General features: G+C 46.1%; 4 protein-coding genes across 9 annotated transcripts; 3 read left to right on the top strand and 1 right to left on the bottom strand.

The window, feature by feature from the left end:
* Positions 1 to 17463: 17463 nt before the first annotated feature.
* On the bottom strand, positions 17464 to 40025 carry DNASE1L3 (deoxyribonuclease 1L3; the record flags this gene model as incomplete). Of its 2 annotated transcripts, XM_081246703.1 has the most annotated exons (8): positions 39755 to 40025; positions 34553 to 34641; positions 30814 to 30903; positions 30133 to 30245; positions 27436 to 27548; positions 24663 to 24820; positions 19422 to 19518; positions 17464 to 19109 (listed from the first exon to the last, which is right to left on the bottom strand). In XM_081246703.1, exons 1-8 carry the CDS (start codon positions 39893 to 39895, stop codon positions 18993 to 18995), a joined length of 918 nt encoding a protein of 305 aa, XP_081102829.1. In that variant the 5' UTR covers positions 39896 to 40025. The 2 variants fall into 2 exon arrangements, with proteins under 2 accessions (XP_081102829.1, XP_081102828.1); XM_081246702.1 differs by lacking the exon at positions 17464 to 19109 and having other exon boundaries at positions 19293 to 19518.
* A 26779-nt stretch (positions 40026 to 66804) lies between these two features.
* Positions 66805 to 120433, top strand: ABHD6 (abhydrolase domain containing 6, acylglycerol lipase). 4 transcript variants are annotated; one of them, XM_081247456.1, is made up of 11 exons: positions 67011 to 67507; positions 76866 to 76898; positions 84107 to 84171; positions 93032 to 93184; positions 102517 to 102673; positions 104059 to 104172; positions 105473 to 105605; positions 109596 to 109753; positions 113486 to 113540; positions 113748 to 113848; positions 119307 to 120433. In XM_081247456.1, exons 4-11 carry the CDS (start codon positions 93066 to 93068, stop codon positions 119481 to 119483), a joined length of 1014 nt encoding a protein of 337 aa, XP_081103582.1. In that variant the 5' UTR covers positions 67011 to 67507; positions 76866 to 76898; positions 84107 to 84171; positions 93032 to 93065; the 3' UTR covers positions 119484 to 120433. The 4 variants fall into 4 exon arrangements, with proteins under 4 accessions (XP_081103583.1, XP_081103582.1, XP_081103580.1 ...); XM_081247457.1 differs by lacking the exons at positions 67011 to 67507; positions 76866 to 76898 and adding an exon at positions 66805 to 66827; XM_081247454.1 differs by lacking the exon at positions 76866 to 76898 and having other exon boundaries at positions 67011 to 67502.
* Positions 120434 to 127994: 7561 nt separating this feature from the next.
* On the top strand, positions 127995 to 134756 carry RPP14 (ribonuclease P/MRP subunit p14). 2 transcript variants are annotated; one of them, XM_081247241.1, is made up of 6 exons: positions 127995 to 128220; positions 130892 to 130989; positions 131090 to 131174; positions 133541 to 133617; positions 134055 to 134133; positions 134584 to 134756. In XM_081247241.1, exons 2-6 carry the CDS (start codon positions 130913 to 130915, stop codon positions 134638 to 134640), a joined length of 375 nt encoding a protein of 124 aa, XP_081103367.1. In that variant the 5' UTR covers positions 127995 to 128220; positions 130892 to 130912; the 3' UTR covers positions 134641 to 134756. The 2 variants fall into 2 exon arrangements, with proteins under 2 accessions (XP_081103367.1, XP_081103366.1); XM_081247240.1 differs by lacking the exon at positions 127995 to 128220 and adding an exon at positions 128272 to 128502.
* Positions 134744 to 136442, top strand: HTD2 (hydroxyacyl-thioester dehydratase type 2). Its single transcript, XM_081247242.1, has one exon. It carries the CDS (start codon positions 134759 to 134761, stop codon positions 135263 to 135265), a length of 507 nt encoding a protein of 168 aa, XP_081103368.1. The 5' UTR covers positions 134744 to 134758; the 3' UTR covers positions 135266 to 136442.
* The last annotated feature ends 941 nt before the right edge of the window (positions 136443 to 137383 follow it).

The following is a 137383-nucleotide window of genomic DNA, read 5'->3' as shown; positions in this document are numbered from 1 at the left end:
GTCTCGGAGTGAAATTTGTGCATCTCTCTACTGGTCAGTGGCTAGAACCACAGGGCAACTGTTAACTGCACCTGGACTTGCTGCTATGGGAACCGGCTGTTGTTTGTGCAGACACATTGAAAACTGAAACTTGACCCTGGACCAGCTGGGTGCCAGGCCCTTTCTGACTTTCACTGGCTGACTTTGCCCCTTTCCTACCAAGGGTTGGCTGGACGATCACTCTTTTGGTGGCTGATGGAGATTAGGCAGACAGCAGCTGCCAGCTGCCCTGCAGAGATCCCCAAGCCAGAGGAGGCCTGCCCCCTTCCAAGCCCAGACGCCCTCCTCTTCCTCATCCAGTTTCCCTCTGCAACCCAGTGAAGCACTCATCAGCAGTGCTGCCAAGAAGGAAACATTTTATCAACGTTTCCCTTTGTTTCCAGTGCATTTGTAAACACATGGGCCCTTGACCATGTGTCTAGTCTTAAGACTTCAAAGGGGCCTTGAAAGCCACATTTTGATTTTGGTGCAAAATGAGTTGGGCACATAGGGATTTAATTTGCCTTGAAAATTGCACAGCCTTAAAAGTTAGCAGAGTATCGGCTTCCCTGGTGGCGCAGTGGTTGAGAGTCCGCCTGCCAATGTAGGGGGCACGGGTTCGAGCCCTGGCCTGGGAAGATCCCACATGCTGCGGAGCAACTAGGCCCGTGAGCCACAACTACTGAGCCTGCGCGTCTGGAGCTTGTGCTCCGCAACAAAAGAGGCCGCGACAGTGAGAGGCCCGCACACCGCGATGAAGAGCGGCCCCCACGTGCCGCAACTAGAGAAAGCCCTTGCACAGAAACGAAGACCCGACACAGCCAAAAATTAATTAATTAATTAATTTTTAAAAAAGTTAACAGAGTAAAGGTTAGTGGCAAAATGAGTGCTCGATCCTTGTCAACCCCCCCAAGTTTGTTTTTTCTTAGATTATTTTTGGCTGCGTTGGATCTTCGTTGCTCTGCGCGGGCTTCCTCTAGTTGCGGCGAGTGGGGGCTACTACTCTTTGTTGCGTGCACGGGCTTCTCATTGCGGTGGCTTCTCTTGTTGCGGAGCACGGGCTCTAAGCATGTGGGCTTCAGTAGTTGTGGCTCGTGGGCTCTAGATTGCAGGCTCAGTAGTTGTGGCGCACGGGCTTAGTTGCTCCGTGGCATGTGGGATCTTCCCGGACCAGGGCTCGAACCCGTGTCCCCTGCGTTGGCAGGTGGATTCTTAACCACTGTGCCACCAGGGAAGCCCAGTGTGTATTTTGTAATGGGGAGCAAGATCGTTAATTTAAGTGCCCTTTGGCCTTAGTGCTCAGCCAAAGGAATGGAATCTTTCCAAGTCTCCATTAACTTGTGGGGGGAAGAGGCTTTGTAATCAGAGTATTTCAACTAATGAAAACTCTCCCAGAAACAGCTTGTTTAGCTAATTTTTTTCTTCTCCTCACAATAGCAACTCATAACTCCAAGAGGGAGTGAAAATGTCACATCGCTCAAGGCAAGCCTGAATCTGATTTTTTCCCTCTGGCTTTGGTCTCAGGATGCTGCCCAAAAACATGGTGGGAGGAATCTTTCTAAACAAAGGGATCCTTTTTGCTTTGTGATAAGGCTTTTGTCTGGGCCCCTGAGCCCACAGGGGACCGGCTCATGTGCAAGGAATTTAGGGTGGCCTACCCCACACCTCTTCCTTCTTCCTCTAGAGTTCTCCAAAGCAGGCTGGCAGGAGATGGGGAGTTTACAAGCCTGATGTGTGGCTCGCATCCAACGGCCCTGCTTATTTCCCCAGGATGAAGCTCGAAGATGAAAGAATCCCACAGGCCTTTTATTGCCCACTTTACTCCCTCTGCCGTGACCACCGCCTTCCCTAGGCACCAGGACACCTCTCCCTGTCAGTGTGGACATTCTTACGGCAAAGCTGATGCTGAATGCTGGTGGGATATCTCAGAGGAGAGGCAAGTCCTGGCAGAGGCACCGAGCCCCGGAAATGCCTGCTTCAGGCCCCGCTAGTAGCAGCAAAAGAACTTAATGTGTGCAAAACGCTCAGAAAGCAGCAGGTCAGATGCTGCAGGTGAAAGTGGATTCCCGTCTCAGCTGACACCTCAGGCAGTTATCGTCTCTGTGCCTCAGTGGCTTTATCCATAAAATGGGAAAAGCCATTCTAAGATTAACCTCTAGAAAGATCCCACAACACATCCATCTCCCAACTGACTTGGGCAAACCTTCCTTCACCCAGAGCTGCTGGGGGAGGGGATGCCTGAGTTTTGGGGAGACTCAGCTCCCCAAGTCAGAGTGGAAGGGATACTTCACAAAAGGAAGCGTAGTTTGTAGGGAAGCTGTTTAGCATGGTGGTTATTAGCACAGGCCAGTGGGTTCAAATCTTGGTCCTGCTGTGACCTCCGGCTGATTGTTTACCCTCACAAAAAACAGTGCCTCCATTTTTTCTTCAGTGAAACAGGGTAATGGGACCTACCCCATACAGTGTTCTTAGGATTAACCAACAAAATGCACAGAAAGAATATCACTGTATCCAGTACACGGTAAGGGTTCACAGAATTAATATTACTTGTGTAAAGTGCTCTGAGAGCTTAATTCCAGGAGGGGCTACTTTAAAGACACAAGTACTGAGTCCTAGGAAAGGCCCTTGTCGTGGACAGAGCCCCAGGCTGGGGATTAGGGTTGGGCATCATCGGTGGAAATGGATAGGGTGGATCCTTGGTGGCCTGAGAGCGTGGCCAGAAAGCTGGGAGGAGAGTTAGGTACACCCATGCCCCTGCTCGACTCCTGGCCTCCCCTTGTTTCTGAGCTGCAGTGACCTCTTTTCCCCTAGCACAGGCCTAGGCCAGAGACAGACCTGGGGGCTGCCTCCTCACCTTCCCAGGGGTTGTTGGTGGCTTTTAAATGAGTTTTTAAATCTACAGTAAGACAAATGTCCTAAGTAACAATGAGAGGCACTGACTCTTAAGGTTATCCCCACATTTTTACAGGGGAGTTTGCCAGGGCTCAGAGCGGGGAGCAATGATCAAGTTGTGTTAGAACCTGGGAAGCCTGAATTAAAACCTGGGGTCCTGAAGCTGCTCACAATGGCCTGGCACAGGGTGGGCGCCGGCAAAGGGAACAGAATCTGAAGGCAGCTCTCCTTGTGGGCGGTTGGCTGTCCTTGCGCCAACTGGAAGGCAACATTTCAGGGGTTGCCTCTCTGCACCCTCCCACTCCCCTCCCTTCAGGGGTACCCTGTCCACTGGGCAGGAGGACAGCCGCCTGGGCTGTTGTCACTGCAGTGACCACCAGGGACCGCCTTGGACACTCAAACTGCAGCACCGTGGGCAGCCCGGGTGGTGGGGAAGGCACAGGGTCTCTGAAGCCCCAAGGAGGGGGACAGAGGTGGGCTCTGCCCTCTTCGTGCTCTAAACACCTGGGCTTACCAGTCTGTGGGTGGGGGCGGTCTGGGCCAGGGAGCCTTTCTTGAGTTCTGGCACCAGACCCCACTACCGTTTCACCCCAGGGTCTTGCCACCCCCAGCCCCCTAACTCTTGACTTTCCTCCCTCCATCCTTACCCAACCTACCTTGGCAGCAAGAGAGTTGCCATGAACCAGTGTTCATGGTTCAGTTCTTAATCAAAGGACAGCTCCTCCAGGAAGACTTCCCAGACCATCCCCCCAATTCCCTGCCTGCCCCTCTATCCACCTGGCTAGGCATCTGTCTCTCCTGTACTGAGAAACCTTGAGGGCAGGAAGCCTGCGGGCTCTGTCCTTTCTCATCTCCCTTTAGTACCTGTCTGTGTGTCTGGCACAGGGTCAAGAGCAAGTGAATTTGTTGAATGAATAAACAAGAGCATACCCAGCAGAGTGGAAAGGCAAGTGGCCCCAGGGTGTTGTGGGTAACCTCTTTCTCACTGGTACTCACCCCAGAGGGTCCTGGTCAAGAAGGCAGAGGGTGTGAGGATCCAGAAGGCTGACCATGGTGCTGTTGGGGTGACTGGTGGGTCCTCCTCTGCCCCACCCTGCCTGTACCTCTCTCACGATGCTTGTCACATTCCATGGGAGAGTCTGTAACAGAGATGTGGGCTTTGGAGTCAATCCCAGTGCGACCATTTAATGTTGCTGAGCATCACTTTTCTCACCTGGAAAAGTGACGTAAGAGAGCCTATTAGTGGGACTTCCCTGGCGGTCCAGTGGCTAAGACTCTGCACTCCCAATGCAGGGGGCCCGGGGCTCAATCCCTGGTCAGGGAACTAGATCCCACATGGCGCAACTAAGACCTGGCACAGCCAAATAAATAAATAAATATTTTTTAAAAAAGAGAGCCTATTAGTCGTTGAGTGAAGTCACTCAGTGAAGCCCCCAGCTCAGGGCCTGGCACAGAGTGGGTGCCACCACACACCAGTAGTGTGCCCTGGGGCACATCATTTCTCCAGGCCTCCGTTTCCCCACCTGAAAAGGAGGCTCTGAGAGCCCCAGTAATCACGCAGGTGGTTTAAGGCACACGGAGTACAGCCTAGCAGCTGGCACCTAGCAGGTGCTTGTTAGTCATCAGCTGACATTTACAGAGGGCTTCCTCCGTGCCGGGTGCTGTTTGTCTCACGTTGTTAAACACTGTTCTAGCAGCATTCTCTGAACACTAAGGGTAGTTCCCGCCATCATCGCTGTACAGATGAGGCCATGCTGCTGTCAAGTGGCAGAGCTGTGTGTGAGGAGCTGGCCCAGCAGCCATGTAACCAGAGCTTCCTGGAGTGGAGATGACCTCTCTTGAGACCTCCTTGGGTGCCTGGCATGCAGTAGGTGTACACTGGGGTTTGCTGGATGGAATAGAGGCTGTGGAACCCCATGCGCCACCTGGGATCCTCTGGGTATGAGGGGGAAGGGCCTGGCCCCCCGGATCCTCTGGGGCAGAACAGGGCCCCCTCCCAGGCACCCTGGGTAGGTGTGGCCTTTGCTCCTTTTTTCGGTCTGGTCTGCCCCACCCACTGCCTGTGTGTGGCCCGCAGTTCCCTGAGCAGCCCAGCCTCTCCTCTCCTCTCCTGCAGGGCCTTGGCAGCCCAGCCCTCATTGGCTGCACGTATCCTTGGAGATGAGGCACCAACAGTGCAAACGTAGGCGGCAGAATGTTTCCTCCCTCCCCCGCCCCCTTGCCCTCACTGCCATGAGGGATCTATTCACCTCCCAGAAGCAAGCCTGCTGGCAGGAGCACATCCGGAAGGAGACTGCCGCCCATGTCGCCTGGAACATGAGCTATGGCCACAAGCACCTGAAGGAGGGACCCTTGCCCAGGAAGCGGCTCCAAAAGACCTCCTTCAGGTCAGTCTGGGAGTGGGGCCATCCCAGGCCACCAGCTACCTGTTGGATGGCCAGAGACCAGGGGGCTCCAGGATCAGCTGTCCAGGGGAGTAGGTGTCCACGCCCTCTGCCCAAGGGAGACAGTCAGGCAGGCCCGAAGAGCAACTCGGGGGCTAGCAGGCCAGACCAAACCAGGGGGCTTAGGCATGGAGCAGGTCCCCCCGCACCCTGCAGCTGCTCTTCCAAGGCATCTCCCTCGACGGCCAAGGCCAGGCCTCCTACCTCCGGGATCGGCATTGGCAGAAACCAGAGGAGAAGTTTCCATCCTGGGAGTACAGCTGGCACGTGGGTAAGGGCCACCACCCTCTTGCCATTCCAGGCCTTTGCAGGCAGGCCCAGCCTCGTCCCTCATCATATGCCTCTGTCTCACTATTCTCTGAGCAGGACTCCAGGCCTTTGCACGTTCTGGTCTTTCCACCTAGAATGTTCCTCCTGCCCCTCCCTCTGCTGGCTAACTTTCAGATGTCACCTCCTCTGGGAAGTCTTCCAAGAGTCCTCCAGGAGATTAGTTGAGCCCACCTTTGTGCTCCCGCAGTTTTTGAGTCTGCACAAGCACTATCACCATTCCTTGAGGATCCACCTGGCCTGGTGAGGCCTTGGGCTTCCAGGGCTTCTTAGTTAATTTTATTAATGCCCTCCCAGCTCCCAAGTTGGGGCTGGCACTCAGTCACTGTGGGATAAATGAGTATGGGCTAGGGAATGAGGCCTTGAATTGGAATCAAGAGGTGTGAGTTCAAATCCTGGCTCCACCACTTTCACGTTGTGTGAGCTCAAGCAAGAAACTTAACTTCTCTGGGCCTCAGTTTCCACACCTGAAGACCGGGAACAAATGAGTACCTCCCTTCCTTTGTCACAGGGTTTTGGTGAAATCAGGTGGAAAAATACCCGGAACAGGAGTTATCCTCAGAAAACTGCATGAGGTGGGTAGGACACACATTCATTCATTCAGCATATAATCCTGTCGTTCAGAACAGCCTGTAGAGGGAGATCTGGAGCCACTGAATCCCAGCTCTACCCCAAAATGCATTAGTGACCCAACAGGCACAGAGCGACTCAGGTTGAAATGACCAGGCTGGGTTTGAATTCTGGTTTGTTCATTTGTTCATTCACTCATTCATTCATTCATTAACCAATGTTTATTGAGCACCAGATATGTGCTCCTCTTTTTGTCCTGGGGTGTATAGCAGAGAGCAAGACAGACATGGGCCCTCACAGAGAGCCTATGACAGATATATGAAGTAGTGTCAGGCTGTGGTCTGTGCTACAGAGCTGCACTTTTCAATCTTTACCATCACAGGAATTACCTGGGGATCGCGTTAAAGTGTAGGTTCTGATCCTTCAGTGACGTCAGGGATGGGGTGAAATTCTGCATTTCTAACAAGCTCCCTGACGATGCTGATTCTACTGGTCCGTGGACCACACCTGAGTATCAAGGCTATAAAAAGAGGTAAATCAGGAGAAAGTGATGGAGGCTGAGGGGTGGCTATGGTAGACAGGGTAGTGAGGAAAGGCCTGCCGGGGTGGGACGTGGAGCAGGGTCCCAGGTCGAATCTCCCCCATCGGATTCTTCTGAGAAGGGCCTGACTCCCTGTGCCCACAGTGCATGACTCAGTTTAGGCATCACATGGGGCTTCCCTGTTCCTCCTCTCCCGCTTGGCCCACAGGTCCATACCTACTGCCTGTGAAACCACTGCCAGGCATAGGGTCGCCAGACGGAGCAAATTAAAATACAGAATGCCCAGTTGCATTTGCATTTCAGATAAACAGTAATCTTTTAGTGTAAGTATGTACCAAATGTGGCATGGGACATACGTATACTGAAAAAATTATTCATTGTTTATCTGAAATTCAAATGTAATTGGGCATCCTACATTTTATTCAGCATCCCAAGCACTGGAGTCAGGGGAGCTGATTCTGGCTGCCCCCTGGGTACAAGGGCAGTGCTGGGTTCAGGGCAAAGTTCAGTTTTCCCTCATAGTGTTCTGTTTAAACCCACAGTTGCTCCCAGAATCTCTGGAATATTCTGTAAGCGTCTGACCTCATGCCCCTAGCCCAACCGGTTCAGAAGCCAGATGGGGAACAGATGACAGACCTTCCGCTGACCACTTCTCCCCTCCCCAAACAGATACAGACAGGAGCTGTGTCTTCCCAGTGGGTGCAAATAGCCACAGAAGAGGGGTTGAAGGCATTGTCTGGGTCCCAGCTAGGTCAGCCCCAAGTGCCTTTTACACATAGAAAGCACCAGTCTGGTGCCTGGCACATAGTAAATGCTCAAGAAATGGTAACTGGTACTATTATTATTATTAATTCAACAGGGAGGATTTGCAGCCAACAGGCATTTGGGGAGCTAGTTCAGCCTTGTGCAGGACCCTGGAGGTGTTTACCGTAGAGCATTGGGATGGCTGGGGAATCACTAGACAAGGGGAGAACTGTGATGAGGTGTAGGTGAGGTTGGGGTTGGGATGGGATCGAAATAGTTGACAATTAGCATAACCTGCGTGCCACCAATCAGGGCAGATCCTGGCCATGGAGCCAAAGCAGGGTCTCAAGATGTCCATGCTTTGCCAGGCATACCGTTTAGTTACTGGATCCTAAGAAGGAATGGGGGGCCTAGGGTAGGGGTCAAGGGGCACAAGGGGCAGCGCTGTTGCTAACTGCGTAGAAGCATTTCACTGTTCTAGCAGCTGGAGCAGCTGTGGCACTGTGTTGTGTTGGGCTAGGGGTGGGCTGGCAGGAGGAGTGGTGGCCCCAGCACCGGGCCCTTGTTGTGTTCCAGGGGAGTCCATGAAGGACACCAGGGCTCCAGCTTATGCCAGGTTCCAGCCCATCACAAAGAGCTTTTACATCAAAAGTAGCATCTTCCATGTCCCACAGCGAACGGACCAGCGGATGTGAATTTGCTGGGGGTTCAGAAGCTGCTCCTTCCTTTTCCTGTGGTCTATCTGGACCCTGAAGAGCAGAGACACTGCCAGCCCCACCCTCCCTCTGTTCTGTTCAGCTTTGCCAAGCGGGGAGAGGCACAAGTCCTACTCTAAGGCGGGCACATGTCTGGGATTCAGGGGGGCCCACCTGCTGCCTCTTGTCTGCCCTCAGGGACCTCAGCTCCTTGCAGAGCTCCTCAACCCTGCCATCACCATCACCAGCACAGGTCACTCTCCGGGGGAAGCAGTGGAACCTCCAAGTGCTCCAGCAGCAGACCTGGGGCAGGGGAGGGGCATCTCTAAGTTCTTAAGGTGCTAAGGGGAGAGGAGGGGGATATCTCCCTGTCCTTACTCTCTACATCCTGTTGAAGGGACCCAGAGCAGAATTGCTCAGTCCCAGGGTATCCCAGAGTTTAGGGAGGAAGTCGTTTCCAAGTTTACTTTCTGCTTCTCACACCTCCAAGAACCTGCACAGGTCAGGGTTGCCTTGCTGCTATAACAAACAGCCCCTAAATCCCAGTTGCTCAAACGTACTAAAAAAAATAAAGATGTATTTTTTACAGCACAGTGCAATCTGATGTTCAGCAGGCCGCCTGCCACATGCTGATCTGGGGACCCAGGCTTCTCCCATCTGGTGGCTGTGCCATCTCCTAGGGCCTCAGAGTCCTTCCCTGAGCCCTCTACACCCAGCTGGGGGATGAGGGAGGAGAGACAGAGGGCCTGGAGAGAACGTGCCCACCCTTGACTGCCTTGGCCTGGAGCTGACAAAGGTCACTTCCTGTCACATCCTATTGGTGAGAACGAATCACATGACTTCTAGATGTGAGAAGGCTGGGAGTGCTGTGTGACCAGGTGGCCAGGAAGAAGAACAGAAAGGGTCCCCAAACATCTAGTCCATCTCTGCCACAGAGCCCGATGTGCCCTGCGGCTGCTCTAGGGGTGGATTTGAGCTTGGCCACCACCCTAAACTCACAAGTCCCTTCCTGTATGAGTTTGCTAGGACTGCTGTAACAAAGGACCACAAACTGGGTGACTTAAAATAACAGAAATTTGTCTCACAGATCTGAAAATTAGAAGCCTAAAAATCATGCTGCCTCTGAAACCTGCAGGGAAACCCTTCCTGGCCTCTTCCTGGCTCCTGGAGGTTTGCTGGCAATCCTTGGCATTCCCTGGCTTGCAGCTGCATAACTCAGTCTCTGTCTTCGTCATCACATGGCCCCTGTGTCTCTGCCTTCATGTGGCCATCTTTTTTTTTTAAAAATTAATTAATTTTATTTATTTATTTTTGGCTGTGTTGGGTCTTCATTGCTGCGCCTGGGCTTCTCTAGTTGTGGCGAGCGGGGGCTGCTCTTCGTTGTGGTGCATGGGCTTCTTATTGTGGTGGCTTCTCTTGTTGTGGAGCACGGGATCTAGGTGTGCGGGCTTTAGTAGTTGTGGTGTGTGGGCTCAGTAGTTGTGGCTCGCGGGCTCTAGAGCGCAGGCTCAGTAGTTGCGGTGCACAGGCTTAGTTCCTCTGCAGCATGTGGGATCTTCCTGGACCAGGGCTCGAACCTGTGTCCCCTGCATTGGCAGGCGGATTCTTAACCACTGCACCACCAGGAAGCCTATGTCTTCTTATAAGGACACCAGTCATATTGGATTAGGGGCTCACCCTACTCCAGTATGTCCTCATTTTAGCTAATTACATCTACTATAACCCTATTTCCAAATAAGGTCACATTCTGAGGTACTGGTGGTTAGAACATCGGCGTATTTTTTTTGAGGGGACACAGTTCAGCTCATAACCCCTCCCTTCTGATAGCTAAACCTTGGTTACTGGGGCCATCTTGAAGGACCTTCCTCTTTCCTTGGATTCCCTCCCAGAATCCCAGACATGTCAAATGTTTGTGGCTGGCATCCTACCCAGAATTGGTACACACAGCATCTCATTGCTTACAAGGCCTCTGGCATGGAGGGAACCCAAGGATTCACCCTGTTACCAACCAGGGTTCTTGGCCTCCTTAATCAATAGAAATTGATCAGAGTCCAGACAAGAAATTCAGGCAAGGCTTTATTGGGGCACCTGCTGCAGCAGGGGGAGTGAGAACAAACAACATGTTCCTTGCCTGCTGGCTCGCTCCCTGAGGCAGGGGCGAGCTTGTTCCTTATATGGGGTGAGGGTAGGGGTGTGTCCAGGGGTCGGGTGGGAGGAGTGGCTTAGGTGTTTTGCCCTCCTCTTAGGTGCTGTTGTGTGCAGGGGGCATGTGCAGTACCCTGCTTTTGTTCCTGACCCCCTACTTTTGCTCCAGGCTCTTCAAAAGTGGCAGTTGGGGTTTTTGGTCTTTTGTATCTTTTGGGCCCAGAATTTGCCCCAACTGTGCATGCACGCAGTTATTTTAGTCCCATACAGTTTCTTTGTATTTTGTTGCTGGAGGAGAGGTGTGTTCAGGTGCGAGCACTGCAGCACTGCAGCAAAGGGCCCCAGGTCCCAGCCTGTCTCAGCCCTGCGCACAGCCCTTTGTGAAACCAAAATGCTCACGGGCCCACCCTGCTTAATCAGGGCACTGTGGTACCCTTCTACTCCACTCGTTCAAAGAGCAGCCCCTCAGTCTGGCCAAAGAAAGAACGAGGCAAACCAACAGCTCTGTGAGGACCACCCCCAGAGGAACTTTCCAGGTCTCTCCAAGTTTTCCCCTTAGCCTGAAACTCCACAAAGGAGCTAGTAGTTTTAAAACTGCACATTGAACTAAGTTGCCTGCGTTTCTCTTATCAACTTTGGGAAAGTTCTCGAGTGGGAAAGAGCAAGAGGCAGAGAGTGTGAACAAGGTTGTGTGTGCATGTGATTCTGGGGAACTTGCACTGCAGCCTTGCACCCTAGAGGCAGGTGCTTGACAAATACCTGCCGAATGTAATCAACCAGATAGCCCACTGGGTTCTTTGGGGTCATTTGACTGAATGCAACAAACCTTGATCTAATAGCTCCCAGGGGCCAGGTCTAGGCTGGGCCCCTGGGGCAGAGGGGGCAAGTCTTCTTGGAGCTCACGGCACAGAGTGAGAAGGGCTGTGATGGGAGAAGACGGGCACCTTTGGAGCACAGAGGGGACGCCTAAGCCAGCATGGGGTGTCAGGGTAGGCCTCCTGAGGGACATCATTATTTCTGTCATTAAATGAAACAATGCTCAGAAAATGCCTAGCAAATGGCTGGCTCTATATATGTGAACTATATTAATTGTTATTACGATTATCTCTATCAGCAGCAAGTCTGCAAAGCTGCTTAGAAGAGGACAGGCTGCTTACCAGGGCAGCTTTTCACAGCTGGGATTTTGCAAATAAATTAAGTCTTTTGGAACATGATTTGAGTGATAATGTTTTCAGTTCTCCCAAGGATGATACCACATTGCTAGCATCATTCTAGAAGCATGGGAAAAAGGTTGATTCATAACAAGCAATGGATGTTCCAGGTTGTTAGGGCTTAATTCTTCTGGAGAATTTATTTATTTACATATTTAGTGAGCACCTCTATTATATTTGCTACATGCAGGCCTTATTCTAAACCCACACTGTCCAGTTCCATAGTCATGAGCTACATGTATTCACTGAGCATTTGAAATGTGTCTCATCCAAATAGAGATGTGCTGTAAGTATAAAAGACACACCGGGTTTCAGACATTTAGTATAATAAAAAATGTAAAATAGCTTATTAATAATTTTTATATTGAATCACATGTTGAAATGACCAAACTTGGATATATTGGGTTAAATCAAGGATCGACAGACTTTCTCTGTAAAGGACTAGGTAGTGAGTATTTTCAGCTTTGTGGGCCCTCCAGTCTCAAATAAGCAAATACTCAACTCTGCTGTTGCAGTGTAAAAGCAGCCACGGCTGGTACATAAACAAATGGGTGTGGCTATGTTCCAATAAAACTTCATTTAAAAAAACAGGTGAGGGCTTCCCTGGTGGCGCAGTGGTTGAGAATCTGCCTGCTAATGCAGGAAACATGGGTTCGAGCCCTGGTCTGGGAGGATCCCACATGCCGCGGAGCAACTAGGCCCGTGAGCCACAACTACTGAGCCTGCGCGTCTTGAGCCTGTGCTCTGCAACAAGAGAGGCCGCGATAGTGAGAGGCCTGCGCACCGCGATGAAGAGTGGCCCCTGCTTGCCACAACTAGAGAAAGCCCTCGCACAGAAACGAAGACCCAACACAGCAAAAATAAATAAATTAATTAATAAACTCCTACCCCCAACATCTTCTTTAAAAAAAAAAAAAAAAACAGGTGGTGGGCTAGATTTGACCCATTGCCTGTAGTTTGCTGGCCCCCTATGTTAAATAAATACATTATTAAAATTAGTTTTACTTGTTTCTTTTTGCTTTTTAATTAATTTATTTCTTTTTTGGCCGTGCCACACGGCTTGCTGAACCTGGGCCACGGCAGTGAAACCGCTAAGTCTTAACCACTGGACTGCCAGGAAATTCCCTCGTTTTGCTTTTTTAATGTGGCTACTAGAAAATTTCAAATTACAAATTGGCTCACATGCTATTTCTATCACACAGGGCCAATCTAGGTGTTTTACAAGTATTAACTCAGAGGGATAGCTCTGTTGCCCTGGGAGAGGGGTACCTTTGTGTGTGTGTGTGTAGGGGGGATGTGTGAATTCTGATGACAACCTAAAGAGAGCATGTGGAGTTGGTGCCTTGGCCTGGCTTCCCCACTGCTGAGTATGGAGTCCAAGGGCAGGCGGGTAGCTGCTTCCTGGGGGTATCTGGACCTGTGCCCTCTCTCTAGGTTCATCCTTTGACTAAAGTGAAGTTCCCGGAAAGACCACTAGGTGGTGGTGTTGGACCACAGGGTACCATGGTTGGACCACTGGAAACCTGCATTTTCTGCTTGGTTCTGCCATGCATTTGTTGTGTGGCCTTGGATCTCAATTTCCTCACCTGTAATATGGGGTTACACTAGACTAGTGAAAACATTAATTTGGGGGGCATACTGACTTGATTTGACTTCTGACTCCACCAGGGCCACATTATGACTTTTGTGGGTCCTAGTGCACTTTTGCCTTCACGAATCCCTTCTTCCATAAAAAAATAGTAAAAATTATATTTTACAACAACACTGGTATAAAGACAGTTATGTTAATATTATATACTAAAACTTTGTCTTCAACCTAAATTTTTGTTTTTTTCCTTCTTATCCTGAAAGAAATTAAAACATTTCCGTGGGCCCTAAAAGTGTTGTGGCCCTAGGCCCTGCGCCTACTCTGCCTCATGGAGGGAGGTGCCACCTCCACTACTCACCAGCTGTGTGACCATGGGCAAGATGTTTAACTTCTCTGGGCCTGAGTTTCCTCATTTCTAAAATGGAGATGACAACAGAGCCCACCTTTTTAGTGCTGTTGTTGGTATTTAGTAGATAGTGTATACCAGTCCTTCTTAAAACACAGCCTGGCACAGAGCAACCTTTAGCAAATGGCAGCTGCTGTCATTATTATTATTACTACTATCTTTAAAGACATCTTCAGCTTAACCTCTATGAAAGTATTAAAGTAACTCAAGCAGGAATCTCAAAATAAGTAAGTTGGAAAAATAAAATGAAACTTCCAGGGTATTTGATGGGGAAAGTAAAAGAGTTTCCTAGAGAAGAGAGGGTCAGCAGAAGGACTTTTTGCAAATAACTAACACATTTTCTCCTGCCATCAGGGAACTCATAGGAGGTAAGAGCACGGGCTTGTTAACAATCAGCGGAAACCTGGGCCAGTTGGGGACTATACGCCGCCAGGTGGACTGACCCTCGGGTAAGGGGCGGGCATGCGTGCGTGCGTGTGCGTGTGGGCGAGAGAAACCGGAGCGTTCGTCTTAGAGAAGGGACGTTTGCATGGAGTTTTGGAGGCTGTGATAGCCCTAGACCCACAAAGAGAAGGACATTGTGTTCGCAGGTTAGAGGGGCAAAGAGGGGAGGGCAGTTTAGGCAGAAGGCACAGCACTGCAAATACCTGAGGTAGGAGGGTGGAGGGCAAGTTCAAGGAGCCACAGTGAGGTTTACCTTTAGCTGGATTTTAAGGTTTTAGTTCTTGTGTCTCTGGTGCCATCCTATTTTATTTTTTATTCATTTGTTTGTTTTTTGCTGTGTGTTGCTGTGTGCGGGCTTTCTCTAGTCGTGGCGAGCGGGGGCTACTCTGTTGTGGTGTGTGGGCTTCTCATTGCGGTGGCTTCTCTTGTTGCAGGGATTGGGCTCTAGGTGCACAGGCTTCAGTAGTTGTGGCACGGGGGCTCTAGAGCTCAGGCTCAATAGTTGTGGTTCACGGGATTAGTTGCTCCGCGGCACGTGGGCTCTTCCCGGACCAGGGCTCAAACCCATGTCCCCTGCACTGGCAGGCGGATTCTTAACCACTGCACCAGCAGGGAAGCCCTTCCTATTTTAAGTTTAGTTTTTAGTTTTTTGTTTGTTTTTTGACTGCACTGGGTCTTCATTTCTGCGCGCAGGCTTTCTCTAGTTGCGGCGAGCGGGGGCTACTGTTGGTTGTGGTGCGCAGGCTTCTCATTGCGGTGGCTTCTCGTTGCCGACCACGGGCTCTAGGTGCACGGGCTTCAGTGGTTGTGGCACGCAGGCTCAGTAGTTGTGGCTTGGGGACTCTAGAGCACAGGCTCAGTAGTTGTGGCACACAGGCTTCATTGCTCCATGGCATGTGGGATCTCCCCAGACCAGGGCTCGAACCCATGTCCCCTGTATTGGCAGGCAGATTCTTAACCACTGCACCACCAGGGAAGTCCCCCTATTTTATTTTATTATTATTATTATTTTTGGCCACGCCACGCAGGCTTGCGGGTTCTTAGTTCGGCCACAGGGCCGTGGTAGTGGAAGCACAGAGTCCTAACCACTGGACCACCAGGGAATTCCTGCCATTCTAGTTTATATCCTTCAGGTGTTCTTTGGGAAACTACAGTACACTAGAGGGTACTGCTATTTTTTTAAATCCCCAGTTTGAACCAGCAAAAAATCATTCTCTGACTTTGCAAATTAGGTATTTCCATCCGGAAGGATTTCTAAAAGAAAAATTACAACGGTTCTACTACCCAATGTTTACTATCTTTTGCTCAAAATAATTTTTTTTTAAGGATAACTGTGTAAAGGCTATTGCTTTTTACTCCAAGATGGCACAGTTGTGCCCCTGAGTTTAATTAACCTGACAAAAATTTATTGAGCAGTGACTAAGAAGACATAGTTCTGCTCTCATAGAGGTAGTAGGTTGGGGATGGGAAACAGACATTGGACAGGTGATTACACATGTGATGAGGGTTAGGAAGGGGACACACAGGGCACTGGGGAGAGCTGATCAGAGGAGGCCTCTCTGACTGAGTGAGGTTTAAGTTGAGTTTGAGGAATGAGAAGTTTGCTAACTGAAGGGGGAGAAGAGTGATGCAGGAGGAGGGAAACAGCACGTGAAGAGGCCCAGAGGCTGGGGAGAGCCTGAAGAACAGAGGAACAAAGTGATGTGGCTACAGAATGTACATGGTTGGAAATGGAGTTGGAAAGGTAAGTGAAAGCCAAGAACCACAGAGCTTTGTGGGCCATGGTGAGGACTTGGGTCTTTATCCGGAGAGAAATGGGGAGCCATTGAGGGTTGAAGGCAGGGGAGAGATAGGATGAGATTTGCATTTTAGGGAGCACACCCTGTTTGCGGGAGGAGAACAGATTGTAGGGGGGACGTGGTGGGACCAGTAAGGAGGCTGCGATGTCATCAAACAAGAGTCAGTGGCTTGGACTAGGGCCGCCCCCTTTGCCCTTGGCCCCACGAAGCCTGGGGAACCAAGCAGTCATTCAGCTAGTGTTCCATGCAGGGCACTCACTGTTTCCCAACCCATTTTCCCAGAAGGATCGAGTGTGTATGTGTGCGCATCCTTGTTTCCTTGAAATTCCTTTAGATTTACTTAATCTCGGTAGTTTCCCTGAATCCTAAAAGCTTGAACACACTGCTGCCAGCGTCCTGTGGGACTGCAGTTACTCACTCCTCCTTCAAGATGTGACCTGTTAGTGACATGGAATACTGGCTCCTCAATGTGGTCTCTGCCTTCAGGACTATTTGGGTGGAAGCCCCGATAGGGGTCCTAGGTGGCTGACACAGGTGTGAACCTCTCTCACCCACACATCCCTGGGCTGGGTGCTTTTTCTCCTTCTGGGCGGGAAGAGGGATGTGGCCTCCAGTTTGTCACTCTTTCCTCTCCCGGTTTGGCAACTGCCCTTTATACTTGCCTTCTTCAGTCCGAGCGAGAGATGGGAGCCAGGGTTGCTGACCTGGAGAACCTCCCTTCTCTCCTTCCCACCCCGGCCACTGACTCACAGGGATGGGATGAAGGGCACTGGGGAGCATGTTTGTCTGAAGCAGGAAAGGAGTGTTGATGAAGACGAGAAAATAGCAAAGACTGGAAATAGGGGCCTCTCCATTTCTCAAGACTTGCCAAAATACTTGCTGCGTTGAATGATAAAGAAATGGAGGACTTCCCTGGTGGCACAGTGGTTAAGAATCTGCCTGCCAATGCTGGGGACACAGGTTCGAGCTCTGGTCCGGGAAGATCCCACGTGCCGTGGAGCAACTAAGCCCGTGCGCCACAACTACGGAAACCCGTGCACCTAGAGCCCGTGCTCCGCAGCAAGAGAAGCCACTGAAATGAGAAGCCCACGCACCACAACGAAGAGTAGCCCCTGCTCTCTGTAGCTAGAGAAAGCCTGCACGCAGCAACAAAGACCCAGCACAGCCAAAAATAAATAAATAAAGTTATTAAAGAAAAAAAAGGGAATTCCCTGGTGGTTCAGTGGTTAGGACTTCACACTTTCACTGCCCAGGGCCCAGGTTCAATCTCTGGTCGGAGAACTAAGATCCTGCAAGCCACCTGGCACGACCAAAAAAAAAAAAAAAGAAGAAGAAGAAAAAAAAGGAAACTTCGCCTGATTCTTTGTATGGCAGAAATTCATTCTAAATAATTAAGTGAGAGCCATACGTACCCAAAGGCTTGCCTGGCCTACCCTTCAATGAAGCAAGTCCTGTTAATAAAAATACAGCCTCTGGGCTTCCCTGGTGGCACAGTGGTTAAGAATCCTCCTGCCAATGCAGGGGACGTGAGTTCAAGCCCTGGTCCAGGAAGATCCCACATGCCGTGGAGCAACTAAGCCCGTGCGCCACAACTACTGAGCCTGCGCTCTAGAGCCCGTGAGCCACAACTACTGAGCCCACGTTCCAAGACAAGAGAAACCACCACAATGAGAAGCCCACATACCGCAATGAAGATTAGCCCCGCTCGCCACAACTAGAGAAAGCCCGCGCACAGCAACGAAGACCCAACACAGCCCCAAAACCCACAAACAAATAAATAAATAAATTTATAAAAAAAGAAATCAGGCTTACAGTCTCGTTTTCTTATATCAAAAGTCACATCGTCCTGGATATATTTAGGAAAATCAGCAGAGAGGGACCACGTGTATAGAATGCTATACTCTGTATTTCTCAAAGTTACACACAGTGCTTATTTATGCAGACTCTCTGGTGGGATGCGTAAGCTGGTAGGAGGGGCTGCTTCTGAGACAGCACAGCAGGGGGCCCAAGGCACAGCGTTCCTTCTCTTTGCTTATTCCTTGGTACTGCTTGCAGATTTAGCCCTGTTCATGTACTACTTGGACAGAGGAACAATATAAGGGAAAACAAAGCAAAACAAACCGAAAAAAAATGGTCACCGTGGATCTAGGTAAAATGGTGCCTCGCTGCTGGACTCCTCTGCAAGTCTTTAGTTGCAGAAAGATAACAAAATCCTCCAGTCCCTCCCAGCCAACTGGGCCTTTGTCCCACCAGGTCCCCCAAAGAGCTCAAATAGTGGCCTTGGTGACATGCAATGTGGTGAATGTTATAATAGGGGTATGGCATATGTTGGGGTGGCCGGGGTTTCTTGCCCAGGCTCTGGGATGGGCTGAGCCAGAGCCCAGAAGGAGGGAGAGCTTGGGGCATGCGGGGAAGGGGCAGTCCTGCTGGGCAAAATTGCAAGGTGGGACGAAGGTAAGGCTGACATCATAGGCCAGGTAATAGAGACCTTCATGGGTGTCCAAATGCCCTGGGCTCTCTCCAGGTGGTGATGGGAGCTCCTTCAGGGGCTTTTAAAGCAGGGGGTGGGAAAGAGGGGGCGCTGTGGTCAGACTGGAATTTCAAAGGATGACACTGGTGGTTACTGGGCTGGCTGAGTTGGAGGACTATTTAAAGGCAGGGAGACCCGTGGGAATGGCCTTCACCCTTCATCCCTGCAGGATATGATTGTGGCCTGACCTCAGACAGGAGGGCCAGATCCTAAAGCAGTTCATTGCCCAAATCATGGGCTACAGTTGGGGCCTTGGTGTCCTTGGCATTTCTGGTCATTTCGCATGGAACAGGACACCCTCAAGAAGACGGAAAGCTGATGTTCCTCTTCCTGCGGCCTCTCTTGGCAGGTAGAGCAGTGACAGCTGATGGGGCTCTAGCTCCGGACATGAAGGCCATTGTTTTGGACTGCAAAAGACCCTAGTGTCCTTTTGAGTAATTCAGGGGAGGTATGAGCTCGAGCTCTAGAGGGAGAATAGAAGACACTCTTCCCAATTTGGCTCAAGATGAATTAGATACAAGTTGAAAAATGAATGCAGTTGGGCCAGTCTTGTTTCCTGAGTGCCGGGAACAGTCCATACCTATTGGAGTTGCTTTATGTAGAGGCAAGAAATGGTTAATAAAATAGCACCCTTGTATCTAGGCACGACTGGTCTTTTTTTTCTTCTTTGGAGAGACAGATCCTTTGCTGTTGGTGAAGGCCCTTGAAGACTGAAGTTTAAATTCAACTGGAAAGTGGTCGCTGACATCCAGGGCCTGTAAAGAGAAAGGAGAGATAAATTTGGGAATTAGGAGACACCTTCATTTTAGTGATGAACGAATTCAAGCTGAGGGAGGCCCAGGATGAAATGTCCCAAGTCACCCAACAGAACATGCACTGGGAGCATTGTCCCTGCACCAGTTCAGTCAGAAATTGAGGCAGGTCCTCAAGTCATGGAATCATAGACTTTGAGACTCAGGGTCCAGTGGCTCAATGTCAGATCTCCATTGGTGACCTGAACCACCAGTGGGTGACACCAACCCATCTTCCCAGGACGGTGGCACAGAAAAACAAGATGACAGCTGTACCTTCTGTTCGGTCAACCTGTAAGCTTTCTGGAAGTCAAAGATGCTGCTTGATTGAGGAACAACAGAGGTGACAACCTCTTGTCCTCTAAGCACGATCCTGGAGAAGAAGAGGGAAGATAGTCACATTAATCCACCTTGTTGATTTCTGAGATCAAACCAGGCTTCCTGCTTGACATCTAGAATGACTGAACCGCTTGGCACTTTCACATGGAGTTCAAAAGTCCAGCCCTGGTTTTGGCTTGTGTTGAAGCTCAGGGCGGGCCATCCCAAAATATGCCACAATGGCATATTGATTATTTTGACTTAAAGTTACTTAAATGGCTAACACAGTAGGGACACTCTGACCCTCCTGTCAGTCTCCCTGAAAGCAGAAATAAATCTCCTCTGTGAAAGATGCACTCCCTGCATCTGGAGCTAGAAGGAAGGACCAGCACCCTTATCCCCAGAGAAAGGGAATTCAGGCCAAGCAGCCTGTGTGAACAAACCTTGTTACCTCTTTAATTCACTGCCCCAAGCCCAAATTCTCTTTAGATTCTTCACTCATTGAGAACCCAAAACCTGAGTTTCTTTGTCCGCTCAATTCCTCACAAATGTATTGTTTTTTTGGTCTAAAAAGTATAAAAACTGCCTGCTTTGACCACTTCTTTTTTTTTTATTTTAATTTTATTGGAGTATAGTTGATTTACAATGTCATGTTAGTTTCAGGTGTACAGCAAAGTGACTCAGTTATACACATATATATATTCATTCTTTTTAAGATTCTTTTCTCATATAGGTTATCAGAGAATACTGAGTAGAGTTCCCTGTGCTGTACAGTAGGTCCTTCTTGGTTATCTATCTTTTTTAAAAAATATTTTTAGTTATGTATTTATTTGGCTGTGCCGGGTCTTAGTTGCATCATGCGAACTCTTAGTTGCAGCATGTGGGATCTAGTTCCCTGACCAGGGATCGAACCTAGGCCCCCTGCATTGGGAGCGTGGAGTCTTAGCCACTGGACCACCAGGGAAGTCCCTATCTATCTTATATATAGTTGTGTGTGTGTGTGTGTGTGTGTTCATCCCAAGCTCCTGATTTATCTCACATTCCCCCTTTGGTAACCATAAGTTTGTTCTCAATATCTGTAAGTCTGTTTCTGTTTTGTAAATAAGTTCATTTGTATCTTTATTTTTTAAAATTAGATTTCCACATAGGAGTGATATCATATGATATTTGTCTTTCTCTGTCTGGCTTACTTCACTTAGTATGATAATCTCTAGGTCCACCCATGTTGCTGCAAATGGCATTATTTCATTATTTTTTATGGCTGAGTAATATTCCATTGTATATATGTACCACATCTTCTTCATGCATTCCTCTGACAATGGACATTTAGGTTGCTTCCATGTCTTGGCTGTTGTAAATAGTGCTGCAGTGAACACTGGGGTGCATGTATCCTTTTGGATTATGGTTTTATCTGGATATATGCCCAGGAGTGGGATTGCTATATCATATGGTAGTTCTAGTTTTAGTTTTTTAGGGAACATCCATACTGTTCTCCGTAGTGGTTGTACCAATTTACATTCCAACCAACAGTGTAGGAGGGTTCACTTTTCTCCACACCCTCTCCAGCATTTGTTATTTGTAGACTTTTTGATGATGGCCATTCTTACTGGTGTGAGGTGATACCTCACTGTAGTTTTGATTTTCATTTCTCTGATAATTAGTGATGTTGAGCATCTTTTCCTGTGCCTTTTGGCCATCTGTATGTCTTCTTTGGAGAAATGTCTATTTAGATCCCCTGCCCATTTTTTGATTGTTTTTTTGACATAGAGCTGCATGAGCTGTTTGTATTTTTGACATAGAGCTGCATGAGCTGTTTATATATTTTGGAGATTAATCCCTTGTCAGTTGTTCCATTTGCAAATGTTTTCTCCCCATTCTGTAGGTTGTCTTTTTGTTTTGTTTATGGTTTCCTTTGCTGTGCAGAAGCTTTTAAGTTTAATTAGGTCCCATTTGTTTATTTTTGTTTTTATTTTCATTACTCTAGGAGGTAGATCAAAAAAGATATTGCTGTGATTTGACCAATTCTTAGGTCCTATTTCTATGAGACCTCCATGTGCACAAATTAAGATTTGTTTCTTTTTCTCCTATTAATTGGTCTTGTGTCAATTTTATTATAGTCCAGCCATAAGAACTCAAGAGGGGTTGAGGCAGAAATTTCCCCCTCCCCGACAGAGACCCTCAGGACAGTGCCTATGGATGGGAAACAGGGTCAGCTCTGCGGTGATCTGTGGGCACCAGGACAGTGTCCCTTGTGTGAGCAGGGAGCCCTGGCGGTAGAAGAGACACGGACATCACAGCACATTGCAATGGCTTGCGTACTGAAAAGATGTTCCCTTTGCAATTATTTTCACTTTTCCTGATTCAATTATGGAGAAAGGTTCTGGTTTATCTTTAATGCCTCCCTAAGCTCCTATTTTGACCAAGAGAGAGCATTCTGCAGACAAGAGAATTAAGGTATAATGTAACATTGTTCGGTTTTCACTGGGCTTACTTTTACAATTATTTTTTATTTATGGCAAGTGGTGCTGTTTTCTTACCTTAGCTTTATGAAATTTCCTTTTTAAATATATTTATTTCAGTAATAAGTGAATAGATTTAAAGAAAAATATAGAGAAAAACCATAGTACAGTTGCTTTACAGTGATGACAGAAAATGGGAACGTGGTGGTTAAATGGAATCTAATGTATCCCGAGTGTGGTGATGTGGTTGGGGTCTACATGGCCCCAGCTGACTGGCTGAAGAATAACAAGCTGGGTTAAACTGCCAGCCCATGACTGTCCAATGAGCTTTCCCTGATTCCGACCAGCTGACCTGGTTTCCTTTGTTTGTGACCAACAACCACCTGGTTAATTTTAAACTAATCTCCATAAGTAAACTCTTCACACTTGGGTGGAGATTTCTTTTTTTTAAAGATTTTTTTCTTTTGATGTGGACCATTTTTAAAGTCTATTGAATTTGTTACACTATTGCTTCTGTTTGATGTTTTTTTGGCTTTTTTGCTGCGAGGCATGTGGGATCTTAGCTCCCCAACCAGGAATCAAAGCCCCTGAATCGGAAGGAGAGGTCTTAACCACTTAACCACGGGACCGCCAGGGAAGTCCCTTGGGTGGAGATTTCTTGAAGCCATCCTTTCAGACCCAGAGAGTCAAGAACAGCATAGTTAAGGCTCCCCCATTTCAGACTTCTGCTAGTTCTGTGTGCTGGTGAGTCTGCGGATCACACTAAGCTCCCTGCGGCTGCTCCAGTGCCCAGCCAGCTCTGCACATCTTGGCCTGTCCACTAGCACTCAGCACATGGAAAGTGTTCAATAAATATTTGCACACAGAACAAAGACTGGAAATGAGGCCATTTCATCTTCTCTCCTCATATTCCTTTTTACAAACCATAAAAGATATATACTGTTACGGAAAACAGAGGAAATTCAGAGCAGCAAAACAAGAAATTAATGTTTAAAAGCACATTGTAATCCTACCGTCCTTTGGCATACAAGTGCGTAATACTGGGGGTCCTTTAATAAACACCTTTTTTAACCTGTTCCGCCACCCCATCTAATCCATCTTTCCCTGGGATTCACTGTTCTGCTCCATCACTTTCGATCACCTCCCTCTTCTCTGCCAGGGATAAAGAATGGGACCACAGAAGGGACTTGACCTGCCCAAGGCCACACAGCTGGCATGTGCAAGTGGGTGAGTGGCCCTCTCCAACCAGCTTTGCTGCAGCCCCTCAAAATGGGATGGCGGGGGCAGGTACCCAGGAAGCTCAGTCTCCTGTAACTTCTCACCTTGGTTCTACTTCCCCCAGGGCCAGGGCTGTTTCCACCTTGGGGAGCAGAAGTGATGATGTCTGCAGAGGGCGCATCAGCCCTGAAAGCTCTAACAGGAGCAGAAGAGGTCATGGGATGGGAAGGAAACTCAGAACTCGAAACTAGAGAAATGGAAACTGTCTGCTTGCAGATGGCCATCGCGCGCAGACTGAGCTTGGGAACAGCAACCACTCCTGGGAACACGGCTCCTAGGGACTTTCCTGCCTGTGGTGTCCGCTGTGGATGTGCCAGTCATGAACATTCACACGCTTCAGGTCCCCCCTCACCTCCCTCCTGACTTAAGGAGCAAAGTTGAAAGCTGATGGAAAATCTCCAGGGAGGCTTTACAAATACCAGAGAATGCTATTATTTAAATGTATATATTTGCATTTAGAAATGTGTAGGAATTCCTTGGCAGTCCAGTGGTTAGGAGTCGGCGCTTTCACTGCCATGGCCCGGCTTCAGTCCCTGGTCAGGGAACTAAAGTCCCGCAAGCTGTGAGGCACGGCCAAAAAAAAAAAAAAAAGTGTATAGCAAAAGCATTAGAAGTGTAAATTGCCTTGCACTAACTAGTCTCATTTTTAGACTTTTACCCTGAGGAAATCATAAATAAACACAAAATGCACATATAGGGGCTTCCCTGGTGGCGCAGTGGTTGAGAGTCTGCCTGCCGATGCAGGGGACACGGGTTCGTGCCCCGGTCCGGGAAGATCCCACATGCCACGGGGCGGCTGGGCCCGTGAGCCATGGCCACTGAGCCTGTACGTCTGGAGCCTGCGCTCCGCAGCGGGAGAGGCCACATTGAGAGGCCCGCGTGCCGCAAAAAACAAAATAATAATAATAAATGCATATATAGGATGTTCATTTCAGCTATGCTTTTAATAGCAAACCCTTGGTAACAACCTAATGCCCAGTGACAGAAGACTGAGTGAGTAAACTGTGGTATGTCTTTGTGATGGAATAATTGACAGCCAATGAATATGTTGAGCATTTACCATATTCCAGACATTGCATGTGAAGATTTATATATGTTACTTTGTTTAGTCTTCATGTATGAGTGAGGCACTACTACAATCTCCATTTTACAGGTAAGGGAACAAAGACACAGAGAGCTTAAGTCTCTTGGTCCCAGACATATTAAGTGGTAAGAGCCAGGATTTGAACCTAGGCCCGTCTGACAGCAAAGCCTGCACTTGCCACCGCTAAGCTACAGTGACCAAGGCCACCATATATGGCCACGCAGGTTGCATACTGCACAAAGTACCCAGTGGAGAAGCTTAAAGTCTAACTGGCTCAGCTCTCCAAGCCAAGAGCTTCATCTGCCCAGAGGGGGCCACCTTTTCCAATGCATACCAAGCACTGTATGGGCTCGTGGTGGTCTGGTGGATGCCTCCTACCTGTCATAGGCACAGTTTGTGCTCTTCTTGATCGTGGTATCCTCTTGGTCTCCGATCAGCCAAATGAACTTGGGGTCGGTCCTCAGGCGGATGTTCTTCCAGGCCTTCTTGGGGACGTAGCTGCAGCCGGCATTGAAGTCACCCATGAAAATGAAATTCTGAAAGACAAGATTCGAAACTGTCACCTGTAGGCATTGTAGTCTAATGCTTTCAGGCAAAACTGGTAGCAATGACTCCACCTCGCACACCCAATAAACGATGAGTTCTATTATCAACTGAATTGTGTCCCCCCAAATTCATATGTTCTAACCCCCAGTACCTAAGACTGTGACTGTATTTGTAGATGACCTTTAAAGAGCTAATTTGGGTAAAATAAGGTTATATGGGTGGACCCTAATCTGATGTGACTCATAAAAAGAGATTAGGGCATAGACACAGAGGGAAGACCAAGGAGAGGGGCCTCAGAAGAACCAAACCCTGTTGCCGCTTTGGTCTTGGACATCCAGCCTTCCAGAACTGTGAGAATATAAATTTCTGTTGTTTAAGCCACCCAGTCTTTGGTACTTTGTTACGGCAGCCCTAGCAAAATAATAAAGGGTCTTAATTTCATTTTGCTTTTTAAAAGAAGAGGCCACAGTTTAAAATGGAGTCACAGTTCTGATGAGTATTTGACAGGCGAGTATGACAAGGAAGTGTGTTCTCAATGGGAAGAAGGTTGTTTGCTGTAGCTGCTCCCTCTTGTTCTTAGTCACCAAATCTCTCTAATTTGGGGCGCAGATTTAGGTGGGGATGGAAGAATCCAGCTCAGTTATTCCCTCACTTCTTTTGTCTCTGACTTAAACTACTGTAAGGTATAAACATATGAATGAATTGATGCCTTTTGTTTCCAAGCAGGGAAAATGAACTCGGGTGGTATATTTGACAGCTTTGGCACTGCTCTTTCTCTCCTCTTTTGAAGCTAGGAACTTACTCCTGTGGAAATTTTGCCTATTGAGGAAGTGAGAAGAGGCTTAAGTGGGGGGTGGAGGGGGGTGATAGAATGCGCTGTCCGCCTCTGCCCCGAGACCACCATCAGAGCATTCTATCTTGGAAGTGTTTTTCTTTGCAGGGCTCTTGAAACAGAATTTTAATACTCCTCAAGAGGAAACGCAGATTTCCTTGCTTGTGCTATTGTTTGGTGTTGTTGCTGACTTTAGAGTTTTCGTCAAAAACATTTTATTTTGACCTTGGGTATCATGGTTTTCCCTGAGGTCGGTGGGTGCGGTTGAGGACAGGATGTCATCCTTAACCCGAGTGTCAACCAGCTTCTATTAATATAGGCATGATTTATTGAGCATTCACTGTGTACCAGGCTCAGCATTAAGCATTTTCTAAAGTTTAATTTAAATCTTACAATAAACACCAGGAGGTAGAAGGAACCTTTGACAGCCCTGTGGAAAAAGGAGAGAGGGGTAAAGTGACCTGCTCTAGGCTATTGAACCCTGATCAGCCTCACTGAAGGCCCCTCCCTCAGAGCACAAGAGTTTCCCCTCTTGTTCATTTTTGTGCCACTGATGGCTCCCCACTGCCTGGCACTTAACAGATGCTCAATAAATTCTTGCTGAATGAATGAGTGGAATTTATAATTTTAGGAACAAATGAGTCTTTCTCTTGCCCTGCTTTTTACAAATAAGCAATGAAATATACCCCTTGTGTGCGCCATGCCCCAGCTCTGTGTCCACACTTTATTTGACTGATTTTGCACTTTGAGCAGCAGAACTGAGGAGGAGGAAGGGGGTCACTGGAGTCACATCTCAAAAGGAGAAAGGAGGAATGAGGAAGAGCCCTCTGAAGCACTTCCATATTTGCCAAGAGCTTTCGTAGGCCTCGCAGACACAGGAGGTGGCATCCCTGTTGTCCACACGAGGAAATAATTGAAACCAAGAAGGATGGTGGATGTATTCCCCTTCTGTGAGAATAGCACCCCTAATTTCTTTGGGAAACCATCTCCCTCCTCCACCTTAGTCCCTGAGGTTGGGGTAGAGCTGAAACAGACTTAACCAATCAGAGCATCTCAGCCACCTGATCACAATGATTGGGTCAGGGATGGACATGTGACACAATCATAGCCAATGAGACTCAACCCCAGGGTATTTGTTGCATTGTGGGGCAGAAAATTTGTCAATTGCTCTGGCAGCTGCTGGCAGCTATCTTACCATCCCAAGGGTGGAGCCAGCCTGAGAATGGAGCCCACCCAGGGGAAAGGAAGGTCAAGAGATGGAGAGAGAGACAAGACAAGCCCTGATTACCTTGTCTGAGCCCTGGGTCCAGCTATGCCTGAACCAATAAATTGCTCTTCCTTTTCATGAGCCATTTTGAGATTCTGTCACTTGTAGCTGAAAGACTCCTGACCTCTCTTTTTCTTACTATTCTCAGTCGTGAAGTGGGAATGATCAAAATAGTTATCTCATCAGGGTATTGGGAGGATTAAATAAACTTGTCCATGTCCAGCCTTAGCATAGTGCCCGGCACCAGGTACTCATTCGCTCAGTGAATGTTGGCAGCCATTGTTAGTGGAGCAGGGTATGAATTCCCAAGGCCCACATGGATGGTACCCAGGCAGATTCAGCAGTAAGATATTTAGGACTGAGGGAAGGCCTAAAATGAGGCTCTAAAGTGGTGGTGGTCTGCACAGGCCCTGCGTCCTCGCCCTCCCTCAGAGCCACTCATGCCTCTCAGGGACCAGATTCTACCCCTGCTAGATGGGAATTCATCAGACACAGAGGGTCATCACCTCCACCTTCCAGCGACGTTTCACATCCGTATAGACATCAGCCAGCTCATCAATCTCTTTAACGGATGTCTCAGGGGTGGTGTGCAGGGGAACAATCACGAAGTCCTTGACAGCTGAGGAAGAGGAAAGAGGCAGAGGTCACACGTTTCCTCTGGAAAGATTCCACGAACATTGCTTGAGGGAAACAGGCTGTCCCCCCACAAGGCACGGACTGTGTCGTCTGGGGCCCCCCATTTCCAGAGGGTCCAGTGGTTGAGATATAAATGATCTTAGGGTCATAAGGCAGCTATTCTCAGCACATGAAAGCCTCTTTTCTCTGACTTGCCCTGCGTGGCTAAGAGAAAGCTGGTAGACGGTGTTCCTGACTGGCATTGTGGGTGTTTTTATTTTCTCATTTTAAAAAACCCCGTATTTTCTATTTTTTAAAAATATGAAGGCTGTTTGGCTTTGTACTAAGAAAAAATGTTTTTTCTAATTAAAAAAATTGAGGCTTGTCAGTTTATACTCCTTTTGTAATCAGAAGAAAAAAAAAAAAAAAAAAAGCCTGGAAAAGTTTATTTAAAACACAGAGTGGTCCTTTGTGGAGTGTCTAAAAACCTCCCCCACCAGGAGGGACTGAGGGAGCCTGAGAGAGGGGATGTGGGCGTCTTGCCCATCTGTGTCATTCTGAATACCTCCTTCTCGGGCTTTCCCTTGTTCTGTGCCTGGGTCCCCACTCCTACTCAGGAGCGGGGGGGCTGTTGAGTGATCACTGCTCAAGTCCCACAGCAGGGAGCCGGGACTCAGACCGGCAGCCTGTCTCCAGGACCACACCCTGGTCCAGCAGCCCATCTCTCACTCTCCCCCTCACTCCTCCTCTCCACTCCCCAACCTCTTTTGGTCCCCTAAACACCCCAGCTCCTTTCCCACCTCTGAGCTTGTGTGCTCACTGTGCCCTCCTCCCTCCAGAATGCCTTTCCACCACCTCTCTGTGACTGGCTTCTTTGGGTCACAGCCATTGTCACCTCCAAGGGGCCATCCCTGATTGCCCTGTCTAAGGTGGCCCCTCACCCGGCTATTCAGTGAACCCTGCTTACTGCCTTCATGCTCTGAAATTACCTGCTTGGCTCCTTAGTTTGGCCCACTGGAGCCTAAGCTCTGTGAGAGCAGGCTTATCTGTCTTGTTCACCCTCTTGGCTCTAGCACCTAGCACCGTGCCCGGCACATTGGAGGTGCTCAGAAATGTTTGTTGATTGAATACATGAATGAATGAATGAGAGAATGAATGGAGGAAAGAAAATATAGATGAATGGCCAACTCCTTCATCTTTAATCCCAAACAGGCAGGACATAAAGACATTTCCTTAGGCAAGATAGAAGACTCCAGACATGACACAGCTGTAGTGCCATCCCAGCCAGGGTGGGAGTGTGGGGGAGGGGGAGGGAAGGGTGGAAGCTCCAGACAAACAGGTTTGTTCAGCAGTTCACAAAGGCTCAGAGAAGAAATAATGATTTGGTGGGGAGGGCCTCTCCTAACACTGCCAGATCAGCTAAATGTGAATTGTGTGCATGACAAAGATGATTATTGAACATGCTCTCTGAAAGGCATTTCTTGCCCTCAATAGCCCCCATCTCCTCATTTTTTTGTTTTTTGTTTTTTTTCCTACTGGGAATTTCCTACCATTCTCCCATGTTTGTTTTCCTGAAATACTCTGCCCCTGAGCTAATTAACCCTCTGCCAAAATAGTGAACTTCATAGTTCAAGATGTTAATATTTGTATAGTATAGATATAGGTATTCATATGTACAGCTCTGCATATATTTATTTGGTCATTCTCTGTCTCCCTGCTGCAACATAACTTCACAAGGGCAGGGACCTTTCATCTGTCTTGTCCAGTGCCCAGAACAGAGCCTGACATGTAGTGGGTGTTGAAAAAATATTTGATTCTATATAGTTCCAGTCTATAAACCAAATTAATTCTTGACTATCCATTGAGGGTTGCATGGTGGTAAAAAGTGTGGGCTCCCGAGATGCTAGTTTGAGTTGCAACCCTAGCTCGTCCACTTCAATAACTGCTGGGTGACCTTGAATAAGTGACTCCATCTATTTGAACCTCAGTCTCTTCCAGTGTAAAGTGGAGATAATCCTAGTTGCTACCTTGCAGGGTGTTGCAAAGATTACAGGAACCTGGCGCTAATCAGGGATCAATAATTGTTAGTGACTAATACAAGTACTATTGTTGTCAGAGATCAGGGTGCAATCTTTTGGATTCCTCTCCACCCCCAATCTGTGGGGGAGATTGCTCAGTGGGTACTGGAGGGACACTGTGATTCTAGGTTGGGAGATCATCTTTGCTGGCCATTGCTAGAATTTTTCAAATGAAGGAATAGCTGTACTTGATTGGGACTAAGGGATTTTTGTAAATAATTTCTATCAGCCTAAATGCTCCAAAGAGAGTAAGGTTATCATTGATTTAAGAAAGTGGCTTCTTAGCTGAGGAAGTCTTGAGTCGTGGCATTCTGAGAACCCAGCCTGGTGTCATCAAACTATACTGCATCCTCTACATTCAAGTGTTAGAAGTTCTTAAGGGTCATCTCAAGCCTGATGCCTCACTAAAGATGCTGCATAAACCCTGGGATCACAGCCCACACTCAGGGCTGCTGCCCGTTTATGGGATCGCTGGGGATATCAGGGGTGAGAGGGGCCTGTGGGTCTCACCGGTGTAGGGTGACTGGAACCAGACCACAAAGGGTTCCCTGGAAAATACATCTGCATCGCCAGCCTGATAGTCATGGTAGAGGTAGCTTGCTTTCACAGACACTAGCTTTTCCCTAGAAGAAAAAAAAAAAGAAAGTCCTCCCAGATGAGTTGGTTGGCTTCTTCCTTCTTTCAAGAAGCAGAGACGTAGGTTCTCACAGTTCTCTTGGCCTCCCTTGTAGGCTTGAGCACTGGAAGGGATCTTTTGCCTGAGAACAAGGCTCAGTCAAGTCTTCTCAAGGGCCAGAGCCCTTTGGGAGCTGAAGATCTGAGCAATACTAGTTATCTAGGGAACTCACAACTTAAAGGTCAGATTTGAAACAAATTATTAGTAGGAAGAAGATGAGAATATGAAGTCCCAGAGCAGCCATGCTGGGCAGCTCAGGTTTCCATCCCCAGCCAGGACTTAACCAGGAAGAAAAAAGAACTCTTCACTCTCCTGACCAGGTCACTGAGTCAACCAGTAGATTAGATTTGAAGAGTTAATACTTTGCATCAGCCCTGATTTTGACAGCAATTATTTTGATCAATATTGAGAACTGGTTAGAGATCCAAATTTGGTTTTAAAGAAAAGATTTTGATTCTATTCATAGTCATAATTGATAAGTGAACCATGTTCCAGGAAGCATAATTTATACTTACTTATAGAGAAAGGCATACTGTTCTTTGTATGTGTTTCTTCCAAGACGAGAGCTAATCACATAGTTATATGTTTTGCCTCTTCTTGAATTTCTGGAAGACAAAAAAGAGTTTACATTGCATCTTAAAGAAAAAACATTTCTCTACTGCCTAGGTTCCCCTCCTTCCAGTCTGCCTCTGTATCTCCCGTGACGTCATGTAGGAGGGCTTCTGTTCATCATAAGCGTTGAGTCTCATAAGAAGGGCCACCACCATTGACTGGGACTGTAACATCTACCAGGATCTTTACAGCCATTATTTCTTGTCCTTATAAGGTGGGTACTATCGTTACTCCATTTTTATAATTTGCAAGTACAAAGCTGGGATTTGAACTCAGATCCTACTCACCCCCAAATCCACCTGCTTTGGCCTGTACCTGTGGGACACCACTGAGACCATGAAAGATTCAGGCCACAATCAGCCCCAAACACTGTTCTGGCCCATGGCTGGGCTGCACCTCATACTTCCTGGTGGAGTATACCTCACTAGGTCACCCTGTCCATGTACCACTCCTGAGCATTTATCATATGCAGGATTCCCAGTAACATTTTTTTGGACATTCTCTTCTGCTCTGAAAACCCCCAGACATTTTCTCACAAGTCCTGGAACTATGATTCCAAATCAACTATTGTTTCTGTCCTGGGGGCTGAGGATATTGTCATGAAGTCCCACTGAGCCTACCCCTTACCCTTATCAGGGAAACTTGACTCTCAGATGTGTTTGCCAAACTTGCTGATAACTCCACCCTGGGCAGAGCATGACGCAGTTCTACTTCATCTTCCCACGAGAAGCTCTGGGGCATGTCTAAGCTGTGGCATACTCTCAGGTTCCGTTGGAAAAAAGCAGAGTGTTTAGGGGCCAACTTAGACCCTACAGAAATTCCTGGGAATGAATATTCTAAGGCAGATCTGGTCATGGGAGCCCCAGGAGTGCAGACAGTGGATTCTGCTGGGCTTCCAGTTTGGGAAGGCTGGCCCTGTCCTGAATCTAGCCTTGCCAAGTCCTGGGTTGGCAAACTACTCGCAATGACTCAGCTGTGAAGTGAGGAGGGCCCCTCCTGGCTTACAGGGAATTAGGAGACAAACAGGCCTGGCTCTGCCTGGAGTCCGTGGCATGGAGTCTAGGGAGGTTGGGGAGAACCGAGACCACTGGAGGTGGGAGGACTTAATCCAGACCAACTGCGGGCAGGTGCCTGGTGTCCCCGTCCCCTCCGTCCCTCATAATTCTGAAAACTGGCCAGGGCCACTCCAAGGATGGCTGAGGGGGCTCAGAATAGAGCATTGGCCTTGGAGACAGACACGACCCAGGTTCAAAAGTAGGTTTGGCCATTTACTGGCTGGGTGACCTTGGGCAGGTCCCTGCTCTCTGTGCCTCAGTCCCTCAGCTATAAGGGAAGCAGTAACAGTACCTACTCTACAGGTTGTTGTGGGGAGGAAATGAAATAGCACATGTAAATTGATTAACAGGATGCCTGGCAACTGTGATACCCTGGTTAGGGTATTAACGGTAGCTGTTTCTTACGGTCCTCTGGACCATCACCTGCCATCACACTTCCCTTACTTTGACTAGTAATGAACATCCCAACGTTTAGTCGCCACTGCTCCATACCAGGCACAGCTCAACCACTTACATGCATGAGTAAATTTAATTATTGCCACATCCCAAGAAGATGATGGGTTCTATTATTATCTCCATTTACAGATGGGGAAAATGAGGTACAGTGAGGTTCAGTAACTTGCCCTTCGTGGCAAAGCCAGAATCCAAACCCATGTGGTCTGAGCTGAGCATAGGTGCCTAACCCCTTGGCTGCACTCCTTCTGTCATTGTCAAGAGCAGACTCAGAAACAGAAGATCTGGGAGGCTAAAAAGGAGACACACTGCTCCAACTCTGAGTTTTCAGATGAGAAACTGAGGCCCAGAGTGGGTGGGTGCGGTCAGCCCAAAGAGCCCTGTGTGTGAAGGAGAGAATCCAAGGCTCTTCCTCCCCAGCCTGATGAGGCTGGATTGACCATTCATTTCTAAAACACAATGTGAGTTTTCCTAATTATAAAAATAGTGTAATAATGGCCAGATATCACTGTTTTTTCAATCTGAATGGGAGGGTACATGGCTGTTTGTTATCTCCTCTGTGCTTTTAACTATGTTTAAAATATTTCATAAGAAAAGGGAAGGGGGAGTGTAACACACTCATTGTAGAAAATTCGGAAAATACAGAAAATATATAGAAGAAGAAATCACATTAAATTCCTTGTAAATTTGTACCACCGTCCACATTTTAGTTAATTGCCTTTGAATCTTTTTATATGTTTTTTGTTTCATTTTGCTTTTTTACATAATTGAACTTGGTACCTATTGTATACTCTATTGTTTAATCTTATATCTACAAAAGAAACATTATATTAGAAGTTTTAAGAAATTAGTGTGTCTCAGAATTAATAGACGGGGGCCCTTGAATATGCATTTTTTTTTTTTGCGGTATGGGGGCCTCTCACTGATGTGGCCTCTCCCGTTGCGGAGCACAAGCTCCGGACACGCAGGCTCAGCGGCCATGGCTCACGGGCCCAGCTGCTCCACAGCATGTGGTATCTTCCCGGACCAGGGCACGAACCCATGTCCCCTGCATCAGCAGGCGGACTCTCAACCACTGCGCCACCAGGGAAGCCCCGAATATGCATTTTTAACTCACTCTGGGGTGATTATTCTTTGAGAAATAAATCATAAATATAACCCAATGTCATTTAAAGCCATTCGAGGACATTCATTTATAAAATTTTAATTTATAGAGTCAATTCAAAATTTTTTTCAAATATTCAAATCATACAGAAGTATATAAAATAAAAAGCAAATGTTTCCCATTTTCTTCTCACACCCCTTCCACAATAGTCCTCCAGTCATACCCACCACCGCCCCAGAAATAACCACTATTAACAGTTTGAGCACATCCTTCCTGTCTTTCTTTTATGCTGACGCAAATTCAAGCACACCCTCATTCATATATGATGTAGTGTGGCTACTAAAATGGGCTTTTCTACCTACAATTCTTTTCTTTTTTTTTTTTTTTTTGTGGTACGCGGGCCTCTCACTGTTGTGGCCTCTCCCCGTTGCGGAGCACAGGCTCCGGACACGCAGGCTCAGCGGCCATGGCTCACGGGCCCAGCTGCTCCGCGGCATGTGGGATCTTCCCGGACCGGGGTACGAACCCGTGTCCCCTGCATCGGCAGGCGGACTCCCAACCACTGCACCACCAGGGAAGCCCTCTACCTACAATTCTGAACTTGCTTTTTTCCATATATGGTAGCCATCTTTCCATGCTAGAATATTTAGCTCTAACCTATTCTGTGGTAACCATGACGTTTAATCGCTACATAATATTCCAGCCTGTGGGTATATCATGATTTCATATTTGCGCTCAATCTTTTCTTTGTAACAGTACTTCTCAGCTCAGGCTCTAGTCTGTTTCTTTCATTTCTCTCGGTCCTGACTCCTCACCTGTTTCCCTCTTTTGCTTTATCATGTTAAAACTAGCTGGTTGAACGTTCTCAGGACCACGGTTAATAAAGTTGAAAGCCTGGGCAGTGTTGGCCACGTGACCTGGTGGTCTGGGCCAGTGCTGGCTCTCACACTAGTTTCAGTTCCCAGGGACTTTCAGATGCCCTTGCACCTGGCTTTGAGCCGACAGAGTGTCCAGGGGCCCTGCCTTTACCCGTTCAGTCTCTCCATCAGTGTGGGACAGATTATGTTGTTGCTGTCCTTGATTTCCATCAGGAGTATGATGTCACAGCGTTTGATGACCTGCAGAGAGAGAATTCCCAGGGGTGTGAGGCCATTTACTACAAATAATGAAATCTGTTATTGGGCACTTACTATAACATAACATACTATGCTACTATTTTTTTTTTTTTTTTGCGGTACGCGGGACTCTCACCGCTGTGGCCTCTCCCATTGCGGAGCACAGGCTCCCGATGCGCAGGCTCAGTGGCCATGGCTCACGGGCCCAGCCGCTCCGCGGCATGTGGGATCTTCCCGGACCGGGGCACGAACCTGCGTCCCTTGCATCAGCAGGCGGACTCTCAACCACTGCGCCACCAGGGAAGCCCCGCTACTATTTTTTTTAATTGAAGTATAGTTGATTTACAATGTTGTGTTAATGTCTGCTGTACAGCAAAGTGACTCAATTATACATATATATATGTTCTGTTTTTATACTTTCTTTTTAATATTCTTTTTCATTATGGTTTGTCCCAGGACATTGACTATAGTTCCCTGTGCTATACAGTAGGACCTTGTTGTCCATCCATTCTATATGTAATAGTCTGCATCTACTAACCTCAAACTCCCATTCATTTCTCCCCTCCCCTCTCCCCCTTGGCAACCACAAGTCTGTTCTTTATGTATGTAAGTCTGTTTCTGCTTCATAGGTAGGTTCATTTGTGTCATATTTTAGATTCCACATATAAGTGATATCGTATGGTATTTGTCTTTCTCTTTCTGACTTACTTCACTTCATATGATAATCTCTAGTTACACCCATGTTACTGCAAATGGCATTATTTCATTCTTTTTTTATGGCTGAGTAGTATTCCATTGTGTATATGTATTCAATACCACATCTTCTTTATCCATTCATCTGTTGATGGATGTTTAGGGTGTTTCCACGTCCTGGCTATTGTGAATAGTGCTGCTATGAACATAGGGGTGCATGTATCTTTTTGAATGATAGTTTTGTCTGGATATATGCCCAGGAGTGGGATTGCTGGATCATATGGTAATTCTATTTTTACTTTTCTGAGGAACTTCCATACTGTTTTCTACAGTGGTGGCACCAATTTACATTCCCATAACAGCTTAGGAGGGTTCCCTTTTCTCCACACCCTCTCTAGCATTTGTTATTTGTAGATTTTTTTAATGATGGTCATTCTGACTGGTGTGAGGTGATACCTCATTGTAGTTTTGATTTGCATTTCTCTAATAATTAGTGACGTTGAGCATCTTTTCATGTGCCTATTGGCCATCTGTACGTCTTTTTTGGAGAAATGTCTACTTAGGTCTTCTGCCCATTTTTCGATTGGGTTGTTTGTTTTTTTTATTGTTAGGCACTATGTTTTAAGTATCAAATTGGGTGCTTTGATAAATTAACTAACTTCTCTGAAATAAATGATGGACTCCCTGAGGTAAGTACTATTATCATGTCCATTTTAAAGACAAAGAGCCTGAGGTTCTTTCTGGGAAAGCTGAGATACTATCCAAAGTCACCCAGCTAGAAAGTGGCTGAGGCAGAATGTGAACCTAGGCAACACAAGTCCAGAGCCCAGGGTCATGACCCCTGCACGTCCTACCTCTTGGCTTTGCTTGAATAATTACAATAATAATAATAGTAAATATTTATTAAACCCTTAGTAAGTAAAGAATACCAGGCTGGATACTGCAGAAATAAAGAGGTATAATTATAATGTTAATAACTGTAAGAGATAACATTTACTCTGAGCCTCACCAACCCTATCAGATGACTATGATTTTTAGCTCATTAAGCATAGGAGGAAACCAAGCTCAGAGTGATTGAGTAACTAGTTTAAAGTCACACAGCCGGTATAGGTGGTAGAATAGGATTTGAACTCAGGTTAACATGACTGCAAAGCCCAGCATGCTAAACTATTAAAATATAGTTCCGCCCTCAAAGACTCATTAAGAGTGAGAGAGAGAAATGCAAAGAACTAACTACAATGAGGGGCAAATGAAAGTTGTGCTAAATAAAAGTCAGAGCTGTGAGAGTGTTGAGGAATAATTAATTACATCTGCCCAGAGGATCAGGAAAGTCTCCAAGGAGGAGGAGGCATTTGAACAGGCCCTGAGAGGTGAGGAAGAACTTAGTAAAAATGCAGGAGAGGCTCCTTCAAGATGAGCAATAACCTGGAAACCAGGGTGCAGACCAAGTCGAAGCCCATTAGAGACGACAGGGACCTTTCTGTGTAATGGGGTCCTGGTAGGCTGGAATTTGTTGCTCAGGGACAGGGTATCCCCAGTGTTAATTTCGTCCTCTCCAAAGACATGGAGCGGGGGGAATATGCCACTGGTCCTGTTTCCAGAGCACATATATGTTCCAGTTTCCTCTCCAAGAAGGGCATAGAAGAGAGAGCCACCAGCACTGGCCTGTGCAGCCATTAAGAAGTGCTGGGGGCTGAGAATGCACCTGTGTAGTGACAGAGGAGGAAGACTATGTCCAAGTCTGGATCCTTCCATCAGTAGGCTTGCATTATATACCCTAAGAAAGCCATAATTCAAAGAGTCATATAGGGCTTCCCTGGTGGCACAGTGGTTGAGAGTCTGCCTGCCGATGCAGGGGACACGGGTTCGTGCCCCGGTCTGGGAAGATCCCACATGCCACGGAGCGGCTGGGCCCATGAGCCACGGCCGCTGAGCCTGCGCGTCCGGAGCCTGTGCTCCGCAACGGGAGAGGCCACAGCAGTGAGAGGCCCACGTACCGCAAAAAAAAAAAAAGAGTCATATAGAACAATGTCCATTGCAGCTCTATTTACAATAGCCAGGACATGGAAGCAACCTAAGTGTCCATCGACAGATGCATAGATAAAGGAGATGTGGCACATATATACAATGGAATATTACTCAGCCATAAAAAGAAACGAAATTGAGTTGTTTGTAGTGAGGTGGGTGGACCTAGAGCCTGTCATACAGAGTGAAGTAAGTCAGAAAGAGAAAAACAAATACTGTGTGCTAACATATATGGAATCTAAAAAAAAAAAAAAGTGGTTATGAAGAACCTAGGGGCAGGACAGGAATAAAGACACAGACGTAGAGAATGGACTTGAGGACATGGGGAGAGGGAAGGGTAAGCAGGGACAAAGTGAGAGAGTGGCATGGGCATATATACACTACCAAATGTAAAATAGATAGCTAGTGGGAAGCAGCCACATAGCACAGGGAGATCAGCTCAGTGCTTTGTGACCACCTAGAGGGGTGGGATAGGGAGGGTGGGAGAGAGACGCAAGAGGGAGGAGCTATGGGGATACGTGTACATGTATATCTGATTCACTTTTTTATAAAGCAGAAACTAACACACCATTGTAAAGCAATTATACTCCAATAAAGATGTTAAAAAAAAATAGGCTTGCATTTCATGGTATCAGCCTTGCAGGGTTCACCAAGGAGAGCTGGGTGCTGGTCAGCCAGCCAGCCTGCTGATTTAGTCACTTATCACTGTCAGATCTTTCTGGAAGACACTTTAGAATATGTATCAAAAGCCTTAAAAAATGCATTAATCCTTTGGTCTAGTTTTCCCACTTTGAGGAATGTTTTCCATTGTAAAAAGGTATCTACTACTTCTCTACACCTCAGTTTCCTCATCTATAAATTGGCATAATGATAGTCATTCCCTCACAGGATTGCTGGAGGACAGACGGATACTTAGAGCAGTGCCAGACATATAGGAGGCAAACAACAAAGTACTGTTATTATTATTACTTACACAGATCAAAGAGGAAGATGCATTGCAACAGAAAAACTGGAAACAACCTAAGCATCCCCAAATAGGAAAGCATTAAATGAAACATGTTGCAAACACAGCATAAGGCATTAAAAGTTGTGTTTTAAAAGAATATTAATAACATGTGAAATACTTCTCATATAAAAGCAGAATACAAAACTGATGATATAGGGTGTCTCCATGCTGCAAAATAGATGCAGATTTATGTATTTATTTTTGCGTAGAAAAATGCCCATAACAAAGTTACCCAAGTACCAACAACTGTTATCTTCAAGTGATAAGATACTTCTTTATATGTTTCTGTATTTTCAAAATAGTCCATAATGACTTTTTTTTTTTTTTTTGCGATACGCGGGCCTCTCACTGCTGTGGCCTCTCCCGCTGCGGAGCACAGGCTCCGGACGTGCAGGCCCAGCGGCCATGGCGCACGGGCCCAGCCACTCCGCGGCATGTGGGACCCTCCCAGACCGGGGCACGAACCCGTGTCCCCTGCATCGGCAGGTGGACTCCCAACCACTGCGCCACCAGAGAAGCCCCATAATGACTATTTTTAATTTAATAAAATTAATTTGTAAATTATAAGTTTATAATTTAAAAATTATACCTTTATAATTTAAAAAATTAAGCTGCTATTAAGAAAGAAAATTGCTTTGTGAGGAAGGAATTGTGGGTGAAGAGGTGGTGGCCAATATTTATGAAGACATGACAGGTGTGATCATAGCTTATTTAACATAAGTTAAATGAGTTGTCTTGTATAAAGCGTCTACAGTGCCTGGCATATAGTGGGCTTAGCGAAGGCTTTATAAATGTTAGCTCTTATCATGGACTCATTATATTTTCACAATAACCCTGTGCTGCATTTACATTTCACAATAACCCTTTCTTGCTGAAAGGCACGGGGTAGGGGGTGGGGGGTCAGGGAGGAGAAAGGCCTTCCGGAGCCGGTGCACCTGGCTGCCAGGTGGAAGCTGATCCCAGGGCTCCTGGAGCTCCCATCACACTGTGGTGCCTCTGGGATTTTCTAAGGTAATAAAACCCAGAGTCCTGGGAAAGGTTTCAACTCCAGCATCAAAAATAAATTAACCTCTAAATAAAGAGAGTCAACTGCCTCCAGAGGAATGTGAGCACAGTCCCAAGACATTGGTCAGATTACCCAAGGAAAGTCTTATCTAAGTGGGGAGAAAGATTAGAATTGGAAGTTGGGATAAGGTTGATGGCTGGAGGGGGAGAGACGGAGGAAGAAGTGTGTGCACGTGCACACACACACACACACACACACACACACACACGCTACCTTCACCCTAGGGACTAACTTCAGTTAAATTCCTCCTGAGTCTCTTAAAGTCTGAAAGCTGTAGAGAGTGTGAAGGGTGTCCAGCGATCCTTCTGACAGGAAGGGGGTCTCACCTTCACAATGACATCCATGGCATCACAGTTTGCCTTCTTGGATTCCCCAAAGGACCTCACATTAAAGGAGCAGACCCTCAGGGCCAGGGCGCTGTGGGTGGAGAGGAGGAGAAGCAGCAGGGAGGCCAGCAGCAGAGACATCCTGGGCTCCCCTGGCTTCAGGGCTTGAAGGGAGGACAGCAGTGTCTGGAGAGCGGGCTCCTGGCCACCGCCCCAGGCTCGGCTCACTTGTTTGGCTGACTTGTTAAGGCTGCAGATAACAGGAATTACTGGATTCCTTGTTGCTGCTTTCACTTCTCTGAGGAACTGAAGATCATGGGTTCCATTCCGCAGGGAAATGAAGGAAATGAGCTCGTTTTTGGGATCCCTTGTTTTTGTCACTTGGGTGAGGAAACTGGTCAGTCATCCAGGCACTGGTCTCTGCAAAGTCACTCTTAACCCAGCTGGAAGCCAGCTGTGACATCTGGTCATCTCTGCTGTGGTCACATACCACGTACCTTCTCCTGGAAACTGATGAACTCGGAAATGGTCCACCCCAGAGGGCACCTGGGGTGTGGAACCTTCTGCGGGGGGGAAGGGGTGGGGCAGGGTCAGTGGGAAATTCTGCCAGATTTTCTGCCATCACTGGGATTTGGCAACTAGCTATCCGTGGACACACCCAGATTCCAGCTCACCAATGACTCTGATGGGCATAATTAAGATAGAGTCTGGTTTGTTTCTTTTTTTATTTAATTTAATTTAATTTATTTAATTAATTTATTTGTTTTGTTTATTTATGGCTGCATTGCATCTTCGTTGCTGAGAGCGGGAGCTATTCTTCATTGAGGTACATGGGCTTCTCATTGTGGTGGCTTCTCTTGTTGCAGAGCACAGGTTGTAGGTGTGCAGGCTTCAGTAGCTGTGGCACGTGGGTTCAGTAGTTGTGGCTCGCAGGCTCTAGAGTACAGGCTCAGTAGTTGGGGCACATGGGCTTAGTTGTTCCGTGGCATGTGGGATCTTCCCAGACCAGGGCTTGAACCCGTGTCCCCTGCATTGGCAGGTGGATTCTTAAGCACCGCTCCTCCAGGGAAGCCCCTGGCAGGCAGATTCTAAACCACTGTGCCACCAGGGAAGTCCAAGTCTGGTTTAAATTACATAATTATTAAGACAAGTTTTGTTGTGTACAGTTTAACATACCAAGTACTCGCAGTGTGTTGCCAGGGAAAGCAATTGCTTGTCTGCTGGGATGGGTCTAATACCCTTGCACTTAAACCCCTGGAGAGATCCATGATTCAACCTGATATTATTTAATGTTTATGAGAGAGAGTTGTGTGGCCCCCAAGAAAGGAAGGTTTTGCAAGAATTGTAGGATTTCAGTCCAAGTAAAATAGCTTTTAGAGATTTGGGCAGGAAGATAGGAAGGTCTGAAAAGCAAAGGAAGTTTGTTTTATATGGATAAAATCCAATCAAGTTATAAACCCAAGTAGGATTTGCAGACTTTGGCAAGGAAAATTCTTCTGCAAAGAGGGGAGGTAATGAGAATAACTTGAAACCAAGCATTGGGATCTCCGGACTACCCCCTCCTGAAGTGATGGGCATGTCGTCACAGCCACCGGGAAAAGCGTGCAGGTATCTCCAACATACATCCAGTCAGCATCCTGGCTGAAGTCTGTGGCCAAGTATACCCAGGCATTCTAAGGAGATAATCCCAAATAGTACATGAAAGGAAGTAATGGCTTCCTGAGCTCATGGAGATGTGAATCTCCCTCTTGGCCGCAGCCCAGGCCTTAAGCCTGGTTGAATCACCGGTGAAAAGCTGGTGGTGATTGTCCTCCCTGGTGAGTGGGCATCTTCTGACCAGAGGAAGATTTAGAAGTCAGTGTGGTACACATTTTTTGTGTCTTTCAAGAAGGAATTTGTACATATGCGGTTTTTATGTTCTTGTAACATATGAGAGATTTTGACCTATTAAATTGGCAATCTTGTAATCCCAACATAAAATGTGCAATTGAGGGAATCTTTTTAGATTTGTAATTTTAAGTTGAAACCTTACTAAGTTTCTGTACAGTTCTGGAACATTTATAAGAATTTTGGGTTAACAGTGTTTCATACGTTTAATTTTTTTAGACTTAGAATTATTTAGTATTAAAAAGGGTGGCTTTTTCAGAAAACTGAAGAACTTTACAAGGAAATAGGTGTATAAAAGAAGTTTAAAATGTTTGTAAATGGGTGCATAACCTTTATGGGTAATTATTTAAGTTTGTTGGATGTAGAATTGCCAGATTTAGCAAATAAAAGTACAGAACACTAGATCAATTTGAATTTTAGATCATTCAAATTTAATTGGGCATCCTGGATTTTATCTGGCAATACCAACTGGACTTATAAAAGGAATAAACACCTTTTTCTTAGATTTATTAATTATTTATTTATTTTATTTATTTTTGTCTGCATCAGGTCTTAGTTGCGGCACGCAGGCTCTTTGTTGAGGCACACGGGCTTCTCTCTAGTTGTGGCTTGCAGGTTTTCTCTTCTCTAGTTGTAGTGCATGGGCTCCAGGGCGCGTGGGCTCCGTAGTTGTGGCGCGTGGGTTTCAGAGCACGTGGGCTCTGTAGTTTGCAACATGCAGGCTCTCTAGTTGAAATGCGCGTCCCCTGCATTGTAAGGCGGATTCTTTACCCTGGACCACCAGGGAAGTCCCAGGAATAAAAACTTTTATAAGCTGAACTTAAAAACGTGACACTGTCTAAGGCAATAACCACCCTGCCAGGGTCCTGGGAAAGGTTTTAATTCCCAGCATCAAAAATAACCTAAACTAGGGCTTCCCTGGTGGCGCAGTGGTTGAGAGTCCGCCTGCCGATGCAGGGGACACGGGTTCGTGCCCCGGTCCGGAAAGATCCCACATGCCGCGGAGCAGCTGGGCCCGTGAGCCATGGCCGCTGAGCCTGCGCGTCCGGAGCCTGTGCTCCGCAACGGGAGAGGCCACAACAGTGAGAGACCCGCATATCGCAAAACAAACAAACAAACAAACAAAACTAAAGTATAGGATGAGTGAGTCAATTAATGTTGAATTTTTAAGTTTGATAATTTTTTTAAAAAAATAAATTTATTTATTTATTTTTGGCTGTGTTGGGTCTTTGTTGCTGTGCATGGGCTTTCTCTAGTTGCGGCAAGCGGAGGCTACTCTTCGTTGCGGTGCGTGGGCTTCTCACTGCGGTGGCTTCTCTTGTTGCGGAGCACGGGCTCTAGGTGCAGGGGCTTCAGTAGTTGTGGCACACGGGCTCAGCTGCTCCACAGCATGTGGGATCTTCCCGGACCAGGGCTGGAACCTGTGTCCCCTGCATTATCAGGCAGATTCTTAAGCACTGCGCCACCAGGGAAGCCCCAGGGACATCTTTTAAGTTTGATAATTTGAATATTAATTTGAAAAATAAAGGAACCTCTGACTAGTGGTTTCTGTATATAGAAACTGCCCTTGAGGACTTCAAAAAAATCACATGAACAGACGGAAGAGATTGACCTCATTCTGTAATTAGCACTTTGACTGCATGGACTTGAACTTTTTTTTAAAAAGTGCCTGGATTCTGGAAGTAAAATCCTAAGAGTCAAATTTAACTGAATCCAGCTAAGTGCAGGGGCTTTGCTGAGTGCTTTCTGTTTCATCTCACTTAACACTCCCCCAGGTCCTTATTATGGTCCCTCCATTTTGCAGATGAGTAAACTGAGGCTTGTGCCCAAGGATACACAGCTAGCATGTTGCAGAGCTGGGATTCGATCCAAGTCACTCTGACTCCGGGTCAGCCTTCTCCCCCACCAAACCAGGCACACCACACCTCAATGAGAAATCTGCAGGACTTCCCTGGTGGCGCAATGGTTAAGAATCCGCCTGCCAATGCAGGGGACACAGGTTCGAGCCCTGGTCCGGGAAGATCCCACATGCCACAGAGCAACTAAGCCCACATGCCGCAACTACTGCGCCTGTGCTCTAGAGCCTGAGAGCCACAGCTACTGAGCCCACGCACCGCAACTACTGAAGCCCTCACGCCTAGAGCCCGTGCTCCACAACAAGAGAAGCCACCGCAGTGAGAAGCCCGCATACCGCAACTAGAGAAAGCCTGCGTGCAGCAATGAAGACCCAATGCAGCCAGGTAGTGAGGAGATAAAAGAGAACTTCCACTTTGTATTGTATACACTTGGGTGTTGTTTGAATTTTTTTTTTAACAAAAACATGTACTTGTTCAGTAATTAGAAAAATAAAGTGCTAAAAGCTTTTTATTCTTTTAAGCTGATTAAACAATACCCATGCCAGCACGTCCTTCTGTGCCAACTTAGCCTCAGGCAGCTCTCACCCAGCCCCAGGAGTCACACTGATCATGTGAGGGGCTGGAGCGACAAGGCAGCACTGGTGGCCCAGGGACAGCAGAAACCCTCTGTTCCTCCTTCTGTCGGGCTTCCTTGTTGGGAACTGGGAGTTTGAGACAATCTCTTCCGGAAGCCTGGAGCCTGGAAGAAAAGGCAGGCACTCACCTGACCCACACTGAACACTCTGAGGTGTCCTTCCTTCTGCCATTTAGTGGCTATGGATGACATTTCCTGTGGCATGAACTTCCAAACGCTAGTCTGTAAGATGCTCCTGAAAAAAAGGATACACATATATTGGAGATTTATAATGCACATTAGCATATTAATGCTAATATTAAATGCTGAAAAGTCCTGTCATAAACAAAGCTGCTTAACTATGTTGGAACAGTATGTCCTGAATTTATTGTCCATGGAACACTTTTCTTCACATAATTCCTTTTAGTATCTTGAGCTATGTCCACCTTGGGAAACACCATCCTGATTGAGGGGGGACAGTCTGATCCCCTTAAAGCCTTAAGCTCTAGTCCTTGTCAATAGTCCCTACTGAAGAGTCCCATGTGTGTCATATGAGTGGGCAGACATGAGAATCAGGAGTTGAGATGCTTGGCCCCAGACACCACAGGCAGCCACAGCCATTCACCATGGGCACTGGTGGGGCAAGAGTCAGTGGGGGACAAAGGGTACCTCAGAATTTGAGGAAGGCAAGATGGGGATTCTGGGGGGAGCGAAAGTATCACAGGCTGAGTTACCCAAAAGCAACAAAAAGAAACAAGGGGCCTGGGGCATCCCTGGCTGTCCAGTGGTTAAGACTCCGCCCTTCCGCTGTAGTGGGCACAGGTTGGATCCCTGGTCGGGGAAGTTCCCTGGAAAAAAAAAGCAAAACAAACAAGGGGCCTGTAGGAAAGTTTCCATTATTGGCAGGGGATGAACTGCATAACTCAGAACAGGTGTTTCCAGTGACGGATGCCATTCCGTGTGTAATAAGGAGTGAGCCCTAGCAATAATTTTGTAATAAATGCAAATTGCCCTAGTCATTAAGTTTCACAACCAGCTTGGGGTTTGGAGCAGGGGAGGTGCATTATTTAAGGTTGTGTAATTATGACAGATCTCACCTTTGTATGATGGTTTCCAACTGATGAAGCAGGCTCTGGTTTGACCTCAAGCAGCATCTTCCACAAGGGGCTGTGTCTGGACCTCAAGTGGGTTGCTCTCTGAAGGCAGTCACTGCTCTGACTAGAGCCCTTCAAAGGCTCTTTATTTGGCATAAAGACCAAACTCCTTATTGTGGCCTCTACCTACCCACCCCTTCAAGGTCACATCCTCTATTCTCTTCTTCCCCTGCTGGCCTCCCCTTGCACTGCTTGGCTTTCAGTTCCTGACTCAGAGCCTTTGCACGGCTCTTCCTTCCTCCCACCTCCAAGTCTCAGGTTCAATGTCACTCTCTCCCTGGCCCCCCTCAGCCCATCAGGGGCTTCCCTCTTACTCTCTTTTCATGGAGCCCAAGTCTTTGCTTCATGGCGTGTGTGACGATGTATTATTGTCTACGAGCTTGTGTGCTGTCTAATGCCCATCCACCCCCGACGCCTGACAGCTCACACCAGCAGGGACATCTATGTGTGTCTGTGCTGCCCAGGACAGGACTGGGCATGTAGCAGGTGCTCAGTAAATCATTGTTGAATGCATGATGTGATGCTCTGACTGACTCCAGAGCCTAGCTTCTCGACCACCTGAGAGGTTGCTGAGCCAGGGGAACTCAAGTCCCTGGATAACCAAGGGAGACCCCAGGCCACTGAGACAAAAGAAATAATAACAGAAACCACTACACATCATCTGCCTTTTTCGGAGCACTAGGTGCTAAGTTCTCACATAACTCCCTGACCTTGGGAGCGGAGCATGGAGCAGGCTTCTCACTCTTGGCACTGATGGCATTTGGGGCCAGGTAATTCTTTGTTGTGGGGACTGCCCCATGCATTGTAGGATGTTTAGCAGCATTCTTCGCCTCTACCCACTAGAGGCCCGTAGCAACCCCCTAGTCATGACCACCAAAAATGTCTCTAGACATTGCCAAATGCCCCCGTGAGGGTGGAGATCACCCCATGTTGAGAATGTTGGTGTGGAGGTTAAAGTATATGCACTTCCATTTATGGCTGTTCAACCTCGGGCAAGTGTCTAAACTTCTCCGTGCCCATTTCCTTGCTTTTGAAAATGGGGATAATAATAGCTTTTACATGGTAGAGCTGTGAAGATTTAGTGAATTAGGGGTATTTAGTGGCCCTTAGGGGTATTCAGTTAGGGTGATATTCTGTCTTCAGAATAAACTGTGCAAAGACGGGATTGCCATCCCCATTTTACAGATGAGAAAATTGAGAGAAAGAAGTCAGGCCCCAGTTGCTGACTGTGAAGTGACATCAAAGGCAGGAATTCGGGTTCTCAGGATTAATTCCCTTTGCCAGATCTTCATGGGTACACAATGGCCCATTAACTCTAGACCTCATCTGACCAGTTGCAAACTCTGAGCTGGTGGTGTTGTATTTAATGGGTTAGGTCTGCCAGGGTGGGACTAGGGTGAGGCAAATGAGACACTGGCCTTGGGTGTGAACTTTAAGGGGGTGCCAAACAACTCAGTAATCAAGATAAATAATATTTTATGAAATATTTTGAATAATTATTCAAATGAATGCAGAAACGTCCATAATGAACAAAGTATCAAAATCTTAAATAAAGACAAGATCCAACTGTGCATTTTCATGACTCTGCCTCATTCAGCTCACCCTAATTCTGCCCCTGGGATCTGCAGATCTGTGCAGCCACTCAGTGGGCACACTTGGCGGGAAGGATGACATTAGAGAAAACAGCGCCCTCTTCTGACTGGCAATGAACACTGCTCCTTTTCTGAGGCACCAAGTTCACCTTTCTTGCCCCGTGAAGCAGCATCCCCATGGTAGAAGAGTCTCTGCGGGCACCACAGTGCTTTTCGCCCTGACCCCTTAATGAGGCATCTAGATTAAAAGGTTACAGGCAGGTCAAATGATGCCGTTGGCGCCCCGGACCCACCACTTCCCACTGGCCTCTGCCCTGTGCTGGATCGGTTGCCTTTCTCGTTACCACCTGTGCAGACATGCCCAGTGACCTGTCTCCACCTCTAGGGAAGATTCTAAAGCTGCCCGTTAATAGAAAGTAAGCCTTTCAGGCTCACCACGTAAAGGGACGGTGAAGAAACAGGACCAAGAGGCTGCTCACAGCTGCTGACTAGCGAGCAGAGAGCTGGCTGCTTCTGTAACTGCACATTTTCTTTTTTTTTTTTCTTTTTGGCTGCACCATGCGGGATCTTAGTTCCCCTACCAGGGATCAAACCTGCACCACCTGCAGTGGAAGTGAGGGGTCTTAACTACTGGACAGCCAGGGAAGTCCCCTCTTATTCATTTATTTTATTTTTATTTATTTATTTTTTTGGCGTTACGCGGGCCTCTCACTGTTGTGGCCTCTCCCGTTGCAGAGCACAGGCTCCGGACGCGCAGGCTCAGTGGCCATGGCTCACGGGTGGAGCCGCTCCGCGGCATGTGGGATCTTCCCGGACCGGGGCACGAACCCGTGTTTCCTGCATCGGCAGGCGGACTCTCAACCACTGCGCCACCAGGGAAGCCCTCTTATTCTTCTTTTAAATGTGTGGTAGCTCTTAGCTACATTTTATTTATTTTGAAATAATTTCAAACATGCATGAAAGTTGCAAAAATAGCCCCCAAACTCACATATCCTTCATCCAGATTCACCAATGAACCACTGGATAATTATAAAATATTATAGCAATTATAAAACTAGAAAATTTAGCAATTATATATTAGCTAATCTACAGACCTAATTCAAAATTTACCAGTTATTCTAATAATGTCCTTTATAGCAATATTTTCTTTCTGATTCAGAAGCCAATCCAAGATTATTCATTGTTCTTAGCAGTCTTGTCTCCTTGGTCTCCTCTACTCATTTTTTTTTTTAATGTATTATTTATTTATGTTTGGCTGCGTTGGGTCTTCATTGCTGCATGCGGGCTTTCTCTAGTTGTGGTGAGCGGGGGCTACTCTTTGTTGCGGTGAGCAGGCTTCTCATTGCAGTGGCTTCTCTTGTTGTGGAGCATGGGCTCTAGGCGTGCAGGCTTCAGTAGTTGTGGCACGTGGGCTCAGTAGTTGTGGCTCGCGGGCCCTAGAGCACAGACTCAGTAGTTGTGGTGCACGGGCTTAGTTGCTTCGCGGCACGTGGGATCTTCCCGGACCAGGGATGGAACCCGTGTCCCCTGCAGTGGCAGGCAGATTCTTAACCACTGCGCCCAGGGAAGCCCGGTCTCCTCTACTCTTTGTCTTTCATATCCTCGACATTTTTGAAGTGTACAGGCCAGTTATCTCAATTTAAGTTTGTCTGAGGTTTCCTCATGATTACATTCACATGATGCATTTTTGGCATGTATACTACTTTATGTGTCACATGGAATTTCTTTTTCTGTTTTTTTTTAAATTATTTAATTAATTTATTTATTTTTGGCTGCATTGGGTCTTCATTGCTGCGTGTGGGCTTTCTCTACTAGCAGCAAGCGGGGACTGCTCTTCGTTGGGGTGTGTGGGCTTCTCATTGCGGTGGCTTCTCTTGTGGCAGAGCACAGGCTCTAGGCGCGCGGGCTTCAGTAGTTGTGGCACACGGGCTCAGTAGTTGTGGCTTGTGGACTCTAGAGCTCAGGCTTAGTAGCTGTAGTGCACGGGCTTAGTGGCTCTGCAGCATGTGGGATCTTCCCTGCAGGGCTCGAACCCGTGTCCCCTGCATTGGCAGACGGATTCTTAACCACTGTGCCACCAGGGAAGTCCCATCATGGGATTTCTTAAGTGAGGTTTTCTAGTGTTCACAGGGCAGCCAGGTAATTCTGAGACACAAGAAGCAGATTGATTTAAAAGCCCTTAATAACAGCTAACATTTATTGAGCACTTGCTGTTTGACACTCCTCTCTGCATTTGTTGATTTGGGGCTATTCTCCCCTTGGAACAATGTTGTATGCGATACTTATGTCGGATCACAACAATATAAAACAATAATAGCAGCTACAGACCCTGTTAGAGTATTGAGGCTATTAAGCTGTATTAGGCCCCATATTATACATACTGTTCATACGTACTAGGTTTTTAAAGCCTCCCTACCATCAAATATTACTACTGTCCTCATTTTACGGAAGAGGAAATGGAGCCTCAGAGAAGGTGATTCACTTGCCACAAGTCTCCCAGCAAGTAAGAGGTACCAAGACTGTTCGATACGAGAGTTCAAGCACCTGCTCAGTCTCCTGTACCCTGTCTTCTCTGGGGTACAAGGTAGCAGCGACAAGGCCCCATCAGTATTCCATCTCAGAACACCGAGAACAATCTATGTCCCCATCCCCTAGACTCCCTGCAAATGGGGTGCTTTCTCCCTGTATTCCAAAACCTTCTTCCTGCACAGAAGGCACATGAGAGCTTGGGAGACACCCCAGGCTGTGAGTAGGGGACCTCAGTAAGGTGTGTGGTGTTCTCTAGGAGCCAACACCCCTTCTGGGTCATCATGCATTAGGCAATTATTTACAAACCATTGAAAATCACGTCAGTCCCAAAGACAGGGTGAGAAGGGTAGTTATGAGCAGAAGGTGTCAATCTTTAACCAAACTGTGATTCATGAATGAGTCTCAAGGCAGGAATCCCATTTCAGGATGGAATTTCCCCTCCACAGACAGAACCTGCTCCAAAGTCATCCCCAAACTGGATTTAGATGCAGGCCAGTGTCCTTCATAACACATGACCTTAAGAAATCAGCCTACTAAGTGTGCAGAGGGTACAAAGATGAATAAGACAGCTTCTGCCCTTGGGGACTCAAAAATAGAGAGTTAATTGGATTTACCTTTGGTTTCAGTGAGTTTTCTGTGCCTCTGAGCCATCATTCTACATCCTGTGGCCACAAAATGTCATGATTTTGTATTACCAATGTAAATCTGGGATTCAAACCTTCTTGAGCCCCACTGGCCGCCATTTTATCTGGACTATCATGACTTCTCTGACTGCAGAGTCAGGGAGGGTGGTCAACAGTCCTGGTTTGCCGAAGATTTGGGGGGTGGTGGGTGTTCAGTGTAAAGATAGGGAAAGTCCCAAGTAAATCAGGATGATTGGTCACCCTGCTGTTGGGAACAGGGGCGGCAGGGGGGAAGGGGTAGGTGGGAGAGGAATAATGGCAGCCAACAGTTACTTGTTAAGAATTTAGTAACACTGAGAACAAATATATGAATTAAATACTTTATTACCCCTGTTTTGTAGAGGTGTAAACTGGGACCCAGAGAGAGTAAGTAACTTGTCAGAAATGCATATTTAGTAAATGGCAGTCAGGCTTTCCAGAGAGCAATCTGTGTTCCCAGCCATTACTCTGCACTGCCTCAGAGGTCTCATGTGAGAACGATGCAGATAAAGTCTCAAAACTATATTTGAAGAGTTGGCAGGTTCTGTGAAGCTCAAGAAAAGACAATATACCTCTGAATGCCCGTAAGTTACTGCTCAAATCACAAGTTCCTACTGGGGAATAAAGAGCACTAATTTTTTTTTAAAGCATAAATAATGTGTATAATTCCCAAACATCTTTACAGAAAGAAAAATAATAAAAAATTATCAGTCAGGGCTTCCCTGGTGGCGCAGTGGTTGAGAGTCCGCCTGTCGATGCAGGGGACATGGGCTCGTACCCCGGTCCGGGAGGATCTCACATGCTGTGGAGCGGCTGGGCCCGTGAGCCATGGCCACTGAGCCTGCGCGTCGGGAGTCTGTGCTCCGCAACGGGAGAGGCCACAACAGTGAGAGGCCCGCGTACCGCAAAAAAAAAAAAAAAAAAAAAAAAAAAATCAGTCAAAAAAACAAAAGCCAAGAGAGGAGAAAAAACAAACAAACAAAAAAACAGATCAGGTACAGCAAACACAGTACAGAAAAAACCAGTAAGATGGTAGATTTAAACTCAAGTATAATAGTAATTACATTAATCATAACGGACAAAGTATTTGAGTTAAGTACAAAGATTGACAGACTGATTTTTAAAAAATGATGCTATTTAAAAAAGACACATCTAAAATATGAAGATATAAAAAAGTCAAAAGCTGGAGAAAAATACATGACGCGAGATTAACCAAAAGGAGGCTCCTACAGCTATAAGAATAGAAAACAGACTTTAAAACAAAAAAAGGATTCCTGGAAATAAGGTGACTCCACAGTCATCAAAGGCTCGAGTCACGAGGAAAATGTAGTTTTCAGCTTGTCCGGAAGGGATGAGCAGCCTGCTCGAGTCAGCCACGGGGGTGACAGGCCGCCACGTTAGCCGAGCCCTTCCCAGCGCCTCCGGCTGAGCACTGTGCTGGCTCCAGAGGCCTGCTGGCGGCTGGCCACTCCCCCGCCCCCTGCTGGCGGCTGGCCACTCCCCCGCCCCCTGCTGGCGGCTGGCCACTCCCCCGCCCCCTGCTGGCGGCCGGCCACGCCCCCGCCCCCTGCTGGCAGCGCACAGGGATTCCCTCTGCCCGGAGCCTCCTTCTCCCTCGCCTTCACACGGCTAATTCCACAGGTCCTTTGAGAGCAGTTGCCAAGGTCACTTCCGGGGCTTCCCTCTGCCCCAGCGCGAATCCCGTGGCCGCCTGGCCTGCCCTCTGTTTCTTCTCTCAACTCCCAGGGCTGCCTTTGACTCGTGTATTCTCGGTGCCTAACCAGTACCTGGAATATATGAACAAGGGTGCATGAGGGTTGTTAGTTTTGAAAGAGTAATTCATGAACACTGCCACATTTTAACAGGAAATTATCATTTTAACCTTTAATTCGCCAAGAGGGTCAGTCTGGGCACAGCTGAAGACATCCAGCCTGGAATGCACGGGAACACTGGCCAACCTTCCTCAGAAAGGCCCCGCCAGGCAGAATTCCCTTCTCTCCCCACCGCACCCCTCACATCAGTCTTGAAGCCCCAACTCACTGCACTGCAAACTACGCTATTAGCATGTCGTGGTGGTGACCGTGGTGACGGTGTTTGGCGGTGGTCCATGGGAGCAGGGGCCCTGCCCAACGCTGGAGAAAAAGGGAAACAAGGTTCCCTGGTTTAAAATAAGTCAACTCCTACATGAGAGGAGGAGACGGAAAATCTTTCCAAGCCCCTAGGTAGGAATGGAGACTCCGGGAAGTGGATTTGTAATGACACATTTAAGGGAGGGAAGTGTCAACAGCAGAAAGTAGCCAAAGTGAAAAAACAAAACCTGCCAGTAAGTGCCCAGAATCCTCCGAGGAAAGAAACAGAGACCTAGGAGCTCACAGGCCTCAGTGCAACATCACCTCCTCCCTCTGCTCTAAATTCACGCTCATCTACAGCCTTCTAATTATGAGGTATCACCCTGGATACCCAGGAGGGGACACCCAGAATATGGGTCGAATATGTCACCAGCCATGGGAAGGGGACCCCTCTGTTGCACAGTTTTAAAATGTCTTGCATGTTATATGCTTTCCACTTTCAGCGCATCCCTGAGTGGGGTCATCCACATCCTCTCTATCAATCATTCCCCAGGGACTGGGCCATACACACCCACTGCACCCAGAGCACGACAAGGGACTTAACTGCTCCTGAGTCCAAGGAGCAGCTGATAAGTGACCCTTTGTGAGTAAACAATAACTACTATTAGGGCCCAGGAATCTAGAATCCCTGTCTCTTGAGCAATTCTCAGGCTACACCCTGAGGCACTAGAGTATGCTGACCAGGGAAATGGGTGTAGGGCCATCCCACCCAGTTTCAAATCCTGGCTTTGCACCAACCAGCAGTGCAACCTGGTCCCAAGAAGAGGCACGGATGAATACCTACACCAGAGGCAGCACAGAACCCCACACGCACAGTAGGCACTGAGCATTCACTTTGGTGGGTTGGAATGGTAAGAAATACAGGACTACTTACAGCAAATAAACCACTCTAAAAAGTGACAGTGGACTAGGTGAAAAGCATAAGCTGGTTGTCAGAGAAGAGGACTCACCTTTCAAACACCCCCAATTCTGTCTAGTTTCTACGTTTCCACTACCCCAGACAAAACCACCTCCGCCTCTCGTCTGCACCCCTGCAGTCGCCCATTCTCTACTGGGCAGCCAGAGGGTCTCTGAAAAACCCAACCCCCTTTCCTAACACAACAGCTTCCCAGCCTGATGGACCTCTGGCCCCTCCATGTCTGTCTGCTCCCCTCCCCTCCCCAACAAGCCGGGCTGCACAGGCCTTCCTTCCCTGCTACAAAGGCACCGACCCTCCCCCACCTCGTGGCCTTGGCAATGGCTCTCCCCCACCCCACCCTGAAGGCTCATGCACCTGCTCTTCCCACGGCTGGCCTACTCTGGTAACTCAGACCTACAAATGTCACCACCTCTGTGGGAACTTCCCCAAACACCCAGTCTTTCACATCAACCAGTGTTAATCCCATGTACGACATGGCAACGACGTTTCCTGTTCACTTCTAAGTAGTTTCTCCATCATTTACGTGGCATCTGCCTTCCTCCACCAGAGTGCAAACTCCCCAAAGCATGGATCCTGTCAGTCTCATTCACCACCGCATGCCTGGGCCTTGAAGGGGGCCCAACATGTAGTGGGTGCTCCATAAATACCCAGACGGCAGCTGTCCGGACCCTGGTGGCCATCCTCACGGCCAGTTTTGTGCGCCCTGTGGTGGGTGGCAGGACCCGACAGCTCCCGAATCTGCAGCCAGAGGCGCTCGGTGCTGGCTCTTGACCGTGTGGAGCCCGCTCCAGGTGCTTCAGCCGACGACCCTTGGGCAGACGAGGTCGGTGCACTCCAGCTCAGGTCCCCACCAAGGGCATTAAATTTTTTTTTTTTAATTTATTTATTTAGTTTTGGCTGCATTGAGTCTTCGTTGCTGCACGCAGGCTTTCTCTAATTGCAGTGAGCGGAGGCTACTCTTCGTTGCAGTGCCTGGGCTTCTCCTTGCGGTGGTTTCTCTTGTTGCGGAGCACGGGCTCTAGGCACGCGGGCTTCAGTAGTTGTGGCTCATGGGCTCTAGGGCGCAGGCTCAGTAGTTGTGGTGCACGGGCTTAGTTGCTCCGTGGCATGTGGGATCTTCCCGGACCAGGGCTCGAACCTGTGTCCCCTGCATTAGCATGCGGATTGTTAACCACTGCGCCACCAGGGAAACCCAAGAGCATTAAATTTTTTTAAAAGTAAAAAGAAACTATATTTGAAATTAATTCTCAGATTGGGAGCAGACTTCTCTGGAAGCAGAAGTCAGTGGAAGTTGTGTTTCCATGGAGACCCAATCACATGCAACCAGGCTGTGATCACATGTAGCCACAATGATGGGGAGCTGCCATCACTAAGATGAGGTGCATTTCTTTTTTTTTTTTAAACTTTAATTTGCATTTATTTCATGCTGAATTAATTCCTAGGCCATGAGTTTTTGTTTCTTTGGTTTCTTCTGGGATGTCTTTTCCTTCTGGGCAACCTCCTCTTCTGGTTTAGGACCAATCTGTTCTTTTTCAGTGAGGGTCATCTCAGTGTGGTGGGGAGAGCTCATGCACGGGTTAATCTGCCCATGAGTTTGCTAAGTCCTGTACTGTATCGTGGGGGCTTTGTTCACCTGGATGTGCTCAATGACCAGAGAATCTACATCTAAACCTTTGAGTTCAGTGTTACACTCTGCATTTTTAATCACATGCAGTAAAAATTCACCACTGTTTTTGAGCCGTTGACCCTGCATCCAGCCCCTCTGCTTGGCCCAGGCACACCTACCAACGCTACCATTGTACGAACAGAATGGCCCACAAGGCTCTGTAAAGTGAACATCCTTCAGATACTTGGTGGATTTGGGGATATGCACACCCTTATTGGCCTGAGCAGTTTCACGAATGTTCTGATAGTGAACACAAAGGTTTGAACCTCTTGATTTGCATGATTTTATGGGGTTTTCTGGGTCAAGTGAATAGCAAACCATTTTCAGAGGTCACCTCAGGGCTCTTATGAGAAGAGAAATGAGGTGTGTTTCGTAAGGAAAAGACCCCAATGCCCATTCTGTTGTTCCAAACTTTGGGGAATCTCCATGGCAGCCTGCAAAATGTAAGTCTTGTACAAGGTCCTAGGAGGTAGTCATTGAGCACCATGTGATACAGCAGTTAGGAGCATGGATTCAGGAGACAAGTGTCTACCCCACCAATTGCTGGCTATGTGATCTTGGGCAAGTTACCTAACATCTAAGCCCCGTTTCCTCATCTGTTACATGGTGGAAGTAATAACACCCACACTCATGGCTGCTGTGAAGATGAAAGCAAATGGGATAATGCATGAAAAGCCCAATGTCCAGGACAGAGGGTAGGCAGTGAAGACATGTCCACTAGCCACTAATTGCCATCTGCCCACCCTATGGATTTAAATGAAAACAATCCATTTGAGAACTAACACTAAGGAGTGGATGACAATCCATCCCCTACAACTGCCTTCTCCTCCTGGCTTTGCCTGCCCCATCCCCAGTGTCCGTCCCATTTCTGACTCTTTGGCCTGTTCCTGCCACTCGTGCTGCTTCATTCCTCCTGCTCCTGGCCCTGTTGGGTACCCAGTACTACCAGTCCCCAGACCCCCAACACAGGCACCAGAACTACTGCTTGAAGGGTGACCAGACTATGATCCATCCATATAGATGTGTGACCTGGCTCCCTGCACAACCTCAGCAGCTCAGAGAAGAGACAACGTGGGAAGAAATGAGGAGGCACTGGCCTGTTGATAAATTAGATCAGGAAGCATCATGATTTAGGTGGCATAATGTGATGCACATCTTTGAAAGTTTCATTACAATGTTCATGTTTAAGTGGCCTAAAGGCCCCAGCAGAGACAGCTAAGAGGTCTTGGTACAATGACCTGGGTGAAATAGATGCTAAAGTGAAGCCTATGAGGCACCCAGCAAGAAGCCTTGGAGAGATGTGTTTTCTTAGCAAGAAGACCTCTTGCCCTACATTCACACACGCACATGCACACACCTGCTGGCAACCTTCACCCATTGATTCCTGGCCTGCATTTGGGGTCTTCATACTCTCTTTTCCATAACTAACCTTTGACTATTCAAAGACACTTTTCGGGCCCCTCTAAGGACTGGATGTGCCCCGTGAATGCTTGGTTTGGCTTGATCATCTCTGTAGCCGCAGGAGGTTGGTACCATTATCAATTCTTCATCATCATCCCCTGTCTCTATGTGAAGAAACTCAGGTTTACAGAGACAGCCAATAAGTGGTAGAGCTGGGCTTCATGAAGCCAGAGCTCACCATCTTCACCTGAGGTATGTTCAAGTGACTCAAACACCTGGAGCTTGTGTTTCCACATCTGCACCACCATCGGTGTGTTCTTGCCAGCTCAGCAGCTGCTGGTCACAATTTACTACCTACATGCCTAGTTTCCCTGGGATGCTATATCTCTCCTAATCTAGCCATGTAGCTCAGGAGAGGTAGGAAAGGATTTCTTAAACAAGATATAAAAAGCACCAAATACAAAGGATAATTTAACTAAATTAAAATTAATGTTTGTTTATCCCAAAGTACTAAAGAAAGGGAAAAGATAAGTCACAAACTGGGAGAAGGTATTTGCAACACACGTTAACTACAAACCATTAAGACATGGACAGAAAAATGAGGAAATGATATGAACAGGTATTTCACAGACACAGAAACAGGAATGGCAAATAAATACATGAAAAATTGCTCAAGCCCATTAATCATGGCCATAAAGATTAAGATCGCAATGAGATACCATTTTACCCACTAGATTGAAAAAGGCTTGTTGTGCCAAGTGTTGGAAAGATCCTAAAAATATTCTCTTATACTGTCTTCTAAAAATTTAGTTTTGACTTTTATGTTAAAGTCTTTAATCTATCTTGAATTAATGGGGGAGGGGAGTGAGAATCATTAAATTCCATATTCTTCTATACGAATAATTAATTGTTCTAGCACTTTTTACTGAATTGTCCTCCTTTCCCTGCTGATCTGAAATGTCAGCTTTGTCATAAACCAAGTTTCCCTATGTGCATGGGTCTGTTTCTGTGACGTCTGTTTCATTAGTGTTTTTATCTACCCCTACATGAATATATACTGTCTTAATAACTATACATTTTTAATAAGCTTGATGCTACCTTTCCTTCTTCATTGGGAGTATTTTGGCTTTTCTTGACCCTTTGCTCTTCCAAGGAATCTTAGAATCAGTTCATCTTCCTTGAAAAGCCCTGTTGAGGGCTTCCCTGGTGGCGCAGTGGTTGAGAGTCTGCCTGCCGATGCAGGGGACACGGGTTCGTGCCCTGGTCTGCGAAGATCCCACATGCCGCGGAGCAGCTGGGCCCGTGAGCCATGGCCGCTGAGCCTGCGCATCCGGAGCCTGTGCTCCGCAACGGGAGAGGCCACAGCAGTGAGAGGCCCGTGTACTGCAAAAAAAAAAAAAAAGAAAAGAAAAGCCCTGTTGAGATTTTGGTCAGAATTGCTTCTGATTTTGAAGGAAGTATTCCTAACTTTTTCATTATTGAGGATCATACTTGCTCAAACTGTAGGTCTTTGGTAAATGCCTTTTAACTGGTTAAGGAAGTTCTCTTAGTTTCCTAAGAGTTATTACCATAAGGGACTGTTGAATTTTACTTTAAAATTTTGCAACTATTTAGATGATATTTTAGTTTTTCTTTAATATATTGATGAGGTTAACTACAAGAATATTTTTCCTATCTTGGTTATGAAGTATCAAACTTTTTATATATTGCTGGACTCAATTTCCTAATATTTTACTTAGGATTTTTACTTGTTTTTGAGTTATTTATGAGTAATATTGGTCTGATTATTTTGGTACAGAATTTACATTGGCATTGTAGAGTGAGTTGGGAATATGTCCTTTCTTTGTATTTTCCAGAGGAGCCTATAAGAGAGTAGAATGATCTATTCCTTGAAAGTTTAGATGTGCTTCTAAACTTTCTTAATGTTTCTGGACTTAAAGTTTTCCTTTGATTAAAGATTTCTTCAGTATCTTTAGTAATTATAAGATACGTTTTCTATAGTTTAGAACTGACATTTTGCTGATGAATTGAACTCTTTATGCAGTGATTGTCTCCATCCTTAATAATATTTTTTGTTAGTCTATGTTATCTAACATTAATTTAGCTACACTAGCTTTCTTTCAGATAGTATTTGTCAGGTATATAATTTTCCATACTTTTACTTTCAACCTTTCCAGATTCCTATGTTTTGGGAGTACCTCTTGAAACAGTGCCTCAGATTTTTTTAACATTCAGTTTGACAACTTCTGATTTTTAACTGAGGCGTTTAGCTAATTTACATTTATTGTGATAGTATACCTGGACTTATTTTTACTATCTTTTTTGTGGGGGGAAAGTGTCACTTTTTAATATACTTCTTTTGGGTTGATTGGTGTTTGTTTTTTTATTGGCTTATGTCATTTCCCTCCTTCTATTGGTTCAAAAGATATATATGCATGTATGTTTGTACGTACCTATATATGTGTCTTATTTGTATTATTTTAGTGAATACCATTGACTTTTTACCACACATATTTAACAAAGGCCAAAGTTATTATACTAATTCACTTCTCACACAAATGCAAAGGCATTAGGACACTTTAACTCCAATCACCTCTTTTCTAATTTATTGTTCCCAGCATTTTAGTTCTGACCTTGTATTAAACCTATAAATTTTATATTATTATTGTCCCCATGATTGTTTTCTACTGACAGTTTTGTTTAGATTCACCATATTTACCAATTTCTTCACTCACTATTCCTGTTTTCATTTCAGTTCTTGAGTCATGCTTCTTCTTTCTGAAGTATATCTTAGAAGTTCAGTTAGTCAAGTCTTCCAGTTGTAAAATCACTTTGTTTTAATCCGTATTTCACCCTCATTCTTTTTTTTTTTCTTTTTAATATTTGGCTTGTATTTAGGATCTGTTCTTACAAAGACAACTTGAGTCTTTACACAGCAAGATCTCAAAGTCTGGCAAGATGCCTGCACTGTGAGAGGTACGTAGGGACTGAGACTGTTCTCGAACCAGTAGAATCACCTCTACAAGCCCACACTCATCCTGGAGTATATTCTCAGACTAATTTTTCTTTTTCATCCTTAATTATTTTAGTATTTACCTCTCAAAGATAGACATAAATGAAAAGAATGATAATAACATAGCAAACATATCAAAACACAATACCATGATCATATCTAAATTATTTTTAAAACCAGGAATCTGCTTTTTTTTTTTTTTGCGGTACGCGGGCCTCTCACTGTTGTGGCCTCTCCCCTTGCGGAGCACAGGCTCCGGATGCACAGGCTCAGCAGCCATGGCTCATGGGCCCAGCCGCTCCGCAGTATGTGGGATCCTCGCGGACCGGGGCACGAACCCGTGTCCCCTGCATCGGCAGGCGGACTCTCAACCACTGCGCCACCAGGGAAGCCCTGCTTTTTTTTTTTTTTTGACAAAGATTATATGTTTTACTTATTAGAGGTATCTAAAGGTAGTCACATTCATAGAGACATAAAGTAAAATGTTGGCTACTAGTGGTGGAGGTAAGGGGGAAATAGGGAATTATTGTTTAGGGTTATAGAGTTCCAGGTTTGTAAGATGAAAAACTTCTCTCAGACTAATTTTTTCTGTACCCCGCAGCCTGTGGGATCGTCCCTGACCAGGGATTGAACCGCACCCCCTGCAGTGGAAACGTGGAGTCTTAACCACTGGACCACCAGGGAAGTCCCTCTTAAGATGGTGAGTATCCAATTCCCAGGTCTTTGAAGATATTATTCTACTATCCTTTAGCTTCCAATGTTGCCATTGAGAAATCTGCTATCTGATTCCTTCTTTTGTGAGTAATGTTTTTTTAATATCTAGTTGCTTTTGAGATCTTTTGTTTTTAGTGTTCTGCAGTTTCACTACAATGTTTCTTGGTGTGGATTTCCTATTATTTATCCTGCTTTATATGTTATGTTTCCTACATCTATGGAGTCATGTCTTTTTTCTGCTCTGGAAATTCTCAGCCATTACTCCTTCAAATTTGGCCTCTCCTTCCTTCTTCTTTGATGTTGATTAAATGGATTTTTAGATCTTCTCAGTCTATCCTGCATATTCCATATCTTTTTTCCTGTTTTTCATATCATATCACTGTGCTAATATGTCTGAGTAATTTCCTTAGATATGTCTTCCAAATCACCATATTTGATTAATCATGATCTATGAGGATACTGGGTGCTCTCTTATGGAGAGCATCCTTATTTGTGCTTGGAGTGAAGGAACGCTACCCACCTGAGACTGCTCTAGCCATTTGAGGGTCCTGATAAATATGGGACTCTCACGTGCAGCTTCTTCAACTTAGAGCTGAAGGCTTAGTCTCCCAATATTGTTTATGGGTCTGCTATACATATCTGGTCTTGAGACAACCATGCATTTCACATTTATTTACTGCTCACTGCCCCCTACTCTTTTTTTTTTTCTTTTTCTTCCCTACTCTTATTTTAACACACTTTCAGCCAAGCAACCCATGACAAAGTCTATTTTATCCAAGATAGAGGTGTTTTGAGAAGAAGGGTGTTTCAGAATATCTGGTCCATGGTATGCTGAGATACCATTTGAATTTTAAAAGCCTAAAGATGGGACTGTTAAATTTCACCACGTTTTTTGGCATATTCCAAATTATTGAAACAATTTTGAACCCTGATTTTCTTCCCAGCTTTGTTTGATTTAAAATTTGATGACAAGTTCAGATTTCTGTTTATCTAAATTCTTTTTTTTTTTAATGTCATGGACATAGAATTGGAGAATTTCCATTAGAAAATTGCTTCCAGGGGCTTCCCTGGTGGTGCGGTGGTTGAGAGTCTGCCTGCCGATGCAGGGGACGCGGGTTCGTGCCCCGGTCCGGGAGGATCCCACGTGCCGCGGAGCGGCTGCGTCTGTGAGCCATGGCCGTTGAGCCTGCGCGTCCGGAGCCTGTGCTCTGCAACGGGAGAGGCCACAACAGTGAGAGGCCCGCATACCGCAAGAAAAAGAAAATTGCTTCCAGTCTGATATTGTCAGATTAAAGAAAGTTGGGCCACTGTTGTTTAACCTTCTACGAATCCACTGAGCTGTGATGTTATACAGTCTAGATTGCTTCGTCTTGCCCATAAACAGGTAATAAAATGTTTTGTCCAAAGCCTACTACAGTCTGTATACAGTTCCTACAGCAGTCTTCAGATCTACTTATGCTAGTAACTGTTGAAAAATCCTTCCTTTGGAGTGATTATGCATGCTGAACCCACGTGAGCTCTTGGTAGTTACCTATTTTGTTTCGGTTTAATAATCATGCTCAGTACTTTGCTAGAAATCAACACCATCCCTCTTGGTCTCTAGATTCCTATATCAATCTTTCTCCCTATTTGAAGTGGGACCCTAACTCTAATTAGAGTCTTGTGGCATGCCTTCTCGAAGATCACTGAATACATCTCCGAGGTCATACCCAAATATCCTTTTGGTTCCCTGGGCAATAATTTCTTTTGATCTGGTAACTGGGACTAATTATTTAGGTTGTTGGGCGTTCTTTCCATGTCTTTTCTTCCTATCCTGGACTTGGTTTCCCTCTTCGTGATGTTCTAACCTGACCAAATGGAAGCTCTTTCTGTGTGATGAAGATGAAGTAAACAGGAACCTGGTGGTTTTGCTTTCCCTTTGCCATCTGTTAGCATTACATATGCTCAGTTCCTTTTTTTAAATTCATCTTCTTGATCCAAATCTGAATTTAAATTAAACTTTTTCTGTCTTTGGCATTCCAGTCTCAACCATTCTGAGTATTAGTCTCTCTTGCTGCTTGTTAAAAGTTCAGGTTAATCTTTTGGAAAATTTCCATTATCTTCTAACTTATACACAGGTGATTGGAAAATATTTGTACAGTGTTGGGGAGGAAGAAAATTTCCTCTACCCTTGTAAGTTCTTTTGGCTGGTCTAAGAATTAAACTGACATGAGACACATTAACAGACGAAAATCAAACAAAAGTTTAATAATGTGTATATAAGGGAGAGACCCAGGAGAACTGAGTAACTTGCAAACATGGCCCAAACCCTCACCTTAAATATCATCTTTGGCTAAAGACACAAAAGGATGTTTGAGGGTAGTGGTTTGGGACTTTACAGGGGAGAAGGCAAGTCACATGAAGATGGAAAAGCAAATGTTTGGTAAATAAGTGTTTGCTGGGCCAGGCAGAGACAGTGGACACAGAGTGAACTCTGTTCTCTAGGCCCTGCTGGGGTTTCCCCCACCATGCCTACTCCATATTCTTTGCAGGTATGTCTGATGATAACTCTATCCTGGGAACAGTCCCTTTATCTAAATTGTTTAGGCAGCTAAGGGGGAGGTAAAAAGAAAGATTTCCTGAGTCTTCTGTTTCTTAAAAGTAAGGAACCTAAATTAATCCTCATGCCAAAGAGACATATTTTGAGGTGGCAAATTTTGCTCCCCTGCAGCAGTCACATTGCTCTCTCAAAGGCTTCCCTTTCCTTCCCATCCAGGATCTTCTCTGACCTAGGACTGCGCTCAACCGGCATTTTCAACAAATGAACCAATAGTGTAAGAACTGTTGTTTTAGAGCCTCCTGATTATTGAGTCCTTCTTTCCATGATCATATGCTACATTTTGACATATGTTGACTTGTTGTCTCATGATATATTCTTATTTCTTAGCTCTTCCTTTGATGTTCTGTTTTGGGGGTGTGTAATAATTCACCCTGTAATTTAGACTAGAGTCAAAATGTATCTCCCACAACTTGATCCTATGCATAAACAGAGGCTTGACAGTTATTTAATTCACAAATAAATGTATAAGCAGTATTTTGAATTTTTTGTAAAGAAGATGCTTTTTTGCCTAAAAATGTTAGTAGTTCATAGATTTGCAGATATAAGCTGCAAGGTGAGCTTTGCCATATCTTTCATAATTAATTCCATTACTAGTTTTGGCAGTAGGCATCTTAGTGGTTAGAACATAGATTTTGTGTTCATACACAGCTTGGTTTGGATTCTGGCTGTTATCAGCTGTGTGATCTTGGGTAGCTTAATCTCTTTGAGCCTCAGTTTCCTCATCTGTAAAATGGGGCTAATAATAGTACCCACTTCATAGAGTTGTTGGGATGATTCACTGAGATAATATATGTAAAGCACTGAGCACAAAGTGAGACACACAGGAAGAGCTCAACACGTGGTAGCTAATATTTGCCTGCTCTGTGCTACTTATCATGTTGGCCCCTGGGGAGATGGAGGTGGAAAAGGAGTTCACAACTCAGTGGAGTCAAGAGTCACTGAAATGAGTAAATATAGCTTCATGTACACTGTGGTACAAGGGTATGGATGATGGAACAGTTAATTTTTTTTTAATAGTGTGGTTTTTAAAATAAATTTATCTTATTTATTTATTTTTGGCTGCACTGGGTCTTCATTGCTGCGTGTGAGCTTTCTCTAGTCTCAGCGAGCAGGGGCTACTCTTCCTTGTGGTGCGTGGGCTTCTCATCGCGGTGGCTTCTCTTGTGGAGCTCGGGCTCTAGGTGTGCAGGCTTCCGTAGTTGTGGCACGCCGGCTCAGTAGTTGAGGCTCGTGGGCTTTAGAGCGCAGGCTCAGTAGTTGTGGTGTATGGGCTTAGTTGCTCCATGGCATGTGGGATCTTCCTGGACCAGGGCTCGAACCCATGTCCCCTGCGTTGGCAGGCGGATTCTTAACCACTGCGCCACCAGGGAAGCCCCAGAACAGTTAATTTTGCATAGGTAATCAGGGAAGGCTGCTTCAAGGTGGTGACATCTGAATAGCCTATTGGGCAGGAGGCTCAGTGGTTGGCTCAGAATTGCCATGCAGTAAATTTTTGGAGAATGGATTGTGCAAATGGCTCATAGGCCCAGGGATGCTGCCCAGCTGGCATCTGTGTACATGTGGTATCATGTATTTTTCATTTTTCTCCTATGTATATTTCTATATATATACTATTGACTTTTTAAAAATTTTTATTTCTTTATTTTTGGCTGCATTGGGTCTTCGTTGTTGCACGTGGGCCTTTCTCAAGTTGCGGTGAGCAGGGGCTACTCTTCGTTGTGGTGCACAGGCTTCTCACTGCAGTGGCTTCTCTTGCAGAGCATAGGCTCTAGGTGCACAGGCTTCAGTAGTTGTGGCACGCGGGCTCAGTAGTTGTGGCTGGCGGCTCTAGAGTGCAGGCTCAGTAGTTGTGGCACACGGGCTTAGTTGCTCTGTGGCATGTGGGATCTTCCTGGACCAGGGCTCAAACTCATGTCTCCCTCATTGGCAGGCGGATTCTTAACCACTGTGCCACCAGGGAAGCCCTCCATATACTATAGCATTTTAGTCTCAGCCATGTTGCGTTTGTACTTGGCCTTTGTACTTATTGTTACTCATAATTCCATCAGAGCTTGTGTGTGATCCTTGATTGAATAGTTACTAATATTTTCTTCTTATTAAAAGACTCTAAGTCCTTTGGGGCAAGATGTGTTCACCAGAGTGTACCTGGAATGTAGTAGGTCCTTGGTAATATTCGATGAATGAATGAATGAATGAATGAACTTCTTTGACTGGTGGCCCCACCACTGGCTATGGGATCTTGAGTGAGTCAGTTAACCCCTCAGTGCTCCCATCTGTAAAGTGGGTTAGCACATCTCACAGGGTTACTGTGAGGACTCAGTGAGGTGATGTCCAGTGCCTGATCAGTAATAAGTGTGCATTAAACCGTGGTGACCATTGGCACCACTCAGTTCTGACTGGTATGCTGCTGAGTCCAAGAGATGTCCATAGACTGTGTGGCAGGGTGAAGTCTGGGGCCCTTTGCTGCACCAGCTGGCAGAGGAGAGGTTTCCAAACTCTTTCCTAATGCTGGGGTGAGACCTGTCATGTAATAAGCAGTTTATACTTAAAATGACTGAAGGTGCCATTAGGAATGTGGATTGCCCCTGGGACTGTTCCCTGGCCTCCCACCCACCGCTGATTCCTCAGAGACAGTGAATGGGGCATTGCTGACTTGAGGTGGGACCACAGGTGAGTCCCCTCCTCTCCTCCTGCCTTCTGAGCTTCACTGTGAAACAGAAGCTAATTAAGGCTTCTTTCCTGTCAGTCACCAGGTGGAGAAGAGTCACAGGAAAGGTGACTCCCACCTGGAGCTCAGTGTATCTAAATAAAAAACTCTGGGGGAAAAAAAAAACCTCTCTGGATTTAGAAACTCCAGACCCTAGGAGGCCTCTGGGGCCACAAACTATGAATTAGAAGAAGAGATGAATTACCCATTTTTAAGGTTTTGGAGAGGAAAAAAAATTAAATGTAAAAGACAGGTGTTTTCCAGTGTTCCAATACACCAGGTAAAGCTTATTGATGGCTTCCAGCGTGGGGTCTTCCAGGAAGTCATCCATGCATTTCACTCCCTTATTTATTCATTCACCCCCTCGCTGTCTGGTGAATGCTCCCGGAAACAGAGATTGCTAATAGGTGGTAAGTGAGGACTAAAGGTCAGTCTTAGTCCCTGCTGCCTCTCTGGGCCTGCTCTGGGGGTGTGGAAGGACTGCTAGTTTGAGGAGAGGTAAGGACAGAGAAGGTAACATGGCCTTTGATGAATAAATTGTCCCCAAAGCTCTGAGAACAAGTCCATGAAGCAAGTCACATGAAGCTCTTGAAGTCTGAATGATGGGGTGGCCAACATCTTAGAAGAAGATGCTCCCGCTCCAGCCAGGGAGATTGTCCCAAACTCTGGATGGATTCCAGCAGCCCTGACAGAAGCAGATTTTACAGGGTGGTCACCAGTGGCCTCAGAGATTCACCTTTGCCATATCTCTGGGGCTTCTCATCCACGTCCCATTCTTAAAACCCAAGACCTGCCCAACTCAGCCAGCCTTTGCCAGTCTGGAGGGCTTGGCAGGCCGGAGGCTGCCTTTGTGGTGGATTTAAATGGACAAGAGAGTCCTGCTGGGTACTGGTCCCACCTAGGTCTGGAGTGAGAAGCAGACAAGCCAGGGACTCAGTGCAGGAGGAAGACACCTCTACCGCAGCCACCACCACCCCCACACACACACACACGGTGCTCAGCACATAGCAGGTGCTCAGCACATAGCAAGTGCTCAGTAAATATTTGTTAAGTGAATGAATAAGTACTTTGGTGGAAGAAGCCCACAATACAGTGTGGGTCCAAAGGGAACTTAAGGAAGGTTTCCTGGAGGAAGTGACATTTGAATTGAGGTATGGAAAAGAGAGAGGAAGGAGTAGCCAGGCCAAGTAGGAAAGGATGAGAGCTCTTGGCAAAGGCCGAGGTGGTAGAGTTCAGCCTAGGCGCCCTTGGAATGCTAGGAAATGAGGCTGGAGTGGTAAACTGAGGCCAGATGTTCAAAAACCTAGGCTTTGTGGCAGATAAGTTAGATAGAAAACAGTATTTGAATTTTAATGGGTGATAACTTTTATGCTCCCCTTCCTATTTTTTTGGCCTAGTGAGGTTTAATTGTCCTTAAAATGAAGAAATGGCCATAGCGGGCATTTAACCAGTGGTGGCTGAAAGCCTTATAAGATGGCTATTTTTGTCCCCAAGAGCTTTGGAGCTAGACGATCCAGGGTTGGAATTCCCAGTTCTGTCCTTTACAGGGCAAGCCTCTCTTCTCAGAATTCTGAAACAGGAAGCCAAGCACAATGTCCACCTCATAGAATCAAATGAGATAACCCATATAAGGTAGGGTTACTTTGCTTGCCCGAGAACCTGTCTGTCTCTCCGAGCCCTTCGGGGTCAGAGATCCAGCCTGAGTTACTGCCGGGTGCGGGGCCCAGCAGCGCTAGGCACACAATAGGTGCTCAGTAAATGAAACAATGCCGCGAAGAATTCTGGCGTCTCATTGTGAAACTGTGTGTGGCCCTCTAGGTTCCGATCCCGCCCTCAGGCCGCAAGTGAGCGCTTTCGGGGCGGGGCTGGGGTGTTTGGATTCTTCCCCTCTTCCCCCACCCCCGCCCCTGGCTCCGCGGCGTGAAAACAGTAGGCGCTATTGGATGCCTGGAGACGGGTTGCTGGGGTCGGGTTGTGCGGAATACTAACTTTACACTCCGGGCTTAATGCTATAAGCCGCGGGCGCCGGGGAGTGGGAGGTTCTCGCCCCTGAACCCCCAAGACAGAACGCGACAGCCGGGGAGCAGCGCTGGGGGCCGGGCGCGGGCGGAGCCGGCTTTTCTGTCGGAGGACATAGGCCCTCACGCAGCGCCTTTAAGGCTCCCATCCGAGCCGGCCCCGGAGCTGAGAGCGGCGCGGGCGCGGGCGCGGGCGCGGGCGCGGGCTTTGCTGCTGGACCTGAGCAGGGGCCCGGGGCCGAGGACAGGCGTTTAGATAGTGCGGCTGGTCCCAGGCGGCTGAGGTCAGGTGAGGTGAGCGCTGGGGGGGGGCGGGGGGGGCGGGCTGAGGCGGGGTGGGGGTTTGCACGTCTAGGAGGGAGTATCCGGGGGCTCCTCCAATGGCCCCGTGACCTACCTTCCACTTACCGAGTGCGGGCTGCCTGGCTTCCCGCCAAAAGGCACGAGGTGAAGAAGGGTCGGGAACCTGCACCTCCCTTTTTACTCCGTTCCCCCGCCCTGGCATCAGCCCCTGCGCGCTTCCTTCCGGTGCCTGGATAGGTTTGACATTCCCGAATCCCTGGTCCCCCTACTTCCCGGGCCCGAGGTGCCTGCTTTCCTAAGGCCGCGGACAAGGTGAGGATGGGTCAGGGACCTGCAACCTCTTTCTATTTGGCCTCCCCACTGCTTGCGCCATCATCAATCCGTGTGCGCTCCCCACCCAAGTGCCTGGGTGGTTTGGAGGCTCCTGCAACCCCGTTTCTCCCACTTTCTGGGGAAGGGCTGCTGTTCGGCTGCCCTCCCAGCCGCAGTCACCTGCGCCCGTCCTGCCCCCAGACATCTGCACCCCTCAAGACCTCTCCCAGCCCAAACCGACCTCCAGCAGCCTTTCAGCTCCCCTTTCCCCAGCCTGCTCCAATTCCCTTGCCCTTGCGCCCTCTCCTCCCCGCAACTGGCGAGTCAGGATACTGGTCCAAACACCCTGACAGTCCGGAGCCGGCCGGCCGACAACCGCAGCATCTCTAGCCCACTCCTGCAAGGGCTTCCTGGCAGTCTTGGAAATGCGGATTGTGTAACACCAGCTGCAGGGCAGAGCACGTGTGGGTTTGCACCCCTGAACCCGCAGTTGAGTGGAGGAGGCCAAGTTGACAGAGTGCGGTAGGGAGGGAGGAAGAGGGTGCCAGAGGGTGAAAAGGCTGTGCATCCAGGCCAAGATATGAGTCCTTTTTTGTGCCCCCGGGCCTGGCTGTTTAAATAACAAAAGGTCCCTACTGAGACCAGAGGCCAGCATTTGTCTCACCTCTCACCGGCTCAGAAATCCCTAATGGCCGACTCCACCTGGCTGGGAGTTAAAAATAGTTTATTATTAATGATAGCTGACGTACAATAAGCAAGTACAGGGTGTCAGGCCCTTTCCTAAGCACCTTAAAAAAACTTACCTGCCTTATTCCTCCCAACAGCCCCAAGAGGTAGGTGCCACCACTGTGCCCATTTCTTAGAGGAGGAATGTGAGGGGTTCAGATATGGTTCCCTCCCAGGACACACAGTGAGTCTGACCTCAAAGCCCCTATTCTGAACCACTAGACTTATTTTATTGTTACTAATAAATTCTTATCAACAATATTTTTAAAATATAGGAAGTTAAAAATTAGAGAAATTGGGGCTTCCCTGGTGGCGCAGTGGTTGGGAATCCGCCTGTCGACGCAGGGGACACGGGTTCGTGCCCCGGTCCGGGAGGATCCCACGTGCCGTGGAGCGGCTGGGCCCGTGGGCCATGTCCGCTGGGCCTGCGCGTCCGGAGCCTGTGTTCCACAACGGGAGAGGCTACAGCAGTGAGAGGCCCGCGTACCACCAAAAAAAAAAAAAATCAGAGAAATTAATAACCTGTGTTCCTACCATCAGTTTGTTTTTCTAAAATTAGGTTTTCAGACCAGCAAGAGATCCTTGGTAGCCTCCTCAAGGATACTGATGCCCAGAGGGGAGAAGGGACTTGCTTGAGGACACACAGCCTGACAGTGCCAGGACCGGGGTGCAAAACAGGTTCTGGGATAGTTACTTGGGTACTTCCTGGGTTCTCTGATGCTGCCTCTTTCAGCCTAGGCCCCTGGAGACCCTGCCCCCTCCCCCTCTGCATTGGGACCTCCCCTTTCCTTCTCTGCTTCCTTTGCTCTAGCCCAGGCTAGTGAACACACATTCTTCCTGCTGCTGCCTTTGCTTAGGCTGACCCCGCCTCTGGGAATGCCCTTCATGGAATCTCTAATGTCTAAATTGTCACAAGTTCAGAAATAACAGGATGAATCACCAAACTAGTAATTAGTAAAAATTTATTGTGCACACACCAAAAAGACAGAACCCGGAGCGCTCAAACCAAAACAATGGAATGAGGCTCAGGGATATATTATTATAAAGCAGCTTACATAGGGAGAAAGCAGTGATGCTTTATTCTTTACAGTGGTTGCTTATAGTATTAGAATTTTCTTAAATACAGGGAATTGGTTAATAGTTACCTCATATCAACCTTGGGAAACAGTTAAGGTTTTGCTTATGATTTTTAGGGACAAGCAAGAAATGACCCAGGTCAAGTTAGTCTTGCAAAATAAATTAAGCTTTGTTTGTATGACTAAACTGGTCTCATCTGCTCAGGGAATTTTTAAGGCTGGTCTCCATTGTTGTTGTTGTTGTTGTTTTTTGCGGTACGCAGGCCTCTCACTGTTGTGGCCTCTCCCGTTGTGGAGCGCAGGCTCCGGACGCGCAGGCTCAGCGGCCATGGCTCACGGGCCCAGCCACTCCGCGGCATGTGGGATCCTCCCGGACCGGGGCACGAACCCGTGTCCCCTGCATCGGCAGGCGGACTCTCAACCACTGCGCCACCAGGGAAGCCCCTTCCTTTTGTTTTTGATTTAACAAAATATTACCCACCCCTTAGGGTCTAGCTCATCTGTCCCCTCCAAGAACACTCCCCTGATTTTTCCCCTGCCCCCAACTAAAATTTGTTTCTCCCTTGCTGGGATCCTACTACCTTCTACTCCCATGATGGCGTTTGGAAAGTTCTGCAGCACGCATCTGTCTTGTCCTCTTGGGTGCAGTTGTGCTGGCAGGATCACGAGTGTTCCCCAAGACTCCTCTTCCACCTGCCTGGTGAAGCCCCAGGACAGAGAAAGAGGTCCATGGGGGATGGGGTGGTTTCTGAAGTAAGGATAAGCTCGGGATTTCTGAACCCTGCTACCCCAAACTCCCTTCACTGAGCTGCAGCTGATCAAAGACAGAATGGCTCAGTGTGGTACCGAATGTTATAATTACATGTTTGTTTTTGTTTACAACCCAAAGGATTCCCACCAGAAAATCAGAGAGTCTTGGGTCCAAATCCCATTCCTACCACTTGGTAGCTGTGTGGCCATGGGCCAGTTACCTAAACTCTGAGCCTCAGCTTCTGGTACCTGCTTCAGAGGGCAGTGGTGAGATTTAGATAAAATAAAGCACGGGGCCTAGCATGTGGTAAGCACTCAATAAGTACCAGCTATTATGAAGAGTAAGCACCACTTTGAATTACTGGAGAATTATTAACTCATTATTAAATGGCTCATACTGACTCTGCTTAGAGGTGGGTCAAGGGAGTTTGGGCCAAGGAGAGGTAAGCATTTTTTTTTCTTTTAATTTATTATTATTTTTAAAAGATTCTGTACTTTATTTTTTATTTATTTATTTTTGGCTGCACTGGGTCTTTGTTGATGCACTCGAGCTTTCTTTAGTTGGGGTGAGCGGGGACTACTCTTTGTTGCGGTGCGTGGGCTTCTCATTGCAGTGGCTTCTCTTGTTGCAGAGCACAAGCTCTAGGCGCGCAGGCTTCAGTAGTTGTGGCACGCAGGCTCAGTAGTTGTGGCTCGCTGGCTCTAGAGCGCAGGCTTAGTAGTTGTGGCACATGGGCTTCGTTGCTCTGTGGCATGGGGGATCTTCCCAGACCAGGGCTCGAACCCATGTCCCCTGCATTGGCAGGCGGATTCTTAACCACTGTGCCACCAGGGAAGCCCTCTTTTAATTTTTATAGGAGTATAGTTGATTTACAATTTTTTTTTTTTGAGATAAATATTTTTTGTACTCAGGAAGGCCGGTGAGAGTTTCTTCAACTCCAAACCATCCATTGCCTTTACAGTGAGATAGAATTGCCTTTCTATTTGTTAGCTTTTTAAAAATTTATGAGCTACTAGTTCTGTGAGAATCTGCATACCTGGAATGAATGCGTGAATGCGGTTTGTTCAACTGTAAGTGATTATGAAACTTAATGATAGGAGAAAAAAATCTTGCTCTTAGAGATGACCTTGGTTTTCATTGTGTGTTGGTTCAGGCCTATCTTGGGGGCAAGAGGTTCCATGCAAAAGTTATCTGGGTTTGGAGGGAAGGAAAGCAAGAGTGTTTTATCCTAGTACTCTAATGAACTGCTAAGAGTGGAAATCAACTTCCCTGTGTCGTGTTCTTTTCCAGCTCCTGGTTATTCTGATGACTAGATCAATTATTACAATGATGAGTGTTCAAAAGAAGAGGGCCAGGAATGCCCCCCTCAAAGCTGTGTTTGGAATATGCTGGGAAGCTAGTTATGCAAGTTGAAAAAAAAATTTTATTTAAAAATTTCTCCTAAATTGTTTCTTTGTTGGAATACATTAGGATCCCATTTGATAATTTAAGGACTGTTGAGTTTAGATGTTTTAAGACATAACGTTTTGTAAGTTTCACAGTTCTATGGAATTTAGCAGACTTTAGGACTTTTCTTTATTTCTGTGACCCTGTAGGGACATAAACACTTATTGTACTATCCTGTTACAATGACCTTTAGCCACATGTGGCTATTTAAATTAAAATTAATTCAAATTAAATGAAATTAAAAATTCGGTTCTTCAGTCACACTAGCCACATTTCAAGTGCTCATGTGCCATGTGGCCAGCAGCTACCATATTAAGCAGAGCAAATAGAGAACATTTCTGTCTTCACAGAAAGTCCTATGGGATAGCACTGTTTATAAGGCCATGGGAAAGCCACTTGATTATGGGGTTAAGTTCCCTTCTTTCTGGCACGTCATCTGCAGGCCAAGAAATGGAGTGTGCAGAGGATGTTTTACTGTCAAGAACGAGGATGTTAATAAATCCCCTTAGCCTCATTTTGGCTGAATGGCTCACTGGCTTTTTTTTTTTTTTTTTTTGCGGTACATGGGCCTCTCACTGCTGTGGCCTCTCCCGCTGCGGGGCACAGGCTCTGGACGCGCAGGCTCAGCGGCCGTGGCTCACGGGCCCAGCTGCTCTGCGGCACGTGGGATCCTCCCGGACCGGGGCACGAACCCGTGTCCCCTGCATCGGCAGGCGGATTCTCAACCACTGCGCCACCAGGGAAGCCCGGCTCACTGGCTTTTAACACTGCCAGATTCAAAGGATGGGAGAGAGGGTGGAATCAGATGAAATGTCTCTGGGCAGTGCATCTCCTGGCTGCATGTTAGAACCTTCTAGAGAAGGTTAAAAAGTACCCATGCCTGGACTCTGCCCCAGGCCAGCTGAATCTGAATCTCTGAGGGTGGTCCCTGGAATCCCAGGAATCTGTATTTTTTTTTAAAGCTCCCTGGGGGGTTCTGTTATGCAGACCGGGTTGAGAACCACTGCCTTCAAGAGAACAACTGCCTTCTAGACTGTGCCCTTAAAAAAAAAAATTCCTGAGCACTGTAAGAAAATGTGTCAAGGTAGATTTGGTGAGTGGCTACAAATGTTCCTCACTGATTAACTACAGTAATAAAGGTTGGAATTGAGTGAGCTCACTTCCTGTAGAAGTGGTCTCCCCTGAAGGCAGCTTTCCCCCTAGGGAGCATTTGGCAGCATCTGGAGACATTTTTGCTTGTCACAACTTGGGGGCCTCTCTCCAGTGGACCGATGCGGAGATACTGTTAATTACCCTCACAATGCATAGGAAATGCATAGGAGAGCCCCTCACAACAAAGAATTAATCCGGCCCCAAAGACATAATTTTTGCAAACCAAAGTCCTCCCTAACCTTGGATGTAGTTGCCTCTTCAGAAGAGGTCAAGGGGGCTTCCCTGGTGGCGCAGTGGTTAAGAATCCACCTGCCGATGCAGGGGACACGGGTTAGAGCCCTGGTCTGGGAAGATCCCACATGCAGAAGCAGCTAAGCCCGTGCACCACAACTACTGAGCCTGCGTGCCACAACTGCTGAAGCCCACGTGCCTAGAGCCCATGCTCCGCAACAAGAGAAGCCACCGCAATGAGAAACCCGCACACCGCAACAAAGAGCAGCCCCCGCTCGCCACAGCTAGAGAAGGCCGGGGTGCAGCAACGAAGACCCAAAGCAGCCAAAAATTTAAGAAAAAAAAAAAAAGAAGATATATAGAGGTCAAGATATCCTGCTAAACAGAACCCTCAGAAACCCTCTTGATCATATTTCAGGTTTTTCAATCCCCGAAGCTGTGTAGGGTGTTGCTGTCTGTGGTTGGATGCCTTTGGGGCTGTACCAGGGAAGCTGCTGATTCAGGGAAGCTCTACCTCCTGCTGAAGGTGTGGGAAGGTTCTTACTTACACTGCTGCAGGTTGAGATCCTCTTCTTGTGAAGTAATTACAGCCTTTCTCCTAGGTGGTTTAAGCTGTGGCTTTTGGATGTTGGTATTGGATGTTTGACCTGTGATATACCCAGAATAGGATTCAAGCTTGGACTTCCCTGGCGGTCCAGTGGTTAAGACTCTGCACTTCCACTGCAAGGGGCACGGGTTCTATCCCTGGTCTGGGAAGTTCCACATGCTGCGTGGTACAGCCCCCCCCCCCAAAAAAAAAAAAAACGATTATATGGAATAGAATTCAAGCCTTGTATGTGATGAAGTTTGGGAATTGAGCTATGGGTTACACTGTGGGAATATAAAGATAGCAGGCATCTGAACAGATCTGGGCACAGTGGCAGTGCACGGTGATGGAGGTGTGGTGTTTCTGAACACAAGTTCGTGTGCCCGACACACAGAAAGGCCAAACGAACCAAAACGTCAGGTTTTGGAGCAGAGAAAGTTTATTGCAGGGCCAAGCAAGGAGAACAGGTGACTCATGCTCAAAACCCTCAAACTCCCTGGTGGTTTTGGGGGAGACCATTTTAAAGTCAAATTTGGGGTGCGGGCTGCAGGTTGTGAGTTTCTTCTGATTGGTTGGTGGTGAGGTAACAGGGTAGTGCTCCAGGAATCTTGCGCTCATCCTGAAGTTACCATCCTCCACCTGGGTGGGGGACTTAGAAGAGGTCAAAGATACTGTGATGTATATTCCCTGAGGAGGAACCAGGACCCTGCCCCAAGGCTGCACTATTCTGAGGGCTCCTCTGTTTCTGCATTCCCTCTCTTCCCTGATTAGCAACTGTTTGAATCTTCCCTTTGGAACTCAGGGAAGGTCAAGGAGGCTGAGTGAAGCCTACAAACAAGAAATGGAGGACACAAAAGGGCTTTTGTGCCTAGGAGGCCCCCATAGGGTCCTGCTCGGTTTCAGTGGCAGGGCTTTCTAGCGCCGCCTAGGAAGGCAGGGCACTCTTCCCAGCTGTGCTGTAAGCAGTCGCATCCGCCAGTCACTGCTTTGAGCAGTCCCCATGCATCATCTCATTTTGTCCCCACACTGAGGCTCTGAGAGGTTCAATGACTTGCCAAGGTCACACACGCATCAGTGACAGAGCAGAGAACTGAACCCAGGTTATGGAACTGCGCAGCTGAACCCTCAGAGGAGCTTTTACAGATGGGGTAATGTTTTCGTAGCCAAGACTTGAAGGTTGAGCGGGAGCTCACCAGGCAGGCGCGTGCTAGGGAGAGGGGAGCGTTTGTGCCAAAGCTGTGCGGGTGTGAAGGAGCGTAAGGCGTCGGGATTGCAGATCATTCAGGGAAGGCTGGGGCGGGGGCCTATCCATGTCATGCTGAGGGCCACTGTGAGCCACCAGTGGAGTAGGGGCAGAGGAGAGAAGAGCTGTGTGCCATTGGGCACATGGCTTAACCTCTCTGGGTCTCGCCTTCCCATCTGAACTGGAGCCTCTAAAGCTACACTGCTCTGATGAGGAATGTTCATTTTATTGGTGGCCGTAATGAGCAAAGTGAAGGAATGGCCTGCAGTGACGCTGCTGGGGCCGCCCTGCTGATTCATGGCTTTCATGCTTTCACTTGGTATTTATACCAAGTGCCCACCAAGTGTTACCGAGTCCAAGCTCGCTCTGCTCGCCGCACAAGAGGCCGGTGAATCGGAGACGAGGTGTTGAGGCAAGGAAGACGACTTTATTCCGAAAGCTGGCTGACCGAGAAGATGGCAGACTAGTGTCTCTGATAAACCATCTTATCTGGGTTTGGATGCCAGTTTCTTTTATAGAATCAGAAACGGGGAGGTGGTGAGGAAGTAAAGTAATAAGGCAGAATAGAGAGGGAGAGGCGGAGAGGAAGTAAAGTAAAAGGGCCATCGTCTTGCAGAACATCTCCTCGAATGACCAGCCTCCGTGAGGGGATGTGTTAGTTTCTTTTTTTCTTGCAGCCGTTCACAGGTGGGCAGGGTTCCCTGAGGCAGGCCATTATGTATGAGTATAATAACAAAAGCAACGAAAAGCAAAGGTTAAAGTCAAGCAGGTCCAACGTGGGGTCCCATTTAGCTCTTCCCTTGCCCTTCACACAAGGGCAAGGCACGTGTATGCTAAAGTGCCATGGCAGATGCAGAGACGTACTAAGACTTGTCTTCAAGGAGCTTGCAGCCTAGTGGAGGGTACAGCCCGTGTTTTCGCGAGTATTATGGTAAAAGATGCAGGTCATAAATACTTGTAGGCATGGAGAATGAAGCCGAGGTTGCTAATGGCTGGGGGACTGAGGAGATAACTCTTAGTTCTGCCAGAAAGATTTGTTAGGAGATGGGGATAGATAGAGGGTATCGTCCAGGTCGACAGAAAATGGGGCAGTGGAGAACAATACAAAGCCAGTTCAGGCACAGTCACCAGAGGGTCAGATTATCAGCCTATCTAGTAACAGATTCCCCATAGTTTCCAGGTTTTAGCGGAGAAGCAGACGTTATAACAGGAAAATATTCATTAATGGACTTGCCACTTACAAACTTGGGTCCCACCCCATCGTGCCTCCCTCTCTTTTCAACACTGGTGTCCAGCCATGCTCCAGGAGCATCCACCTCTTGGTCATCGTCTCTCCCAGGTCGTAAGGACATTTTACAAATACAAGACAAACCTTGGAGAGAGAGACATGGGATTTCATGAACTCACCGCAGAAGCCGCTCGACTGTGGAGGCAGTAATAGATGGGGTCTGGCACCGTGACACCTGTTAGTTGATGATGAGAGGGCGGGACTTGAAAATCAAAGGATTGAGAGGCCTGGGGCAAAGCAGTAAAGCATTTTTGCAAAAAAAGTCCCCCGTATAAAAGCGCTGTGACAACCAAATGTTAACTGGAAGGACTTACCATACTCTAAGGCAATTTACGTGCAATTTATTCTTTGTTCTAAGAATTAGCACAGGATGGCAGTTATGACTTAAATTTTGTTCCATATTTGCTACTGATCTTAAGATAGACAGATTTTGATTTTTGTTTACTTATTTGGATAAAGTTCTAAACAAAACTGTTTTAACTATGAAATTTTGAGCGTGGCATCCTCTTTTTCTGATGCTGATTTCCCTGTGTTACAGAGATCTCTGGGGAAGAGATTCTGGCTAGAGAAGGTAGGGACCAGCTCATGAAGGGCTGTGAATGCTGAACCACATTCTGGGAGCCAGAGATCTTGTCCTGGTAGAACCTGCCAGCTGTTTATAACAGGGCTCCTTTTTGTCTCATACTGGCTTTGTCCCTGCAGTTAGAAAATACTGTAGACCAGCTTCCCTCCTTTAGAAATGACAAAGCCCTCTTTAATCTCCTTGCTTTTCTTTTGAGTTCGGAGCACAGATTCGAGCCATGGGAGAGTGTTTTGGGGCCCTGAGGTTCTATTTCAGGCCTTCTGCTATTGCATACCCATATAGAGGGCTATTTTAATTCCTTTCAGTCATGTGGAAAATAGTCACTTATGTGATGTTCTTTCTAGCACTTTACCTTTGAGAGCTGATCTCAGCCAATGACAGTGCATGTGTTCGCATTAATTCATAGAGCAGTGTTCGAATTAAAGCTTGTTCTGGGCTCCCTGAGAGCCTGAAGACTTTGTGGTCCTTGGAGGTAAAGGGTCAAGTGGCTTTTGGCTCCTCTTTTATCCAGTGGAAGACTGGCTTGTATTTCTGTAGGGTTTTCTTGCTTTAAGCATGATTTCAAGCAGGTGGTTATTTCAGACTAATCACCATAGCCTACATCTTGATCCCAGAGGCTGCTGCTTTGAAGGTGCTGGGCTAGTTCAGGATACGTTGTACATGCTTCATTGCCTTGCTTCTTGGCCAATACGATTTTTTTTAGGAGATATGCCACTGGGTACATAAGCCACCTGCCTTCCAGCTGAGCCCCTGATTGATCTGCCTGCCTCTCTCTCCTCGGGCTGTGTCCCTTCTCCTCAGGATTGGGTAGCAGGATTTTCTGGTTCTCTGATTCTCTGTGTACAGGGCCAGCCTGCTAGGCTGAGCTTCCTTGCCCACAGTGCTGCCCCAGGTGGCAGAAGCCTGGCATGGGGCTGTGGGCTTGGCTGGCTCTTGAGCAAAAACCCCCATGGGGAATCAGCTGCTAGTGATTTGGTACAAAGCAGGACGGAGTGAGTCTGCTTATCAGTACCTTTCCCAGAACCATGAAGGAGATACACTTTCTGTGGCTATTGAGCATGTGAAATGTGGTTAGCGCAGCTGAGGAGCTGAATTTTATGTTTTATTTAGTTTTGATCATTTTAAATTTAAACAGTCACCATGTGGCTAGTGGCTACTGTATTGGACAATGTAGGATAGACCATTGTACTTGAGGAGTTTATATTGTATTTTAAAAAATATTTTATTTTATTTACTTATTTTAATTTTTGGCTGCATCGGGTCTCAGTTGTGGCACGCGGGCTCTCTTCTTTGCGGCTCGCAGGCTCTTCACTGTGGTGCGTGGGCTTCTCTCTAGTTGCGTCGTGCAGGTTTTCTGTTCTCTAGTTGTGACGTGTGGGCTCTGTAGTTTGTGGCACGCGGACTCAGTAGTTGTGGCGCACGGGCTTAGTTGCCCTGCGGCACGTGGGATCTTAGTTACCCGACCCGGGATCGAACCCGCGTCCCCTGAATTGCAGGACGGATTCTTTAGCACTGGACCACCAGGGGAGTCCCTATATTGTATTTTTTAATTAAATAGGGAAAACCTTGAACATGCACATGGTAGCAATTCAAAAGGTACAAAAGGATATCAGTGAAAAGTCTCCCTCATCTCTGCCCCTGGCCTCTCAGTTTCCTTCCCAGCCCCAGTCATGATTACCATCTGTATCCATCCTGAAACATTTTACACACATATAAGCATAACATGCATATTTCTCTCTCTCTCTCTCTCTCTCTCAGTGCAAGAGTTGTTATTCTACCCATTCTCTGTTCCTTGCATTTTTAGTTAACAGTGTACCTTGGAGGTCATTACCCGTAGAGACAAATATGCCTCATTATTTTAATGGCTTATAGTTAATTTTATTTGTATTTAATGGCTATACATTATACTTCTTTATAAAGTTGTACCATCATTTACATAACATATCCCCTACGAGTGGGCATGTGAGTTCCAATTTTTTTTGCCATGATAAGTAATACTATAACAAATAACCCTTCACAAACATGTTCTCAAACATGTTCAGATCTGAACACAAATCAGTTCCTAGAAATTAGATTATTAGATCAAAGGTATGTGTACTGTACATTGCTGCAGATTTTGCCAAAATGCCATCTGTAGGGTTTGTTGATGGGAGTATAAATTTGTACCTTGTGTGAGGACATCTATTTTCCCACGGCCCCAGCAGCACAGTCTGTTATTACACTTTTTGTTCTTTGCCAATACAATAAACAAAGATCACCATCGCCTTGTAGGTTTAATTTGCATTTCTCTTGTAAATGAGATTGAGCATCTTTTTATATGTCGAAGAGTCATCTGTATTTCCTTTCTGTTACATGAACTACTGAGATCATTCGCCCGTTTTTCTACTGGATTTTGTTGTTGTTTTTATTGGTATGTAGGAACCCTTTATTAGTCTGTCATCTCTGATATGTATTGACACATTTTAACCTTGTTCATGATATCCTTTTTTTTAATATTTATCTTATTTATTATTTATTTAATTTATTAATTTGGTTGTGCCGGGTCTTAGCTGTGGCAGGCAGGCTCCTTAGTTGCGGCTTGCTGGCTCCTTTAGTTGCGGCACATGTGCTCCTTAGTGGTGGCCAGTAGGCTCCTTAGTTGCAGCTCACAGGCTCCTGAGTTGTGGCATGTGAACTCTTAGTTTCGGCATGCATGTGGGATCTAGTTCCCTGACCAGGGATTGAACCTGGGCCCCCAGCATTGGGAGTGTGGAGTCTTAACCACTGCACTACCAGGGAAGTCCCATGATACCCCTTTCCATGTGGACATTTAAACACATTTTTATGTAGTCAGCTTATTAATCTTTATGTTATGGCACCTAGGTTTAAAATCTTAACTTAGAAAGGCTTTCCCTGTGAAGAGATGTTTTCAAACAGAGTTCTAATGTTTTCTTCTAGAATGTTCATGGTGTTTTTTTTTTAATTTTTTAATTTAATTTTATTTATTTTTTTATACAGCAGGTTCTTATTAGTCATCAATTTTATACACATCAGTGTATACGTGTCAATCCCAATTGCCCAGTTCATCCCACCCCCACCCCCCCACCGCTTTCCCCCCTTGGTGTCTATACGTTTGTTCTCTACATCTGTGACTCAACTTCTTCCCTGCAAACTGGTTCATCTGTACCATTTTTCTAGGTTCCACATACATGCGTTAATATATGATATTTGTACTTCACTCTGTATGACAGTCTAGATCCATCCACATCTCAACAAATGACCCAATTTCGTTCCTTTTTATGGCTGAGTAATATTCCATTGTATATATGTACCACATCTTCTTTATCCATTCGTCTGTCGATGCACATTTAGGTTGCTTCCATGACCTGGCTATTTGCCCAGTAGTGGGATTGCTGGATCATATGGTAATTCTATTTTTAGTTTTTTTTTTTTTTTTTTGCAGTACGCGGGCCTCTCACTGTTGTGGCCTCTCCCATTGCGGAGCACAGGCTCCGGACGCGCAGGCTCAGCGGCCATGGCTCACGGGCACAGTCGCTCTGCGGCATGTGGGATCTTCCCAGACCGGGGCACGAACCCGTGTCCCCCGCATCGGCAGGCGGCCTCTCAACAACTGCGCCACCAGGGAAGCCCTATTTTTAGTTTTTTAAGGAATCTCCATACTGTTCTCCATAGTGGCTGTATCAATTTACATTGCCACCAACAGTGCAAGAGGGTTCCCTTTTCTCCACACCCTCTCCAGCATTTGTTGTTTGTAGATTTTCTGATGATGCCCATTCTAACTGGTGTGAGGTGATACCTCATTGTAGTTTTGATTTGCATTTGTCTAATCATTAGTGATGTTGAGCAGCTTTTCATGTGCTTCTTGGCCATCTGTATGTCTTTTTTGGAGAAATGTCTATTTAGGTCTTCTGCCCATTTTTGATTGGTCTGTTTGTTTTTTGAATATTGAGCTGCATGAGCTGTTTATATATTTTGGACATTAATCCTTTGTCCATTGATTCGTTTGCAAATATTTTCTCCCATTCTGAGGGTTGTCTTTTCGTCTTGTTTATGGTTTCCTTTGCTGTGCAAAAGCTTTGAAGTTTCATTAGGTCCCATTTGTTTATTTTTGTTTTTATTTCCATTACTCTAGGAGGTGGATCAAAAAAGATTTTGCTGTGATTTATGTCAAAGAGTGTTCTTCCTATGTTTTCCTCTAAGAGTTTGATAGTGTCTGGCCTTACATTTTGGTCTCGAATCCATTTTGAGTTTATTTTTGTGTATGGTGTTAGGGAGTGTTCTAATTTCATTCTTTTACATGTAGCTGTCCAGTTTTCCCAGCACCACTTACTGAAGAGACTGTCTTTTCTCCATTGTATATCTTTGCCTCCTTTGTCATATATTAGTTGACCATAGGTGCATGGGTTTATCTCTGGGCTTTCTCTCTTGTTCCATTGATCTATGTTTCTGTTTTTGTGCCAGTACCATATTGTCTTGATTACTGTAGCTTTGTAGTATAGTCTGAAGTCAGAGAGTCTGATGTAAGGTTAGGTTGTTTATTTGAGTTGTTTCTTGAGGTAGACTTGTATAGCTATAAACTTCCCTCTTAGAACTGCTTTTGCTGCATCCCATAGGTTTTGGATCATCATGTTTTCATTGTCATTTGTCTCTAGGTATTTTTTGATTTCCTCTTTGATTTCTTCAGTGATCTCTTGGTTATTTAGTAATGTATTGTTTAGCCTCCATGTGTTTGTGTTTTTACGTTTTTTTCCCTGTAATTCATTTCTACTCTCATAGCACTGTGGTCAGAAAAGATGCTTGATATGATTTCAATTTTCTTAAATTTACTGAGGCTTGATTTGTGACCCAAGATGTGATCTATCCTGGAGAATGTTCCGTGTGCACTTCAGAAGAAAGTGTAATCTGCTGTTTTTCAATGGACTGTCCTATAAATATCAATTAAATCTATCTGGTCTATTGTGTCATTTAAAGCTTCTGTTTCCTTATTTATTTTCGTTTTGAATGATCTGTCCATTGGTGTAAGTGAGGTGTTAAAGTCCCCCACTATTATTGTGTTACTGTCGATTTCCTCTTTTATAGCTGTTAGCAGTTGCCGTATGTATTGAGGTGCTCCTATGTTGGGTGCATATATATTTATAATTGTTATATGTTCTTGGATTGATGCCTTGATCATTATGTAGTGTCCTTCCTTTTCTCTTGTAACATTCTTTATTTCAAAGTCCATTTTATCTGATATGAGTATTGCTACTCCAGCTTTCTTTTGATTTCCATTTGCATGGAATACCTTTTTCCGTTCTCTCACTTTCAGTCTGTATGTGTTCCTAGGTCTGAAGTGGTTCTCTTGTAGACAGCATATATATACGGGTCTTGTTTTTGTATCTATTCAGCAAGCTTATGTCTTTGGGTTGGAACATTTAATCCATTTACATTTAAGGTAGTTATCAATATGTATGTTTCTGTTACCATTTTCTTAACTGTTTTGGGTTTGTTTTTGTAGGTCCTTTTCTTCTTTTGTGTTTTCCACTTAGAGATGTTCCTTTAGCATTTGTTGTAGAGCTGGTTTGGTGGTGCTGAATTCTCTTAGCTTTTGCTTGTCTGTGAAGCTTTTGATTTCTCTGTCGAATCTGAATGAGATCCTTGCCTGGTAGAGTAATCTTGGTTGTGCGTTCTTCCCTTTCATCACTTTAAGTATATCGTGTCACTCCCTTCTGGCTTGTAGAGTTTCTGCTGAGAAATCAGCTTTTAACCTTATGGGAGTTCCCTGGTATGTTATTTGTTGTTTTTCCCTTGCTGCTTTCAATAATTTTCCTTTGTCTTTAATATTTGCCAGTTTGATTACTGTGTGTCTCGGCATGTTTCTCCTTAGGTTTATCCTGCCTGGGACTCTGCGCTTCCTAGACTTGGGTGGCTGTTTCCTTTCTGATGTTAGGGAAGTTTTCGACTATGATCTCTTCACATATTTTCTCTGGTCCTTTCTCTCTCTCTTCTCCTTCTGGGACCCCTATAATGCGAATGTTGTTGCGTTTAATGTTGTCTCAGAAGTCTCTTAGGCTGTCTTCATTTCTTTTCATTCTTTTTTTCTTTATTCTGTTCTGCAGCAGTGAATTCCACCATTCTGTCTTCCAGGTCACTCATCCGTTCTTCTGCCTCAGTTATGCTGCTATTGATTCCTTCTAGTGTAGTTTTCATTTCAGTTATTGTATTGTTCATCTCTGTTTGTTTGTTCTTTAATTCTTCTAGGTCTTTGGTAAACATTTCTTGCATCTTCTCGATCTTTGCCTCCATTCTTTTTCCGAGGTCCTGGATCATCTTCACTATCGTTATTCTGAATTCTTTTTCTGGAAGGTTGCCTGTCTCCACTTCATTTAGTTGTTTTTCTGGGGTTTTATCTTGTTCCTTCATCTGATACATAGCCCTCTGCCTTTTCATCTTGTCTGTCTTTCTGTGAATGTGGTTTTTGTTCCACAGGCTGCAGGATTGTAGTTCTTCTTGCTTCTGCTTTCTGCTCTCTGGTGGATGCAGCTATCTCAGTGTTATTTTTTTATGTTTAATTCCTTGACCCCTCTGAAATAATTCAGGGGTTTTGTGATCTTCAGTCACCCATCTACCTGTCTCCTCATTTTTCTGCTGCAGTGCCTTTGCCAGCATCTCTGCTCTGTCCAGCCCTGTTTTTGAGCTTTGTGGTCCCCTCTCTGTAGCCACTCTAATAGAAATATTGTATTCATTTTCCCATTGGTTGCCACCTTCCTCTCATTCCTTTCTGAGTATAACTTTAGGTAACCCTAACCCCAGATGGAGAAGGGGAGTTTTAATCTTTATTTGAGGTCTTAGTTAAGTTTGAAGCCTTCAGAACCCCCTCTCACCCAAGCATGCCTGTTTCTCTTATTGCCTTTCTCGCTCCTGCAGGCCAGGAATCACCAGCTCAGTCCCATGCTTTATCCTCATTGCAGATTCCTTCTTTGACCTTCACACCCTCCTGGCCAAGCTCTTTATCTCACTTGCCCTGCCTACCCTTTGTGCAGGTTGTTTAATGAGGGGAGGTGACCTGAACCGGAGGGAACTTTAAAGCCACAGGATAGTTGCACTTCTCCTGTGCCAAGGAGGAGATGTTCTGACTCACTGGTTGGTTATTAGCACTTCATTCGTATTCTCTAATATGATTTAATGCTTTGTCATTTTCTTTCCTGTGTTTCCAGAGTCTCATTTTCAGCTTCTGCCAGAGCCAGTAGCAGTTGGGAAAGAAGGCTGTGCTCTTCAAAGAGTGAGTATGGACTTTTAACACCATATATTACGGGGTGGGGGTGGGGAAGGCAGCCCTTTAATGAGACTGGGGCTACTCTGTAAGCTCCCTGGCACCCTTCTGCAGGCCAACCTGTCTGGGGGCAGAAGTGGTCTCTGGTTCAGTAGGTCTGGTGGGGAGGGGATTGGGCACCTGAAGATTTTTAAAGCTCAAGATATGTATCCAAAAGCCCTCCCTTCTCAAAGACTGTGCCTGGAGCAGGGCTCTGAGTTTGAAGGGAGTCAAGAAGACCTGGGCCTCTGGGGACCAGGATGCTTTCCTGGGGAGTGTGACCCTGAATCAGCCCCAAAGGCAGAGAGGAGTTCATCAGGCAGGCGGGACAGGGAGTGCTTCACACGAAGGGGACAGTGTGAGAAAGATGAAGTGTGAGGCTGTGCGGGGCTTTCGTGGGGGCAGGAGGTGGATATTTGGGGTGCAGGCAGAGGTGGGGGCCAGGAAGTTGAGTCGGGATCATACGGAGTGCTCAGAGTTCACACTAGACCAGAGCCCCGCGTCCTTGGCGTGAACTGAGAAGATTCCTCTGGCAGCTGGTGGTGGAAGGACTGAACGGGGTGTGAAAGAGCAGTCTTCACAGAAGTGGGAGCAAGGAGGGATGAGGACCTGGACGCAGTGTGGTGGCTGAGGGAGCTGTGGTCTGACTCCTACGAAGTCTCACACCTGGTGGGAATGTTTCTTCCCCCCACGACATTCCTAGTAAATGTTAAGCCAAAGGAATTGGTTGCAAGAGGCTTTCGGGGGTGTAGACCCCCTAAAACCGTGCTGTCCAACGCAGCAGCTCCTATTTATATGTGGCTCTGAAGCATTTACAATGTGATGGATGTGACTGAAGGACTGAACTTTGAATTTTATCTAATTAATTTAAATTTAAATAGCCACCTATAAACAGTGCAGTTTGTCTAGACTCAGACAAGTTGGCTCCAGCGCTGGCACCTCCCTGCCGTTGCCTGACAGGAGGGTTGAGTAAGGAGGAAGAGTGAAAGATGCATCGGAGTCTGGGAGGCCAGACTGATGGGGATACTGTTGGCAGAAATCGACAAGTCAGGAGCAAGGGGAGAGATGTACCTGAGACCTTGTAGGACAGGACTTTTGGGTCATGGAGGTAGTCAAGCAGGCTTTTGGAAAAGTCTGGAAGAAGGTCCTGGCCAGGTATGTTGATTTTTGTGTTTCCTGTAGGAGGGAGTGGCAGAGGGTGTAGATATCGTGAGCTCTTCAAGGAAGACAATGAAGATCACATTATGGGACTGTTCAAGGGGGAAAGTAAGGAGAGCATCATGGGAATATCCAGGGGAGAGCGGGAGCAGAGAATCTTAGGAACCAGGCTATGCATGCTCAGAGCCATGGCTTGTTTGAACAACAGGGGTGTCTGAGCTGCAAAGTACAGAGGAGGAATGGGCTCAGCCAGAGTGAGTGGGAGACAAGGCCAGGAGGGCAGAGGTGAGCACCTTATGGCAGCAATCCTAGGGTCGTGCCACACTTTCAGTGATGACTGGGCAGGCTTAACTACTTCCTTGGAACTTTCTGTGCGATTTTCCTTCATGATGGAGAAGATTACTGTGACAAGGCATTAGAGCTGCTCATGTCTCAAATTACTCTATCTCATCAATCCTGGGGCTTCCATACAAGAGAATCTTAGTATCTTTTTTAGCTGTTGGTCATTAGTGATGATTTTTTTTGTTTTTTGGGTTTTTTTTTGTGGTTCGCAGGCCCCTCACTGTTGTGGCCTCTCCCGTTGTGGAGCACAGGCTCCGGACGCGCAGGCTCAGCGGCCATGGCTCACGGGCCCAGCCGCTCCGCAGCATGTGGGATCCTCCCAGGCCGGGGCATGAACCCGTGTCCCCTGCAACGGCAGGCGGACTCTCAACCACTGTGCCACCAGGGAAGCCCTAGTGATAGTTTTGAGGACTCGGTTTATCTTTACAAGAACCTAGTTTCAGGGCTTCCCTGGTGGCACAGTGGTTAAGAATCTGCCTGCCAGTACAGGGGACATGGGTTTGAGCCCTGGTCCAGGAATATCGCACATGCCGCGGAGCAACTAAGACTGTGTGCCACAACTACTGAGCCTGCGCTCTAGAGCCTGCGAGCCACAACTGCGGATGCCCACGTGCCTAGAGCCCATGCTCTGCAACAAGAGAAGCCCATGCATTGCAATGAAGAGTAGCCCCCGCTCGCCACAACTAGAGAAAGCACGCACGCAGCAAGGAAGACCCAACGCAGCCAAAACTAAATAAATAAAATAAATAAATTAATTTTAAAAAATTATTTTGAAAAAAGAACCTAGTTTCAGAAATCAGTGTTGGGTAGATGCAACAATGTTTAACAGCTGGGACTTTATACTCAGATTTCAAGAACTTAGTGCTTTTTCCAGGTGGACAACACTGTGGAAAGAATTTTCATATTGCAGAGTTAAAAAAAAATTATGAGCAACACCGGTTAGTTTTTTGTTGTTGTTGTTTGTTGTTTTTTGGTTTTTTTGGGGTGTGTTGGTTCTTAGTAGCGGCACATGGGCTCTTCGTTGTGGTGTGCGGGTTTCTCTCTAGTTGTGGCGTGCGGGTTTTCTCTTCCTTAGCTGTGGCGCGGGGGTTCCAGAGCACGTGGGCTCTAGCAGGCTCTCTAGTTGAGGCACGCAGGGCTTAGTTGCCTGCATTGTAAGACAGATTCTTTACCACTGGACCGCCAGGGAAGTCCCAGCGCTGGTTAGTTTTTCAAAGACACCAGCAACAATAAGGTAACAAGTTGTTAACTTGTAAAGTTAGCATGTTACATCCTATAAAATAGTTCTGGAGAAGTGCAAAGAATGTCTATGGGAACACTGAACTGGGAACACTGAACTCTGCGCCTTTTTTGTAACTGATGCACAATAGATATCTGCTTAGCAAGTGCTGAGAGAAGGCAAAGGTAGCATGAACCAGGCACACCTACAGGATTGGACTGAAATGCAGCTCATGCCATGTACCAGTCAGGTGACCTTGGGGGCATTTGTTAACTTCTGTAAGCTTCGGTTTCTCCATCTTTAAAATGGGAGAAATGCTTCTTACTACCAGTGTTGTGCAGGATAAAATGAGAGGATGTATGTGAACCATCTACACGGGGCCTGGCATACAGCAGTCATCCAGTACATGGAGGCTGTCGCTCTTCTATCTTTGGCTATGGTGGTAGTGGCCGTGGTCATTATTGTTGTTGCTATAGTTATTAAAATAATCATTATTTTGAAGAGACCAGGACTTTAGTTTGTCAAAATTGATGGCATATGAGTAGATGTCCAGGGGAAGGCAAGATCCTGTAAAAGTGTTTTACATTCTATTTATTCTTGGAATTTTGCTTTATACCTTAAGATTAAAGTATCAGAACTCAAGATGACGGGTTTTATTTTTTTATTTTTATTTTTTTTTTATTTTTATTTTTTCTTTTTGCGGTATGTGGGCCTCTCACTGTTGTGGCCTCTCCCGTTGCGGAGCACAGGCTCCGGACGCGCAGGCCCAGCGGCCATGGCTCACGGGCCCAGCCGCTCCGCGGCATATGGGATCCTCCCAGACCGGGGCACGAACCCGTATCCCCTGCACCGGCAGGCGGACTCTCAACCACTGCGCCACCAGGGAGGCCCAAGATGACGGGTTTTAAAAGTCAGTGAGAACATTAAAAGACAATTGTGACATGTTATGCCTGACCTCTAACCCCCGACTAAACTTGGGAACATGAGTCCAATGTTTATCTGGATCTACTGATTAATTTTTGTCCCTGCGTTCAGAGATAAAGGCCCTGAATGCACAGCTTGGATGTTAACAGGGGAAGGCCACGTGGCAGCCTCCGGTCTCGGGGTGAGAGTGTGTTACCCTCCCTGGTACCATAAGGGCCAGCTCTCCTTCCTGATGTCCCCTCGTGTCAGACTGTGCCGCAAAGCCGCTGAAATCACTGTCATTAACACTGGGGTGTCTCACGTGACACAACAGATACGTAAAACAAGTTCATTTTTCTTTTTCAGTCTATTCAGCCATTATCAAACACCAAAACATTATCCAACATTACCACACACCAGATATTTCCCAGATACTGTTTTAGGTTTTGGGAAAAATATAACAGGGAACGAGATTCTCGTGGGGAACGAGCCAGATCCTACTCTTCAATTGTCTGGCATAATTTCAGAAATGTTTTAAGTCACCAGAGTAGGAAAAGGCAGATGAGATGTTTTGGACGAATGTTCTCATTAACAGATGCGGAAACCAAGGTCTCAGCCGGTGCGTGGAAGAGCCAGCGGAGCGCCCCACCCCCAGCCGCGTGCCCGTCCATCACACACATCTGCCCCAGTGGCAGCCATTCATCTGTCACCACCATGATGTTCACCAGATCCGTGTATCACCTATTAGCATTTTTCTTTAACTCATTTCCTTCTTTTAACTCAGATTAATGTACATCACTACCATAAACTGAAAATATCCATAAAAATCAACACAACGTTATTAAGTAGCTAGATACTGTTGCTTGCAGGAGGCTCAAGGGTTAGAGAGCTATTTAATAAACACACTGAGAGTTTCTCTTTGACCTAAGCAGGGCGGGAAAAGAACTGCAAAGAGATGCCTTTCTCGGTGTGCATGTGAGTGTGACCTGACGCTCTGTAGCCCTGGGTGTTCTGCCCCCTGAAGTCGTCTTGCAAACATCAGCTGTTTGGGAAACTCCACGCTCTGCCCCTTAGTTGATGTTCGGTCACTGGTGATTCTCGGTTCACAAGGCTTCAGTTTTTCTGCGTCCAGCTTCCACCTTGGGTACATAGAACATCCTATAAACAACCCCCAGCAGGGTAGGGCAGCTGCCTTTTCAAAGGCTGGGACAAGTCCTTTGTAAAACGAAGGATGTTGCAGAGGTAGGAATAATGGTCAGCTCTTTATAGAAAACTCAGAAAACATTAGTGTCTTCACTCAGGGCCTGTCTGTATTTGATGTCATCAGGGAAAGTGTGCAGGATTCTTTGTAACAAGTCCAAGCCTTGCTAAATTGATGATGCTCTGCAAAAGCTCCTTATTAAGGACTTTATTCTGCCATTAAATGGAGGATGGAGCCAGATAAAACCTTCCCCCAAACTGCCTGTGACATCCCTAGCAGGCATTGATGAAGCCATGAGGTTTCTTTTTGATGATCATGACTTCGTGTTGGGGCTCCCATCTCCAGTGTCAGAGTCTGTGACATATATGGCTTTGGGCATAAAATGTTCTAATTCCTAGTCTAAAAGAACAGCATGCAGTTAACTTCCTGCAGCTCAGGAATCAGAATTCACGGTGACCCTCAGCAGTTTTTAAGGCCTTTATGTGATGTGGAAAAGTCCTCTTGAATCCGACAGTTCCCATCTTCACCAACTCTTGTGACCCACTATTCAAATAGATTCGTAAAATTCCCTTCACTCTGTGATTTATTTGCTTACCCCTTGACAGTGGGGCCTTTGTAGCATCGTAAGTTGTACCCAGCATTAAATAGGTGACTCCTCTGGGGAGTTTTGTAATTATTGAAAGAGAGAAAAGTCAGGTCTCTTATAGCATCATTGGGAATGGTTGTCCCTAAAACAAATAGGATTGAACCCATTTTGTAACTTTGATTTTCATTAATTTATTTGCACCTTATTTGTGTCCTGTTCTTATTCTAGGCACTGAGAAAGAACATGTATGATTGTTCCTACCCTCTAGGAGCTCTGGTTCTAGGAGGAGAAAGAGGCCAGTGATATAAGTGTGCTGGAAAAAGTGTTTACAGTGACTGAGAAACTGAGAGGACAGTTGAATCAGAGACACAGACAGTGCTTCTGCCCCTGAGAAGGCGGCAGCTTTCATTACCGTAGACTCAGTACTGTCCCCGGATAGAATGTGTGTGAAAGGAACCATCTAACCCACCTACAGATGTATCTGTTTCCCCCTCTAGACCAAGGGGCTTGTTTCATCAAACCTCTCACAAGAGACCAAACATCTAAATGGAGATGTCACATCTTCATGGAGAAATCAGGGGTGACAAATGTGGGTATTTAACAGCAGAGAGGTTACAAAGATTGAGAAAAGGCCATTTGAAAAAAATTAGACCGGGCTTCCCTGGTGGCGCAGTGGTTAAGAATCCGCCTGCCAATGCAGGGGACATGGGTTCGAGCCCTGGTCCGGGAGGATCCCACATGCAGCGGAGCGGCTGAGCCCGCGAGCCACGGCTACTGAGCCCGCGTGCCTAGCGCCCGTGCTCTGCAACAAGAGAGGCCACCACAACGAGAAGCCCGCACACCGCAACGAAGAGTAGCCCCTGCTCGCCACAACTAGAGAAAAGCCTGCTCACAGCAACAAAGACCCAACTCAGCCAAAAATAAATAAAAATAAAATAATAAAATAAATTTAAAAAAAAAAAAAAAAAAAAAAAAAAAATTAGACCAAGTGGAGTTAGGAGCGAAGAGAGTGGGTCCAAGTCAGAAAGTTGTTTTATAATCATGACTACCAGCTGAGTGACCTTGGGCAAGTTACTTAACCTCTCTGTGCCTTAGTTGCCTCAGCCTATAAATATAGGGAATAAAACACTCACCTTGCCTGTTTGATGGAGTTAGTGTGCTCTATCAAGGGTTAGCAAATTACAACCTGAAGTCTGTTCTTTTTTTTTTTTTTTTTTTTTAGATGTTGGGGGTAGGAGTTTTTATTAATTAATTAATTTATTTTTGCTGTGTTGCGTCTTCATTTCTGTGTGAGGGCTTTCTCTAGTTGTGGCAAGCGGGGGCCACTCTTCATCGCGGTGCGCGGGCCTCTCACTATCGCGGCCTCTTGTTGCGGAGCACAGGCTCCAGACGCGCAGGCTCAGTAGTCGTGGCTCACGGGCCTAGTTGCTCCGCGGCATGTGGGATCCTCCCAGACCAGGGCTCGAACCCGTGTCCCCTGCATTAGCAGGCAGATTCTCAACCACTGCGCCACCAGGGAAGCCCCTGAAGTCTGTTCTTTATAATAAAATTTTATTGGCACACAGTCACACTCATTCATTACATGTTGTATGGCTGCTGTCCCACTACAAGGGCAGCTTGAAGAGTTGCGACAGAGACCTTATAACCCGCGATGCTGAAATATTTATCATCTGCCCTTTACAGAAAAAGTTGGCTGACCCCCATGCTCAGTGGTCATACTGTGCCATCATGAAATCATTATAAAATTGAAACACATCAGTTGATGGAGGTGTATGGGACAAAGCCTTCCATTTCACAGGAAATATAAGGAAGACCATGATTTGCTAGATGTTTGCTTTTTCATGAAGAAGACTCTTTTTTATGTTAGTGAGATGCACACTTAGCACAAGTGGCCAAGTCCTCAGATGACAAAGGGCCATACCTGACTTACAGATCCTTGCAGGAGTTGTTTTCTCTACTGGGGAGGATGACAGGACTTGAAATATTTTTTATTCCATGAAAAAAAAAAAACATGTTGTGAGTGAGTTCATGAGACAGGACTGGGTGGGGACCTCTAAATTCAGTGGTGATTTCCAGAGTGCCTAGAAATGGGTCAGGCCCTAGTCTGAACGCTGGGGATACAGTCCCTCCCCTCTTGGAGCTCCCATCCTAGCCTTCAGATGTGTCCACCAAGTCTATGGAAGGACATCAGAAAGTATACTGAAAACTCTGCTGTTCTAATGTGTTCCCTCCTAACTTTTTACTGTATATTTCTTATATTTGAAGTCTATGCCTGTACATGATACATAACCAAAGATTTTAAAGGGTAGACCATGAAAAGCAAGTCTCCCTCTATCCCTGACACCCATCTGATTCCCCACCTCAGATGCAACCACTGTTGCTGGTTTCTTGTACACCTTCCAGTGATAGTCTGTATATAGATAAGCATCCATGTGTACATGTGTATTTTTTCCTTCCTCTCTTCCCTTCCTCCCTTCCAGGTCTTCTGTCCTCCCTGACTTTTCATTTTTAAAAATTGCAAACCTAGTAGGAAAGTTAGAGGTTACCAGTACATTTCACCACACTTATTTATTTCTCCCTCCCCTACACACACAACGCACGCATGCACACACACGCGGGCAAACCAAGATGCACACACGCATGCACACATGCATGCACACAATGCACACACAGATGCACACACGCTCACACACACACGCACATATACATTTTTTCTCTCCTCAACTTTTAAAAGTGAGTAGCAGATGTCACTATTCTTTATCCCTTAATCAGCAGACTCTAAGAACAAGGACGTTCTCTTACATATAAACATAACCACAATTTCATCACCACACTCACTGATACAATAATGTTATCTAATAACCAGTCCTTACTCACATTTCCCTAGTTGTCCCCACAGTTTCCTTTATAGCTTAAAAAAAACTCCAGGATCATCTTAAGGATTCCTCATTACATTTAGTTGTCCTGCCTATTTAGATTTTTTAAAGCACTTGCCTCCTGATCCTTGCTCTCATTCTGTGTCATTCACTTCTCTGTTCTGCTTTGCTTCTTCACCTTGTCTCCTGAGACGAACTTTCTTTCTCTTTTTTTTTTGTTAAATTAAAAAAAATTTTATTTCTTTTTGGCCACATTGGGTCTTTGTTGCTGCACTCAGGCTTTATTTAGCTGTGGCGAGCGGGGGCTACTCTTCGTTGCGGTGCGCGGGCTTCTCATTGCGGTGGCTTCTCTTGTTGTGGAGCACGGGCTCTAGGCGCGCGGGCTTCAGTAGTTGTGGCTCACGGGCTTAGTTGCTCCAGTGCATGTGGGATCTTCCCAGACCAGGGATTGAACCCATGTCCCCTGCATTGGCAGGCAGATTCTTAACCACTGCGCCATCAGGGAAGTCCCTGAGATGGAGTTTCAATACTGTCTCTCTCTTCAGCCCCTGCAGGTGTCAGCCAGCCCTAAAGAGCAGGATGGATCTTGACGTGGTTAACATGTTTGTGATCGCGGGTGGGACGCTGGCCATCCCGATCCTGGCGTTTGTAGCCTCATTTCTCCTGTGGCCTTCGGCACTGATAAGAATCTATTACTGGTAAGTTCATTTTATAGTTCAAGTTTTCAGGAGTATCATGACCACGCCATCTTCTCTGCTTGTCCTTTTTGGTTGTGGCTGTTCAACATTTATCATGAAATATTTCAAACTTACAGAAAAGTTGAAAGACATCCTTTCTTGAATGTTGGGAGTGTTTCTGAAGTAGTGGTAGCTTCTCCCCAGGTAAATTCTTCCAGGTTTCTGATGGTGTCTTTGCTCAGGAGACCACCCTGTCTCCCAACATCACTGATTCATGGGAATTCCTTTGGTTTTTCTTGGTCGTTGGATTCTGATCCAGTGATGTCTTGACAGGTACAGTGAAATGCACTGAAAAATGAGTTAAAAAGAGTAGGATCGTGGAGATGGCATGGATAGGACAGAATGGTTTTAGATGTTTTTAAAAGCAATCATTGGTCACGCCCACCCAGGGCTGCCAAAAAAAAGAAAAAAAAAGTGTTCATTAGTAAAGTGACAGAAAAGAAGTTTCCAAAACTTCTGTCATTCTTGAGTCACCTTTATGCTCCTTGCTCTATCTGCATACCACCTCTACTTTTCTTTTGTATTTTCTTTAGAGTGACTTTTTAAGAAAACCTTCAATCAATTTAAGAGTGACATATCACAACCTTAAGTGGAAAGCTTGCCATACATACCAAAAATATTAAATTAATATAAGAAAGTAAAAATAAGCACAATGCCATTAAACTATGTTCATAAATTCTAGCCTGGATACCATTGCCTACCAAAGACTCTCTCCTTTCTCTGTGTTAAAAAGTCTGAGAGGTGTGAAAGGTATAGAGCCTTTCTCCTTGATGGAATCAGAAGGTTAACAGTTGAAAAGAGAGAAGCTTTCTCATGATGTGCGTCAGGGACTTTTCATGCCACAGTCCATTTACCAAATAAAATCACCTCTCACACTCCCATGGATTCATCCCACGATGAAGGAAATACTGAAATAGACCTGGTTCCTCTCTGTGCCATAGGGAAGCACACTGAGATTTAATCACACTTCTGGAACTTCGGACTGCCTTCTGTGCCCCGAGAGAAGAATGCAGAGAGGCTGTGCTTGTGCCTTTTATCTGCCCTCCCTTCTGGCTCCCTTTTGTTTCATTAGACTGTGGAATTTTCCGCCTGCCAGCCAGCCTCTGATCCTTGAAAAGAAGCTAATTGAACAGAAGGGAGCTTTCATGTTTCACTCACTCTTGTGGGGAGGTGATGACCCCTTCATAGGGTCACCCAGGACCCACCTCCACATTGATGAAGCTAAGACTCTGGCTGCTTAAATGCCATTGCCCTTGAAGCACTGGCAGTAGGAGTGCTTTGGGGCCAAGGCTCCCATGTGGCCCGTGACATGGAGAGGCCAGAGTGGTGTGCCCCTCTCCACCCTGCAGAGGCACCGTGGACCTCCACATGCAAATTTCATTTTTCTTGAAGTGAAGCAGAGAATGCAGTTCAGCAATGTGACCCATAACCATGTATATGGCTGCATGCAGAGGTGTGATTATTCTATCCACCACATGCGGAAACCAGCCTCTGCTGCAGAGTCCCCCAACACCCAATTCCTTGGGCCATCGCGGAGAAGGCTTTCAGAGTCAGAATGTTAGAATAATTTTGATGCTTGATCTTTCAAGAGAAAATTAACTTCATAGCAAATAATTGACTTTTTTGAGTTAAAATTCATATAATTTAAACTTCATCATTTTAAAGTGTACATTTAATTGGCTTTAATATATACACCGTACTGTGAATTACCACTGTCTAATTGAGAACATTTCCATCTCCCCCCAAAGAACCCCCATACTTGTTAGCAGGTACTCCCAGTTTTCTCCTCTCTTCATCCCCTGGTAACTAGTAATCTACCTTCTGTCTCTTTGGATTTGCCTGTTGTGGACATTTCATATAAATGAGATTGTACGATTTGTGTTTTTTTGGGGTCTGGCTTCTTGCGCTTTTCAAGGCTTACCCATGCTGCAGCGTGTATCTGTACTTTGTTCATCGTGATGGCTGAATAATGGTCCATTGTATGGTTATACCACATTTTATTTATCCAAATGGACGTTTGTGTTGTTTCCACTTTTTGCTATTATGAATAATGCCTCATAGAAAATAATTCACTTTTATGAACAAGTAATACCACCAAAACCCAGTGAGGCCCCACAGAGAACATTCAGCCCTTTATTATTTGACAGCGCAGATGCAGGTGACCTTAAAGCCTGCCCATGCCCGTTACTTCACTCAGAGCTGTAGCTGGAGGATGAACACAAATCTCTTTATTTTGTGAACTCAGCCACACAGGCCAAGAAGAAACCCAGTTGGCTGAGGAGGATGAAAATCCTAGAAATCCTTTCGGATTATGCCGGGTAGCGCTGTGGCAGAGGGGCTGTCATTATAGTAATAGAACCCGTAATGCCATTGCAGAGTCGCCGGAATTCCTGTGAGCGGCTTCCCCCACCCCACTGAAACGCACAGCCTGTTTCCTTCAAAGCACCTCACTGCAGGGCTTCCCTGGTGGCTCAGTGGTTGAGAGTCCGCCTGCCGATGCAGGGAACACGGGTTCGTGCCCCGGTCCGGGAAGATCCCACATGCCGCGGAGCCTGTGCGTCCAGAGCCTGTGCTCCGCAACGGGAGAGGCCACAGCAGTGAGAGGCCCGCGTACCGCAAAAAAAAAAAAAAAAAAAAATCACCTCACTGCAAGTGACACTTTCACAGTGGTTGTCATAGGATGAGCAGCTTTGCTGTGAGTCACTTATGTCCCTTAACCACAGCTACTCCTCCAAAGGCCTTCATTTACTCAGCTGCCCGTAACGACCACCCATAGGTTCACCCTGCAGACCTGGCTTAGCCAAGTTAATTTTCAGGATTGCGATGTGAACAGGAACATCAGGCAGTAGAGGTAGCTGGGCATCCCTGATACCCCAAGCCATGCTGCCGAGTGAGCATATGGGTTTGAGGAAGGCATCTCGGGGCGCTCTCGCCTGGACTTCCCTCTGGGTCTTTTGAGTTCCTCAGGGCACAGTGTCCCCGGTGGGTCACAGCCAGCCTTCAGAGAATTCTCTCTGGGTCTAAGTGTCCCTGGAGCATGGCTAGCACAGTTCCACAGAGATGGGGACTATGATAGCTCCAGCAGGAGATGGCAAACATGTGGCTGTGAGAGTCCACAGACAGCCACACTGGAGATGCCGTGGCCACTGTGGGTGACATCAGGGGCTGCTGTGGCTTTCGTTTTGTAAACTGTCAAAACTGTTCACTGAATGAAAAAGACTGAGATTTTTAAAGATTTTCGTTTTCCCAAAGAAACTCAGTTGTGCGATCAGTATAAGAAATCATACATATAAGAGAGAGAAGAGGATAATTGGAAAAGAAGAAATAAAACTGATGTTGTTTCTGATGGCATGATTGTGTACGTAGGAAGTCCAGAAGACTTTTATGGTTATGTTGTATTATATACACTTGACCTAAAGATGGGGAGATAATGGCCAAGAAACATGTGAAATGATGCTCAATTTTGTTGGCCCTAAGGGATATTCAAATTAAAACCACAGTGAGATACCATTTCACACCCTTCAGAATGGCTAAAATGAAATGGGCTGACTGACAATTCCAAGTATTGGCAAGGATGTTGTATTAGTTCCCTAGGGCTGCTGTAACAAATTGCCACAAACTGAGTGACTTAACAACAACAGAAATTTATTCTCTCACAGTCTGGGAGGCTAGAAATACTAAATCAAAGCGCTGGCAAGGTTGGTTCCTTCTGGACGCTGAGGGAGGATCTGTTCCATTTCCCCCTCCCTAGCTTCTACTGTTTGCCAGCAACCCTTGGCATTCCTTGACTTGTAGATGTGTTACTCCTGTCTCTGCCTCTGTCTTCACATGGTGTTCTTCCTTCTGTGTGTTTCTGTGTCCTAATTTCCCTCTTATAAGGACACTAGTCGCGTTGGATTTGAAGCCAACCCTAATCCACTATGACCTCAGCTTAACTTGACTACATCTGCAAAGACCCTATTTCCAAATAAGGTCATATTCACGGTTTCCAGGTGGACATGAATTCTAGCGGGATACTATTAACCCACTATAGATTTGCAACAACTAGAATCTGGTGTATTGTTGACTGAAGTGTAAACTGGTTCATCCACTTTGGAAAACTGTTTGACAAAATGACCCACTAATTTCACCCAAAAGAAGTGTGTATATGTATTGATCAAAAGATATATACAAAAATGTTCCATAGCAGCTCCATTTATAATACCTCCAAACTGGAAACACCCAATGTCCATTAATACTGTAATAGATAAATAAATTGAGGTATAGTCACACCATTATTCACACAATGGAGTACTATATAGCTATGAAAATGGAAAGAAGTAATGCTACATTTTACAACATGAATGATCCTTACAAACATAATATTGAGTGGAAGGAGTCAGATACAAATAAGAACTTATTGTATGATAAAATTCTAAAACATGCAGAACTCTCCTGTTTGAAAATGAGGTAGTGGTTACCTTTAGGAGGTATTAATGGGGAGAGGCATGAGGTGGATATCTGGGATGCTGGTCGTAGTCTAGACCTTGGTCTGGGTGGCAGATAATGGGTTCATTCACTTTGTGCAGATTCATCAGGCTGTACACTTATAATATGTGTATTTTTCTGTGTTATTTATACTTACATTGAAAGTTTCTCTAAAAAATAACAGTGAAGGATGTAGAGAAATTGGATCCCTCATATACTGCTAGTGGAGAATGTGAAATGATGTAACCACTTTGGAATACAGTCTGGCAGTTCCTCAAAAGGTTTTTTTTTTTTAAAGCTACTATATGACCCAGGAATTCTACTCCTACATGAAATGAGAACACCCAAGAGAACAGAAAACATATGTCCATAGGAAAACTTGTATATGTATGTTCATAGTGGCACTATTCCTAATAGCTCAGAAGTAGAAACAACCCAAATGTCCATCAACAGATGAATGGATAAACAAATATGGCATATCCATATGATGGAATATTATTTAGCCTTAAAAAGGAATGAAATACTGATATATTCTATAATGGATGAACTTGAAAACACACTAAGTGAAATACGCCAGACACAAAAGGCCACATATTGAATGAACCCATTCATGGGAAATGTCTAGAATAGGCAAATCCATAGAGACTTGAAGTAAACTAGTGGTTGCCAGGAGCTGCAGAGGAGAATGGTGAGTGAGTGCTCATGGGTATGGATTTGTTTCTTTTTCTTTTTTAATTGTGGTAAAATATACACAAGATAAAATTTACCTTTTTAACTATTTGTAAGTATATAGTTCAGTTGGGCTTCTTTTTTTTTTTTTTTTTTGAGATCGAAGCAGTGCAAGCTTTATTCAATGACCAGAGAATGGAAAAGTGGGAACTTAGTTTACAACTATCACCCTAATGGCGAGAAGGATTTGCTTTTTTGGGGATATAGTTGTTTTACAATGTTGTGTTAGTTTCTACTGTATACAGCGAAGTGAAGTAGAGTTCCCTATGCTCTACAGCAGGTTCTCATTAGTTCTCTATTTTATACATATTAGTGTATATATGCCAATCCCAATCTCCTAATTCATCCCACCCCACCCCCCTTTCCCTGCTTGGTGTCCATATGTTTGTTCTCTACATCTGTCTCTATTTCTGCAGTCAGGTTTCTTTTTGACAAAAATGTTCCAGGATTAGTGGTGATGGGTGCACAACTTTGTGAATATACTAAAAACACCTCAGTTGTACCATTTAAAAGGGTGAATTTTTTGGTATGTAAATTATATCTCAATAAAAAGAAATGTATATTCAACATCCTTGTCCTTAGGGAAATGCAAATGAAAACCACAGTGATATACTACACACACATTAGGATGGCTATTATTAAAAAAATGGAAAATAGCAAGTGTTGGTGAGGATGTAGAGAAACTGGAACCCTTGTGCTTTGCTGGTAGAAATGTAAAGTGGTATAACTACTGTGGAAAAGTTTAGTGGTTCCTTAAAAAGTTAAACACAGAATTACTATGTGATCCAACAATTGTACTTCTATACCCCAAAGAATTGAAAGCAAGGACTCAAACAGATACTTATATACCAATGTACATAGCAGCATTATGCACAATTGCCAAAAAAATGGAAACAATCCAAATATCCATCAACAGATAAATGATAAACAAAATGTGGTATATACATACAATGGGATATTATTCAACCTTAAAAAGGAATAAAATTCTGATGTAGGGTACAACATGGATGAACCTTGAAAACATTTTGCTAAGTGAAATAAGCCAGACACCAAAGAACAAATATTGTGTGATTCCACTTATATGGCTATCATATTTGTCACAAAATTTTCCACAATTTTTCTGGAATTTTGGCAAATGGTATATTTGAAGGACAGAATCTTTTTTATATAATAATAAAACTACCATTTATTGATTATTTCCCGTGTGTTGGGCATTGAACCAGACTTTGTAATGGATTATCTCTTTTAATCTTAACCATATCCTCAGTAGAATGCAACATTTTCCCATATTATAGATGAGGAAATTGAGTTTCACGATCATATAGCCAGTAAATGAATGAGCTGGGATATAAATGTGTGAACAAATTCATGTTACCGTATCATATTTGAATCATGAAATATGTATGTTTTGTCATAAGAAGAGCTGTTAAGCTAGCCAGTTTTATTGTATCTTTAACGTTTTGAATAGGCAATATATTCACTGAAAAAGTACTAAAAAAAGCATGGTAAGTCTGCCTCCCACCGCTGTTCCCTCTCTACCTACTTCTCACAGTATTTCCCACCTCCGCTCCAGATACTCATTTTAATAGTACCTTGTATATGCTCCCATGCATTTTGTATGCAGGTATGAGTAAATATGAATATATATCCTCATCTCCCTCTCCCTTTATTTTACACAAAGGGTTAGAGTTGGTCCATTTAGGCTATTTGCTATTGTACGACTTGGCTACCTCTTTGGTGCAAAGTATACCACAAAGTGAATCTCTGATTGAATTAATTATCTTTCATCTTGGAGAGATTCTTCATGCAGAGAGTTCAATTTGTTTAGACGGTAATTTCATATTGAAATCAGTTTCAGGCCAAACTCCAGCACTGCCAAGTCTTATGTAACCAACAGAAGCTGAGCTTTCAACCAGCTGCCCTATGTTGTAAGGAATAAAATCAGAGGGCTGATGAGATAATTCTTATGAAACAAGTTCTCACTGTCAGAGTCTCTAGGAAAAATATATCTGGAGTGGAAGGCAGGGGAGGGCATATGACCTTTATCAAGCTTATCCATCATAGTGGAAATTATGTCTGTACAAAACCAAATGTTTGTTACCATAAATTCTGCATCACAATTAAAATCCAAACAGTTTTTTTTTTTAAGCAGTCAAATCAATCAAAATCCAATACTTGAGAATGAATAGCTTCTTTGAAACCACAGTAACACTTAAATATGGTTAAGACTCTGATGGCCAGTCCTTGTGTCTGAGTGATTCCCTGGGCCCAGCAAAGGGACCAAGTTTCCAGAGCCCTGAAGACAAGGGATAACACCCCAAAATATGGTCTGATTTTCCACTCCACGTTCATTGGCCAGGCAGCTGCTAAGAACAAAGGCTGCATCTCCCAATACCTGGCCAACAGATGCAGTATATCCTCATAAATTGATTGCTTCTCTGAGGTGCCCTCAAGTGTATTTGTGGAGAAGCTTCAAGAACAAGTCAAGGAGCAGCTGTCCTTCTATGAGACTGGTGAGATTCCATGAAAGAATCTGGATGTCATGAAGGAGGCAATGGTTCAGGCAGGGGAAGCCGCCGCTGAGATTGCTAGGAAGCTGGAGAAACAGGAGAAGAAACGCTTAAAGAAGGAAGAGAACAGTTGGCTGCAGTTCCCCTTGCATCTTCAGAAAACAGCATCAGTGCTCAGGGGGAACGCAAGGAGACAAGTGCAAGACCCAAAAGGAAGAAAGTGAAAGCCCCAGGAGGCTTCTCAGGAGAATGGCACGGAAGATTCGTCGGTCTCTTTCTCCAAACCCAAGAAAAAGAAATCTTTTTCCAAGGAGGAGCTAGTTAGTAGTGATCCTGAAGAGACAGCCGTCAGTGGAAATCTTCCCAAGAGGAAGAAATCTTTCCCCAAAGAGGAACCAGTTAGTGACCCTGATGAACAGTCAGGAAACAAGAGTGTCCCAAAGGAAAAGAGGAAATTCTCCGAGGAGGAGCTGTAAGCTGTGGACCGGAGGAGGCTGCTGGCAGCAAGAGCAGCAGTTCCAAGGAATGAAAAAGTTCCAAAAGCTACCCCAGGAAGATTAGAATGGACCTTTCCCTGGTGGGGCCTAACCTGCGGGGATACTTCCCAACCCATCTCCTGAGATTTGGTTGGTTGAAAGGCTAATTAAACTTCCAGCTTGCTCAAATAGAATTACAAATAGGCAAAGTAGTGTTTTTCACAGCAGTCACTGGAATCACCCACACTGGACAGCTATGAGGTATGTTGAGTCCTGAGACAATAAGGAATCCAGGCATCCGTCAGACAGCCTCCTGTTGTCCTTCCTTCCCATCCAGAGATTTGTGGATGTGGAATGATACCACCACCAGCAACTGCAGCCTTGATGAGTCTGCTTCTTCATCTCCATGAGTAGCAAGTTGTAGGTGACAAGAGGGAACACACTTTACCTTTAAGTCTTCTGATGCATTTCCTTCCAATCAAAGTATCTCTGCAGTGAGGTCCTCTAGGACTCCAGGGCAACTGCCCTGTACCCAGAGTCACTCACGCCTGTATGTCCACAGCTGCTCGTCCCAGATTTCAGGTGTCAATGAACATGGCCCACCAGAAACTGCAAGCCAGCTGTCTTCGAGGGGAAACCACTTCTGTCTTGGCGTCTCTGGAGTCCTCCCCAGCCTTACCACCAGCCGTTTCCAATTCTGCTGAAGCTCAAACAAGCAAGGCAGAGAAAGGGCTCAAGTCAGACACCCAGTGAGGTCCCATTGTCTGCTCCTTCTTTGCACTGCGATTCAAAACTGCTAGAAATTCATGTTAACAAAGGGTTATTATGTGTCATGCTTTTAAGAAAACACCCCCTTTTCCCTTTCTAATAGACTGCTTAGTAACATATATACATGTTACTTACAGAATATTCATGTAAGGTGCTTTCTGGAATGGTTTGGCTTTAGTGCTCCTTGAGGGTGAAGCTCTGGGGGCTCCAGAGACATGCGTGGAGGACGAGGGCTGGGAAAAGTGTCGGTCTTACTTCAAAGTGAGACTATACAGAGTCCCCCTCCCGAAGCTGCTTCTCTGGAGCTCAATGACTTGGACTTGCCTGTATTTTCTGTCCCCAGGTACTGGCGGAGGGCACTGGGCATGCAGGTGCGCTATGTGCGCCACGAAGACTATCAGTTCTGTTACTCCTTCCGCGGCAGGCCTGGGAACAAGCCTTCCATCCTCATGCTCCACGGATTCTCTGCCCATAAGGACATGTGGCTCAGCGTGGTCAAGGTGCAGTCCTAGAGCCTTCTTTCTTCAGAGGGTGTCACTCAGTCAAGAAGAGGTTTCCACTTGGACACGATGTCATCAGCAGGGGTAGAAAGCAAGGGGAACCCAGAACTGTGGCTCAAATCATCCTAAAATTAATGCAGTATATTATTCAGATCCTTTTATCAGACAAACTTTACTGAATTGAATGTTATTTGTAAAATCTGTGCCTTAAAAATCATTTCACAGTATGAGTATTTCTTAGGGAAGATTTCTGACACTCAGTTTCATCTCAGGCCCGTCATGACGATCAAGATCCAGCTTTTAAAAACTCATTTGTTTTTTTATACTCCAAGATTCTCCCTTCCTTCCCCTCCTCCTCCCTTTTCTGTTTCTCTTTCTCCCCTCCCCATCTCCTTCCGTCTTCCTTCTGTTTCTGCTTTTCCTTAGCCCTTTAGAGAAACAGTCTTGATCTGGCAGCTTTCTGGGATAGTTTTCCAAATCACTCCCTTTCTGTCCTGGTTTACTTGGGTGTAGCAACTTGCTTTACTGGTAAGAGTGAACAGCGGGTGAAGATGGGGGCTGGGAGAGGTCTTGGGAGGGAAGCACCCCAGGCTCCCACCTCAAGGAGGACCATACCTGAATGACCCCAAGTATGCGTCACACCAGGAGGAAAAGGCTTATACATCCTCTCCTTCCTTATGTTCTTATTTCCAAATTTCACTATAAGGACAGTCATCCTCATGCCTTAATGAACCTCTCACTTGCTGTCTCCATCTTTCATATAACTGGATATTTGTTTATTGATAACTGATGTTTCTCAGATTCCTCATTAAATGTGGCACATATTTAAATGGAAGAAGGTGTTTAGGATAAAAATACCCTAGGAATTAGACCTAATGCAGGAAAAAAAAAAGTTGAAACCAGAATTAGGGCGATCAGACATGGTTCTTAGGAAAAGCATTGCTCCTGTGTGGGCTCTGGAGCTGGACAGGACTCTGGGAGAGCAGAACTATCCCTTATAGTCCCAAGTCAGTGGCTGCGTGACTAGAGTTAAGTGTGGAAGGGGTGAGGGAAAGGAGGAGGACGTAGTACCTGCCAGCTGGTGTCAAGAAAGAGCAAAGGACGCAGGCCTGCTACCCTGACCTTTGTCCCCGTTTTCCAGTCATTCCCCCGAGTCCCCTTCCATTTCTGTATTAGATTTTGGGGGTTTCTGCTCCCTATAAGGCTACTGGCAATGTTTATTCACATCAGATGTTACTAGGGTAAGATACTGGGTGGTCCAGGTTCATAGCCTCCCCGGGAGTGGCTGTCCAGGTCACTTGGTAAGTAGGGGTAGCCTCCCCAGAAAAATGGGCAGACATGTTCTACACTGCACATACTGACACTGTGTGCCTGTGTATCCTCAGTTCCTTCCAAAGAACCTGCACTTGGTCTGCGTGGACATGCCAGGACATGAGGGCACCACCCGCTCCTCCCTGGATGATCTGTCCATAGATGGGCAAGTCAAGAGGATACACCAGGTAAGCAGGAGGCTCCACCAAAAATTGCCCAGGTGAGTCTTGCCCACTACTGCATGCCCAGGTCTGAAGAGTAGGCAAGGGAGTTCCATTCTGACTGAACCATTCTCCAGTGCATTCTGTCTGCAAGTAATTGCAAACAAAATGGCAGCAGCCCAGTGGTATCCTTGGTCAGCTGTGGAGGACCAGGGCTTATTGCAGACTGTTCTCCTCTAAGCCTATTGCAGTTGTTTCTAAGGAAATGCCATCTGGGCATTTTCTCAGCTCTTCAGAAAGGGAGTTTAGAATTCCTCAAGACCATTTATTTTTTTAGAGTCTATTTTTCTGCTTACCAGCTACATGATGACAGTAACAGCATGTCTGCCTACTTGTAGAGGATGGGGAGGGTGCTCTTTGCATTTGGTTCTAATTTAGTATCTATCTTCAGCCCCCTCTGACAGGGCTTTCAAGGTCATGGGGCTCATGAGCTATTTCAAAATTTAGTGGTTCATAAGCTTCAAATGACATATTTTTCCCAGTTGAGGATATTTATTTAATGCCTGCCCCTCTCCCCCCATTGAACTATGTATTCTGTTGAGGTCAGGAACCTTGTTTCTTTGACTCTTTGCTGTATCCTCAGCAGCTGACCATAGTTCCTTGTACATAATGGACATCCAATAAATAATTTTTAGGTGAATGGGCAGAGGGTGGATCGTTGGTTGAATGGTTAGATAGATGGAAAGTTGGATGGATGGTTGGATGAATGGTTGGATGGTTGAATAGATGGATGGGTGGATCGTTATCTGAATGGATGGTTGGATGGATGGAAAGGCCTTAAATGAGGGCAGCGGTCAGCAAACTGTGGCCCATGGGCTCTGTTTGGCCTACTACCGAGTTTTGTAAGGTAAGTTTTATTGGGACTGAACCACACTCTCTCATTAACATGTTGTCTTTAGCTGCTTTTGTGCTACGACAGGAGAGGTGAATAGTTGCAACAGAGGTCATGTGGCCCACAAAAATTTTCCCAAGAAAATATTTACTCTCGGAACCTTTATTTTTAAAGTTTGCTGACTGATGAATTAGGGGAATCCTTGTTGATTTTATACTTACAAATGACCCTTCAGTAACCTGTGCCAGGTAAAGAGAAGTACATGCATGTAACAGGGCTCATCTGGATAATAGATCCAGTAGATTCCAGATTCCCTTTCATCAGCAGTCCTTTTCACTTGTCCCCATAGGAAGTACAGAGGTTTTCTACTCTGTAATCACCATTGTCGTTGTCCACAGCTGTATAACCAAGCCTCTTTCTCATTTCCCTTCCTAGTTTGTAGAATGCCTCAAGCTGAACAAAAAACCCTTCCACCTGATAGGCACCTCCATGGGCGGCCACGTGGCTGGGGTGTATGCTGCTTACTACCCATCAGATGTCTGCAGCCTGTCTCTTGTGTGCCCTGCTGGTGAGTTATGAGGCTGAAATAACCCTATGAGTGACTTGAGCACAGCGGGGTCTGAATCTCTGAAGACATAAATGGCAGTGTCTGCTCTGACTTTTTTTTTTTTTTTTTTTTGCGGTACGTGGGCCTCTCACTGTTGTGGCCTCTCCTGTTGCGGAGTACAGGCTCCGGATGCGCAGGCTCAGCCGCCATGGCTCATGGGCCCAGCCGCTCCGCGGCATGTGGGATCTTCCCGGACCAGGGCACGAACCCATGTTCCCTGCATCGGCAGGTGGACTCTCAACCACTGCACTCCAGGGAAGCCCTGACTTTTTTTTTAGAATCATCTTTTTGACGATATTTTAGAGATACTAATCAGATTGCTTCAGTGACAGAAACAATAGTTGTATAACCATAATCATAACTGTATTGAGTTTTTTTAAATTTTAACATCTTTATTAGAGTATAATTGCTTTACAATGTTGTGTCAGTTTCTGCTTTATAACAAAGTGAATCAGTTATACATATACATATGTGCCCATATCTCTTCCCTCTTGCATCTCCCTCCCTCACACCCTCCCTATCCCACCCCTCTAGGTGGTCACAAAGCACCGCAGCTGCTTCCCACTAGCTATCTATTTTACATTTGAAAAATATGGAATGCTTCACGAATTTGCATGTTGTCCTTGTGCAGGGGCCATGCTAATCTTCTCTGTATTGTTCCAATTTTAGTATATGTGCTGCCGAAGCGAGCACTTGAGTTTTAAAATATAGAGCCAGCCTTGTTCCACAAAGAATTTGAGGTGGTTAATTTAAATGTGTATAGTACTTTACAACGTATAAATACTTTGAAATATAATGATAATATTAACACCCAACATTTATTGCATTCTTATGAGCTAAGAATTTATATGGATCTATATGGATTTAATTCTTGCCTTAACCTTATGAGGTGAAGGTATTATTATCATGCCTCTTCCTTTTTTTGCTGAAAACTCAGAGATCTTTATTCATTATAAGATTTTTTTTTTTTTTTTTCCCGCGGTACGTGGGCCTCTCGCTGCTGTGGCCTCTCCCGTTGCTGAGCACAGGCTCCAGACGTGCAGGCTCAAGCGGCCATGGCTCACAGGCCCAGCCGCTCCGCGGCATGTGGGATCTTCCCGGACAGGGGCACGAACCCATGTCCCCTGCATCGGCAGGTGGACTCTCAACCACTGCACCACCAGGGAAGCCCCATTATAAGATTTTTTTTTAATTAATTAATTAATTTACTTTTGGCTGTGTTGGGTCTTCGTTGCTGCACGCGGGCTTTCTCTAGTTGTGGCGAGCGGGGGCTACTCTTCCTTGCGGTGTGTGGGCTTCTCATTGCGGTGGCTTCTCTTGTGGAGCACAGGCTCTAGGCACGGGGGCTTCAGTAATTGCAGCACGTGGGCTCAGTAGTTGTGGCTCGCAGGCTCTAGAGCACAGGCTCAGTAGTTGTGGTGCACAGGCTTAGTTGCTCCACGGCATGTGGGATCTTCCCAGACCAGGACTCGAATCCGTGTCCCCTGCATTGGCAGGTGGATTCTTAACCACTGCGCCACTAGGGAAGTCCCACAAGATTTTTTTTGTTTTAATCAACAAACTTCAGTTTCTCTGTTCTTACAGGTATTCATGTCAGCTTGAGCTGTAACGTGTCCCCTGAAATTATGATCTGAAGTTGGATTTTTTTTTTTTAAATATGGTACTTCATGAATTTGCGTGTCATCCTTGCGCAGGGGCTATGCTAATCTTCTCTGTATTGTTCCAATTTTAGTATATATGCCCCTGAAGCGAGCACTAAAGTTAGATTTAAATTTTTTTTTATATATATAAGCCTTCAAACTTGGATTTAGAGTGTGTTAGTGAGAAAAATCTTAATTTTTCTCTCTTCTTCCTTCACTTGCTCCCCTCCCCACCCCCGGTACTTTATTGGAGTATGGTTTACACATAGTAAATTGTCCAGATTTTTAGTGTATATCTCAGTGGCTTTATACATATATAATTCTTACCCAGATCGATTTAGTATGCCCATTTTATAGGTGAGAACATAGAAGTAATTACGTTAGTGCTGGAGCCAAGATAGGGACTGACCCTAGGCTGTCTCGCTCCAGAGCCCAAGCTGTGGTTTTGGGGGGAAGTCCTTTCACATTCACTACCTCTTTTATATATGACTCATATTCATTACCTCCTTTACCCACTAGAATCCAGCCATGAATTGAACTTGTACACCTTCCACTGAAACATAACTAAATTTACCTTTGAAATCTTTTACTTACTCTGAAAGTTAAGTTTTCCGGTCTGTTAAGCTCATTGAAATCAAAGGCAAGCTCCCAAAGGGTTTTCTCTTCTCCTTTTCCCAAGCACTGTGTCTGAAATCATTTAGTCTTATAAAGTTTGAGAGTTGGAGGAATAACCCCTCTGGAAGGTTATTTAGATTCTAAATCACTTACGGAAGGTCAGATCTTAAATCACTTACAGAAGGTCTTTTTTGAGTTTATGTTCATTTGCTCAGAGAAAGAGTTTTACACCAGAGTTTCCATTAGAAGTTTAGAATTACATTTGTTTATATACGAAAATGAAAAGATACGCTTTTTTTAACTTTGAAATAATTTTACATTTACAGAAATGTTGCAAAGATAGTACAGAGAGGCCCACATGCCCTTCACCCAGTTCTCCCCTTTAACAGCTCATGAACCTCAGTAAATTTGTCACAACTAGGAAACCAACACTGGTTCATTACTGTTAACTAAACTCCAGGCTTTATTTGGATTTCATTAGTTTTTCCACAAATGTCCTTTTCTGGTCCAGAATCCAATTCAGGATATACCACATGACATTTGGTTTAGGATGATGATGATTATTATTAATTTTTAATTAATTTATTTATTTTTGTGGTACGCGGGCCTCTCACTGTTGCGGCCTCTCCCGCTGCGGAGCACAGGCTCCGGACGCGCAGGCTCAGCGGCCATGGCTCACGGACCCAGCCGCTCCGCGGCATGTGGGATCTTCCCAGACCGGGGCACGAACCCGTGTCCCCTCCATCGGCAGGCGGACTCTCAACCACTGCGCCACCAGGGAAGCCCTAGGATTATTTTTAAAGCAGAGGGGAATAGATCATGTAATCTGCCCATGGCATCATGAGAGCCACATGATACCCATGTTAGATTTAGAGGAGTTGCTGAATATAGGAGTTTTATAAAGTGTGGATTTCTGTGGCACAGTATGGATGCCACTGCCTCTCTTGCAAAGCTCTAGCTCTTCAGCTAAGTTAAACACCTAGAAATTTGCTCAGTGTTGGAAATGAAATTAGTTTTACTCTCCTGTATACGTCAGCTCGTGTGAACTCTTGGTGTCGTCGTGCTTCAGGTGATAGAAAATAATGGTCAATGTCAAAGCTGTTCAAGCTCAGGATCGCCTAATGCTCCCCTGGAGGAGGAGGGACTATGTGGGGGACAGCTCACAAGGGGACTCATTCTCGCTGTGTTTATGGATTGACCCCAAATAAGAGATTATTAAGTGGGTCCAGGCGGATGGAAGGAGTAGTCAGTCGCTCCAGTCCAGTCATGTATTTCACCAGGTCTCCTCCCAACCATACAGATGTGAAAGGGGCTCAGGCAAGCTGTCTTCTAGACTGGTGCTGCTTAAACTCTATCCTACGTATGAATCCCCTGGCAACTTTAGTGAGATTCTGATTTAAGAGACTTAGGGGAAAGGCTGAGATGCTGCATTTCTTATGGGCTCCCAGTACTGCTGGTCCATGGACCACAGTTTGAGTAACGAGCACCCCTAAAATATTCTGAAGAATTTTTTTCTATGTTTCTCAGAGTGTGGTTCTGACTTTGAGCAAGGCTGTCGGTACCAATGAAAAAGAAATCTGGTGAAAAACACCAGGAATATATTAGTTCTGGGCTGATACTGGAAGTTCTCTGTATAAAATGGGGTTTGGTAAGAAGGTAGATATATTGCCAAGCTGTTTTGGTTTGAATCCCACAGGTCTGCGGTACTCAACTGATAATCCATTTGTACAGCGGCTCAAAGAACTGCAGGAGTCGGCCGCCGTGGAGAAGATTCCCTTGATCCCGTCCACTCCAGAAGAGATGAGTGAAATGCTCCACCTCTGCTCCTATGTGCGCTTCCGGGTGCCCCAGCAGGTAACGTGCTCTCAGCAGCAGTGTGCCTGCCCTCTGTCCAGGGCTCAGGGGGCCAGTACCTGCTTTCTCCTTGCGTTCCTGCCTTGTACTCATCTGTTCATTCATTCAACAGGTATCTGTATCATGCCCATGATGTATCTGGCACTGTGCTTGAGCACCGTGGTGGGTAAATAAGTCAGAGAAGGTCCCTGGGCAGATGCAGGCCAGTGGGGGAGGCAGACAATTAACAAGAAGACAAGTAATTACAAATTGTAATAAGTGTTATAGAGGAAATGAAGATGGTGCAGTGATTGAAAACAGGGGAGGCCGGAGAAGCTGTGATGAGCCTCTGTGAGACAGGAGCATGGGCAGCGATGGATAAAACACAGTCAATTCAAGATGCTGGAAGAAGGCCAGGGTGACTGGAGCCCAGAGGGTGAGGGAAAGAATGGGTTGAGAAAAGGTTGGAAAGGGATTCTGGGGCTGAATCAGAGATTCTCATTTTTTTTTTTTTTTTAAGATTTTTAAAAATTAATTAATTAATTAATTTTTGCTGTGTTGGGTCTTCGTTTCTGTACTAGGGCTTTCTCTAGTTGTGGCAAGCGGGGGCCACTCTTCATCGCAGTGCGCGGGCCTCTCACTATCGCAGCCTCTCTTGTTGCGGAGCACAGGCTCCAGACGCGCAGGCTCAGTCGTTGTGGCTCACGGGCCTAGTTGCTCCGCGGCATGTGGGATCCTCCCAGCCCAGGGCTCGAACCCATGTCCCCTGCATTAGCAGGCAGATTCTCAACCACTGCGCCACCAGGGAAGCCCAGAGATTCTCATTTTTTAAAAAATCTCAGGACCCCTTTACACTCTTAAGAATTATTGAGAACCCAACGAGCCTTTGTTTATAGAGGTTATAACTATTGATATCACCATATTAGAAATTAAAACTCAGAAAAACTTAAAACACAAGGATACACAGCACTTATTTCATTAGCCTTCAGAATGATGACATTATCCCCCATTATGTAGGCTCTGAACATCAGTATGCTTTAGAGAGAATGAAAGTGAAAAAGACAAGTGACATTTAGTGTTATTATGAAAATAGTTTGACGTCTTGGACTCCCAAGAACCACTTTGAGAACCACTGGGCTAGATCATGTAGGACCTTATAGGTTATGGGAAGGAGACTGGAGTTTTTCTAAGTACAATAAGAGAAACACTGAAGGATTGTAGGTGAGCACAGACAGAAGCAGAGAAACCCATTAGGGTGCTGTTGTGGCTTGGAGATGAGGGTGGTGTAGACTGGGGTGGTAGCAGTGGAGACAAGACCGGAGAAGCTTTGGAAGGAAGAAGATAGGACTTACTGTCAAATTGGAATGAAGGAAGAGGGACGGTGAGGCGTCCCAGGTGACTTTCTGGTACTTCAGTTGGATAAAGGTAGTGTTTTCTGAGTAAGAGGAGGAGACGGATGGTGGGCTTGAGCGATAAGCTAAGAGCTCCATTTTGGATGTTTGAAGTTCAAGTTCCCTGTGAGACCATCAAGTGCAGGTGTCAAGTAGACAGTTGGCTGTACAGGTGGAGCTGAGGAAAGTCTGGCCTGGAGTTGTACAGTTAAAGCCATCAGCCAATGATGATATTAAAGGTCTTGGGTCTAAGTGAGGTTGTGTAGGGAACGTGCAGTGGAAAACCAAGAGAGGAGAGTCTGAGGCTGAGACCTGACAACAGCAAATTATCTCACTCTGTTGCAGGAACCGGACCCTGCCTCAGGGTGGGGTGGGTCCTCCTAGGAGGTGAGAGAATGGGCTCTATTTAGAAGTTGTGAACGTGACTCATTCATGGGTGTGGCCCATGTCTGAGGAAGCACCCAGAATCAGATTCTGCCGTATGTTCTATCCATGAAATCCTCTTTTCAGTCATGACATTGCACTGATCCCCTCTCCACTGATCTCTTTCCAGGATAGAGTGGCCAAACAGGGTTTTAGACATTTCCGTGTTTTTTTTTTTTTTGCGGTACATGGGCCTCTCACTGTTGTGGCCTCTCCCGTTGCGGAGCACAGGCTCCGGACGCGCAGGCTCAGCAGCCATGGCTCACGGGCCCAGCCGCTCCGCGGCACGTGGGATCTTCCCGGACCGGGGCACGAACCCGTGTCCCTTGCATCGGCAGGCGGACTCTCAACCGCTGCGCCACCAGGGAAACCCCATTTCCGTGTTTTGAGTTGTCAGGGATGTGAAAACACCGGGAGAAAATAAATGCAGGTCCCAAAGCCTTTCCTGGAGCACCGAGCACTCAGCCCATCGTGTCACATTGTGTTACGATCGTCTGTTTGCTTGCTTGTGTCTTCCATTCTTACCTCTGTAAGAGCAAGGACTCTGTCTTTGGCTGTTCTTGCATGAGGTAGCTCCTAGGTATAGATTCGAGGGATCAATGGATGGGAGGAAGCCTGGATAATGCAGGGATGGAGAATGGATGTGTAGGTGGATACAGGATAGATGGATGCATGAACTGATGCATGGACTGATGCATGTGCAGGCATCGATGATTTAGGGATGCTGAGAATAGCTGGATGGCTGAATGCTTGGTTGGATGGATGGGAAAATGTCTGGAGACAGCAGGGATGGAGGGTGGATGGATTGGTGGATGCAGGATAGATGGATACGTGGGTAGACTTATGCATATATGATTCAGAGGTGCAGGATGGATAGGTGATGGAGGATGGATGGGCGGATGCAGGATAAGTGGACACATGGATAGACGTGCATGTCTGAGTCAGAGATGCAGGATGGATGGGTAGTTGGGTAGGTGGAGCAGAGGTGGAGGATGGATGGATGGAAGATGGATAGATGCATGAGTGCAGGATAGATAGTAGAACAAAGAAGATGTCTGATGCTCAGCCCTGTGTGTTGGACAGCTTGCCATTGGCCTCACCTCTGGGCTACCACTTCCAGAGTAGTCAGATTCTGTCATGCTGCAGAGGGTGCGTTTTAGTCCAGAGCAGTTACGGCAGGATCTTCCCACTTCAGTCAGTGCACAGGACTCCTGAGAGTGCAGTTAAGGGGTTCAGACCATTCCCAGGGAGATGAGAGGAGTGATGGCTGCTAATGCGAGCCCTGGACGCTACCTCAAGAACCCTGAGGCGGGGGAGAGGCGGGCCGTGTTCCTTCCGGCCGCAGCACCTCTCTGGGCCCGTCTCGCAGGTCCCGCAGGCCTGGCCTGTCCACCTGTGCTGCCTCGCAGCCCGCGGCAGGGAGGGCCAGGGCAGTGTCACACAAGGAGCACAGGACACCGGAAGCCTTCCCACAATGTCCGCGTAGTTCATTTCTTCATTGTTTGAGAGGCCCTTCATCCCCAATGGTTTACTTTTTTTTGAATAGACCTGTTTTGCATTGGGTATTACTGAATAATTACTTGATATTATTTCCATCCTGATTGTGTCTCAGGCTAAGCGGAGATTTTCTCAAAGGTAAAGCAGCTATCAGGCCATCTCGGGTGTATTTTACATGCCGCAGGGGACCTTTGGCTTCACAGCATGACCAAAGTTCCTTTCTAATGAGAAAGAAAAAAGCCTCTTATGAGCCTAACTCCCCATTACATTGCATAGTACATCATGGGAATTTGGAGGACCAGGCCCTACAGACCTTGACAATGCCCTAAACTGCTGGAACCCTAAACTGCTGGACTTCTTTTCCTTCGTCGTCCCAGACCCATGTGAGGCCTGAGGATATGAATCTTCCCTTGCCTTCTGACTTTGGGTTGTTTATCCTCAGATCCTGCAAGGCCTTGTCGACGTCCGCATCCCTCATAACAATTTCTACCGAAAACGTAAGTAGCCCTGCGTTAAGCTCTGAGCTTGTGTGACAAGTCAAGCTTTATGGGTGGCTGGCTCTTTTTTCTTACATTTCTGAGACTGATAGTTTTCTGGGGCCCCTCAAGAAAAAGGCAGTGGCTTAGACTCAAAGACTGTCTATACTTGGTGGTGTCCACGGCACAGCCCAGCATGCACTCACTTTATTTTCCTTCTCTCAAAAGTGTTTTTGGAGATCGTCAGTGAGAAGTCGAGATACTCCCTCCATCAGAACATGGACAAGATCAAGGTCCCGACGCAGATCATCTGGGGGAAACAAGATCAGGTATGTAGCGTGTCCCTCTGGCCTCCTGTGTCAGTCACACCAGGCTCTGAGGAAAAGCTAGAGGTCATTTATAATGGGAGCCTGGCTGGTTTCTGATCCCAGGAAGAGGCGGCACACACCTGGTCCAGGTGCCAGTGTTCACGGGGAGCATCATTCTGTGAGCTGAGAGCAATGACGTTAACCTCTTAAAATGTAAGGCAGGGCTTCCCTGATGGCGCAGTGGTTGAGAGTCTGCCTGCCGATGCAGGGGACGTGGGTTCGTGCCCCAGTCCGGGAAGGTCCCACATGCCACAGAGCGGCTGGGCCCGTGAGCCATGGCCGCTGAGCCTGCGCGTCCGGAGCCTGTGCTCCGCAGCGGGAGAGGCCAGAACAGTGAGAGGCCTGTGTACCGCAAAAAAAAAAAAAAAAAAAAGTAAGGCAATTTTTTTTTTTAAACATGCTTAAAAGCTTTATTTTATAAATGTATTTATTTATTTATTTATTTTTGGCTGCGTTGGGTCTTCGTTGCTATGCGCGGGCTTTCTCTAGCAGTGGCGAGCGGGGGCTACTCTTCATTGTGGTGCTCGGGTTTCTCATTGCGGTGGCTTCTCTTGTGGCAGAGCATGGGCTGTAGGCATGCAGGCTTCGGTAGTTGTGGCTCGCGGACTCTAGAGCGCAGGCTCAGTAATTGTGGCGCACGGGCGTAGTTGCTCCGTGGCCTGTGAGATCTTCCCGGACCAGGGCTTGAACCCATGTTCCCTGCATTGGCAGGAGGATTCTTAACCTCTGCGCCAACAGGGAAGCCTGTAAGGCAATTTTAAATCATTTTTGCAAATTATTTTTCTCAAAGCCATATAATCACATGGTACAAAAAACTTCAAAGAGTACGAAAAGATTTATAATGCGAACTTGGTCTCTTTAACATTCCAAATCCCAATTCCCATTTCGTCGAGGCAGCACTTACAGTCTTGCGTATATTTCTTAAATTTTCTAAGGCAGGAGTTGGCAAATATTTTCTATAAAGGGCCAGATAGTAAATATTTGCAGCTTTGCTGGCAATAAGTTCTCTGTCACATCTACTCAACTGTGCTGTGTGTTGCAAAAGCAGACGTGGGGACATGCAGACAAATGGCAGGCAGAGCTCCAGTGAACCTTTAGTCACAAAACAAGCAGGGGACCATTGTTTGCCTGCTCCTATTCTAAGCACATATCAATATGCGTAAATAAGTTTATCTGTAAGTTTTTCAAACATGCTATATATATACTATTTTGCACCCTAGTTCACATATATAAGAAAGATATACCTTAGAAATCACTTCATATCAGCCCATACAGATCTACTCATTCTATTTTAAAAAATATTTTAGTTTGAAATAATGACAAATTTATAGAAGAATTGTAGAAATAGTACAGAGTACTCCTATATTGCTTTACCAAATTTCATCTGTTTTAACTGCTTTATTGAAATATAATTCACATGCTGTAAAACTCACCTTGTGCACCCCACTGCAGCCCAGTCGTAGAACACTTCTGTCACTCCCCAGAGTTCCCTCTTGCCCATTTGCAGTTAATCTCCATTCCTACCCCAGCCCCATGCAACCACTGATCTGTTTTTTGTTTCTGTAGTTTTGCCTAGAATATAGTTTTCTAGAATTTTCATAAAATGGTATCGTATTGCATGTAGTCTTTTGCATCTGGCTTCTTTTTTTTTTTTTTTTTTTTGCGATACACGAGCCTCTCACTGTTGTGGCCTCTCCCGTTGCGGAGCACAGGCTCCGGATGCGCAGGCTTAGCAGCCATGGCTCACAGGCCCAGCCACTCCGCGGCATGTGGGATCTTCCCGGACCAGGGCGCGAACCCGTGTCCCCTGCATCGGCAGGCGGACTGTCAACCACTGCGCCACCAGGGAAGCCCTGCATCTGGCTTCTTTCACTCAAGCATAATGTTTCTGAGGTTCATCCATATTGTTGCCTATACCAGCAGTTTGTTCCTTTTTATTGCTGAGTGTCATTCCATGGTATGTGTGTACCACATCTTATTTATTACCAACTTTTTAACAGTTGCCACACTGGCTTTATCATCCTCATCTAGATAGACCTAGAAATATGTATTTTTGGATCATTTGGCGTAGGTTGCTTACATTATGTACCTTTACCCCCAATATTTCAAGGTGTATTTACTGCAAACCAGGATATTCTCTCACATAATCACAGTACGTTGTCACATTTAAGAAGTTTAACATTGATGCAATAGCTTTTAACTAATCTATAGTCCATATTGCAAATTTATTTGTTGTTTCAATAACGTCCTACGTAGACCCCTCCTCCTGCTCCCTGAACCAGGATCACATACTGCATGTCATGTCTCTTCCGTCTCCTTTAATATGAAATGTTTCCCTCAGTCTGTCTTTATCTTTCGTGACATTGAGATACTTGAAGAGGGCAGGCAAGTTATTTTACAAAATGTTCTTCAATTTGAGTTTGTTTGCTGTTTCCTCATGATGAAATTCAGGTTATATATCCCTTATCTCATGGGTGATAAGATATCACATCCTCAGAGGGATAGTGTCTTTCTGCCACTGGGTGATGGGGATTTTTTTTTTGGCCACACTGTGAGGCATGTGGGATCTTAGTTCCCCAACCAGACGTTGAACCCATGCCCCCTGCGGTGGAAGCACAGAGTCTTAACCACTGGACTGCCAGGGAAGTCCTGGTGATGGGAATTTTGATTGTCTGGTCATGACGTCTTGTTTTCTTCACCATAGACTAATTATTTCTCCCCTGGCAACTGATAAGCAGTCTGTGGGGAGGCACTTTGAGACTGTGCAGATATCCTGCTCCTCATCAAACATTCCCCTTAGATTTATCATTCGTGAATGATCCTTGCCCAAAACAAAATTTTATGTTCTTTTTGGGAGCTGCATAGTACTCCATTATATGGCTCTGCCGCAGTATATTTAACTAGTGCCCTATTGATGGTCACTTAGGTCATTTTCAATTTTGCCATTAAACAACATGTCAGTTAACATCATTATACATGTGTGTTTGTGGAGTGTTGAGAGCATATCTGAAGGGCCAGTTCTTAAATGTGGAATCGCTGGGTCAGAGGCTTTGTACATTTTTAAATTTTGATAGGCTTTGTCAGATGGCTCTATTAGTTTACTAGGGCTGCTGTAACAACGTGCCACAAACTGGGTGGCTTAAACAACAGAAATTGGCTGTCTCACAGTTCTGGAGACTGGAAGTCCAAGGTCAAGGCGTCAGCAGGTTGGTTCCTTCTGGGAGCTCTGAAGGAGAGTCTGTTCCATGCCCCTCCCCAAGCTTCTGGGAGTTTGCTGGCAATCTTTGGTGTTCCTTGGCTTATAGATGCATCACCCTCATCTCTGCCTTCATCGTCACATGGCATTCTCCCTGTGCCTATGTGTCTCTGTGTTTAAATTTTCCCTTTTTGTAAGATGCCAGTCATACTAGATTTGGGGTCCACCCTGCGCCAGTATAACCTCTTCTTAACTAATTACATCTACAATGACCCTATTTCCAAATAAAGTCACATTTTGAGGTTTTGGGGGTTAGGACTTCAACATATGGATTTGGGAGGGGGCACAATCAATCCATAATAAACCCTCCAAAGAAATACTCATTTATACCCCAGAAGCTCCCCTTTGGTTTGCAACTGTTCTTTAGAAATCATATCTTATTGAAAGTTCTTGGAAAGTTAAAAGCAAGAGGAGATGGTGGGAAATGGAGCCCACAGGCAGACAGGATTACAGTGTCTGGTAAAGGGTATCTAGCGGTCTTATGCTGTTGACAGTCGTGAGAAAGGAAATTAGAGTAAAGCTTTCCCTGTTGAGACAGCTCCCCTGTGGACACCAAGGTGAAAGCCACCATTGTGAGCCCTGGGCAGGCTGCACATCCCCACTGTATGTGTGTGAAAGCACAGGCAGGAACTCAGGCTGCACCACAAAGGCTCACGACTGCGGATGACCCAGGAGAAGAGACTGGGGAGGGGGAGCCAGGTCTGTGCGCCTGGCGCAGGTGGAGAGGCAGCGGTGGTGGTGTCAGTGTGCAGCTATCTCCCATCGGCCAGGTGCAGCCGAGAATGCACAGCACAGGAACGGAACGAGGGCATCCAGAGGAGGGAGGCCTCCTGTGCTTCCTTCGCACAAGCCAGGGACTGAAAGCAGCTTTGTGGACGCCTGATAGGAAAAGTGGGACCCAGGCTGGGCCAGCAGGGAGTCATTCAGTCAGAAATCAGTCAGAACAATGAAGGCCTTTCTTCATTCTAAAAATCCCAAAGGTGATGTGGGCTCTCAGGGACCAACAGGGAGAGGCGGAATCCTGTCATGCTCCCCATAGGCTGTTCCTTTTTGCATTTGTGCAGCCCAGGGTGCTCTGCGTTCTGCTCACCCTGCTTCCCAGTGGGTGGCAAATCTTGGTTTTAACGATCTGGGTTGATGAGACTAAAGCTCAAAAACAGACAGGGCTCGAGTTTGTTGGGGTTTTGCTCTTGCTGTTATGGATGGAGAGGAGGGCCCTTCTTGTCTGGGATGAGTTGAAGGTGAAAGTGATTAAGAGAAGGGGAGTGAATACAAACCCGACACCAAAGGAGGGTGTTGGGGAGAAAGTCGGTAGGTTGGCGTTAAAGTAGCAAGGTAACCCAGGTGAAAATGAAATTGCGTTGTTCAAAAGGTGTTGGCCCTGGAAAATTGGTGCCCTCCACGTTGGAAAAACACTCCCTGTTATTCACAAACTTCAGTGCCGGAGGTCTCACAGCTCAGGGACCCCCCAAAGGACCTTCAGGAGATACTCCTCCAGCTTGTGATAATTAGTCTTCCCCTCTTGCGCGTCTCCTGTGTGGACTCCCCACAGCTTGGGCTCCCCTAGTCCAGGGGCAGGGTGCGTTCTCCTGGCCCAGCCTGATCACATCACTGGCCGCTGTCCTTGACACAGCCCCATGGTCCCCAGCTGCCCTCAGACTGAGGCCTGACTCCTGGCGTGGCTGGAGGAGTGGACCCCCTCTGTCCCACCCCACATCCATCCCCACTCAGACAGCACCAGGCTCCTTGCTGTCCCCTGCATTTGCCATGACCTCCCACCCTTGGGCTGCTCCCTCTTCCATGAATTCCCCTCCCGTGTGGTTTCTCAGCTCCCAGGATCCTCCCCTATCAGAGTCCTCACTACATTGCTACATCGTGTTGCATTTGTCTGCTCTCCTGTTTGGCTTCCCCACCAGACCAGGATGTCCTCAGGGCAGGGACTGTGTTTCCGCCTCAGTAATGCCGCCAGCTGCACACCTCCTAGCGCCGAGTTGCAGGATAAAACATGAGGCATGTGGTCACTTCCGTCAGACAGCCACAAGCCCCAACACTGAAGTGACTTCGTCCTAAAAATCACCCCTGCCAGGCCTGGATGGGAGTTCTGTCCACAGAGCACACAGGGGTCTGAACCTTTTCCGTCTAGTTTCCTCTCTCATCCTGCAGGTGCTCGATGTGTCTGGGGCGGACATGTTGGCCAAGTCAATTACCAACTGCCAGGTGGAGCTCCTGGAAAACTGCGGGCACTCGGTGGTGATGGAGAGACCCAGGAAGACAGCCAAGCTCATTGTCGACTTCTTAGCTTCTGTGCACAACACAGACAACGACAAGAAGCTGGACTGAGGCCCCAGTGGCAGCCTGCACTCCGCACCCAGCATCCACTTCCATCTCCAGAATCTGACGCAGCCACCACTTCTCAGGGATCCTGCCCCAAATGCGGTGGGAGCGCCAGCGTCCCTGAGGAAGCCAAGTCCTCCTCCAGCCCCAATCTCTACAGATCTGCAGAGCTTCGGGGGCTATGAGGAAAACTCCAAGATGTTTTTCACAAAATGCACATTCACATGGAACGAAATAAGAAAACCCATCCATGAAATCTACCCAGAAGTCTTCAAGTTCATGTCACAAAGCGCCCACATTGGACCATAACCACCGAGGACATTTTCTTTAAGATGTTCCTCACAGACTGAGGCTCGAGGTATTTCTGTTGCTTCTGACACTCTCCCGTGCATGCTCAGTGGCTGTTTTAGGAGCGTTAGTCCCCATTCACCAAGCCCCTCTTGTTTATGTCTAATTTAAGTTTTACGTAGAGTCCCATATGTGAATGCAGCCCGTCAACTGCAAGACCACGGAGGAACACGGCAGGCTGTAGAAAGTATTTACGCAGAAGGGGGTGTTCTGCCTTGCCAGCTCTCAGAGCAGCAGAGAACACAGGTGGGTGATTTGACCAGCACCCCTGTGTCAGGTATGTCTTGAGTGAACCCGGGACAGCTGCAGTACAAAGAACACCTGGCAGGGTGGGTTCCCTGGGAATAATTTATTATTTTTAAAAAAGAACTAATAAAGCAATAATGTTCTAGACATCTATCTAAATAATCAGACTCGGGTTCCGCTCCCAAGCACCTCTTTTCTATCTTGCTGTGCTGTTGAAAACCCTTGGATGTAAAATACTAGTTTGTTAATGAATTCTGTGAATTCTGTGAACAGTAATGTGATTGAAAATAAATCTAAACTGCTGTAAAAGTGACTGCAATGACATAAAATAAATTTAATAAGTCTAGATCAGCAACATACAAGTGGTTTCTGGTTTTGGGGTTTTTTTTAACATCTTTATTGGAGTATAATTGCTTTACAATGGTGTGTTAGTTTCTGCTGTATAACAAAGTGAATCAGCTATACATATACATACATCTCCATATCTCCTCCCTCTTGTGTCTCCCTCCCACCATCCCTATCCCACCCCTCTACTGGTTTCTGGTTTTTTTTTTTTTTTTGCGGTATGCGGACCTCTCACTGTTGTGGCCTCTCCTGTTGCGGAGCACAGGCTCCGGACGCGCAGGCTCAGCGGCCATGGCTCACGGACCCAGCTGCTCCGCAGCATGTGGGATCTTCCCAGGCCGGGGCACGAACCCGCGTCCCCTGCATCGGCAGGTGGACTCTCAACCACTGCGCCACCAGGGAAGCCCTGGTTTCTCTTTTTAAGCTCTTAATGAAGTGCAACGTTGGCAGATGTTCTGTTAACTTTAAAATGTGTTTTTTAAAGTAAGGCTTGTTCTACAGGCATTGGAAGACCTTGCTTGTATGAGTTGCTACTTTCATTTCCAGAAATCATGTTTGCAGTTTTTATTCAATTGAAATTATATATCAATTTTAAAATATTTACTTATTTATTTATGGCTGCGTTTGGGTCTTCGTTGCTGTGCGCGGGCTTTCTCTAGTTGTGGTGAGCGGGGGCTGCTCTTCGTTGTGGTGCGTGGGCTTCTCATCACGGTGGCTTCTCTTGTTGCGGAGCACGGGCTCTAGGGCGCACTAGGACGTCAGTAGTTGTGGAGCATGGGCTCAGTAGTTGTGGCTCACGGGCTCTAGAGTGCAGGTTCAGTAGTTGTGGTGCATGGGCTTAGTTGCTCCGCTGCATGTGGGACCTTCCCGGACTGGGGATTGAACCAGTGTCTGGCAGGTACTTAACCACTGGAAGGCAGATTCTTAACCACTGCGCCACCAGGGAAGTCCTGAAATTATATATCAAAAACAAAAGGCATGAGTCATCAAACTGTTCCTTTTGACTCTCTTCTGTGGCATTTAGGAACCTAAACTCCTCAGGAGATTCACTCTTTCAAATCTTCTTACAGAGTCTGCAGCCATGTAGTTCTGGAAATAAAGTGAGAACTTGGGTGAACATTGTGGTTTAAATTGGAATTCAGGACTTGGTCTGAATATTTTAGTTTATCAAGGAAGAGTAGAATATAGATCTTAAAAACAAGAGATGTGAAAATGTGACATCAAACTTGTGGGGTGCAGCTAAAGCAGTGCTCAGAGGGAAATTTATAGGCTGAAATATGTATATTAGAAAAGAAGAAAGGCTAAAAAATAAATAATTTAAGCTTCTATTTTAAGAAGCTAGAAAAAAAAAGTAAATAAATCAAACCTAGAAAAAAATAGAAGGAAATAATACAAATGAGAGCAAAAATCAATGAAGTAGAAAAGAAAGTAGATATTTGACATGTTGCTTGTTCCAGTCTCCCATATTCACCAAAAATTCTGAGCCTAGTAAGGCTCTGGGAGGAGTCAGTCTTGTTAGGTTTGGGTAGCGAGAGATGGTTTCCTTGGGGTCCCTGAAGAAGCCCCAGACCTGGGATAACTACCCCAGATCATTAAGCCTATTAGATGCAGGAATTGTTATGTCCTGGGTTGAACTAAGAATCAGGTCCAAAGGAGCCACTGCACTGCACCCTCAGTGGGGTCATCCAGAAAGGGGCATGTGCTGGCCATCCCATCTGGAAGGATAGTGGGCAAGGTCTGCAGGACACGGCTCCCACCTGGAAGTGGAAAGCATTCCACTGTCGCTGGAAAGCATCACTGGAACCCACACCCCCTGCAGTGGAAGCACAGGGTCTTAACCACTGGACAGCCAGGGAAGTCCCTTGAGAGGTTTTTTTTTTTAAATTAATTTATTTTTGGCTACATTGGGTGTTCGTTGCTGCACGCGGGTTTTCTCTAGTTGTGGCTTGTGGGCTCTAGAGTGCAGGCCCAGTAGCTGTGGCGCACTGGCTTAGTTGCTCCACAGCATGTGGGATCTTCCCGGACCAGGGCTTGAACGCGTGTCCCCTGCATTGGCAGGCAGATTCTTAACCACTGCACCACCAGGGAAGCCCAAGAGTTGTTTTTGACAAACCTGCAAAGTGGGTTTTCAAGGTTCTCTCTTGGCCCTGCAGTTCTGGTCCCACGGTGCTAGGAAGACTCGAAAGCAGAAAAGCACATCTCCCTCTTGAGCCCCACTTCCTGCCTTTGTGATTATGAAGAGCCTGCTGGTTACTGCCCCACTGGGCCCTCTGGAGTGTCTTTAATGATGGTCTTAGAAAGAAGAAAGGGGTCAATCATCACAGCCCTCCCTCAAAGACTGCCCGAAGCTTCTGAAATAAGAGTGGAAAGCCCCAGCAATCACAGCTGGGCTCTTGCCTCACTGCCTGGAGCAGGGTTGTCTAGGCTGCTAAGGATGGAGCCTCCAGGCAGATGTTGAAGAGGCTGAGGTACCAGCAGTGTTTAGAACTCAATCTGCCGTTAGTCTGGGCGTCTTGTTCTGGGCAGAAGTGACACCAGGAGTGACTGACGCAAGACATTGGATGGAGCTGCCCGTGTGTGTAAGTCTATCTTCTAGTTCCCCATCCCAGGGAAACTTACTTTTTGCTTTGTCCAAAGGAGGTCCCCAGAAAGTACTGGGAAATTGTAATGTATGTCAGGCCAGGCTGAATCATGTAAATTACATGACTGAATCATGTAAATGTGCCAGGTGCTATTCTAAGTGTTTTCCATGCATCACCTTATCAAGCTCTCACACAGCCCTAAAAGGGACATAGGACACTGTGCCCATTTTACAGCCAAGGAGACCAAGGCATGGAGAGGTAAAGTGTCTCGCCCAAGCTCACACAGGTAACAAACAGAAGCCTCTTGGTTTATGATTGAAGGTGTCTTGCAAAAACAGTGCTTTCACCGGTTCAGGCAGGAGCTCTCTTGCTCAATTTCCAGCAGAGCCTGGGGCCCTGTTGGCTCACCTAGACCAGGCCAGTGTGTGGCAGCTTCAACCACAGATCACTGAGGTCACACCTTGGGCCCCTGCATGTGGGATCTAGTTCCCTGACCAGGGATCGAACCCGGGCTCCCTGCATTGCAGGACGGATTCTTTACCACTGGTCCACCATGGAAGTCCTTGGGGTACAAAAGCCTTTCTGTGTTCCCTGTTTCCTGTTTGTAGAAAAAGGCTTTAGTCTCCTAGGCCCTCCCTGAGTTCCTGAAGAGCAGATTCAAGAAGTTACTAATTAGGAAAGTGAGGGAATGCAGAAACAAAGTAAAAGCAGTCAAGAAACAATAGTTCAGTAATAAAACACAGTCCTAGTTCCTCCTGGAGGGATATACCTAACAATCCGACACATATCTTTGAGTTGCTCTGCTGGAACTAAGACCCCACCCTACCCCCCCTGCAGGTGGAGGATGGTGACTACATGCCAAGCACAAGCACTAGACCCCAGACAGTTTGGAACCAGAAGGTTAATGATTAGGATTCCTGAAACATCACCTGTTACCTCACCACCAAACAATTGGAAGAAAGTCGTCCACCCTGCAGCTCTCACCCCAAATGTTGCCTTTAAAAGCTCTTCCCTCAAAGCTGTTGGAGAGTTTGGGTCTTTTGAGCATGAGCTGCCCCTGCTCCCTGCTGGGCCTTGCCATAAACCTTTCTCTGCTCCAGACTCCGACCTTTCAGTTTGTTTGGCCTCACTGTGCCTCAGGCACATGAACTTGGGTTGACCAAGTCTTTTATTAAAAGTAGCAATTTAGGGGCTTCCCTGGTGGCGCAGTGGTTGAGAGTCTGCCTGCCGATGCAGGGGACACGGGTTCGTGCCCCGGTCTGGGAAGATCCCGCATGCCGCGGAGCGGCTGGGCCCGTGAGCCATGGCCGCTGAGCCTGCGCGTCCGGAGCCTGTGCTCTGCAACGGGAGAGGCCACAACAGTGAGAGGCCCGCGTAACATTAAAAAAAAAAAAAAAAAAAAAAAAAGTAGCAATTTAGGACTTCCCTGGGGGCGCAGTGGTTAAGAATCTCCCTGCCAATGCAGGGGACATGGGTTCCAGCTCTGGTCCGGGAAGATCCCACTAGCTGTGGAGCAACTAAGCCTTTGCGCCACAACTACTGAACCTGTGCTCTAGAGCCCACAAGCCACAACTACTGAGCCCACGTGCCACAACTTCTGAAGCCCTTGTGCCTAGAACCTGTGCTCCACAACAAGAGAAGCCACCACAATGAGAAGCCCGCGCACCACAACAGAGAGTAGCCCCTGCTCACTGCAACTAGAGAAAGCCTGTGCGCAGCAACGAAGACCCAACACAGCCAAAATAAATAAATTAATAAATTAATTAATTTTCAAAAAGTAGTGATATATTGGGTCTATTTCAGAAATGTTTGCTGAAAAACTCTTAGGCCGGGTTTGAGAGCATTTTTTTAAAAAACTCTCATAGTCTCTGTCTCTTTCCAAGTCTTTTTGTCTCTGTCTCTCCTCCCCCACCCCTTGCCCCATCTCTGTTTCAACATTTTGTCTCATACCCGTTTGTCTCCTTCACCCACACAGATACTCTTAACAGTTGGAAACCTGACTCTTCTGATCCTTCAATCTTTCAAATCTTCCAGCGTCACTCCTTTAACCATACAGACTGGGCTTTCCTATCAGCCACTTCTCCCTCCCCCTTTCATCCCTCCCACACTGGACGATGTTCATACAACCCTTCCATTCCTGGAAAGGAGGCAAAAAAGCAGTGCGAGTGGTCACAGATGGCTCAGTGGAAATGTCCTCAAGTTACCTGCCACAGTCAGGGCCAGAGGGCAGTGGTGCTGGGGCTGCTGTCCTGGTATCCCCAGCTACCCTTGCGGCCCAGTGTTGCTCTCTGGGCTGAAGATCATCAGGATATGGGCCTGGGGTTGCCAGTGCCTGTGATGGGATGAGGGTCTTGTGGGACCATAAGTCTAGTCAGGATGAGGGAGAGGATGTCCTCTGAGCAACAGGACAGCCCCTCTCTCTTGGCTCCTAGAAGAAACTTTCTTTCCATGGTTTCTGGATCTTTGGTCTCTAAACCCTCAGGACAATGACTAGGAACCTCAGGGCACATGTAGAAGGCTGCCAAGCTCCAGCAGGGGATGAGAGGAGAAGAAGGGATTCTTGGGGGGCAGAAAGTGGCACCAAGGTGACAATCCCAGTGACCCAAGGTGAAAGCTGGCTGGGATTGGGTAACTGTTACTGAAGGGCAACTGTTAGTGTGAGTGTAGGTCTGCAGTCCCTTACCACACCTCACAGAGCCAGATGTGATACCAAATTCAGAAATTTTCAGACTTTACAGAGGTGGTATTTTATGTATACCATACGTTGTGCACACCCCCAGTGGGATCTGGGGCAGCTTTACATGATCACATGCATTCGTACTTCTGCTGTATGCTCTATGCATATCCACAGCAAATGGGACAAAAGCTATAAAGAGCTTCACCTCAGTTTAGATTAAGCATTATGCCAGATGAAGAAAGATTTGGTTTCTGGATTTTTCTTGGATTTCAGGATTGCAGATAAGGGACAGTGAACCTGCACTCCCTGTCCCCTCTCTCTTACCTTGGTGGGTGGGGGTTGGAGCTGACATCTTGAGGAAGAGTCTGTTCTTCCAAGTTGGAAGGAGAGGCATGCAGATGGGTGCAGTCCAGGGCTCTGCCTTGTGACCATTAGGGGCAAGTCCTGAATTTTTTTTTTTATAAATTTATTTATTTATTTTTGGCTGTGTTGGGTCCCCGTTTCTGTGCAAGGGCTTTCTCCAGCTGCGGCGAGTGGGGGCCACTCTTCATCGCGGTGCGCGGGCCTCTCACCATCGCGGCCTCTCATTGCGGAGCACAGCCTCCAGACGCGCAGGCTCAGCAGCCGTGGCTCACCGGCCCAGTTGCTCCGCGGCATGTGGGATCCTCCCAGACCAGGGCTCGAACCCGTGTCCCCTGCATCGGCAGGCGGACTCTCAACCACTGCGCCATCAGGGAAGCCCAAGTCCTGAATTTTATCTAACAATTATCAGTATTATAAAAGTGATGCCCTGTCACTTTAAAATAAACAAAATGAATGCTAAAACATTGTGAGCATCTCCTATACCCTCCACACAGCCCCACCTGTCTTCCATCAGTCCACTTGGAACCCTTCTAGACATTATACTTATGTATATATGTATGTATGTGCACACATAGACACGGACATATGTGTAACTGGACGAGGCCGGTACTGAACCCAGGTTTGACTGCTTGCCGCTTGAAAGGTCAGTACTCGAGAAACAAGTGTTGGTGAAAAAACTTGTTTTATTCAGGAGGCCAGCAACCTGCGAAAATGGTGGACTAATGTCCGAGACCATCTCCTAGTTGTGGGTTAGAGGACAAAGGTTTTAAAAGGGAGTTTCAGGAGTGCACAAGCAGGGGGCTACATGCAGAACAGCACGGTCAGCTCCAATAATCATCTCGAGATGGGTCGTGCAGTGGTCTGGTCAGCGTCATCTTGGTGTTTGTAACATGTACTCAATCAGTAATTTACTCCAAGGTTGGTCCGCTTCCACCTCCTTAAGGTCAGCCCCTGGAATTCTCAAACAAGCAAGATTAATTCTCTCTCGTAGTTAGACATGGAAGGACTTTTGTACCCGGGAAGGCTCCACAGGGTCCTGCTTGGTTTCAATCCCCCCTTTTCTTTGCTACCCTTCAATCCTCAGGGGAACAGGGGTGGGACAATAAAGGGAATAAAGTTTTGGATAGAGAGACTAATCATAAACTTGTCAAGGGAACTCAGTTTTCGGGGGACTCGGTAGGAGTTGAGTGCCAGACACAGGATAGCAGTGGTGAGCCAACAAAGACAAGGCCCCAACCTCATGGGCTTTACACTCAAGTTTTGGCAGCCCCGAGGCCCTCTCCCATGTATACCCCTGACTCATATCACACAATTGGTGGTAATAGGGTGCAGTGTGGAGAGAACCATCTAAAGTCAGATGGCCCAATCCACCACTTACAACTGTGATCTTGGGCAAGTAACTTAGCCTCTTGTGCCTCAGTTTCCACCTCTGTAAAATGGGGATGATCATAATAATAGTCACTTTAGGACTGTGTGAGAGTTCCATGAGATAACATATATAAAGGTTTTTGCATAGTACCTGGCACAAAGTAAGCACTTGATTGTTGAATACACACGATATGTTTCACGAGTGCAGGGGCCATATCGTCTTGTTCCCAGTGCCTAGCACATAATAGGGGCTCAGCAAGTACTTATTCAATAAACGAATAGATGAAACTTGGCTTACATTCGGAAATAGGACCATCTGGGTTTTTTTATGTCAACCCAGACAGAACACCTACTATGCGCTGGGAGCCACAAGAGACACTGAGAACCGGTTCTGCCCTTGGGGATTGTTTTATTTAGGAGATGCTCAGCAGAAGAGACGCTAGATATAAATTTTTTGAACGAATGAAGGCATAGATGAATGATTACGAAGCACGCTCCCGGGCACAATAAACATGCCCTGAGTCCCTTACCCTATGCAGACATTTGCGCACTCGGCTTTCTGCAGCGTGGGCACTAGAGGGCACTAAGCATGGCGAGTCTCAGATTTCACAGTCACGCCTGGGTCCTTAGGAGAACCTCGCGCGGTGACGTCATATCCTCCCTAGACGTCACGCATCCGGGGGCGGGACAGAGAGGAGCCAAACGTAAACACCCCGGAGTTCGGGCCGCAGGCTTCGTGGGAGCTCCAAGCCTTGGTGGATTCTTGCAGGGAAAAGGAGTCCGGGAGGCGTCAGACCAGTCCGACGGAGAGCGGGTAGGCGGATAGCAGGGCGGCTGTTTTCCGGGAGTGAGCTCAGTTGGCCGCACTGGTGACGTATGGACGCGCGCGCCAGGGGCGCATGCGCAAGGCGGAGGGACGGCGGGCAGCGAGGTTCGGGCAAAGGTACCTACCGCTCCGGTCGCGGACGCCAAGGGCTGAAGGCGAGGCTGGGCCGCGAACCTCCCCGTGCCTCTCTACAACGCGGTCTTAGTCGCGGAGGGTGGCCGAGAGGACCGAACGGGTCACGTGTGCAGAGCGCATGCGCCCAGCCCCCAGGTGGGCGCTAAATTAATGGCGGACGTTAGTCTAAAAAAGTTGAAAACGACTTAAGTGCCCAACAGTACGGGATCGAGGATTCTGTTTTTTTTTTTTTTTTAATCATTGACTTCGTCCCAAAGTTATATATTGACTGCTTGCTGTATGCGATGTATTGTTTTAGGTTTTCGGGAAACATCAGAGAACAAGACAGAAAGATGCCTGTTTCTTTTAGAATGTATATTCTAATAGGGCGGGGGAGGGAAGTACGAATAAAGAATAAATGAATTTCACAGTTATGTTAGAGGGTGGTGAATACTATGAGGAAAAAGTAGAGCAGTGGCATGGGGGGACGACATTAGATCTAAATGCCACTGGAATAAATGGAGGAATGAAATTAAGCAAAGCTATGAAGGAGGTAAGGGAATGAGCCATGTGGCTATCTGGAGGAAGAGTATTTACAGCATGTGGAAAAGTAGGAGGGAGGCCCAGAGGCGGGAGGGAAAGAGCTAGGAGGCCTGTGTGGTGGGACTGAGCAGGGGAGAGCGGTAGGTCACGGTGGTGGGAGGAACCAGCGGTACAGATCACGGCTGTAAACACTTTGGCTTTACTCTGAAACGGGAATCTTTGCAAGGTTTTGAGCAGAGGAATGATGTGGTTTGGATGGTTTTTAGTAGGGTCACTCAGGCTGCTGTAGAGACTAGATTGGGGAGGGAAACAGGGACACCTATTACTAGTAGATCAGGTAATGAAGAGGGCGGAGCTATCCCTCACCCTGAGGCTCAGCCCTGTCAGAGGTGACTGCTCAATAAACACTTGCTCCTTCAGTCTTTTTTTTTTTTGTAAAATAAACATAACATAAAATTTACCATTTTTAACTGTACAGTTCATTGGCATTAAGTACATTCACGTTGTTGTACAGCTATCACCATTATCCATTTCCAGAGTAGTCCTGAAGTCTTTGTTGTTATTGGCATCCTAAGCCTCAGTCCAGTCTCACTCCCCTACCTCAAGCAGCCAACTCCTCTAGGGTAGTCCGTAACACTTAAAAAACACCTGTCGTGTGCCGGACAATGAATGGAATGATTGAGGGTCCTGTTCTCCTTGCCCCTTTAGTCGGGGAGACTCTGGTGATGGGGAAAGAAGCACCAGGTAACTATTGCTGCAGTCCTGAAACCAAAGATAACTCTTGAACATACAGGCCTCACACTACCACCATTTGATCAATCCTGTATTCAGAAAGTGTTGAATACTCTGTGCCAGACTCAGTAAATACTCGTGTTTGTTGAATGGATGGTTGGATGTACCTTCTTGACCCTGACTTCTCATTTTTTCTTGAGGTCATTATTTGGGAGTAGTTGGAAGTGGGCCCAGAGAGGTTTTTGTAAATGCTGGTCTATAGCTATGTGACCTTGGAAAAGTCTCTTTCCTTGGTTCGGTCTCAGTTTCCTGGTCCCTTTAGTGGGGGAACCAGATATTAAACAAATAGACAATATTAAGAGATTGTGTAACAAGAGAACCTAACTTAGGGTGTCACAGAAGACCTTCCTGAAGAGGCAGTATTCCTGGAAGAGGTGAACTTCAAGCTAAAATTTGAAAGATGAGTAGGAGCTATCCAGAGTGAAAGTGAGGTAGGAGTGGAGCCAAAGGTCAGAGATTCTCTACAGGGGGACTAGCATGTTCTGAGTTCTTGAAGGTTCCAGATCTGTTAGAAATGGCTTGAGTGTCCATTCCAGAATTCCTCTTAAGAACTTTGCTGTTTAAGCTCAGTCTTTTGCAAGCCTGCCAAATAGCCCTGTACAGGCCTGGCTTCTAGACAGGGAACAGGCAGATCCAACGTGGGGGGAGGCCAGAAGAACTACCACCCCTCATTCTTCTGTTAATGTTCTATGTTGACTGAGAGTAAATAAGAAGAGGGTCTTCGGTCCCAGATTTTACTCCTTTATGCTTTTTACTTTTTTTTTTTTTTTTTTTTGTATGAATAGGCATCATGCCAGAGTGGTCTTGAGGCAGCTCAGGAGTGGTTGGAATCTCTGTGTGCCTCTGGGCAGGTGTTAGCTATCTTTGCTGAGCCTCAGTGTTCTCTTCTCAAAAATGGGAATACTGATAGCTTTTAGCTCATGGGATCATTTTGAAGACATGACCTAAGTCATGTAAAGTGTTTAGCACAGAGCTGGGTACTCAGTAAGGGAAAATGTTTGTTGGGATTAAATAAGAGTACGGTGGTCTGGCGTATATAAAATATAGAAACTTCCGTTGTGTCTGTATGGGTAACATCAGTTTGACCAGAATTAGATATGTTATTGTACTAAGAGTTCTTTTAAAAAATCATATAGGTCAAATTCTCATTAAAAAAGTGAAAAATAGCTTGTATCTTGGTAATTTCTAGCCCCCTTGACCCTTCGTGTAGGTGTGATCAGCACTGGAAAAGATGCCAGCCCCAGCTGCCGCATATGAAAGAATAGTTTACAGAAATCCCTCTGAGCACCACTACATGAAAGTCTGCCTGTAAGTTCAGTCTCCTGAGTTTTATTTTCGACTACTTTTTTATGAATGTGAATGGCATGAAATTTCATGCAATGCATTTTTTAAAAAATATTTTTTACAGAGAATTTCAAGATCATGGCATTGGACTGAATGCTGCACAGTTCAAACAGCTGCTTATTTCAGCCCTGAAGGACCTGTTTGGAGAGGTATGGAATCACTTGGTAGTTTGAACACTCCTAAGGTCTTTGTAAGACATAGTGAAAGGACACTTTTCCCAACATTATTTTAAAACTTTAAAACCACATTTGAAACTGCAGAAGCAGACTTTCAGAAGTGATGAGTTTTGTGTAGGTTTGTTCTCATATGCCTTCTAGTTGACAAGAACTTGTTAGACAAATGTTTAGTGTAGTGCAACTCAGAGTATGGTGTAGACTGGCAACCTGCAAACTGCTGGGGGTTTTTTTTGGTTTTTTTGACTGTTGTGGCTTGTACCAGAATGTAAATGAGCACACTGTTTCCTTTACTGAGACAGTCTCCAATGAAAAAAAACTGAGCTGAACTAAGCAGTGTGCTCACTGATATTGTTGATTTCCACTCTGGTGCAGCTCCTTATCACAGACCAGCACTTTGAATAGTCTGTTTTGCATTCAGTTGAAAACAAGTAGAGTTTTGAAGAGAGAACAAAGACAGATGATTCTCAGGAAATTATTTCCCGATACATATATTCTATCAAATTAAAATCTGTCAAGCACTCATCAAAATTAAAAACTTTTACTCTGCAAAAGATTCGGTTTAGAGGCTAAAAAACAGACTACAGACTGAGGGGAAGATATTTGTAAACCACATATCTGACAAAGGACTAATATCTAGAATATATTAAGATCTCTTAAAACTCAGTAGTAAAGAAAAAAACCCAAACACGCCAGTTAGAAAATGGGCAAAAGTGGGAGTTCCTTGGTGGCCTAGTGGTTAGGAGTTGGCGCTTTCACTGCGGAGGCCCGGGTCCTATCACTGGTTGGGGAACCATCCCGCGTGCCGCATGGCATGGCACGGCGCAGCCAAAATACAAAAAAAAATTCTTAAAAATGGGCAAAAGATATGAACAGACATTTCACTAAAAATGGTATACAGTTGGCAAAGAAGCACATGTATGGAAAGATGTTCAGCATCATTAGCCATTAGGGAAATGCACATTAAAACCACAATGACACATTACTACACACTTGGCAGAATGACTGAAATGAAGAATGGTGATAACACTAAATGCTGGTGAGGATGCCGAGAAACTAAACCACTCAGACATTGCTGGTGGGCATGTAAAATGGTACAGCCACTTTGGAACACAGTTTGGCAACTTCCTTTAAAAAACTATGGTAGTTTTTTTTAAACTACTGTACAACCCAGCAATTGCATACCTGGCTGTTTATCCCAGAGAAATGAAAACTTATGTCCACACAAAAATGTGTACACAAATGTTCATAGCAGCTTTATTGGTAAGAGCCCCAAGATAGAAATAAGCCACATGTCCTTCAGTGGGTGAATAGTTAAACTATTGTACATTCATACCGTGGAATATACTCAGTAATGAAAAGGAGTAAACCATAGATACACCTGACACATTGACCGAATCTCTAGAGAATTATGCTGAGTGAAAAAGCCAATCCCAAAAAGTAATATACTGGGTGATTCCATGTATATAATGCTCTTGAAATAACATAATTATCATAATTATATAATCTAGAGAAAGATAAGTGTTTGCCTGGGTTTAGGGATGAGGAGGAGTGGTGGGTATGGCTGTAAAGGGGGTTGAAGGAGAGAGCCTTGTGATGTTGTAGCTCTTTATCTTGATAATGGTAATACTTAAATTACCTGTATGGTAATATTGCATAGAACTACACATATATATGTGTAAACAAATATGAGTGCATGTATAATTGGCAAAATTGGGATAAGGTCTGATTTATTAATTTCGGTTTTCTGGTTTTGATATTGTACTGTAGTTATGCAAGTTGTTGACACTGGGGGAGGCTAAGTGAAGGGTGCATGGAATCTTCCTGCACATTTTTTTTGCAATCTCATGTGACTCTAATTTTTCAAAATAAAAAGTATGAGGGAAAAAAAATCCATGCACCCTCTGTATGTCAAGTATAAAACCTGGTTCCTGGGGATGTAGTCGTAAACAAACAGACATGGCTTCTGCCTCATGGTCTTGGTTATTTTAGTAGGAAACCATCTTGAACAATTAATGGCAAGAATGATGAATATCTTGAAACAGGAAGTCTGTGGGTCCTGTATGTGGAAGAGCGTAGCAAGCAGTTGAGCTTAATCTTGGGAATCAAGGAAGGAGCAATTTAAACAAAGACTTGAGAAAGGTAAAGAGGCCTTAGTAATATGAAGAGGTACAGGAAGAATGTTCCAGGCAGGGGGAAGTTATAAAAAAGCAGGCCCAGTACTCCAGTCCATTAAATAACATACTGATTTTTTGGAGAAGAAAAGCAGTTGACAGAATTAGTTATTAGAGTTCAAGAGTAATGATGATAATAGTCTGCTGACAGCATTATTCCATACTTAGGTTGGTGCTGCTTTACCCTTGGACATTCTAACCTACGAAGAGAAGACCTTGTCAGCCATCTTGAGAATATGCAGCAGGTACGACAGACAGTGGAACACTTCTGGTTTAACAGAGCAAAGAAAAAAAGAGCAAAGGTGCTCTCTTCTGAGAATGAGAAGCATTTTGTCATTGTGAACTCCGACGAGCTTTTGGAAGTTTAAATTGGGGAGAATATGAACATTCATCCACCAGGAACTTACACCCTAGAGAGCCAAACTTGTTATTTGCTTACAACTGTAGTGTTTCCCAATTGATAGTCAGGGTTGCAAACTCAGAAGTGTATATTTTAGAAACATTCCTGACTGAGGTTCATTTTTTTCTTTGCCTTTGACATACTGTGCTTTTATTTTTAAAGTTTTCTTATTTTAAATAGGTTTTCTGGTAGAAACTGCTTTCTGGACCATAACAAACAAAAGTACTAGGGAGATGTTGCAGGGACAAATCTTTACTTAACGCTTTCTCGATCTTTCCGTAGTGGCCTTGTCAAATTGTGGAGCTCTTTGACCCTGTTAGGATCCTATAAAGGCAAGAAATGTGCTTTCAGAGTGATTCAGGTAAAGACCATTCCTTCACATATTCCAAATGAGGCTGAGTAGTAGACCAAACTACTTACTAATATGTGTCTCATTTTTGCGCTTGCATAAATCTAGTGTGGTTAACATCATCCAGCTGGGAGGGGAAAATTCGGGGCTTCATTAATTACAAAACCGTGAGACAAAGCACGTAGGTTTTAAATTGTATGGGGGAGGACTGGGGATAAAACTTGGAACACCTGTGGAGGAGTCTTCACTTCTGTTGCTTAATGCCTAGCGCCTAATGTATTGGAATGCCCTTTCTGAGTTTATCACGACCACTCACTTCGCTAAGGCTAGCTCTCAGGATGCTCTTTAAAGTGCTACTACCAGTTTGGCTTATCCTGTAGAATAGGGCACGTTTCTACATTGTCCTGTGTTGCAGTGCAGTTTTCTCCTGATACTGCCTTAAACTTCTTCTTTCTCTTATAGGTTTCTCCATTTCTCCTGGCATTATCTGGTAACAGTAGAGAACTAGTATTGAATTGAATAGTCTTCAATTTCAGAAGTATTCCTCGCTCTCCAAAGTACATTTTGGCACCAGCATAATGTTTGAAGACTTAAGCAGCCTAAAAGCTCCTGTTGATGGAATTTGAGACCTCTGAAGATGCTCCCAGTAATTTCTAGCCATCGCCTTTGGTGGGGTAGGCTTCAGAGGAGTATCTGCCTGAACCAAGCAGTGCTAAACAGGCAGCACTTACAGCATGTGCACATCAGAGTTGGAGACCGGGCTGAACTCAGTAGGGCCTTCACACAGAGGGATGTGGCTATCTTCTCAGAATTAACAGGGGATGTCAATCCTTTGCATTTAGATGAAGATTTTGCAAAACACACCAGATTTGGAAAGACGATTGTACATGGAGTTTTGATCAATGGACTTATTTCAGCTCTCCTAGGTACTAAAATGCCAGGGCCAGGCTGTGTATTTCTTTCCCAGGAAATTAACTTTCCAGCCCCTTTATATGTTGGGGAAGTTGTTACAGCTTCTGCAGAAGTGAAAAAGCTGAAGCGGTTCCTTGCTATTATTGCGGTGTCATGTTTTGTACTAGAAAGTAAAAAGACTGTTATGGAAGGCTGGGTTAAAGTTATGGTCCCAGAAGCGCCCACATCCTGAAATATGTCTTTAAAGATGCAAGTTCAGGCATCAGTATTACTATTATTGAACAGCCTCTGAGGAAAACAGGGATTGCCGTTCTTCACCAAGGAGGGGCTGATGGACCCATAAACCCACATTGGTGGAGGGGAGCTGGTAGAGGAGTGTTCCGTGGTCCACTTATGCTTTGGCCTTATGCATCACACAGGCTTAAGTATATTTATCATCTGTCTAGGCTTTTAAAACTGAAAAAATAGGGAATTCCCTGATGGTCCAGTGGTTAGGACTCTGGGCTTTCACTGCCATGGGTGCGAGTTCAGTCCCTGGTCGGGGAGCTAAGATCCCGCAAGCTGTGTGATACAGCCAAAAAAAAACCGAAGAAGGGACTTCCCTGGTGGCTTACTTGTTGAGAATCCGCCAGCCAGTGCAGGGGACACGTGTTCGAGCCCTGGTCCGGGAGGATTCCACATGCCACAGAGCGGCTGGGCCTGTGCACCACAACTGCTGAGCTTGTGCTCCGGAGCCCACGAGACACAACTCCCGAGCCCGGGTACTACCAAAAAAAAAAAAAAAAAAAAACCAAAGAAAAAGTGACTAGAGGAAATCAGAGGTGGGCTTCCTTGGTGGCACAGTGGTTAAGAATCCACCTGCCAGTGCAGGGTTCACGGGTTCGAGCCCTGGTTCAGGAAGATCCCACATGCCATGGAGCAAGTAAGTCTGTGCGCCACAACTGAGCCTGCGCTATAGAGCCTGTGAGCCACAACTACTGAGCCCACATGCCACAACTACTGAAGCCCACACCTAGAGCCCGTGCTCCGCAACAAGGAATGCCACCGCAGTGAGAAGCCCAAGCACCACCACGAAGAGTAGCCCCCGCTCTCCGCAACTAGAGAAAGCCTGCGCGCAGCAACGAAGACCCAATGCAGCCATAAATAAATAAATTAATTTAAAAAAAAGAAAATCATAGGTGATTCTAAGGTCGGACATTGTGTCCAGGCTCCCATGAGGTGCCATTAAAAAATATATATATATTGGGAGAGTTATCATTTAGCTTAATGTTCTACTTTTAGGATTTCAAACCTGAGAAGATTTGCGTTTGGATAAGAGAAACCTACCTATATCTGTGTAGAATAAGTTTCTCACTGAATTTATAACTAGCTAGCATTTAATAATTGAAGGCAACTATAGAAGATAGGTCATCTTTGAACACCTATCTTTTTTTTTTTTTTTTTTTTTTTTGCTTTATAACAAATTAAATCAGTTATACATATACATATGTTCCCATTTCCCCTCCCTTTTGCGTCTCCCTCCCACCCTCCCTATCCCACCCCTCCAGGCGGTCACAAAGCACCGAGCTGATCTCCCTGTGCTATGCGGCTGCTTCCCACTAGCTATCTACCTTACGTTTGGTAGTGTATATATGTCCATGCCGCTCTTTCACTTTGTCACAGCTTACCCTTCCCCCTCCCTATATCCTCAACTCCATTCTCTAGTAGGTCTGTGTCTTTATTCCTGTCTTACCCCTATGTTCTTCATGACATTTTTTTTCTTAAATACCATATATATGTGTCAGCATACAGTATTTGTCTTTCTCTTTCTGACTTACTTCACTCTGTATGACAGACTCTAGGTCCATCCACCTCATTACAAATAGCTCAATTTCATTTCTTTTTATGGCTGAGTAATATTCCATTGTATATATGTGCCACATCTTCTTTACCCATTCATCCGATGATGGACACTTAGGTTGTTTCCATCTCTGGGCTATTGTAAATAGGGCTGCTATGAACATTTTGGTACATGTCTCTTTTTGAATTATGGTTTTCTCAGGGTATATGCCCAGTAGTGGGATTGCTGGGTCATATGGTAGTTCCATTTGTAGTTTTTTAAGGAACCTCCATACTGTTCTCCATAGTGGCTGTACCAATTCACATTCCCACCAGCAGTGCAAGAGTTGAACACCTATCTTTTACTAGTAAATATTCTTAGATTCTGTTCTTCAGCAGTTTCTGGGTCAGAGTTTATTGTAATTTGTTACTGTTTACACCAAGATGGTAATTTGTTCAGTGTCACTTGCCCTTCAGATGGTTTTCCTGTTATCGGAGGAGGGCTTATGTGCAGATTTGGACTCAGTTATAT

The sequence above is a fragment of the Mesoplodon bidens genome (assembly GCF_964165515.1).
Source record: "Mesoplodon bidens genome assembly, chromosome: 10".
Taxonomy (NCBI): Eukaryota; Metazoa; Chordata; class Mammalia; order Artiodactyla; family Ziphiidae; genus Mesoplodon; species Mesoplodon bidens.
Note: the sequence above shows the minus strand (reverse complement) of the source record. Positions and strands in the feature narration are given on the sequence as shown.

What these genes read in the sequence shown, in the direction of transcription:
- HTD2 (XM_081247242.1), top strand. Translation starts at nt 134,759, where the DNA reads ATGCTCCCAGTAATTTCTAGCCATCGCCTTTGGTGGGGTAGGCTTCAG.
- ABHD6 (XM_081247457.1), top strand. Translation starts at nt 93,066, where the DNA reads ATGGATCTTGACGTGGTTAACATGTTTGTGATCGCGGGTGGGACGCTG. An exon ending in GTCTCTTGTGTGCCCTGCTG is followed by an intron (nt 105,606 to 109,595) that starts GTGAGTTATGAG and finishes TGAATCCCACAG; the next exon opens with GTCTGCGGTACTCAACTGAT. An exon ending in TAACAATTTCTACCGAAAAC is followed by an intron (nt 113,541 to 113,747) that starts GTAAGTAGCCCT and finishes TTCTCTCAAAAG; the next exon opens with TGTTTTTGGAGATCGTCAGT.
- RPP14 (XM_081247241.1), top strand. Translation starts at nt 130,913, where the DNA reads ATGCCAGCCCCAGCTGCCGCATATGAAAGAATAGTTTACAGAAATCCC. An exon ending in TGAAGGACCTGTTTGGAGAG is followed by an intron (nt 131,175 to 133,540) that starts GTATGGAATCAC and finishes TTCCATACTTAG; the next exon opens with GTTGGTGCTGCTTTACCCTT. An exon ending in ATCTTGAGAATATGCAGCAG is followed by an intron (nt 133,618 to 134,054) that starts GTACGACAGACA and finishes ATCTTTCCGTAG; the next exon opens with TGGCCTTGTCAAATTGTGGA.